Genomic DNA, 106208 nt, shown 5'->3' on the forward strand with positions numbered 1-106208 from the left:
AATGGGCCAAATCTCATCAAGCTCGAGACCCTGGGCCTCGATCCCGCCCTGTGCAACTGGGTCCTGGACTTCCTGACGGGCCGCCCCCAGGTGGTGAGGGTAGGTAACAACATCTCCACCCCGCTGATCCTCAACACTGGGGCCCCACAAGGGTGCGTTCTGAGCCCTCTCCTGTACTCCCTGTTCACCCACGACTGCGTGGCCATGCACGCCTCCAACTCAATCATCAAGTTTGCGGACGACACTACAGTGGTAGGCTTGATTACCAACAACGACAAGACGGCCTACAGGGAGGAGGTGAGGGCCCTCGGAGTGTGGTGTCAGGAAAATAACCTCACACTCAACGTCAACAAAACAAAGGAGATGATTGTGGACTTCAGGAAACAGCAGAGGGAGCTCCCCCCTATCCACATCGACGGGTCAGTAGTGGAGAAGGTGGAAAGTTTTAAGTTCCTCGGTGTACACATCACGGACAAACTGAATTGGTCCACCCACACAGACAGCGTTGTGAAGAAGGCGCAGCAGCGCCTCTTCAACCTCAGGAGGCTGAAGAAATTCGGCTTGTCACCAAAAGCACTCACAAACTTCTACAGATGCACAATCGAGAGCATCCTGTCGGGCTGTATCACCGCCTGGTACGGCAACTGCTCCGCACACAACCGTAAGGCTCTCCAGAGGGTAGTGAGGTCGGCAGAACGCATCACCCGTGGCAAACTACCTGCCCTCCAGGACACCTACACCACCCGATGTCACAGGAAGGCCATAAAGATCATCAAGGACAACAACCACCCAAGCCACTACCTGTTCACCCCGCTATCATCCAGAAGGCGAGGTCAGTACAGGTGCATCCAAGCAGGGACCGAGAGACTGAAAAACAGCTTCTATCTCAAGGCCATCAGACTGTTAAACAGCCACCACTAACATTTAGCGGCCGCTGCCAACAAACTGACTCAGCTCCAGCCACCTTAAAAATGGGAATTGATGGAAATTATGTAAAAATGTACCACCAGCCACTTTAAACAATGCCACCTAATATAATGTTTACATACCCTACATTACACATCTCTTATGTATATGTATATACTGTACTCTATATCATCTACTGCATCTTGCCATCTTTATGTAATACATGTACCACCAGCCACTTTAAACAATGCCACCTAATATAATGTTTACATACCCTACATTACACATCTCTTATGTATATGTATATACCGTACTCTATACCATCTACTGCACCTTGCCTATGCCGTCTGTACCATCACTCATTCATATATCTTTATGTACATATTCTTTATCCCTTTACACTTGCGTGTATAAGGTAGTAGTTGCGGAATTGTTAGGTTAGATTACTTGTTGTTATTACTGCATTGTCGGAACTAGAAGCACAAGCATTTCGCTACACTCGCATTAACATCTGCTAACCATGTGTATGTGACTAATAAATTTGATTTGATTTGATTTGATTTGAATTGGCAGTAGAAAGTTGCAGCTACAAGAAGCATTTTTCGGTAGTTATCTTGGCCAAACGCTGTGGACAACCAAGTACTTGCTCCAGGGTGCCAATAATTATGTTAATGAAATTTGTTTATATTTCCAAAATAAAAATGGTAAACTTAAGGTTCCCTTAAAAAAAGTGGGTTCTGCAATGTTGAAAAATCCAATTACAAGGTGTGGAGACAGTTATTTTTTTTTCAATTTCAATGCATTTTAGAAGAAATACGGAATTATTTAAGAAAAATACCAAGTATTTTTAAAGATCAGTGATTTCTGCCAATTGAAGAAGCCCTTGGTGCTAAATTGCTATTTTCCTCTTTGTCTGAAGGAAATTGCTATTTATGTTTCATTGATAATCTTTTGTACAAAACTTCAGCCAAATGAATGGATATTAAAGATTGCTGAATATGACATGTGCTTTATGCTGTTAACATTTATTTGTCAGTGAGGCCATTTTGTGAGTGTGTCTTACTTGGAATGACAGTATATTGTTAGGATGCCAGCACAACTAAGGGGACTTCTCTGCAAGAATACGCTCTCACTTGGATCTTCTCTGTAGCTGGAAATACTGTGGTTAGTTTTATTGACCAAACATCAAGAACAGAGTGCTATATGATTTTTTTATTCATCACTAAAAGACAGTATTATGTAAAACAGTAGTAGCAGGGAATACATTAGTACAGCTCATTAAGGCACAAAAATATACAGCATTGTTCAACATCGATACACATGCATCAGTGAAAAATAGCAGTCATTACAAGGGCTGTCTCGGCGTAATATATCACAACCTTAGTTCACACCTGTTTCCATGTTCTATGGTGCATTCGAGTGCTCTCTGAAATGTGGAAATACGAGTTCCCGACTCCAAAATAGCCAGTACAATGCCCCCCAAGTCAATGCCCTCCAAGTTCAAAGTGAGAAACTCATGCCAGAATGATGACACCTGAGTATCATCGAGTTCTGACGTTTCATCAATGACCCGTCACCTTTGCAACCAAAAGATGGTAAAACAAAGCCTTTACAAAGCCTTTAGCTATGTGGATAAAGAAGCTACTTTGACCAATATAGTCTATGGTTTGACACATTGTCAACGTCAACTAGTTAACTAACTTATTATTAGCAACGTTATCTTGCTTAGCCCTCTAGCTAAAAATCTAATTCATTGTAGAGTTGTACCAACCTCAAAAGCACTAGAACGCATTTATATCGTCTTCACAATTTCACCAACTGGAGCTATGAGATACCAAGGTCAATTCGAATGCACCACTATTAGTATTTAAACATTAACACCCATGCATGTCATTCGGTAAGGGTGGGGGTGGAGGGGGAGGTCTAAGATGTCTGGAGAAGGCTCTTCTCCCAGCCTGCTCTTGGTGTGGCATTGACCTTGTATTTGACCGGCTGGAGGACTACCCCAAACTTTCCTTCCAGGCTGGGTAGTGGCTGGCCCGGGGACACGGACATAGTTAAACGCTGAAGGATCCAGGAGAGGAATAGGAAGATCTCCATCTTAGCCAGCGCCTCCCCCAGACACACTCTCACCCCTGCCCCAAACGGCAAGTAGCTGGGTGAGGGGATGCACAGACCTGTCCCCTCCTCGTTCAGGAAGCGACCTGTGGAGACACGAGAGAAAGAGAGACACAGAAAACTGAGGACACAGGGAGGACTGAGGACACTAATACACAGAGAATGAGGTATAAATAGTATATAACTTGAGACATTCTCACCAGGATCAAACATCTCTGGGTTCTTCCACTCTTTCTCATCGTGATGCAGGGACCACAAGTTGATGATGATGCGAGCACCTTTCCTAACGGTGAACTTGCCAATACTGCAAATTAAATACATACAGAAACAGAACAGAGTGAACTTGCTATCAGTACAAAGAAACGACTTTAGATCAAAACAGTAATGTGTGTGTACCTGGTGTCTGTTTGGGCTACATGGGGGATGAGTAGAGGGGCAACAGGCCGGATGCGTAGCACCTCTCTAATGGTGGCCTCCAGGTAGGGCAGGCTCCCCCTGTCACTGAGCTGGGGGGTTCTGTCTACCCCCACCACACTGTCCAGCTCCTCCTGAATTCGCTTTTGTACCTGTGGATGGTGGATGAGGTAGGCAATTGCCCATTTTAGGACCGTTGACGTGGTTTCCACTCCGGCTCCAAATATGTCACCCACGGTCATGAGCAGGTGGTCTTCACTAAGGCTCACAGTCTCCGTGGTGATCTCGGCGGTGTTGTTGTTCTCAGCACTGCGTTTGGCCCTTAGCAGGGCGTCCAGCAGGTCTCTCTGTTCATGATCGCTGTAGTCCGACTGTGGAGAAAGATAACGTAAAGCACGGCCATACACCATGGCCTACTGTAGCCTGCTGCAACTGGTATTTCCCTGATATTCATAAAAAATTATGAGGTACAATAGATACTTCATCTATATTCTATTTATATAGAGGAAAGTACCTACTGTACCTACCTGCTGTAGCCTACCTTGTGTTCCTCGTATTTCTTCTGAAGCAGCTTGTCTCTGATTGACACACACTGCTTTAGGATACGCAGGTCTGCGTTGGGGAAGACCTAGGAGGGAGAAAAGAAGACATGTATAGAGGCACTGAGGAAACCTGAGAGATGTGCTGGTGCATTCCATCCAGGGGGCTATAAACAACAAGTTGCACTGTACCTGTAGCCATGGGAAGATGTCCACCAGACTGTCCTTAGCGACCGTATCCACAATGCCCTGGTTGAACTGCAGCATGGCCTCAAACTCGGGGTCGCCGCGGCAATAGGAGGAGCTGAAGCAGAGAGAGCAGACCACGTTGGTGACAGCTCTTGTCAGCTCTGGGGACAAATCCAACGATGCACTCCCTGACTCTCGCAGAGTGTCACACAGGGAGAGGGCTTCCCTACAGACTGCAGAGAGAGAGAGAGAGAGAGAGAGAGAGAGAGAGTTTTCAGTACACCTGAATCAGAGTGTTCAGATTGATTCATTTTCAACAACAAATTGTTATAAAGGATATAAACATTGTTTGGTACTCACTAATCTTCTCGATGGAGGCAGAGCCCTCACCAAACATACACAAGGCTCCATGCACTGTTTTACGATGAAATCTCCAAGTGGCACCGTAGTCTGCAAAGGCAATATCTTTACCGTCCCTCGTCAACATGTCTGTGGTTACCTTGTTAAGAACAAAGATTGTATTTTGAAGGCTAGTAGAGCATAAGGAGTGAGTAATGTAACGTTAACTGTAAAAATTCACTGCATTACACATTACATTTATTTTAATGTACATTTCAGACACAATTATATCAATGTTATAATGCATCAAAGACAAGCAAATAATCTGCAAATAAATGATCAGGCTGACTTTAAATTGTCTCTGTCATATAAAATAGAATAAAACAAGTTCAAGCAAATATAACCACTCACTGTTCTGGGTCTCCCTGCAAAGATTTTCCCCTTTTTAAGGAGGACCTCTTTGGCGTGCTGGTGGTGGTTGACAAGGATGACTGTGTGTGCGCCCATCATGAGAGAATAGGTCTGTCCATACTTCTGCTGCAGCTTCTGGAAGAGGACATGCGGTGCCTGATTGCTTCGCAGGCTCAACAGGCTCCCGATGAGTGGGAACGCGGGCAGGCTCGGGGGGGCCCCTCTGGTCTCCAGGGACCTTCGAAGTTTCGCCTGCAAGAGCAGTAGACCCAGCCCGACCACAGAGAATACACACATGCACAAAAACCACGCCATGCTGTATGTTGGGCCGAGAGGGGCTGGCGTCGTTATCCGAGACTCAGAGCGTCACTGAACTTCGATAGCAACAGCACTGAGGAGCAGAGGGGTTTTATACGGCTCCTTCAATGCCATACCTTGACCCTGCATATTTTAAGCTTAGATATCTTTAACAGCTCATGCCAATTTAAACAAGATAAGCTTGTTTAACTTTGATTAATCCCACTAAAGATGTTTGATAAAATAATATATTTTGTTGCAAATAGACTATAATAGGCTAACGAAATACAACAATTAATGATTGATTTAACTAATGTTTTATGCATAAGGAATCGCTATTTTAGGCAAGAGACGCCAACAGCCTAACCTTATAATGGCAATGGACTTTTAACAATTATTTTCTGGGGTTTCAAAGATGTTTTGCCTGTTTAAGAGTAGGCGTTTTCATGACAAGCTGCAATTCCGTACTCATAACACTGCAATCACCGATAGAACAATGAGTCAGATGTTCACCGGATGTATAAATCTGAAGCATCCGGTTGGCGTTTCCAAGAGGAAGCCCAGTGGTGGGCAGTGGGAGAAGATGGCGTTCTCAAAACTAGAATTTGTTACGAACAGAGTGGACTAAGTTTTGTAGACTTTACCAAAATTCAAAGTAGGCGTTTCCTATTGGAAAATGCAAATACATCCATAGAATGCGCCAATAGGATCTTGCTAGCTAGTGCTTGGCTCTGCCCAACCCCAAGGTTGTCCTGCCCACTATGATTAATTTGCTGCGATTGGAAACGACACTGTGTGGTCTATCTTGTTTGTTTATAAAAAATCTTTGCTGCAATGGCTGCCGCGGAGTCGCAACCACGGTTTGGTCAATCTGTCAAAGGATTATTGTCCGATAAAGTGGGCTCCTGCAGCGGGGATGTGATCGCCCTGACTCGCCAGGTGCTAAAGGGATCACGGAGTCAAGAGGTAAAGCTGGAAATCGATTTGCACCTTATTGTGAGACCTTGTTGCATTTTGTTAGCTAGCTGGTTGCCCCACAACGACAGCTAACGTGAACTAATGTTAGCTAGCAAGAAAAGCCATAGAATCTCTGACCAACTGATGTTAACTAGCTAAGGTTCTTGGGTTTGCGAGATTAACATTTTTACATCTGTTTGAAGTTGCAAATGGCGTATCAAATGAACATTGTCTGGTTGTCAGTTTTTAATGAAGCGTCAGGGGTATCTAGCTAAAGTTAGGCTGGACAAAGCTAGCGAGCTCATTTGCATAGCAGCTACATCACTTGATGGGTGCATCTCAATATGCTCGACCCACTATCTAAATTCCTTATGTCATTTTCTTAACTCCTTCACTTCCCTCTTTCATTTATGTCTGGAACAATGGCTACCATTCTCACTGGTCCAGTTTCTTACTATATCTTTATGAAGGGAAGGGAGGTGAGGAAAGGAAGCCACTTTAAACTATTTACTCAATGTCTCTTTCAGCTCCTGGGACAGGCTGCCAGAAACATGGTCATTCAGGAGGACGCCATTCTGCACTCAGAGGATGTAAGTAGTACTGGGATCCAGGTCCACACTATAGTAGCTCAACTAACAGAAACTAACCGTGTTCACCCTGATCTAGCACTGATATTGTCGGACTACAAAAACACAATTTGTTTGTTTTACAGAGTTTGAGAAAAATGTCCATCATCACCACCCATTTGCAATATCAGTAAGTATCCCCAGTTTATTTTGGACAATATAGACCAATGTGCATCCGGTAAACATGATAGTTCAGAATTGATTCTCATGTGCCATTTGTGGGGATTGCTATGCTTGGATAATAAACATTGACTAGGGAGATGACAATATCATATTTTAAATGACTCTTTGTTTTATCTTCCAGACAAGAGGCCATCCAGAAGAAGTAAGTCAAAATATGAACTTTGTTTGTTAGTCGATCTGCATCACTGTCCAAATGCGAAGTCATAACACTACTTGATGACGCAATCAACCATATCTCCCCTTGCTTTCTCCACAGTGTGGAACACTCCAAAAACCTCCAGGATCAACTGAGGCATTTACTGAAGTGAAGTGTCTGCACTGAGACACTTAAATGAAAGACTATGAGCTGTTCCTGTCTGTGTTACCATGTTGCTTCTTGGGAGAAAATATGTGCAGACCCCCCCCCCCTGTTGCAACCTTGGTGAAATCCCAATTCCTCATTGAAACTAGTGGAGAACCCCCCCCCCCCCCACTATGATCTCAAACTGTGTTTTTAATACACAATGAAATTAAATACAGACTACTTGCTAATCAGAAAACTCTCAGGTATGTTGTGGTGGACTGTCATTACAATTGTTTCACAGGAACCTAACCAGCTGAGCTAGCAAACCAGCTGAGCTAACAATGTAACAAATGTATAAAATAATCCAACAGGCTCCACATTACAAGAATCACAGTACCCCCTGGGGCACTGTTCATTTATTTAGCCATTTAATCTGTTTTTTTAAGAAAAATCTAATTCTCCCACTGCTTTCATGTGTTTGAAACGAGAGCTTGAATGAGGTGTCCTACTCCACAGCAGTTGCTTTCCATTGGAGCACTGAGATTGGTTGTCCAAAACTCTGGGGCGGTGCTTGGCGAAGGGTAAATTCTATCAGAATGTCCTCTAACGTTGCACCTTCCTGATGTAGCCCCTGGCCTTTTGGACTGGATGCTGCCTGGAAGTCTCCCCAGGTACATGCTGTTCTTAAAAATATGCATATGGTGCTCTTATCCTGCATATTAGTGACTATTATTTATTAAAGTCCTACTCCAGTCTCCATTTTAGCTCATTTATCACCTGATTTACTTAACAAAAGGCACATCTCAATTGGTGGCCTTTCCTCTTTTGGTCTTTATTCTTGCAACCAAGGGGGAGGCCAATGACATCAGAAGGCACCATCAGACCAATGACCTACTCCATTGGAGATTCTTGTTTGGGCAAAATACCGTCCTCCCCTCTGTGACCCGGAAACCAATAAGTGGTTGAGGAGTGTGTCATTTCATTAGTAGGCAAACAGAATAGTGTTCTCCCCCGCCTACCTTTCATTGAGGATACGTGTCTCCTACAACAGAAGAGTTTCGAAAATCTGCCACACCTTTGAATCAGCTTTTGATTTGGCAGAGGAGAAAGATGCACATGCAAAAGTATATCTATATGCTACTCATTGTTTTATGTATAAAATGTCTTGCACAACTGAATTTGTTTTAATCACTTAACATACTTATTTTGGGATCAACCCCGTAAACATCATTGCCTAAGGATGCGCGAGGGGAGAAGGTTCATCTCCGGAGTGGCACAGCAGTCTAAAGCACTGAATCTCAGTGCAAGAGGCAACACTACAGTCCCTGGTTCGAATCCAGGCTGAATCACATCCGCCCGTGATTGGGAGTCCCATAGGGTGGCGCACAATTGGCCCAGCGTCATCCAGGTTTGGCTGTCATTGTAAATAAGAATTTGTTCTTAACTGACTTGCCTAGTTAAATAACATTTCAAGCAAGTGGTTTTCCATCCACATTTATTTTCCACGCCAACTCTCCTCGATTTCCTTTGACCTTTTTCAAAAGGTGAGGACATCTAATTGAGAAAAGGCCCATGAAGTTTGCACATTTTTTACCCTTGTGTGTTTACATTATATTTATATGTGGGATATTGTTTTTCAACAGAAAAAGTTCAAAAATTGTATACATCAGAATATTTACCTTCACAGTACCTAAGGGTTGGAATAATGTCATTTCAATATGAATTGTTTTTTCACACTGGATCTATAACATACTTAATATTGATTGACGTTAGCCTACTTATTGTGAAAATATTGAAGTAGATATTTTACCTATACATTTTGAAATCCATATGTCCACATTTTAGCCATTGCATCGACACTTGGTAGTAAAATGTGTCTTACCTGTCCACTGTGTCTGCATTGTGACCAGATATCCTGGTCCCTCCTTATATGCAAATGATTTCATTCTTTCAAAATAATATATATTTTAAGACACATTGAGGCCATAAAATCATCAACAGGTGATGCAATTGATTTAAGGAGCTGGATAATGATTTAAATGCTTTTACTGTTCAGACCTCTTCGATATCCAGACAAGCTCCATCTCCTAATCTACACCTGTACAAATGTTGGTACAATCACAATGTGGACAAGATCAGGACAAAGGATGCATGTTAGAACCAGATATAAATAGGGCTTTAGAGAGTACACAGAGTAGTAGATAGTTTGGATAAGAAGTCATTCAATTTCAATAAGGAAGCATATTGTATTTAACCTTGATTAGCCTGCTAATAGTGGTATTAGAGCTAGCAGTTAGGGTACATTAGGTACATTGAAATGTGAGTGGTCCTTAAACTTCCTCAAACTTGGCATAAAAGAGGCTGCCATGGCGACAGTATCAGCAACCTTCGAAGGCTAAGCAGCTGGCTGTCCTAGACCGTGACCCTGAGCGTCGTCAAGGGGAGGTTTGCATCTCAATGAACTACTCTCACAAGGGCCAAGTAAAGTGTTGCAAGTCTCGTGTATTGTGCATGTGCTATATCATGCACACTAGGAAAGAAGTGGTGCGACTCGAGGGCTCTAGAGAGGTTGGCGTGTTGGGGACGAGCACTCCATTTGAGCTCCATGCAACTACTCCAGCCAAGATCTGGAACCTTGAGAATGTTCTTGCTGAGGGAAGAACAATGCCACTTTATCAGCCCCAAGGCCTGTCAGGCTGCAATGATTAAAATGCTCAGCGACCTCCTGTCACCTACCTCTATTATATAAAGGTTTTCTGAAGCAAATGTGCAGACACTATTTTTGATTAAACTAGACATGAGAAATGTAAAGCAAAGTACAAATAATTGTATAATGACCTGCTTATTTCTATGTCATATACCTCAATTGCAATCAATAACCCTAGAAATTGCTGTCACCTCAGCACCCGAGTAGTCCACAGACTATCCCTGCTCTCTCAGATGTTTGTCTCCCCCTGTTGGTACGATATTGTAAACTACTCAATGGAGTAAAAGGTTTTACATAACACAGTAATTCCAATCTATTGCGACGGCGCATTACATTTTATTTAACATCAAAATGGATATTCCCCCAAGTAACATTCTCGGAAACAAATTCCACACTTAAACAGCAACTGCAGAACATGCACAAAATGTTTTCAAGAAAATACATTTTCATAAATTGCTTTAAATCCATTTGCACGGTGTACTTTTGTAAGTAGTCTCACATTCCACAGTGAATTCAAAAAGCAGCTCCAAACTCAACAGATTCAGATCATGCACAAAAATTATACATCTTAAAAAGTTGGAAAACATGTTTAAAAAAATAACAGCATGACATTCATTGGCACAGTTAGCGTTGCTTTTATACAGTAGGTAAATCCGCCACAAGGTAAAGGGACTTCTGAATTTAAACATTTGAGTTAATGGTAGTTTCAAACTTCCAGTAGAGGGAGTCAGTCCAGTTCCATACAGTAGGACACGACTGTACAGTAACAGTTATTAAAACAAACAGCCAATCATATGAGCACATATCTTATAGCACATAGTAAGATCTTTGACCCACATTAGGGAGGGTTAGAGATAAACGTGAGGGCAACTTGGACCAGTTTATGGGTCATGCTACGCATCATAATAAACCATAAACACTCATACATAACCGTAAGCCCAGAGACACTCGGTTAGCCTATGCTATTGCAGAAATAAGAAAATGATTCTTGCAGTGCAGAATTTCACCTCCTATAAAAATATTCATGCAGCTGAATACTTACAGTTGTTAAGCCTGTTTTCTGCGGAAGCGCAGATGCATTTCAATACCATGTTTTTCAGGCTTTCAACAAAATGCCTGCAATTTGATGAGTTTTAAGCATGTCTCTGGATATAGATACTCCGGGAGCCTGCTGTGAACTGAGGCAGTGTCATTGAACTATAGCCATTTGAAATGCGCCTAGAAGAGGCCTACAACATCAAAGCCCTTCAGAACACTTTTACAGTAAATAACACAAGCAGCTTTTACCAGGACTGTCTTCCCTTTCAAACATTATTCAAAACACACAAAAATATACTTATCTTGTATATACATTGTCTCACAAATCCAGACCAGACTAAGGCAATAACAGTTTCATAGGGCTGATATACACAGTATTTCATGATACAGAAATGGTCTGAATTAAAATGATAATACAGGGTATATTATTGCCATAATCTTTATAATGTGTAGGGCACTTAGTAGAGACTGGGACTCTGATTGGCTGAGCTATGGAATACAACTGAATTCTGGGAAATGTAGTCTATCATTCAGTGGGGGATGGTAAATTATTAGGAGAAATCTGGTAACTAGAGCAGGTAACCAGATGCCAAAAGGAGAATTGCGGCTTCTGCCGGCTGCTCTGGATCTGCAGTTGCTGTGTAACGTCACGTAACGTGATACTTTTATTTGTCACATTCCTCAGACAGATGTGTACTGTACCACAGCAAAGGACAGGAAGGCCCACACACAGTTTATGCACCCAATTCAGAGCTTTTTTGGGAGCATAAACAGGCCTTCTTGTTCTTCAGAAGTATTCTTTATTAGCCCAGCACCTACGTTTTTTAAGAATGTGCGTATGATCACAAACTTTTATACTGTTCCACAGCAGCCATCACATGCTCTCTGTTTCCATAAAAATACTATTCTATAACAGTTTAGAGAAAAGCATTTCTATAACCACAAAGTCTGGTGCAAATAGGACTCCATATAAATTATACTATTGTTCCTTAGGTGGTTCAAACATTAAAGCTGCAATATGTAACTTTTTGGGCGACCCCAACCAAATTCACATAGAAATGTGAATTATAGATCTGTCATTCTCATTGAAAGCAAGTCTAAGAAGCGGTAGATCTGTTCTATGTGCCCTATTTCTATGCTTACCGTGCTGAAGTTTCGCTTGTGTCTTTTACTTGTGTTTTGTATACCAGCTTCAAACAGCTGAATATACTATTTTTGGTTATGGAAAATATATCTCAGTGCGGTTTACATGGTACAATGATTCTATACATTAAACTTGCTTGATTTGTCACATATACTGACATTAGGCAAACTATTCGAATTTGAGCAACCAGGAAATGGCAGAGAGATTTCTGCATAGTGCATCTTTAACCAAGGGATCAGTTTCATTCAGTAAAACAAACTAAAAGGCACACCACTCACAGCTAGGGGACAGTAGCAGGGCAGCGTCAGTGCATTAGTCTGGAAAACCCGACCCTAGGCTAGGGTCTGCTTTCAAGACTCTTTTGGCATAGAGGAACTACATCATTGCCTACGTCACAACTTTATCAACTTGAATAAAATACAAAATAGTAGCTAGCAAGATGACGATCATAGAGATTCTATTTAAATGAGTGAATTTCACGTGGCCCGTTTGCATCCTTAACTAAAAGTACTGCAATGTTTTTGCCAGCAAACCTTGGTTTTGAATCGTGACATTCCGGCATGTCTGCCGCGTGATTTGTTGGGAAAGCCCCAGATTTTTCCCTCCCTTATTATCGACATAGGCAGTGACGTAGCTCCTCTATGCCAGGGATTGGCAATTGGCGGGCCGCTCCCTTTTGAAGTCCTTTGGATCAATTTACCTCCCCCGCAAAATGTGTAGAATTGCAGCAAACTTGCTTTTAAACTGCAACATTTTCTCTACACCCCATGGCAAAATGTGTAGAATTGTGTAGAAACTCTTTGGTGTCAAGAGAGGGGCTGCAAAAATGTTTTGCTTGCATTGTGGTGGGAAAAGGGCTATGCACATGTGAGTATGCAGACCTGCGAAAAACGGCACCTCATGTGGCCCCCACACCAATCAAAGTGGCCCATCCCTGCTCTATGCCAAAAGAGTCCACCATTGAAACCAGACCCTAGTCACTGTGTTGCCTAGGGTGGGGTTTTAAAGACTATGCGTGCACGGCTCATGTATGTGATACTGACTGCATAATGATGCCAGGTCAGTGCAGGCATGCTATAGGGGGGCCAAGTCACCATCAGTCTCTTAGGTGTGGTCCGAAGAGCTCCATCTGGAAACTTCTCTGGAAACTTCACCAAGCAAAAAGAACAAAACAAACAACATTTACATAGCCTGTGCTGAGAAATATATACAAACGGTACAACTAAAATCTGTGTAACCCTTACCCTAATCCTGACACTTACTGAGCCTCTCCAATCCCTTTGCTGGGGACATTCAGTTACCTAGCTAGCTACACAACACTACGCGCTATACACCTCCTGGAGTAGTAGGAATTTGCCACTAGACACTAAACTGATCCTAGATCTGTCCCTAAAGTAAAAGTCTACCCTTTGGCGAGCCTCCTCTCCCCGCTTACTCTTCCTCCTCTTCCTCTTCCTCGTCATCATCCTCGTCGTGGCAGTGGGTGATCTCCTGGGGGGTCTGTGGGAACAGGTTTGGGGGCTGGATCTCACTTATGGAGCGGGTCAGCTGGTGCCTCTTACAGTCTAACTCCAACAGGTCCACGGAGTGGCGGTTACGCGTTGCCAGGGGCGACTCGGTATCGTTGATGTCCACGTGGGCGTGCTCAACCGTCGACTCATGGGGCATCTGGGAGAGAAGGGCAGGAAGGGAGGAAGTGTCATACAAATCCACACAGAGAACAAAAAGCAACCCATAGTAGTGCTGCTCTCAATGTATTGTCATACAGACAAACAACGTTCCTTCGTTTTGTCCTAACTATTGTATCCAACGAGGGAATTTACATCCGGATGTCCTATGAGACAACATTAGCTGAACTCACCAGTACGTGTGCTGCTCTGAACAGGTAGCTGAATGGGTAGTAGAGGAGGTTGATGAAGGAGGCAGCGTACAGGTCAGCATAGCGCATCACCTGTGACGCAAACAGAGTCTGTCTGGAGCCACTGCGGAACAGACTGCCCATCATCCCATAGCACATGTCCATGTCATGGGTCACTTTCTGTGGCGGACAGGGTAAGAGAAGAAAGAAAGTTAGAAAATTTAGAGGTTGAGTGCACTGTATGCTATGTGTACGTTTGGGTATGCATATGTGCATGGTGCCAGTTTGCAGGGTGTACAGTATGTGTGTGTACCTTGATCCTGCGCTGGAGGGAACTGATATCAGGTCTCTCGTTGCTGCTGCTGTCAAGATTTCTGTGGACAGAGAAACAGTTCTATTGAATTGGGCTTTGGTGGAGTCAAGCTATATTCATTTGTACTTGTCTCGCCATTCTATGGTAGAACAGGAATGACGCCGAAATGTATAGCCGCTGATTTACGGGTTCCTGACCAATTCTGCTATTTGTGTGTTTTGTTGCGATTCTTTTAACTTTTTTTGTACATAATGTTTCCGCCATTTTTCCGGTCATAGGAAACAAGCTTCTTGACATCACTAACCTTGATTCAGCTGCACAGGACATGCTGCTCACCCCCAGACCAGGCCCCGACACTCGGGAAAAGAAAGAGACTGCGATATAGAGGCCGACGTGCGGGCACCCTGATGAAGCTACGGCGGGGAGTAAATAAAATCACCGGAGAAAAACCTGGAAGAGCTCCGTTCAAAACTATCCTATCGGCCTCCCGAGTGGCGCAGTGGTCTAAGGCACTGCATCGCAGTCGCTAGCTGTGCCACTAGAGATCCTGGTTCGAGTCCAGGCTCTGTCGCAGCCGGGAGACCCATGGGGTGGCGCACAATTGTCCCAGCGTCGTCCGGGAGGGTTTGGCCGGCAGTGATGTCCTTGTCCCATCGCGCCTCCTGTGGTGGGCCGGGTGCATGCACACTAACACGGTGGCCAGGTGTACGGTGTTTCCTCCGACATATTGGTGGGGCTGGCTTCCGAGTTAAGTGGGCATTGTGTCAAGAAGCAGTGCGGCTTGTTTGGTTTGTGTTTCGTACGGGAGTTGCAGCGATGAGACAAGATTGGATACCACGAAATTGGGGAGAAAAAAGGGGTAAAAGCAAAACAAAATATATATATATATTTTTTTAAACTATCCCATCAACGGGACCTGAAGAACTGTTTATCTTTGTTATAAACAGCTGGTGTGCAATTTCTAATGTTAAGGAAGGCTTGTGGTTGTGCTCGCCTGAGTTTCCGTAGCTGTCTATTTACCACCACAAACTGATGCTGACACTAAGACCGCACTCAACGAGCTGTATAGGGCCATTAGCAAACAAGAAAATGCTCATCCAGAGCCAGCGCTCCTAGTGGAAGGTGATTTTAATGCAGGAAAACTGAAATAAGTCATACCTAATTTCTACCAGCATGTCACCTGTGCAACTAGAGGCGAAAGAACTTTACTCCACACACAGACACATACAAAGCTCACCCTCCATTTGGCAAATCAGACCATAACTCTATCCTCCTGATACCTGCTTACAAGCAAAACCTCAAACAGTAGATACAGTGCCAGCGATCAATACAGAAGAGGTCAAATGAAGCGGATGCTAAGCTACAGAACTGTTTCACTAACACAAACTCGAATATGTTCTGGCACTCATCCGATGGCATTGAGGAGTTTACCACATCAGTCATCAGCTTCATTAATAAGTGCATCGACGATGACATCCCCACAGTGACCGTACGTACATATCCCAACCAGAAGCCATAGGTCACAGGCAACATCAGCACTGAGCTAAGAGCTAGAGCTGCCTCTTTCAAGGCCCTGGACGCTGATAAGAAATCCCGCTACGCCCTCAGACGAACCATCAAACACGCAAAGCATCAATACAGGACTAAGATCAAATCCCTTACACCGGTTCTGAAACTCATCGGATGTGTCAGGGCTTGTAAACTATCACGGATTTACAAAGGGAAACCCAGCCGCAAGCTGCCTAATGAAGCAAGCCTACCAGGCGAGCAAAATGCCTTCTATACTCACTTCGAGGCAAGCAACACTGAACCAATCATGAAAGCACAAGCTGTTCCGGACGACTGTTTAATCAGCTCTCCTTAGCCAATACGAGTAAGACCTTTAACCCGTTAGGATTATTTGGCTATTTTATTTTGGATTTTAAGACCCCTTGAAGTATCAAAAATAAATAAAACATGTATTTGGCCTTACTGCTATTAGCCTATACAAACGCATTGAATAACAGAGTTCCCCCCCAAAAAATCTGAAGGAAGTTTGTCCTTTTCCTCATTTTGTTACGTAAAACAGTCTCCATCCAGAGTCTCATTTTTCCTTAGGGGTTAAACAGGTTAACATTCACTTGGCCGCAGGGCCAGACGGATTACCAGGACGCGTACTCAGAGCATGCTCTGACCTCTCCCTGACGCAGTCTGTAATACCTACATGTTTCAAGCAGACCACCATAGCCTCTGTACCCAAGAACCTCAAGGTAACCTGTCTAAATGACTATCGCCCCGTAGCACTCACATCTGTAGCCATGAAATGCTTTGAAATGCTGGTCATGCCTCACATCAACACTATGATCGCAGACACCCTGGACCCACTCTAATTTGCCTACCGCCCCAATTGATCCATAGATGACACAATCTCAATTGCACTCCACAATGACCTTTCCAACATGTACAAAAAGAACACCTACGTGAGAATGCTGTTAACTGACTACAGCTCAGCGTTAAACACCATAGTGCCCTCCAAGCTCATCACTAAGCTAAGGAGTCCTGGGACTGAACACCTCCCTCTGCAACTGGTTCCTGGATTTCCTGATGGGCCACCCCACAAGTGGGGAGGGTAGACAATAACACAGCCACACTGACCCTCAACACGGGGCCCCCTCAGGGGTGTGTTCTTAATCCCCTCCTGTACTTCCTGTTCACCCACGACTGTGTGGCCGCGCACAACTCCAACACCATCATTAAGTTTGCAGATGACCTAACAGTGGTAGGCCTGATCACCGACAACAATGAGACAACCTATAGGGAGGATGTAAGAGACCTGGCAGTGTGATGCTATGACAACCTCTCCCTCAACGTCAGCAAGACAAAAGGAGCTGATCGTGAACTACAGGAAAAGGAGAGCTGAGCACACCCCTATTTAAATTGAGGGGGCTGTAGTGGAGTGGGTTGAGAGGTTCAAGTTTCTCAGTGTCTACATCCATAAGGATCTATCATGGTCCAAACACACCAACACAGTCGTGAAGAGGGCACGACAACGCCTCTTCCCCCTCAGTTGGCTGAAAAGATTTGGCATGGGCCCTCAAATCCTCAGAAAGTTCTACAGCTGCACCATTGAGAGCATCTTGACTGGCTGCATCACCGCTTGGTAAGGAACTACAGAGGGTTGTGCGCACGGCCCAGTACATCACTGGAGCCGAGCTCCCTGCTGTCCAGGACCTCTATACCAGGCGGTGTTAGAGGAAGGCCCTAAAAATTATCAGACTCCAGCCACCCAAGTCATAGTACCAATGCACCAAGTGTGGAACCAACAGGACCCTGAACAGCTTATACCCACAAGCCAACCAAACAGCTACCCAGACTATCTGCATGGACCCTAATTGCACTAACTTCTTTTGACTCATCTCATACGCGACTGTTACTGTTTACTATCCGTCACTTTTATTCATAGTTATATGTACATATCTACCTCAATTATCTTATACACTGCACATCGACTCAGTAGCCCTTGTATATTGCCAAGTTATCGTTACTCATTGTGTATCTATTATTACGTGTTTTACTTTCCTGTATTTCTCTATTTTCTTTCTCTCTGCATTGTTGGGAAGGGCGCGTAAGTAAGCATTTCACCGTTAGTCCACACCTGTTGTTTACGAAGCATGTGACAAATAAAATGTTATTTGATTTTGATAGAGCACATTCGGTCAATAAAACAATGCCTAATTTAGTTTGTCAACCTTGAGCTTAAGTTTTGGCAGGATGTGGTTCAGTTTACTGTGTAGACGAGGCAGAGACACTCACTTATAGAGCTCTGCCAGGAAGATGTCCAGAGACTGGAGCTCCTCAAACAGAGCTGGAACACAGAAACACACACAGTTGTAAGAGATGCACAACAGTGTACAAAGACGCACAAATATACCCAAATACTGTTGTCAAGCATCAGTATCTATGACATGGGTGTGTTAAGCTCACAGCTCTTGTCAGTCCACACGTGCAGCTCCTGAGCCAGTTCAGGGATCACCAAGAAGGTCCTCCATCCCTGGCGTTTTTTGGACTTGAGGATGTCCCCAAAGATGTGGTCCCCAATGTATACTATGTCCTTCCCTTTGGCCCCCAGCAGGTCACACACTATGTCAGAGGAACCTGTGAGGAGAGAGAAAACTGAAAACTAAGGCCTTGTTGGAATACCTTTGCATTGGACCGATTCCTTCCTCTGAGTAATCACTAGAGGTTCAACTACTACACGATAGTGATAGGTGAAAAGGGTTAGTCATGTCATATCAGTGATTAGAATGCTTTTCCAAAGTATTTGAACAGGGCTGTTGATGTTTGGCTCCTTGTAAATTCCCTGGCTCCTAAAGAGTGTATCCTTACAGGCTGTGGGAAATGAGACAGTGTGGAAGCTTCTTACATGTTTCTGTCAACAATACAATACAGTATGGAAGCTACTTACATGTTTCTGTCAACAATACAATACAGTATGGAAGCTCTACTTACATGTTTGTGTCAACAATACATTTCTAATTTATGAACGATATTTGTATATACAGTGCATTCAGAAAGTATTCAGACCCCTTGACTTTTCCCACAATTTGAACCGCCTTATTCTAAAATGGATTAAATAAAAAAATGCTCATCAAACTAAACACAAACCCAGAATGACAAAGTGAAAACAGTTTTTTAAAAACAGAAATATCTTATTTACATAAGTATTCAGACCCTTCGCTATGAGACTTGAAATTGAGCTCAGGTGCATCCTGTTTCCACTGATCATCCTTGAGATGTTACTACAACTTGATTGGACTCCATCTGTGGTAAAATAAATTGTACATGATTTGGAAAGGCACACATCTGTCTATATAAGGTCCCACAGTTGACAGTGCATGTCAGAGCAAAAACCAAGCCATGAGGTTAAAGGAATTGTCCTAGAGCTCCAAGACAGGATTGTGTCGACAAACAAATCTGGGGAAGAGTACTAAAAAATGTCTGCAGCATTAATGGTCCCCATGAACACAGTGGCCTCCATCATTCTTAAATGGAAGAAGTTTGGAACCACCAAGACTCTTCCTAGAGCTGCCTGCCCGGCCAAACTGAGCAATCAGGGGAGAAGGGCCTTGGTCAGGGAGGTGACCAAGAACCCAACGGTCACTGACAGAACTCAGGAGTGCCTCTGTGGAGATGGAAGAACCTTCCAGAAGGACAACCATCTCTGCAGCACTTCACCAAAAGGGCCTTTATGGTAGTGGCCAGACGGAAGCTACTCCTCAGTAAAAGGCACATGCAGCCGGCTTGGAGTTTGCCAAAAGGCACCGAAAGGACTCTCAGACCATTAGAAACAAGATTCTCTGGTCTGATGAAACCAAGATTGAACTCTTTGTCCTGAATGCCAAGTGTCATGTCTGGAGAAAACCTGGCACCATCCTTATGGTGAAGCACGGTGGTGGCAGCATCATGCTGTGGGGATGTTTTTCAGCAGCAGGGACTGGGAGACTAGTCAGGATCAAGAGAAAGATGAACGGAGCAAAGTACAGAGATCCTTGATGAAAACCTGCTCCAGAGTGCTCAGGACCTGGGGAGACGGTTCACCTTCCTACAGGACAACGACCCTAAGAACACAGCCAAGACAACACAGGAGTGGACTCAGGACGTCTCTGAATGTCCTTGAGTGGTTCAGCCAGAGCACAGACTTGAAATCGATCGAACATCTCTGGAGAGACCTGAAAATAGCTGTGCAGTGACGCTCCCCATCCAACCCGACAAAGCTTGAGAGGATCTGCAGAGAAGAGTGGGAGAAACTCCTCAAGTACAGGTGTGCCAAGCTTGTAGCCTCATACCCAAGAAGAATCGAGGCTGTAATCGCTGCCAAAGGTGCTTCAACAAAGTACATTAGTAAACGGTCTCAATATTTATGTAAATGTGATCGTTTTTTATTTCTAATAAATTTGCAAAAATGTCTGCCATTATGGGGTATTGTGTGTAGATTGACGAGGGGAAAAAAACAATTTAATCAATTTCAGAATAAGGCTGTAATGTAACAAAATGTGGAAAAAGTCAAGGGGTCTGAATACTTGCAGAATGCACCGTATAAATGATATGTGTCAGGAGTGCGTTACCTCCAGAGTACACGATGCCGTGCTGCAGCGGTCCTGTGTATGTGCCAATCTTCAGCCGGCCTGTGGTCTGCAACAGAAGGCACTCTGGTAAGGTCATCGTGGCAATGCCAACATGAACACACAAAAACGTGCACACACACAGGTACCACACTGCTAGACGGTTTAACGCATACTCGAGCCCAAACACAAATACTCACTGTGTCGACCTGCCGTAGCACTGTCCCCTCTCCGAAGAACACGGGTTTGCGGGCATCTACTAAGATCAGGTCAAAGTAGGACTGCCAGGGCCGATGGGGCATTCCCACCTGCAGCACAAACATACACACTGAACCTCTGTTCCATTTCAGCAGCTTTCCGCCTCCCCTAAACCCCTCTTCTCTTAGAGTTCTTAGGTCGGAAAGGAAGCAACAAGAATCTAAACAAGACAATTCAGTCTCTTACCTTTGGACCATGGGGGAAGTCAAACAGGTATGTCATTATTTTCTGAAATGATAAACAGAGAGACGTTATACGTGATGTTCATTGATTGTGTATGGGGTTATGTACAGTGCAGTCGGTAGGCCTCACCTCTGTGTACTTGTAGTCACTGTTGGTGGCCAGGAACACCTTGGCCACTTCATTCATCCGACTCAGGAGTAGAGGGAGCTTCCCCTTTAATGAAGAAAAAATAAATTAAGCAAATTACATTTTAAGTGATACGTTTACAGGTGTTAAAAAAGACAAGGTCACTGAAAATGTGTCAGATGCAATTAAATGAATGTGAAGTGTACTTACATCCTTGACCACATACTTTTCCAGGTTTTCCACCGTTTTTTCTTTCAAAGATCCCTGATGAAAACAGGCGACAAAACATTTAGACAGGGAATAGAAGGAATAACAGATAAATAACAGATACAAGAAGTATGTTCACTTAAACACAAATAACCTGATATTAAAAACAGTTTATGGCAGTCGGCCGAGTATGGCAATAGTCATGTACACACCTTACTCTGCTTATCTTAAACGATGTAAGCATACGCCCATTAAAACACCTGGTTTTCTGAGCAATCTTTCCAATTATTAGCACATGTAAACCCCTTAATCGAAGGTCCGGCAGTGTATTTGATCTGTGCATGTGGCAGCACCAGCAGTGCAAGCCTTCCTCTTACGCGCGAGTGAAGTATACATCTTAGAATTTTTTTTCACATAAACTTTGTATGTCCGAACTCAGAATAAAATAAGCTTCCCAAAAATAACATGGTCGCTGTTTTACAACGTTTACTTCGAGTGCCGATTTCCTGCATTTCTCAAAGTCCCATTAGTGTCCATGGAAACAGGATTATTAGGGAAACTATTATATTAATCTGACTATTCACAATAATCGTATTATTGTGTGCATATAACCATATTCAGTGAAAAATACTTGAATGGATTTTAAAGAGGAAGTGAGGGAGGGAGGTCGTTTTACCTTCAAGTGGACCCAGTCCACAGCATCACGGACATCCTGGAACATGCTCTTGTAGGACATGAAGAGGTCTCCATTCTTAAAGCCAGTCTCGCAGCTGGGACCACAATAACTTGAATTAGAAATCCCAAACTATCTGATAATCATTCAAAATGATTCCGTTTTCAGAGGGAGAGCAGCACACTCACCTTGTGTATTTGGGGCAGTTGGTGAAGAAATCAACCAGACAAGCAAAGAGGTAGGTTTCTGAAGAGGGAGCAAGGTAAGGCCATTTGAAACACCAATGTGACATCAGCAAAAAGGACATTCCTCAGAAAATAAAAAAACAACACTAATTTATGGAACAACAACCAGTGGATTATTTGAGCAGTACTCTGGAGCAGTAATGTGGACAGTATCAGAGAGACTGTGAACACAGTTCAGTGAATGTCACTCAGGCAGTGGTATTCAAACTCAGGGTCAGTGGGGTCACCCAAATTGTTTTTACGATTTTGTATTTAAAAAAATAAATAATATAAGAACAAAAAAATAAGAGCACAAACATTTTTGATAAAGATAATTCGATTTTTTGATGTTGAGTATTTGTATTTATTGGTTTCTTTTCATTTAGAAAATGTTATGAATTTAAGGTTATTTGAAATTGACAGATTTTAAAGGTTGTGTCATTAGATTTGGAGTGGGGTGAAATGGGGTGAAGACTGCTCTCTCACCAGGGAGGTTGAACAGTGTGTTCAGAATGTAGAAGCGGTCAGTGTCTCCACGCTGGATAAACTTGTTGGGGTACATCTCCCTGATCTCAGGCCTAAAGGAACAGAGTGATTCAATGAGTATGATATGACTATACGGTGTGTGTGTATGTGCAATATGAGGGTATTTGGCATGAGCACGTGGTAAATGTTTGGTGTGAGGGTGATATCATTACGAGCAGCAGAACTCACCCCCTCATGAAGTTGAAGCCGTGGGCACAGACCAGGATGTTGCCGTATGCGTCGACCTTGAGCAGATTCCCGTGCATTGTGTCAAACAACAGGCCTCTGGAACCAGAGGGTGGTAGGACAACTTGTCAGAAACGTTTATATGTGTGTGTGAGATGGGAGCCATCATCTCTAAAGAGGCTTACTAACTGAGATGTGTAACTTTTAACCTGGGCCAGACTGAAAGGGAGTATTTTCCTCAAGACCCTAAGTTATTTTTAAATCATATATTTGTGAAATGAAATCGGCTGAAACCAAGTACTGTTAGAAAACAAATAAATAATTATAATTGACCAAATCAAAGACAACTCTATAATGGTATTCATAAGAATTCAGTCTGGCCTTACTAATAACTAACTGATGTGAAAGTGTGATGTCAGACGGACCTGGTGGGGAAAGCGGGGTCGTAGACAAAGTTGAGCAGCTCCTGTGGGTAACCGATGTGGATGAGACGTTCCACGGTCAGGTCAAATCCCAGCGACTCGTACTCAGGTGATTTATACACTGCAGTAAGCAGGGAGAGGGATACAGCTACTGTAGTACAGGGTGATATACTCACTGGGAGAGAGCTACAATGCGGTCTCTCCGTGTTCATAGAGAGGGAGACAGATTTATGTGGCGAGACTGACAAAGCACGATAGCGCCTACACACTGGAACATAGGGAGGGATTTATATGTGTCCTCTGTGGACAGTTGAAACGAATCTGGTATGGGTATGTTAAGTGAATAACGTGCACATCCAGAACACATGTAAGCACATGCACGACACACACGACCCACTAAGAGTGCTTCGACTGCACTGCAGATAGTGGCTATGGAAGCAGATGACCTGTAGCGGTTGGCATGTCAAAAACCCTTTAGTTCCTGGCGCTACTCCCACAGCCCTATCCCCCCTCCCCCAAGGGTTGTTTCTCCCCACTCACTGTGTGGAAACACAACCCCTTAGCAGCACTTGTTTATGGGACGGTGACGGGGCTCTATAAACAGGCGGATGTGAGCCGCTTGGGTTACAGTTATCCTTCAGAGACCCAAAGGAGGGCAGTGGAGTGGGGGGGGGGGGGGTTACTGGTTGAGAGGGTGACGTATGCGTAAGGTACAAACAATGTCATCCAGGCTACACGTGTCACAAAAAGCAGAGCTGGCCCACTTGAGGTTCTAGGCTATATCGAGACCTCCTACATGCAAGGGAGTAAGCTGCTGTATCAACACAAGCATTTCACTGCACCTGTGACTACATCCGCAAATCTGTGTACGCAACCAATAAACTTTGATTTGATTTGAGCAGGCGACTGGACACATGGCATTCTAAACATGCAGGCATTGTCAGTACACATAAACATGGACACACACACACTGAGTGTACAAAACATTAGGAACACCTGCTCTTTCCATGACGTAGACTGACCAGGTGAAAGCTATGATCCCTTATTGATGCCACTTCAGTCAGTGTAGATGAAGGGGAGGAGACAGGTTAGATAATGATTTTTAAGCCCTGAGACAATTGAGACATGGATTGTGTATGTGTGCCATTTAGAGGGTGAATGGTCAAGACAAAATATTTAATTGCCTTTCAACAGGGCATGGTAGTAGGTCCCAGTTGCATGTGTTTAAAGTGTGTCAAGAACTGCAACGCTGCTGTTTTTTTTACGCTCAACAGTTTCCCGTGTGTATTGAGAATGGTCCACCACCCAAAGGACATCCAGCCAACTTGACAACTGTGGAAAGCATTGGAGTCAACATGGGCCAGCATCCCTGTGGAACGCTTTCAACACCTTGTAGAGTCCATGCCCTGACGAATTGAGGCTGTTCTGATGGCAAAAAGGGGTGCAACTCAATATTAGGAAGATGTTCCTAATGTTTTGTACACTCAGTGTACACCTACCTGCCAGAGTGTAGTCCATATCAAAACCAAAGCACTTAATCTTCTCCATTGCCAAGCTTCTGTTCACAAAAACTCTGAAAAGGAAGTAGAGTATCTAGTCAGTCAGAGGTTCTGATGATGAACATATCCTAAAGAGGATACTTTGCATGAAAACAGATGATAGTAAAGGACAGGGTCCTGAGTTCAACAGTACAGAAGTGGAGCACTGCAGTAGCAACTCTAAATGTGTCCATACAAAATATGCATTCACAGCGAGGATTACGCAGATCTTTACAAAGTCGGAGAAAAAAATGAGTCCAACTCAAAGGCCATATTTCATATACAGTATCGTGAAAAAGTATTTGCCCCTTTTTTGATTTTCTCAATTGTTGCATATTTTTTACACTATGAAACACCCAATGCCCCTGGTGAAAAACAAATTGCCCTCTTACACTCAATAACTGGTTGTGCCACCTTAAGCTGCAATGACTGCAGCCAAACACTTCCTGTAGGTGTTGATCAGTCTCTCACATCGCTGTGGAGGATTTTTTTCCAACTCTTCCATGCAGAACTGCTTTAACTCAGCAACATTCCTGGGTTTTTGAACATGAACTGCTCGTTTCAGGTCCAGCCACAACACCTCAAATCAGGTTTACATCTGGACTTTGACTAGGCCATTCCAAAACTTCAAATGTGTTGCTTTTCAGCCATTCTGATGTAGACTTGCTTGTGTATTTTGGATCATTGTCTTACTAAATGACCCAGCTGCACTTCAGCTTCAGCTCACAGACAGATGGCCTGACATTCTCCTGTAGAATTCTCTGATACAGAGCACAATTCATGGTTCCTTCAAGGATGGCAAGTCATCCAGGTCCTGAGGCAGCAAAGCATCGCACTACCACTATCATGCTTGACCGCTGGTATGCGGTTCTTACTGTGGAATGCAGCGTTTGGTTTTCGCCAGACATCAAGGTTTTTTTCTGGATCAAAAAGAGAATTAGGTGGGGGGCGTGACAATGGATGCAGTCGGCCGTTGACACAGCTGGATTTTAGAGAACCTTTTAGAGGCCCCCATCTTTGCGGTGTAGATTCTACTGCAATTCTACTACACATTTTGCCATGGAGCAGAGAGAAAATGCTGCAATTTTAAAGCTAATTTCCTGCAATTCTATGCATTTTGCCATGGCTAATGCTGTGTTCTTTTGCTCAAACTTAAAATCAATGCTGCTAAATTCATTGTTTTGGGAATTTTCCATTCTCCCTGACTACTTAGCTTTTATTTTGGTGATTGTTAATTCTCAAATAATATTTTATTAAAAAATATACATTGAGTATACCAAACACTAGGAACACCTTCATAATATTGAGTTGCACCTTCCTATTTGGCCCTCAGTACAGCCTCAATTCATCGGGGAATGGACTCTACAAGGTGTCGAAAGCTTTCTACAGGGATGCCGCCCACGTTGACTCCAATGCTTCCCACAGTTGTGTCAAGTTGGCTGGATGTCCTTTGGGTGGTGGACCATTCTTGATACACCTAGGAAACTATTTAGAGTGAAAAACCCAGCAGCGTTGCAGTTCTTGACACAAACCGGTGCACCTGGCACCTACTACCATACCCCGTTCAAAGGCAGTTCACTCTTTTGTCTTGCCCAATCACCCTCTGAATGGCACACATTCACAATCCATGTCTCAATTATCTCAAAGCTTAAAATCTACACATCTACACTGATTGAAGTGGATTTAACAAGTGACATCAATAAGGGATAATAGCTTTCACCTGGATTCACCTGGTCAGTCTAGGACATGGAAAGAGCAGGTGTTCTTAATGTTTTGTGTACAGGTCCATTATCTTTTTTTACATACTTTCTATCTGGTTTTAGTTGTTCACAAGTTGTTGTTTTTTTAGGCCGCCCACCCAAGGATTTCAATGGCAGAAAAATCCCTGTCCATAACAGGACCCATGTCGTCCAGAAAGTTATACTTTTGACTCATCTGTCCATAGAACAATCTTCCAGTCTTTATGGCCATCCAGGTGCATTCAGGGTATTTTTGGCAAACTTGACTTTTTGAATGACATGGGACCCACTATGTCTGGCAAAAACCAAACACTGCATTTCACAATAAGAACATCCTACCAACGGTCAAGAACGGTGGTGGTAGTGTGATGGTTTGGGGATGCATTTCTCCATCAGGACCTGGACGACTTGCCATTATTGACGGAACCTTGAATTGTGCTCTGTATCAGAGAATTCTACAGGAGAATGTCAGGCCATCTGTCTGTGAGCTGAAGCTGAAGCGCAGCTGGTTCATACAGCAAGACAATGATCCAAAACACACAAGTCAGTCTACGTCAGAATGGCTTAAAAGCAACACATGTAAAAGTTTTGGAATGGCCTAGTCATCCAGACCTAAACCAGATTGAGATGTTGTAGCAGGACCTGCAACGAGTAGTTCATGCTCGAAAACCAAAAAATGCTCAAGGTCCCAGTACCAGTACCAGTTATTGGGTGTAAGGGGGCAAATTATTTTTCACACAGGGCATTGGGTGTTGCATAATGTTTATTAAATAAATTAAATAAGTATCATATTTTTGTGTTATTTGTACACTCAGGTTCCCTTTATCTAATATTAGGTTGAAGAGCTGATAACATTCGGTATCAGAAATATGCAAAAATAGAGAAAATCAGAAAGGGGACAAACTTTTTCACGGCACTGTAGTAAGATTTTTTACTTTTTTTAGCATTGTTTACATGTAGGCTTATACATGAACAATAATTGGTGTTTGCTTGAAAATAATTTGAAGGAAATTAGCAGAAATCCACACAGAATGGAAGAACCACTGTACAAAAAGGACCCGTAGTCTTGCATCACTGCTGTGTCAGTGTCAGCATTAACCCACTTCCTGAAAAGACTTGAGCTGTGTTCGAATACCCATACTAAAATACTGTATACTACTAGTTCATTTAGGTATACTGTAAACAAATGGTATCTTTTCAGTTTAGCGTACTAGCGCTTCGCCGGACTAACGGAAGTGGATACTGTTGCTAAGCAACCTCTTGCTAGCTTGTTAGCATAACAAATAACTAGCTAGACATTTTTACGATTTTGGCTGTGGTCGGAAATTCAGTCTGGAGTTCCAGAGTGTGCTCCAGAGCGTTGTCAGATTGTCCATTCGTAAATTCAGAGCGTTTCGCTCTAGGAGAGTGTCACTGGACGCTCTGGCTGAGGAGTAGGGTTGATCCGAGCATTCTGACCTCGGCAGTCAACCAGCGGCAGTCAATCACCCAAGCTAACTGGCTAACATTAGCTATCATGCTAGCTAAACTCAGCACAAAAATAAATGTCCCTTTTACAGGTTCCTGGAAAGATCATCGTAAAAACCAAAATAACTTGGCAGATCTTCACTGTAAGTGGTTTGAAACACTGTTTCCCATGCTTGTTCAATGAACCATAAACAATTAATGAACATGCACCTGTGGAATGGTCATTAAGACACTAACAGCTTACAGATGGTAGACAATTAAGGTCACAGTTATGAAAACGTAGGACACTAAAGAGGCCTTTCTACTGACTCTGAAAAACACCAAAAGAAATATGCCCAGGGTCCCTGCTCATCTGCGTGAACGTGCCTTAGACATGCTGCAAGGAGGCATGAGGACTGCAGATGTGGCCAGGGCAATAAATTGCAATGTCCGTACTATGAGACGCCTAAGACAGTGCTACAGGGAGACAGGGCGGACAGCTGATCATCCTAGCAGTGGCAGATCACGTGTAACAACACCTACACAGGATCGGTACATCCTAACATCACACCTGCGGAACAGGTACAGGATGGCAACAACAACTTCCTGAGTTACACCAGGAACGCACAATCCCTCCATCAGTGCTCAGACTCTCAGCCTATTGCAGACAGAGGCTGGACTGAGGGCTTGTAGGCCTGTTGTAAGGCAGTTCCTCACCAGACAACACCGGCAACAACGTCGCCTATGAGCACAAACCCACCGTCGCTGGACCAGACAGAACTGGCAAAAAGTGCTCTTCACTGACGAGTCGCGTTTTTGTCTCACCAGGGGTGATGGTCAGATTCGCGTTTATAGTCGAAGGAATGAGCGTTACACCGAGGCCTGTACTCTGGAGCGGGAGTGATTTGAAGGTGGAGGGTCCGTCATGGTCTGGAGCGGTGTGCCACAGCATCATCGGACTGAGCTTGTTGTCATTGCAGGCAATCTCAACACTGTACGTTACAGGGAAGACATCCTCCTCCCTCATGTGGTACCCTTCCTGCAGGCTCATCCTGACATGACCCTCCAGCATGACAATGCCACCAGCCATACTGCTCGTTCTGTGAGTGATTTCCTGCAAGACAGGAATGTCAGTGTTCAGCCATGGCCAGCGAAGAGTCCGGATCTCAATCCCATTGAGCACGTCTGGGACCTGTTGGATCGGAGGGTGAGGGCTAGGGCCATTCCCCCCAGAGATGTCTGGGAACTTGCAGGTGCCTTGGTGGAAGAGTGGGGTAACATCTCACAGCAAGAACTGGCAAATCTGGTGCAGTCCATGAGGAGAAGATGCACTGCAGTACTTAGTGCAGCTGGTGGCCACACCAGATACTGACTGTTACTGTTGATTTTTACCCCTCTTCCCCTTTGTTCAGGGACACATTATTCCATTTCTGTTAATCACATCTGTGGATCTTGTTCAGTTTATGTCTCAGTTGGTGAATCTTGTTATGTAAATACAAATATTTACACATGTTAAGTTTGCTGAAAATAAACGCAGTTGACAGTGAGAGGACGTTTCTTTTTTTGCTGAGTTTATCTCCAGACACATATAGCTAACATTAAGTTTCTTGCTAGCCATTTCCAGACACAAATTAGAGAACACCTCACTCTGACCATTTTACTCGCCGTCGTGACTGTTTTCCTGGCAACAATTTAATGACGCTTTTTTTTGCCGACGTTTACTGACACCGGCCATATATTCAACGGGTGTTGAGCGTTCATAAATGCGCTCTGGCACACTCAAGACGAGTGCTCTGAAATCGGAGTAGATAGACAGAATAAACAATGTCCATTGAGAAAACAAACGACTATACCACTTAGCTAAGAATGATGTTAATAATCAAGTCAATAAATGTTGGGTAATTAGTTAGATTATAGTTAATATACTGCCTGGCAAGTTTGATATATTAGTAGCCAACTAACGTTAGGACGGTAACTAGCTAACATACTGGCACATACTACTGTCATGCTATGTGGTCCGTAGCTAAAGAACTATTAGCCAACATAACGTGTAACGTAATTTATTTGAAAAGTCATTACTTTATTACATTGCTCAACATTTGTCATAATTAAAGCAATGAATTTGTATCCGCTGTCGTCGGACATCAGCAGCATATTTTCCGCCATTTTCTTCAAATCTGAAAACGTTGTGAATCCTCGCCCATTTTCTGAAGAATTGCATTATGGGCCCTAAAAGCACGGAAATAGTGCCCACTGCTTGTATACTTCGTATTTTTGCGAATTCAGTATGACACCCGGGAACTTTTGGCATACTAACTATATCCATGCTATGACCAATAAGCATACTACATACTCAATTTACATCACAAATAGTACAGTTAGTATGAGTTTTCGAACACAGCTTTGGTTTGTTGGGAGACTAGCCTAATGTCTAGATTGAAAGAAACAACCAAGTATCACTCAAACTCAAAAAGAAATCACAACATCAATGGCATGCAAATCCGTTTCGACATTTGTTACGTAGTCTGCTACACACATCTGAACTTCAAACTTCATTAAGCCTTCCTCAGATTTCCCCTGAAACCTGGCATCATTGTATTGAATTATATGTCCACAAATGTGCTTACACACTGCTACGTTGAGTCAATTCCGTTATAACATAAGCAATCCACGATACAATGAAGCGCTCAGGTAATCCTCTTTTCCAGGGAAAGTGAATTAGGCAAGTGCTTTGTCTGCTGCTGGTGCCCATGGGCATACTGAAAGGCCTTGGCAACCACTCCAGAGTCTGTCAACTCTTGCCTGACATCTATTCCAAAAAAAGCAACAGAGGAAGAAGGAATCATTTCACAGCACTACGGCTAATTTTGATTCAAAAGAGAACAGAAGGTAGCACACCAACCGAAGGACACAGTGGCTCCAATATCTAGGCCTCCACTAGCACATCACTTAGAATGGAGCAATGTGTTGGACATGCATTTTAAGTGCTGGGCTAGTGTGAATATTGCAACAAAGCAACACATTGAAGTTCACTGGCCTTTTTAATGCCATTTAAGAGGCACTTTTGGCTCGTCTTGTATTTATTCGGACACTAGGTATTTTCACTATGAGAAGCCTACATTGTACGGACCAACAGGAAACACCTGTAGTGAAGTTTACATTTCAGACACAATGAAAATGTGAAAATCATTTTAAAACGAAAGAAGCTTGGAAATGCACCAAGGGAAATGATGCAGATGATCAGTTGAATATATCTAATAGGAAGCAAAGTAGGCAATAACATTCTAGATACTCCCTCGCACCAACAAAGCCATACTGTTCCTGGGCAATTCCATTGTAACAGAATTTCACTCACTCAGATTTTTCACTTTAAAATGTATACCAAACAAAAACCATTGCTTTCAAAGTTTAACAAACCATAGAACTCTATGCACAAGGACTGCTTTTAACAAGTTCTAGAGAAAATTATACAAAAACACATTTAGAGGAAGAACTATGCAGTAACAGAATAAAACGGAGGGAGATTTTACCGTAATTCTGTTCCCAAACTTTTCATCTTTAAATGTTTTTTTCACTGTGTAAATTCTTCAAAGTAGTCATTGTGCATAGAGTTGAATGGTTTTTAAACTTTGAAAGCAATGGTTTTTGTTTGGTATACATTTTAAAGATGAAAAATCGTAGTCTCAGCGTAATTCCTTTTTATTGTGGAATTGCCCTCCTCCAACACTATTCTGGCCTGAAGTTTCTATTCAGATGTTATGGGATAAGACTTCAGACTGATGGCAATGGGGAGGTGGCGTTAGGAGCGGGTGAGGGGTGATGCAGTAAGAGAGGGGGAATGAAGGGCAGACTGAGGGGGAAGAGAGATCACACCAAGAACTCATGACCACCTACTACCACCCACCCTCAGGGACCTACCCAGCACACAGAGGGCTAGTGTCAGTATGAACATGGGATACATGGAGTTTGAATGGAGAATAAATACACATGTACAAAAGGGTCATTCAGTCAGTATTGAGGTTCAACAAAAGTTTGGCGTACCTCATTGCAGGATGGTATTGGGCCAGTTCCCTTGGAAAGCTTTGTAATAGAGAATACATGTGCGATAGCATTACCACTGAATGTGAATGTGTCGTAGCCTGCGCTCCAGTGATGCACACCACATAAATCAGGTGGTTCTTACACTGCTTTTAGACTTGTTGCATTGACAGTGCCCCTGTTTTCTTATTTGGAAAGGGTATGTATATTTTCAACCACAGAATGAGGAAGGAAGACACTACACCATGACAACACCACCAGACTTTTTACCCGGAAATGGTTGCCGGCCACACGATATCGACACCCAAAAGACCTTTCTTACATGTTTATTACACTACATAGTTATACATCAATTTATTAAACATTAAATGTTGTATGGAATCGGGAGTATGTGTGTTTCACACACCTTCGATAACACATGAAAACTATGAAGATAAATTAGCCTACATTGCACATAAGCAATGATAAAGGAGCAATGATATATCCATGTAGCCTGGTCCCAGATCTGTTTGTGCTATCACGCCTACCCCTTGTCACTCATTGTCATGTTTGGCGTGACAATGAGTGAGAAGGAGTTGGCAAGAGAGCAGAAACAGACTAGCACTCAGGCTAATTGCCATGACCTTAACCTGACGGAATCTTGCTCTCAAAGCATACATTTCTGTGACACGTTATGCATCTTTATTCTGTACCTGTGGTAGGCCTCACGCCGATACTTCTTCATGGCCAAGCCGTCCATGTTGGCTGGGAGGTCTGCAAAGTTCTGTAAGCGGTCGCTCCATGACGTCATCTTGAACCGTTTGAATTATTTCTGTGAATCAAAGTGAATAGGCTTTAAGGACCGGTATGTTGTCAATGGAACTATGGCAGCAGTAAAATGGTGTAGCCCTCTTGTCTAGGTTGAAGGGACCTAAATTAAGCTCCTCCCATGCTCAGATGATAAGTATTTCAAGAGTTTGAGGCTGAACTCAATCATTAAAAAAATTATACTTATTATTGACTGTGGATTTTTTTTTTATATAACATGGCCTTCAGGGAAATCATGGCCTTCTGAAAATCACGAGGCAGGCTTGTTTGTACTCTGAGCCTTGGAGTAGACTAGTTTCTAACAAAAATAAGGCTCAGTACAGTGGAATCGCAGTTAATCCCTCTGTGCAAGTCTAAACACAGACATCCTCAAATAAGGGCAGCTGAACATAACAATGCAAGAACATGCAGCAAGCTCCTTCAACAAGGTTCATCAACAAAGTGTACAAACTTACGAGAACAGCTGTGGAACTAACTACTGGTGTACGATCACAGTAGCCTAGTTGGAAAGATAATGGAATCTGGGTCATCCAATGTTAAAATCGAATGATCGGCTGATAAAACGAGAAGCATGCAGCTGCACCTGGTGCACACTGAAAGTGAATCTCAAAGCGCATGCGTCTCAAATGGTATGTGCCCACTGCACTAATGCCTTGGACCAGAGCTTTCATCTGTCACTAGCTCTGGACCAGGGCCTGGTTTCCCGATAACGATGGAATTTAGGCTTATGAGTTTTAACCATGCATCTTTCCTACCACGACCGAAGATATAACATGTTTCCCAAAACACCACGCAGAGAGAACGTTTGCTAATGCTTCGAATACACCGACTGTGTCATTGCACACAATAGTAGGCAGCATCATCTGGATATGTATCCGGGTGGCAGGTAGCCCAGTGGTTGGGCCAGTAACTGAAGGGTTGCTAGATCGAATCGCTGAGCTGATAAGGTAAAAATCTGTTGTTCTGCCCCTAAACAAGGCATTTAACCCACTGTTCCCCGGTAGGCCGTCATTGTAAATACGAATTTGTTCTTAACTGACTTGCCTAGTTAAATAAAGTTAAATACAAAAAAAAGTGTGATCCATGCAACAAAAGTTCAACATTCACCTTCTGTTACCATTTCTGTCAAGCCGTCAACACATAATTTCGATAAACATATGCACCACACTGCAACTGCCTCTGCAACGCAAGGCAAACACAGTGTTTCATTGGAAATAAATGTAATTCTGGCGTACCAAAATGCAATATACTGTCGGTGTGTTCGAAGCGTTAGCGCGCAACATAGGCTACTATTTTAGCCACAATCGTAGTGGTCGAAGTTGGCAGAGTTCACTAAGTTATTATTTTTGTATAATGTTAATGACATACTTATAAATGTTCTGTAATAAATTACTATAACAACTTTCATGCTTCCCGAAGACTAACGTTAACCAATTGGCGACCAATAATACAGGTTATTTCTTGCTCGCCCTTTAAAATAAACAAAACTAACTCGAGACCAGTATTTAATATATGTTTGTGTCTGAAGCCTTAGACAACTTTCCACATTGGGCGGGAAATTTGTTTTTCTAATTCGAAAATCGAATTTCACCACCTGTGTTGTTGGTGGCGTGGAGATCACGCAGCATCCACTCAGGCACCATTCGACATCCGGCCCTCAGCTTGCATGTCTCACAGCGCCTGAGGTATGATCTTTAGACTCTACACGATAAAACAAGCAAATCTGCAACAGCTAGCTAGTTAAGTTGCTAGCTAATGGATAGAGGGACATAGGGAGGAGCTTTCTAGGGCTAGCTAGCTAGCCTGTTCTGAGTCCGACTCAGTCCCAGATCCTTTTGTTCAATCATGACAACTCCTTGTCACATGAGAACAGTCACTCTTTCTAGAGCTAGCTAACAGGCAACAATAGCAAGTCAGCTAAGGTTTGCTAGGTAGAGATATTTTGACAGCTAGCGGAACATTACTTAATTTGCTTCGTCCAGCAACGAACCATTGTTCAATAATATCTCGTTGCGGGACCAAGAAAGACTTTCTGTCCCCCCCATCAACTACGACAGCTGCTAGCTAAGCTAAAAGCAAGCAAGTCAGTTTAGTGCAGCCGGCTCTTTTAGTCCACACTCTCGAGAATAATCAATACATATTTGCATGTCGTGTATGCTTCGTTTATATACCACGATGTTAGGCTACTATTTATGCTAGAATCACAGGATGAGACAAGCTACTCACCAGTCTTGTTGCAATATTGAGTGGGTAGCTAATGATTCACAGAGCATGCGCGAAGCCTGGTGCAGAATATGTAGATAGAAATGGAATACATAGAATGAACAGTCCATATTACAGATGTTATAATAATAGGCCTACTGGAACATTCTTATTTATAGGCGTCATTGATTGTCTATCTGACCTCTCCCCATTCAGATCAGAGTTGACAGATCGACTTTGATGCCAATGACAGGATCTCACGGTTGCATAAGATATGAGCAGTCTGTGCAAAAAAGAGGGAAAGTGGGCAGACTGTGCGTAAAAACACTGCTATTAGGCTGCAGCACAACTCTTTCCCTTCCAAGGTAAACATATCACGTTTACAATCCCATTGAAAAGGTCAAATATAAGGCTACGTCTCCATCTGCCGGTGTAATGAGGTGCATGCATGGTGATAAACCGGGGAATTCATATTTGTGGGGCAATTCAATTGTGTTCAAGCGTCATTACGCACGACCAGAATCAGTGTTGTAAAACATAGCTAAGCCGAACGAGTTGTCCATATAGTTTATAGAGCCCAGAGACATATGTCTAGTTTCGCAGGCTGCAGCAGCTCACACCTGCACGATTAGTTACAAATCCTCTGACATCAGCACTGCACCAAGTGGACAGTTCCATCGATGCTTGGGGAAAGGAACATAGCCTCCACCTCACAATAGTAGAAAATATCAATGTATTTAAAATATATATATGTTAGTCTAGGCCTATTAACGTTTTATTAAAATAGATTCGTTTTAGAAAATCGTCTATCATGCGCTTATGTTATGGTGATAATGTAAAACTCCGTGTGTATTGGGTCGGTCTGCCTAAACCTATATAAGTACTGCAGCCAAAGCTTTCCAAAGTCTCTCTTGCCAACCGCAAAGATGAACTACGGATCTGACCACTATACCTCGTCGTCCTACCGAAAGATCTTCGGGGACGCCCCTCGTTTCTCACCCTCAACCTCTCGTATGAGCAGTCCCTCCGCCTCCTCCCGCAGTTCTGTGTCCTCCACCAGTTACAGGTCTGCGGTGTCTCTCCCCCGCAGCAATGCGTCATCGCTGGGTTACTACAGAAGGACCGGTCAGTCTTCTTCCTTTTCGACGGTTCCAGGTGACAGCCTCGAATTGACTCAATCCTCCGTCCTCAGCAATGAGTTGAAAGTCACCCGAACCAATGAGAAAGAACAACTGCAGGGTCTCAATGACCGCTTCGCCATGTTCATCGAGAAAGTGCGTACCCTGGAGCAGCAGAACAAGGTCTTGGAGACGGAGCTGGTGACTCTGCGCCAGAGGCAGCACGAGCCATCCCGCATCGCGGACCTATACCACCAGGAGATGCGCGAGCTTCGCGCACAAGTGGAGGAGATCGGCAGCGAGAAAGCCCACATTCTCATCGATAGGGACAACTTAGAAGAAGACCTGCACAAGCTTAGGGCCAAATATGAGGAGGAGATAAGGGCGCGCGAGGAGGCTGAGCAGACCCTGCGGTCGTTCAAAAAAGACGTGGATGACGCCACCATGGCGCGGCTGGATCTAGAGCGCAAAGTGGAGGGCCTCCTGGATGAGATATCCTTCCTGAGGAAGGTCCACGACGAGGAGGTGGCCGAACTGAGCGGTATGGTCCAGGCAGCTCATGTGTCAGTCGAGGTAGAGCTGGCCAAACCCGACCTCACCTCGGCTCTGAAAGAGATCCGCAATCAGTACGAGACTCTGGCTTTTAAGAACCTGCACTCCGCGGAAGAGTGGTATAAATCCAAGTTTGCCAATCTCAACGAGCAGGCCACCAGGAGCAATGAGGCAATGCGGGCCAGCAGGGAGGAGATCAACGAATTCAGGAGACAACTGCAGTCCAAGACAATTGAGTTGGAGACCCTACGTGGCATCAACGAGTCTTTGGAACGGCAGATTCGAGAGACAGAAGATGGACACAATCTTGAAATCGCAGGTTTGCAGGTAAAATACGTTTGTTTGCACTTGACAGCTCTTTTTCTCACACATACACGCACCCCTCCTTGCACAGATGAACCTGTGTTGGGGAAGTGAGAACATCATGTGTATGCATGATGTAAAAGTAAGATTACGCAAATTATTTGTAAATAAACATTTCAATGCATGATTTATATTGCAATGGGTAGCCGTCTTTGCATCTTAAAACATTGTTATTATTTTGAGACTGTTGTATGTTCTGGGATGACACATCTGGAAGTAAACCTTCCCTTGTCCATGGTTCTGAAATGCTCTACATTTGTAACCGCACGAAGTGGCAGGATCGCCCACGAGCTCTCTAAATAAAGAGGATTTCTAGCAGATATCAGCAACAGTAACCTTCTGCTTGAATCATCACAGCTGTATGTCGTGTCCTGTCCAGCTGAGAAAGTCTTATAAAACTGACCATGAGAGCCCGCGGGGGCTCGTGTGACGTGATGTCATGTGTTCATCATATATACTGAACAAAAATATAAACGCAACATGCAACAATTTCAAAGATTTTAATGAGTTACAGTTAATATAAGTAAATCAGTCAATTTAAATAAATGTATTAGGCCCAAATCTATGGATTTCATGACTGGGCAGGGGTGCAGGTGCCCCCCCATCCCCCGAAATGTCTGGGATTTTGTATTTCAGCTCATGAAACATGGGACCAACACTACGTTTTGCATTTATATTTTTGTTCAGTGTATCACTATCACGCTGCTTGACATGACAGGAAACATAACGGCACGTCTGCGTCAGAGTAGTCTACGAACCTAGCTTCAACCCCGTAGAGTACTCACCAAATGCAGTTCATTATACTGAATGAACCCCGTGTATTTATACTACCCTAAATCGGATTAGTTGTCATCCGTTTTTGACCTCTTGCGCAAGCGTTCAAATCCTCTTCCTTGCCACCCACAAGCAAACACTTTACTAGGCTACTATGTCCTTATAGATAATTCAATGCATATGGTTACCTGGACATTCAGATTAAACAAAGAGTAGGGCTCAAGGAAAGGATATAGATTAAGTACTCCCATCTGGACTAAGTTTTTTCCTTGGTCCATGTAATGACATTCAGTACTGAGAGGCCTTCTGCAAAGGAGATGTTAAGGTCTAATTTGTTTCTGCCCTTTACCTAAACAGGATACCATTGGGCACCTGGACAATGATTTGCGGAACATCAAGAATGACATGGCTCAGCATCTTCGAGAGTACCAGGATCTGCTCAATGTTAAAATGGCTCTGGACATTGAAATAGCTGCCTACAGGTAATTTACATCTACCAGGACCTGTGACCAGGGTCTGTTAGCAAAGTCTTAGTGATTACCATTCAAAAATAATGTTACAATATGTTAGTCACTAATCACTCTCAGCTATAAATGTATTGACAAAATACTTGTTGACCTGTGTTTGGCCCTCAGAAAACTGCTGGAGGGAGAGGAAACTCACTTTAGCACAGGAATATTATTCGGCGCCTCGAACCATGGCACCAGTCACTTTGGATACCAGCCACGTGCCTCAAGCTATGCACGGAGTACCAATAAGGAGAAAGAGGCTGCTCAGAAAGATGGCTTCAAGGAGATCACTGAGGAAAAAGTAGAGAAGAGCGATGAAGCAGATATCAACTCAAACAACTAGAGACAACAAATTCAGAGCTTGCGAGCCAGTTATCTACAGGCACAGAGCAAATGTACTGTATATCTTAAATTATTACTGTGATGCATTATGTGCAGCTGAGCACTGCTACACTCTCCAGTTTCAATTAAAATAGTGGAATTCGAGATCGTCTTTGTTAGTAATATGATATATGGAAGGTAGGTAGGTAGTTGAAAGGAGTGATAATTTTGTAATTTAAACAAATAGAATATTTTAACAAAATGTATATATTTTTGTAGCCTGGTTGCCAGATCAGTTTGTGTTTTAGCCAACTCTTCTGTCGTTCGTTGTCATGCCATGTAAATACAGTACATGGCTAATACTTTTGTGAGTTGGGGCTCTGTTGATGAAGCCATTAAAAATGTACCGTAACCATTTTGTCCCTATTTATTGAACATTGTCAATAAATGACTGAGAAGTATTTTCACTGCTCTCTCAGATCCCCCACCGAGTCGAGTAGAGCAGGAAGGATGCAAATAGGTTTGATATAGATCCAGGCCACACACTGAGCTGAGAGAGGATATTAACTCTCCACAGCTAATTGGCTTGGCATTTGGATCAACTTGAAAATCATCCTTTCAATGCCGACAACCTGCTAAAGACAAACACATCGTTATTCTCATTTTAGTTACTGTAGAGTGAAGACTTCCCATAACCTCCCTTTCCCTCTCTGAAAGGCTCTGGCTACTGCATGAGCTCAGGGATAGTCCTAGCTCAGTGACTAAGAGTATGACACTGCACTGAACAGATCAAGCCTCAGCCCTAGAGTCACGTTCCTTCTTCAGAGCCACATTACAGGTCAAAACATAAACATCCTTAGCATATCCACATGTGACCAGAAATCAGAATCACATAATTACCATATCCACACCGGCTAATGCAAAATGTAGCCCAATAAAAAGCAATGGGTATATAATATTGCATAGTATTTTATTAGTGTTAATATTGAGAAACTGCATGTATCAAATCCCAATTTGTTGTATTGGTTGTATCAAAAAGGCCTGTTTGAATTATCTTCAAGTAACAGCTGTGTGTCTCTAAACTCTGGTCAGGAAAAACTTGAATGGTTAATCAATATTCAAAACAATGACATGAAGTGACACTAAGAGTGTACAGACAGTCTGTACAAACGTTCAAAGCTCTAAAATGATGTATGATGTAAAATAAGAAAACAGTACAGATTACAGATACAGTGTACATTTAACTCATAACTAGTGTTTCAAAAACATGAGATTTTGGTAGTAGTAGCATGACGGGTCCTTTTCCTCTTTGAGCCCTCTGAAATCACTTCAGTCTCTCAGACTGAAAACTATAACCTAACATAACCATAACAATTTACAGAAGAAGGCATCTGGAAAATAGTCAGGCAAGTAGGCAGAGAGGAGAAGACTTGATTCTGTAAGGCATTAGTAACAAGAATGAAGACCGTGGTTCCCTGAAGGTCAGCATTAATATCAGGATCACATCCATCCCACTTTCCCCTGCTCACATGTGAGCAGGCAGCACCAGTCCAAAGTGGAGAACCAAAATACCATCCTAGGAATAAAAACACATACAAGAAAATAAGCACACAAACTCATAAATGGACGCTAACGATATCAGGGCTACTTCCAGAGAGAGTGACTAGGAGTACATAGGGTCTTGAGTGGACTCACCTGTAGAGCATCGTCTCCCATGGAGCCCTGAACCTCTCGCAGCGACTGATAACGGTCCAGGAGGTGGTCTCCACACACAACATCCACCTGCACCACAACATCATATCATTTCAACAGACTGCATGACATCATATGAGAGTGATACACTGAGCGATAACATACAGTTGAAGTCGGAGGTTTACATACACCTTAGCCAAATACATTTAAACTCAGTTTTTCACAATTCCTGACATTTAATCCTAGTAAAAATTCCCTGTCTTAGGTCAGATAGGATCACCACTTTATTGTAAGAATGTGAAATGTCAGAATAATAGTAGGGAGAATGATTTATTTCATATTTTATTCCTTTCATCACATTCCCAGTGCGTCAGAAGTTTACATACACTCAATTAGTATTTGGTAGCATTGCCTTTAAATTGTTGAACTTGGGTCAAACGTTTTGGGTAGGCTTCCACAAGCTACCCACAATAAGTTGGGTGAATTTTGGCCCATTCCTCCTGACAGAGCTGGTGTAACCGAGTCAGGTTTGTAGGCCACCTTGCTCGCACACACTTTTTCAGTTCTGCCCACAAATGTTCTATAGGACTGAGGTCAGGGCTTTGTGATGGCCACTCCAATACCTTGACTTTCTTGTCCTTAAGCCAGTTTGCCACAACTTTGGAAGTATGCTTGGGGTCATTGTCCGTTTGGAAGACCCATTTGCGACCAAGCTTTAACTTCCTGACTGATGTCTTGAGATGTTGCTTCAAAATATTCACATAATTTTCCTACCTCATGATTCCATCTATTTTGTGAAGTGCACCAGTCCCTCCTGCAGCAAAGCACCCTCACAACATGATGCTGCCACCCCCATGCTTCATGGTTGGGATGGTGTTCTTCAGCTTGCAAGCCTCCCCCTTTTTCCTCCAAACATAACGATGGTCATTATGGCCAAACAGTTCTATTCTTGTTTCATCACAGCAGAGGACATTTCTCCAAAAAGTATTATCTTTGTTCACATGTGCAATTGCAAACCGTAGTCTGGCTTTTTATGGCTGTTTTGGAGCAGTGGCTTCTTCCTTGCTGAGCGGCCTTTCAGGTTATGGTGATATAGGACTTGTTTTACTGTGGATATAGATACTTTTGTACCGGTTTCCTCCAGCATCTTCACAAGGTCCTTTGCTGTTGTTCTGGGATTGATTTGCACTTTTCGCACCAAAGTATGTTCATCTCTAGGAGACAGAACGTGTCTCCTTCCTGAGCGGTATGACGGCTGCGTGGTCCCATGGTGTTTATACTTGCGTACTATTGTTTGTACAGATGAACGTGGTACATTCAGGCATTTGGAAATTGCTTCCAATGATGAACCAGACTTGTGGAGGTCCACATTTTTTTTCTGAAGTCTTGGCTGATTTCTTTTGATTTTCCCATGATGTCAAGCAAAGAGACACAGAGTTTGAAGGTCGGCCTTGAAATACATCCACAGGTACACCTCCAATTGACGTCAATTAGCCTATCAGAAGCTTCTAAAGCAATGACATAATTTTCTGGAATTTCCCAAGCTGTTTAAAGGCACAGTCAACTTAGCGTATGTAAACTTCTGACCTACTGGAATTGTGATACAGTGAATTATAAGTTAAATAATCTGTCTGTAAACAATTGTTGGAAAAATGCCTTGTGTCATGCACAAAGTAGATGTCCTAACTGACTTGCCAAAACTATAGTTTTTAACAAGACATTTTTGGAGTAGTTGCCAAACGAGTTTTAATGACTCCAACCTAAGTGTATGTAAACTTCCGACTTCAACTGTACATGGGAGTCGTCAGCAGGTAGCCTAGCAGTTAAGAGCGTTGGACCAGTAACCGAAATGTTACTGGTTCGAATCCCCGAGCAGACTATGTGAACAATCCTCCGATGTGCCCTCGAGCAAAGCAAGTAACCCTAATTGCTCCTGTAAGTCACTCTAGAAAACTGCGTCTGCTAAATGACTCCAATGTAAATGGGGGGCATATCTGAGGGGAAACTGGTAGCTGCAGTTTGGGATGTGCAAATTAAAACAGAAAAAAGGCTACTGATCAATTTCAATAAGACATAGAAATAGTATTCCTGAATAATCACATTTCCACCCTGGTTTAGAACTGACCTCAATAAAAATGAACAGAACTCTGGACAACGTCAATGCTTTTGTGACAGTGCTTACAATCTGTTCTCCTGCTACTCGGACCACTGCTGAGCTCTGGGTTAGTTACCCTTCCTCTGTCCTCTGCAACTCTTACTCCCCATGTTTCCCCAGACGAGGCCAGTGAGTGCCAAGAAATCACCCTAAGCCTATAATCCCTGTCCAAGTGTGTTACTGCTGAACACGCTATGTACAGGTAGCTCTGCTCCCTGTTTGTGTTGTTACACTCTGCACTTTCATATTAGACAAAATAACACTCTTCTCTCTCTGTCCTTGGGTGAGCTTAAGGTGCATCGACCTCTCACTTAGCTGCTTAGCCCGGATGCCCTAGATTGCCTGGGAATTGCAACAATGCAGGCCACTAAGGTATATTTCAGGGGATGCGATTGATATGGGTTCCTCACACACAGGTATACACACAATGACATCTAAACATGCCCCTTTCTTGAAGCAGAGAGCCCTCGCACATAACGAGCAGATATACCGCATGTACATATTTATGCCTTTCTCTTTCTGGCATCTTGCCAGGTGTCCCTTACAGAAATAGTTCATAACCTCATCAGACATCCTGGTAAAGTCAATGTGAAGCTCCTCCCACTGACCTGGCAGGTGGGACTCAGCTCCATCTTCCTCCGGATGAAAAGTTCCACATGGCGGACAGTGGCCTCTCCCGACACTCGCACGTACCGCCTCTCCAAAGGCTGGCCAGGTACACCAGTGTTACAGATTTCAATCCCTTATTCATTTGAGCATTATATCAATATAACTAAAACAACTAAATTTCACAACATTAGTTTATGTATGACCATTCCTATATAGTGGATAGCAGCATTATCGCTGATACTATTATTTATTTTAACAGTCTCGTACAACTGTCATTAAAACTCGAGAAAAGAGCTTGTCAGCAGTAAATACCTTATAGTTGTGAATGCCTTCTTCCGCTCTGGATCAAAACAAAAACACAACATTACATAGAATTTTCTTAATCCCTGCAACCAATTATGTAAAGTTAACCATCAATCTCATAACTTGAAATGTTCGCCCTAGTGCCTAGTCACTCAATGGAAGAACTGTAGCACACCAGCACCATCTACTGGGGAGACAAGAATGACCAGAGACAAACATAAACAATAACGTTTCAAAATCTCTTACTGAATATCCCCCATTCCTCAAATAGAAGATACTAATGCTAGGGAGAGACTCACCCCACAAACTCCAGCTGCAGAGACACATCCAGTTCAGGAGGGATGGTGAAGATAGACTGGGGCAGCAACTCCCTCCTCTGCTTCTGGTTCTTCAGCACAGGGACCGCGGGGGACGCCACCACTGAGGTCACAGAGAAACAGTAGCACTAGGGGAATGTTCCACACACAGCAAGGAGACAGACAGAGACTGACACATGTCTAACACCAGAGGTAGAGGCTGTCTTCAGTCTTCAAATACGCAAACCCTTCATATAAACAAAGTTCCATCACATATCTGCCAAAAACAATTAACATCAACAACAAATAAGTATTTTATACCTGGTTTAGGCACCTCCAGTCCTCTCTGTTTGTAAAAATCTATCATCCTTGCTCTCTCCACTGCAAAGAAAATAGAGTAAGAACAATATTCATTTAAACTGCCAAACAAAAGATTGACATGGGAAAATGTGAAAAATGGAAGGCTTGTGGATACTTACATTCTTCTAGATGTGGCAGCATCTTGTAAACAATATCTTGCAACTGTCTGTCAGGTCTGTGGAGGTAAAAAATACCCACCATACAGTAAGTATTTACATACCTGTGTTTAACTGAGTATTAGCCTATAGATCACGATATTCCTTGATAATGGGCCAATGGGAGAGTTATAGTTATCTGCTGCAAAGCGGACTTCTGTACACGTTGTTTCAGTGAAAATGTCAGTTTATTGTGGCCACGTTTTCATTTAAAATGAGTTTGCACTAGGGCTGCACCCATTTAGTCAACTGGTCGATTGTTTGGTCGATAGGCTGTTGGTCGACCAAGATTTTTTTAGTTGAGCAGTGGCAAATATATATAAACAAATTATGGCACACGAAACACCTGTCTGATTCACACCTGTCAGAGGGGACTAATCCATTGTGGAGGCAGGATGGCACACCAGTAGTACATTTACCATTAATTCCCATAATTTCGAATCTACAATGTTTGTTTGGTTACGGTAATTTCTGTTAATGCATTCAATATATTATTACAGTCCTACCGTTGTCATTGTAGGAGTGGACACGCACCTGATTCCGCATATAAAAGTAGACTAGTCTACTTGTTCTGCGCGTAATGTAGACCTATAAGTGTGCCCATTTGGGGATCTGATACTATTTCTGATTGCCTTAACTCACCATGACTGCAGAGCTCCTCAAAGCACCTTTTTTTTCTCTCTCGCCTCAAACAGCAGGTAAACAAAGTCTGTTTTTACATCCATTGAGAATGACAATAGTTCCTCAACGTAGCCTATTTTTTAAAACCTTTCCAGCTATCTCCCTTTCGAGTACCACTCAGCATACCAAAATGTTATGCTCTGATCCGGTGGAAACATAAAATAGGCCTACCTGATTAATTATTATCCCTTGTGCAAAATAGCCTACACCTGTGTCTGTCTGTCTGGAGCTCACTGGCCTGGGAAACTGAGGGCCCAGAATATTTTATACGTTGCAAGTTTGCTAGCAGGAGCTTCAGGCCTGACCATGTTAATACAATGTTTCAAGTTCCTTGCAGACAGGCCATGTGTAGCCAATGTGATTTATAGGATACTTATTTTTAAAATCAGGATATTTTCTACCTGCGGGCTGCAAAGTTTTGTTGGCTTATGTAGGCTATTTTTACATATTGGCAATGGCAATAGAAGTTACTTTTAGATTTGTATCATTTTCATTATGATAGAATTTGATTAACCACATTACATTTTGAGATATGAAGACTATTATAAACTAAATTAAACTGTTCCACGAAAATGTGCATGTGAAAATCATAACCGGCACGCAGATCGGTAGAAATGGCACTTCAAATGGTAAAGGTTGCCGACCGCTGGTGTAGCCTATTACCGGCAACTTAGGAGCATAATGCAGAATCTGCGAAGGCCAGTAGCAGGGGGCAACAGGATTGATTTCTGGCTTCCTCTCTAGTAATTTGTGTCTTCATTTTTAAATCACAGTGCTTAAAGCATCAGACAAACTCAGTAGCCTAGATATAGTTGATTTTATTCAAACATAGGGTATGTCTATATATGTAAAAATACATGTTTTAAAATTTCCACCAATCGATTGGTCGAAAGAACAGACGATTCTTGGCTAGTTTGCATATTAGTCATCTGTACATTTGTGTCCCTTTGGACTGTGCAGAAGGCAGAGTTGTGCAGAGCGGTTCAGTAGATAAGCGTGTGTGCTTGGAATGGATAAAAGTGGCATCTACTGATAGACACATCAGTACCTGTGCGTCACACCAGGACATTGTGTACCAGGTAACTCCCCAGCAGGGAGGGTAACCATAGAAACATCACCTTAAAAAGAACACTAATGAGGACAAGCAGAAAAACAACCTCTGATCGCTCTTTTTGAACAACTCTCATAAACAACATGAACCGATGTCTTCAAATTCAAAACCTCTGATACAATTGAACAAAACAAGAGCATGTGTGCTCTTAGACATCAGAGGCAGGCATGCTTACCTTATATTGTACAGTGGTTGTGTCTGGTGGACCACAATGCTGCAATTGGGACACCTGTTGCTGTAGAAGAAGTGCTTCACGATGCAGCTTTTACAAACTGGGAAAGGGAAAACGCATAACAAAGCAGTTATGACTAATGTGATGAGACTGAAGTGACTGCATTCATATTTCAGGAATTTTCATCTCAATCATTGTATCTCACAAGTGTGCAGACACTCTGTTATGGTGGTGGCATCGATGAGGAATCCGCAGCAGAGAGCACAGCGGATATATGGGTAGAATTGATTAAGAGGAAGTTCGGGCTGTGAAAAGATGCAAAAACATGCATAATGTCATTCTACATTACAGTGCATCACATTTACAGAGTACAAACCATTGTAACTGCCATGTAACTAACGTTACCATATTCATAACAGTATATTATGACTCGCCACTCTAGCAATATAAGAAACGCTAACGTTAGATATTGCCCAAGTCTCCAGTACTGTACCTCATCCTCGGAGTCAACATTATTGGATGTCCCATCGTGGTCTTCCGAGCCATCGTTGTCAACACTGTTCTGGCGGCTACCATCGGTTGGTGTCGCCTCTTCTGAATTCTGACCGACACTCAAGCAACCTGGTCTTTCGAGTTCCTTGGTCCTGTCCTCCATGTTACTGCAATTTGGGTTGATTTCTACGCCAATAAATTTTTCAATTAATCAATAAATTGATATTCACCTGACCCTGGTCTGTCCGTTGAGGGGCAGTGTTGCTAACGTTAGCAAGCGTGCTGGCTACGGTTGCAAGCTCAATTAATACACAACGATAACAGTCCTATCTTTACCTTAACGGATTACCTACTAACCACAGACGTATTTTAACCATTAACGTTTGCACAAATTAAAGTAACGAAACCAAATGTAACAGTTGCTAGCTAGCTAGCTACTTTTGTTGTCCTTCGACTTTCAGCAACTTCCGGGTTGGCGCCATGGTGGTGAAACTAGCCAATGAAATCCAAGCTGAGCAGAGTCCCCTAGAAATAGAACGTATAGATTGGAGCACAGTTCCTTTCTCTTATCGTGCATCAAATTAAGGAATATTCATGAATATTACATAAATTAATCATTAGAACAGGGGTCTCCAACCCTGTTCCTGTAGATTTTCGCTCCAACCCCAGTTGTAACTAACCTGGTTCAGTTTATCAACTAGCTATTAGTATTAGGTGTGCTAGATTATGGTTGGAGTGAAAACCTACAGGAGGGTGGCTCTCTAGGAATAGAGTTGGAGAGCCCTGGATTAGAACATACTTAATAATGTGTTTATTTTTAACTTTTTGGTTTATTTAAGTTTTATCAAACGTAATCTCCTATAGGCTTACTATTGGTAGCTATACATGGATCTGAATTTATGGATCGGGTGCCGTCAGGCAATGGTCTTTAAAATCTCTAACTATTAATTTGGCCATGCAAGATACAGGGAAACATGAGGAATGGTTGCATGGCAGTAATATACCCTGACCAGCAGGGAGCACAGAACCCAGCCCTGCAAGCAGAAAAGTCCTCATGGTTTCATATCATATGCCATCAGATAGAAGTGCTTCAGTATTTCACTTGGTTGTTGCATCTCTCATATTTTAAAAGAGGGATTCAGTGACTCAATGTATACAGTAATTATTCCTTATGGTGTGTGGTCCCATTTGGATTGTGGTTCAACAATTAAAGCCTTCAAATCATATGCAAACTGGTTTATGTACACTTAACATACTGTGTGTCAACTCCTACCTCTACCTTGTCTGCTTTGAGATCACAGTTACTGTGTGAGTGTTCAGGGAGCGTTGTGCTGGAGCATGTTGAGTGGGACATCTCTGAATCTGACAGCAGCAAGTCTGAGCAGCACAGGCATTCATCTCCCTTCTCATTCCTGCCTTCTCAATTCTGCATTCCTGTCCACTATTCAAGTACCATATTTAATTATCATCCATCACCCCTTGGCACTCCTGATTTGTCAATCACCGTATTCTTATCGGCAGACTCAACAGCCTTCGTATCTCTAATTACTTGCCCTGCCTGGTTCACTAACTACTTCTCAGATAGAGTTCAGTGTTTCAAATCGAAGGGCCTGCTGTCCGGCAGTCTCTATGGGGGTGTCACAGGGTTCAATTCTTGTGCCGACTCTTTTCTCTGTATATATCAATGATGTCGCTCTTGCTGTGGGTGATTCTTTGATCCACCTCTACGCAGACAACACCATTCTGTATACTTCTGGCCCTTCTTTGGACACTGTGCTAACAAACCTCCAAACGAGCTTAACGCCATACAACACTCCTTCCGTGGCCTCCGACTGCTCTTAAATGCTAGTAAAACGAAATGCCTGCTCTTCAACCGATCGCTGCCCGCACCCGCCCGCCCGACTAGCATCACTACTCTTGACGGTTCTGACTTAGAATATGATAAAACTATAAATACCTAGGTGTCTGGCTAGACCGTAAACTGTCCTTCCAGACTCACATTAAGCCTCTCCAATCCAAAGTTAAATCTAGAATTGGCTTTATATTTCGCAACAAAACCTCCTTCACTCATGCTGCTAAACATACCCTTTTAAAACTGAATATCCTACCGATCCTTGACTTCGGCGATGTCATTTACAAAATAGCCTCCAACACTCTACTCAGCAAATTGGATACAGTCTATCACGGTGCCATCCGTTTTGTCACCAAAGCCCCATATACTACCCACCACTGCGACCTGTATGCTCTTGTTGGCTGGTCCTTGCAACATATTCGTCGCCAAACCCACTGGCTCCAGGTCATCTATAAGTCTTTGCTAGGTAAAGCTCCACCTTATCTCAGCTCACTGGTCACCATAGCAGCTCCCACCCGTAGCACACGCTCCAGCAGGTATATTCCAGTTGTCTGCTGCCATTGACTGGAACGAATTGCACAAATCACTGAAATTGGAGACTTATATCTCCCTCACTATCTTTAAGCGTCAGCTGTCAGAGCAGCTTACCGATCGCTGCAGCTGTACACAGCCCATCTGTAAATAGCCCATCCAACCAACTACCTACCTCATCCCCATATTTGTTTTTGTTTTTCTGTTCCTTTGCACACCAGTATATCTACCTGCACATCCTTATCTGCACATGTATCACTCCAGTGTAAATTGTAATTACTTCGCCACTATTGGCCTATTTATTGCCTTACCTCCTTATGTCACTTGCACACACTGTATACTGATTTTTCTATTGTGTTATTGACTGTACGATTGTTTATCCCATGTGTAACTCCGTGTTGTTTTTGTCACACTGCTTTGCTTTATCTTAGCCAGGTCGCAGTTGTAAATGAGACCTTGTTCTCAAAAGGCTTACCTGGTTAAATAAAGGTGAAATAAAAAATAAAATAATAATTGGTTGGAGTAGGTTAGGATCCAGCTGCACTGATTATGTATGATTGGATACTGGAAAACGCTTAGAACAGTCAAGTCAGGAAGGAAAAAATATTCCAAAATTGAATTCACTACAAAATCATGGTTCAATCTTGGGTCAGAGTTTGTATCCACTGACCATTACACTGAATATTTGAAGATGAAGGTGAAGACAAACTTGAAGGCAAGGACATAATGTTATAAATCCAGCCCATCTTGGCTGTGGATATTTAGCATTAATCTATTTTCTGTTCACAGTAGTTCACGGTAGTCAAGCAGTACTTAAACTGAACAAAAATATAAACGCAACATGCAACAAATTCAAAGATTACAGTTCATAAAAGCAAAATCAGTCAACTGAAATAAAATCATTAGGCCATAATCTATGGATTTCACATGACTGGGCAGGGGCGCAGCCATGGGTGGGCCTGGGAGGGCATAGGCCTACCCACTTGGGAGCCAGGTCCACCCACTGGGGAACCAGGCCCAGCCAATCAGAATTCGATTTTCCCTACAAAAGGGCTTTATTGGACATACTTGCAAATTCTCTAAAACGATGTTGGAGGCGGCTTATGGTAGAGAAATGAACATAACATTTTCTGGCAACAGCTCTGGTGGACATTCCTGCAATCAAAATGCCAATTTCATGCTCCCTCAAAACTTGAGACGTCTGCGGCATTGTGTTGTGTGACAAATCTGCACATTTTAAAGTGGCCTTTATTGTCCCCCGCACAAGCTGTGTCTGTGTAATGATCATGCTGTTTAATCAGCTTCTTGATGTGCTACACCTGCCAGATGGATGGATTTTCTTGACAAAGGATGACATGCTCACTAACAGGGAGGTAAAATAAACATTTGTGCATAGATTGTTTTTAGAAATAATACTTTTTGTGAGTATGGGACATTTCTGGCATCTTTTATTTCAGCTCATGAAACATGGGACCAACACTTTATGTTGCATTTATATTTTTGTTCAGTGTAGTTCAGTGGATTCAGTGGAGCACAGCTAAGGCCATGCAGGGTCAGTTGAATATACAACATTTGCATACTTAATGCTAAAGAATGAATGACATCAGAGTTCTCAATATCACGGAAACACTACACTTTATTGAAAGTCAGTTATAATACAAAACAATTCCTTAGAAATAACTTAAAGACTATATATTTAATTGAATTGCGATGGCATTTGCGTCCCTCGTCTTTTCAACCATGAAAAACACTTTATGACAAATAGTTACACACCATACACATTTTTTGTTTACATTGAACTGTTTATTAATGATAAAACATAATGCAAGTCCTTTCTACTGCAAAACTGTATCTTTAATGCATTGTTTAAAGAGACTTCGCTAGTCGTGTTAGTATCTTTCCTCATACCTCTCCTCCAGAATCTAATCGAGCATCTGACGCAATTACGTAAGATTTCAGTTCTGGGTTTCTGAGATTACTCATTACACAAAAGATATACAAGGACCTTGAGCATTCCCTCCAGGAAAAACTCTTATCGGAGGAGTAGTCTATATTAAAGAAAGTTGTTAGCTATTCACACCCTTTTAGAGTGTTATAATATGGTGTGTCTAAATAAAGTGGCATTAGTGTTAGGCTAATCAATTTAAATGAAGAGAAATTACATTGTGAGCGATTAATCATATAACTTGAGTAAATTAAGGGTTAATGACATTAGATTTGAGCAGCTGTGGTCTCCATTTAAGAAAATCCTCAATTACAAAAAATGTGTCATTTGTATTACCAACATTGCATTGTCTTTCGACAGGTGGGTCACTCCTACGCGATGCTCATCCCTCAACCGACAGTGCAGGCAGAATGGTTGCACTTTCTGACATACGACAATGGCATCATTGGTGTTACTACTCCTAGTGGTGGCACAAGGTTATCGTCAAAATTATTTAAAGTCATTGATCGGCCATATTCATTTATTTAGAATGGAATGTACCCAAATACATTTAAATAAAAACAATTAAACAAAAATTAAGCAAATGTCTTCCAAAATGCCATGCCCAAAAGGCACTGCAAATCAAGAATGACCCTGATGTGTTATTTCAAGACAGGGTCACTGTACCCTATGTCATAGCTGGATACTTCATAGGCCCATATTGGCAGCTATGGGCGTAGTATGTGGGTGTCACCTCCATCCAGGTCCTATGTTACTCATCGACCAATCAGAGTGGACACCCTATCTTCAATTGGCAACATGGGATGGAGGGTATTCACAGTTTGTCAGTTCGTCCCCCAATATTGTTCTATGAGTTCCACTTTAAAGTCTTATCTCTCACACACATGCAGGGCTCTAACACCTTTAAAGAGTGGAGTTGATTTAAATAGTCTGTCAGAACTAGGATAGGGATATATGGGAGAGGTCAGGATGGAATGCCTGATTCCCTTCACCTGGACCAGGGTGTGATTTTTAGGGGTCTGGCGGTCTGGGAGAGGCAGGTTGGGACTGTAGTTAGTGGTGTTGAGGTGCTGTGGTGGGGTCCTTCTCTCCTCTCACACCTCCATTGGGCTCTGGGGCCCCTCTGTGCCCTGTGGGGGGTCTGGCTGTAAACGGCAGATAGGTTTGTTGCACATAGGGCAGACACTGCGGATCTCCAGCCATTTTAACAGACACCTGCGTGGGGGCAGAGCGGGGAAGGTATTATGTTATAGACATACAGAGAGAGAGAGCAAGAGAGAGATAAAAAGAGAAAGAGACTGACAGAAAACAGAGGAAAATATTTACAATGTACAAACAGTGAGCATAGCCTTGCTATTGGGAGAGGCCGCCATCGGCAGACCTGGCTCTCAAGAGAAGAAATGTGTGCCCAATGCCCACAAAACGTGGTAGAAACTGAGCTGCACCTTCGGACAAATGTATGAGGATATGAGACACACATATTTCCCTCAGATTTCTAGGATCCAAAAAGAATTTGAAAACAAATCAAATATTGATAAGCTCCCTTATCTGTTGGGTGAAATACCGCAGTGTGCGATCATCGTAGCAATATGTGTGACCTGTGACCTGTTGCGATAAGAAAAGGGCAACCGATGGAGCACAAACACCAAAGTAAATAAAACCTATATTTATCTGGTTATTTATTTCCCCTTGCCATCTGTACTTCTACTATTTGCACATTGTAACAACACTGTAGGCAGTTAATAATATAACAATTCAGTGAAGGTTAAACTCTACACACCACCCTGCAAATTACTATATAGGTCATTGGCTACTAACATGTCAAACATATCCTCTGAGAGAAGTCATTAGACTAGGGCAGGGTTGGCAAACTCATTTTGCCCCAGGGGCCACATTCAGTCTTCAATGAGGCGGCACTGAAAATGTGTTATATTTCATCGGGCTATACTTGGCCTTGTCTCAGGATGGTAAGTTGGTGGTTGAAGATATCACTCTAGTGGTGTGGGGGCTGTGCTTTGGCAAAGTGGGTGGGGTTATATCCTCCCTGTTTGGCCATGTCCGGGGGTATCATCGGATGGGGCCACAGTGTCTCCTGACCCCTCCTGTCTCAGCCTCCAGTATTTATGCTGCAGTAGTTTATGTGTCAGGGGGCTAGGGTCAGTTTGTTATATCTGGAGTACTTCTCCTGTCTTATCCGGTGTCCTGTGTGAATTTAAGTATGCTCTCTCTAATTCTCTCTTTCTCTCTTTCTTTCTCTCTCTCGGAGGACTTGAGCCCTAGGACCATGCCTCAGGACTACCTGGCATGATGACTCCTTGCTGTCCCCAGTCCACCTGGCCTTGCTGCTGCTCCAGTTTCAACTGTTCTGCCTGCGGCTATGGAACCCTGACCTGTTCACCGGATGTGCTACCTGTCCCAGACCTGCTGTTTTCAACTCTCTCGAGACCGCAGGAGCGGTAGAGTTACTCTTAATGATCGGCTATGAAAAGCCAACTGACATTTACTCCTGAGGTGCTGACTTGTTGCACCCTCGACAACTACTGTGATTATTATTATTTGACCATGCTGGTCATTTATGAACATTTGAACATCTTGGACATGTTCTGTTATAATCTCCACCCGGCACAGCCAGAAGAGGACTGGCCACCCCTCATAGCCTGGTTCCTCTCTAGGTTTCTTCCTAGGTTTTGGCCTTTCTAGGGGCTAGTTTTTCCTAGCCACCGTGCTTCTACACCTGCATTTTGGGGTTTTAGGCTGGGTTTCTGTACAGCACTTTGAGATATCAGCTGATGTAAGAAGGGCTATATAAGTAAATTTGATTTGATTTGATCGACGTCGAAATTTGAAATAAATTGTTTTGGGATTTTTTTATGCTCATTTCGGGCAATTGTTACACACTCAATAAAAAATGTAAATCTCAAAACGCACACGGGCCAAATTGAATGGGCTTGCTTATGTTTGACACCCCTGGACTCAGGAGAGGCAGATGGCTTGCGTTAGGGGTAAACAGGCTTATATATTCAAATGACAAAGTCACACAGACAGTAAATGCCTGTCACTTTGACACTTTATCATGGTTTTCATCTCTGTTTTTTTACATTACAATTTTATTGTTTCATTGATTTTGATGTCTTCCTTCTGAGTATACATTCAGCTGTTCACTTCATGCCATCAAAGCCAAGACTGTGGGAAGGGACTTACTTCTTGTGGAAGGCATGTGAGCAGGGACACACTCCAAGTTCGTCTCTGCTTTTGAACTCTTCTAAGCACACTGCACATGTCTGCTGTGGGATTGGAAAGAGATCACGTCAACACTCCTTCAAAAAACAAACTCTCTTCACTCCCCACCATAACCCTCTAATGCCAAGGCCAATATTCTTTCCCCCTGCTGAAACAAAATTTTCTTATTTGTAAAGTGCATAGCTGGACCAATGAAATCAACTTACTCCAAGAAGACTCAGTTTCTTTCCTGCTCCTTTCAAAACAACCTAGAAACAAAGATGCATATATATGACAGAGGAAACTATTTTATACAATAAAAGAAAAACAAAAGAACAGCTTTATAAATGAATATAAATACAACATCTGCCGATCCAAAGATGCCAAGAAGCAAAAGATCAAAGCCATCACGAATTGAGAAATGTACAAGTTTTTTGAAAAGTTTTATTTAGTGTCTGTATGCCTGACACTACAAAACAAATTCAGGCTGCATCACATCCAGCCATGTTTGGGAGTCCCATAGGGCGGCGCACAATTAGCCCAGAGTCGTCCGGGGTTGGCCGGGTTGGGCCGTCATTGTAAATAAGAATTTGTTCTTAACTGACTTGCCTAGTTAAATAAAGGTTAAATAAAAAACATTTTTACAAAAAAGGTTTTTATTCAAACAAGAAATTACCTCATTATATCCGTATTGCTCCCTTGTGCCTTGTCGCCTTAACCTGAAACATAATTATAAAAACGGATTTTCTAAAATTATTTTTGACATAATTCCATATTAGATTGATCTGGTATGAAAATATAAATGCAACATGTAAAGCGTAGGTCCCATGTTACATGAGCTGAAATGTTCCATCCAATTTTGTGCATAAATTTGTTTACATCCCTGTTAGTGAGCATTTCTCCTTTGCCAATATAATCCATCTACCTGGCAGGTGTGGCATATCAAGAAGCTGATTAAACAGGATGATCATTAAACAGGTGCAGCTTGTGCTGGGGACAATAAAAGGCCACTCTAAAATGTGCACTTTTGTCACACAACACAATGCTATAGATGTCTCAAGTTGAGGGAGTGTGCAATTGGCATGCTGACTGCAGGAACGTCTAACAGAGCTGTTACGAGATAATTTTACATTTATTTCTCTACCATAAGCCAAATGCAGCATCGTTTTAGAGAGTTTGGCAGTACGTCCAACTGGCCTCACAACTGCAGACCACGTGTATGGCGTCGTGGGGGTGAGCAGTTTGCTGATGTCACATTGTGAACAGTGCCCCATCGTGGTGGGGTTATGGTATGGGCAGGCATAAGCTACGGACAATGAACACAATTGTATTTTACCAATGCCAATTTGAATGCACAGAGATACTGTGAGGAGATCCTGAGGCCCATTGTCGTGCCTTTCATCCGCCACCATCACCTCATGTTTCAACATGATAATGCACAGCCCCATATCACAAGGATCTGAAAATATCCCAGTTCTTCCATGGCCTGCATACTCACCAGACATGTCACCCATTGAGCATGTTTGGAATGCTCTGGATCGACGTGTACGACAGTATATTCCAGTTTCCACCAATATTGAAGAGGAGTGGGACAATATTCCACAGGCCACAATCAACAGCCTGTGTGAAGGAGATGTGTCGCTCTGCATGATGCAAATGGTGGTCACACCAGATACTGACTGGTTTTCTGATCCACATCCCTACCTTTTTTAATGTATCTGTGACCAACAGATGCATATCTGTACTCATAGTTGTGACATCCATAGATTAGATTTCAATTAACTGATTTCCTTCTATAAACTGTAACTCAGTAAAATATTAGAAATTGTTGCATATTGCTTTTATATTTTTCTTCAGGGTATCTCATCTCTCTATCATATCATGTCTCTCTTGCCCAATGTGTCGGCATGGAGACCAGTTTTCCCTATAGTATTCACATGAATGTCAAATGCAAGTCACAATGTGTCTACACTTAGCTGTGCTACAGCTGCAAAGCACTTGATCAGGAGCAAATTTCCGTATGTCTTCTTGGTTCTTTATCTGGACAACAAGAAAGTGTAAAAAACATTGCCTCAGATTTGGCCAAAAAACACATTTTGCTCCAGGTGGAAACACAGTCTTAGCAAAAAGCATGGCAGCTGATGATGTCATGAGGTTGTTCAACACCTAGTATTGATCACATTGTCGTTTAAAACCTATTGTACTACCTGATTGGGGCGGCAGGTAGCCTAGTAGTTTGAGCGTTGGACTAGTAACCGAAAGGTTGCAAAATTGAATCCCCGAGCTGACAAGGTAAAAATCTGTCGTTCTGCCCCTGAACAAGGCAGTTAACCGACTGTTCCTAGGCCGTCATTGAAAATAAGAATTTGTTCTTAACTGACTTGCCTAGTTAAATAAAGGTAGAATAAAATAATAATAATTGTGTCAGCCTCAGGGTTGTACTTCCCAAATAAGTTATTTTACGTTGTAGTCTATAAAGAAAGCTACAGATGACTATGGGTTACTGAGAGTACCAAACCCATAAGTCATTGACCTTGCTTAATGATATTGCCCCTACAGTCTTAGAAAAAAGGTGTTATCTAGAACCTACACGGGTTCTCCGGCTGTCCCCATAGGAGAACCCTTTGAAGAACCCTTGTTGGCTCCAGCTGGAACTATTTTGGTTCCAGGTAGAACTGTTTGGGTTCCCTGTAGAGCCCTTTCCACAGAGGGTCTACATGGAACCCAAATGGTTCTACCTGGAACCAAAAAGGGGTTTTACCTGGAAACAAAAGGGGTTCTCATCTGGGGACAACCGTAGAACCTTTATTGAACCCTTTTTTCCCAAGAGTGTAGGTGATCACTGCCGTGCAGTAAGCCTCACCTGAACATGTAGCAGCAGAAGATCAGGCTGAGCATGAAGATGAAGAGGCCGATGCCCAGGATGATGACGTACACGTTGAGGGGCAGGTTGTAAATGTCTTCCGATGGCATCTTGCCGTAAGGGTCTGAGATCTGCGATCTTAAACCGCACAGACATCCTGAGAGGAGGAAGACAGAGAGAGGAAGAAGACAGAGAGCCTTGAGTCTACTTGACCAAACTCTACAGGCCCCTCTGTCCTCACACACAAAAGACAAGAGGAGTTCAGTTCGTGCGTCATTCTCAATAATGGATTCTGAAGCACGTTTCAGTGACTTGTGTGTTTCATTTCAAATGTAGAGAGGAGGTTTTACATTGGAGGAATTAGTATGTTTTACATGTGGCATTTCAAAACATTAAGTGGTGTGTGTGTGTTGGTGTGTTCATCTACTAAGTGCACAGAGGATGTTTTACATCTGAAACAGACTGAATCAAATGAAATGTGGAATTTGGAATGTCTTATTAGCATAAATGTTTTGTATTATTTTATACTGTGAAGTAGGCTGCACATTGTCTGTCTGGCCAGCACTGGACTCCTGGTTAATCGCATTGCATGTGTGCTCCCAAGGCTGGGCATGCATATTGCTTACTGTTAGCCACTCAGCAGCTTCTTGTTTCAAATATCAATGTAACACTACTTCCATTGTTGAACTTCATTGAGTTGCACAAACTTTACACAAAGTACTAAGTTACTTCAACTGAAAAGTGCGCTGTCAGTGGGAGTGGGGTGTGTGTTGGACCAGCTCCCCCATTAAGGCCTGTGTGTGTGATGTGTGATGTGTGATGTGTGTGTGTGTGTGTGTGTGTGTGTGTGTGTGTGTGTGTGTGTGTGTGTGTGTGTGTGTGTGTGTGTGTGTGTGTGTGTGTGTGTGTGTGTGTGTGTGTGTGTGTGAGTGCGTGCGTGCGTGCGTGCGTGTGTGTGTGTGTGTGTGTGTGTCCCATGTCTGAAGGCCACCCCAGCAGCCAGGCACTCCATAATGACAACAAAAAAAACACTTTAGTAACATTCATTGGAGGCTAATCTGTTATGAAACATTTCCATAACCAATGTCTCCAGCACAGAAATATTCCACAACCACATATTCTCTCCATTCACGGTCTTTTAAAGACAAACTCTATCCCTATAATTAAACATCTAAAAGCAATTACATAGGAATAACAACCTTCTTTTTGTTGGACTGGAATGTGTTACACATCCCACATGTTATCTATGATTGTATTTGAGATTTTTGTGTATTTTTGTGCATTTTAACTGTTGCTTGTATTCTATAAAATGTGTAAATTGTAAAATGCAGATCACCCTTGTAAAGGAGACCTTGGTCTCAATGGGACTTCCTGTTAGCAAGTGAGTTTTTTCAATAACAGTTTATGATCAATAACATAAAAGGTTCCACTGAAATCTAACAATACAGCTCCAACTATCATCTTATTATCAATTTCTTTTAACCAATCATCAATCATCTAACATCTAAGTTAGTGCAGTACAAGTTGAGATCAGGCAGCACACTGATTGTGTGGCTGTTAGCACCAGCAAAGGGTGCTTTACTATTTTTAGACAAAGGAATTAATTTAGCTTCCTTCCATGCCTGTGGACAGACACACTCCTTTTAGGCTTTGGTTAAAGACATAGCAAATATGCGTGGCAATATAGTCTGCTAGCATTCTCAATAGTTTCCCAACAAGGTTATCTATACCTGGTGGCTTATCATTATTGATGGATAACAATAGTTTTTCCACCTCTCCCACAAGAACTTGACCAAATTCAAATCAGCATTCCTTCTATTTCATTATTAGATCTTAATATGATAGTTCACTATTCAATGTTGTCATTTCACTTCTAAGTTTTTCCACTTTACTAGTAAAATAGGCACCGAAATGATTGGCAAAATCGAAAGGTTTTGTTATAAATGACCCATCAACTTCAATGAACGATGGAGATGAATTCGGTTTTCTGCCCATGATATCATTTAAGGTACTCCAAAGTTTTTTTACATTGTGTTTTATGTCATTTATCTTTGTTCGGTAATATCATTTATTATTATTTTTGTTAAGTTTAGTCACAACTTTTCTCAATTTACAGTATGTCAACCAATCCACTGAGCAGTCTGATTTGTTTGCCACCTCCTTTGCATAATTTATTTGAACCATAAAATGCTTCAATTCATCATCAATCCAGGGGGTTCTAACATTTCTCACAGTTAGTTTCTTTACAGGTGCATGCTGGTCAACACTTGGCATGAATCATTTTACTTACTTACTTACTTACTTACTTACTTACTTACTGTCTGTCTGTCTGTCTGTCTGTCTGTCTGTCTGTCTGTCTGTCTGTCTGTGTGTGTGTGTGTGTCTGTGTGTGTGTCTGTCTGTGTGTGTGTGTGTCTGTGTGTGTGTGTGTGTGTGTGTGTGTGTGTGTGTGTGTGTGTGTGTGTGTGTGTGTGTGTGTGTGTGTGTGTGTGTGTGTGTGTGTGTGTGTGTGTGTGTGTGTGTGTGTGTGTGTGTGTGTGTGTGTGTGTGCTGTGTGGGTCTGAGGGGAGATGGGGAATTGGGTACTTTCAGTCCATGCAGCCATTTCAGACCGTCATCAGCAGAACTATCTAGGGAGAGAATGTTAAGCAACCCTAAGGTCTAATGCCACACATAGTCCCACAATGAGAAGAGTACTTTCTGGGTCAAAGGTCCCTCTTTGCCTGTGTGAAGGTCAGGCCAGAAGGGCCATTCCACCGGCTCTGTCTCTGAGGGGGGTGGAGTGCTGGGTTTGGGTTAGAGGGGTGGGGGGCATTTGTAATCTTAGGAGGATGTTAGTAAATCATTGATAGTCAAGCTCTAAGAGGTAGGCCACTCTGTGAACACATATTATCTGGGAGAGTGTTTAGGGCTCAGCGTTAAAAAGAAAGGCACACAAAACAGGCAGGACCATAAGAGTCGTATCCACTCAGATGTAAACCAATTGTAATGTGACAATGCATTGTTACACCACAAACACAAAGGTCATTGTTACGCGACTAAACATTGGAAGGACATACTCACCGTTACACCACCGGACAGGGTGCATGAAATCAGCTTCCAGATGGCCAGAGACCCAGGGAATCAGTGGATTGGGGTCAAAATGTCTGAAGTCACTCACGGCCACTAGGGTCACTGTGTCTGCAGTCACAACCAGTCCTAGGTCTTTGTTTGTTGGGGTGCAGACCGATCGAGGAGATTGTCCCCAGATAAGTCACTGTCTTCCAGACAATGACGTGAGTCCAAACTCTTCTGTCCCCAATGAAAAGGACTGATTACTCAAACATTGTTGTGTTTGTAGACTATGAGTCAATCCCTTTGGGATAAAACTCTCAGTTCCTCAAGAAGCTCTATTGTGGATGATGGTCTGTTTTCCAGTAAAACATTACAAAAACAAGTCACTCGTTGTTGAAATCCACTCTCCTTTGAGATGATTTAGGTAAGCATGATGCGAATAATCAAGCAACAATGTCATCAGGAATTGATAGCTACTTTTTTCAAGCAAAAATCAAGCTCAAAACAAGTGTGAAAAGGTATTGTGGAATCAAATATAGCCGTATTGCAATGGCTCCACTCTTCAAATAAACAACAAGATATCCGGATCATAGCGTTGTTTATATTAGGATATAAACATCCAAACCTGGCAGGTTAAAGACACATCAATGTCATTGGTAATAGTCCAAAAGGAGAGAAACATTGTCACAAGGCTTACCCCTACCTCCCCTGCTCCTCTGAAGTCCTCTGTTTGACTCTCCTTCTCTCTCTTTCTCTCTGCCTCCTCCTTCCTCCTTCCTCTCGACATAGATTTCCTCTCTTGCTGTTAAAACCTGCCTCTGCCAATTATGGGAAACAAAGGAAAGACGTGAATGGCTCCCTGCAGCGCCCAGTGTTCCTGTGAAAGCAGCTCCTCATGCCCGCACTGGCGTTGTGCTCTCTGCTCTGTCAGCCCCAGCCATCTGCTCCCCCCCTCCTTCAAAACAGACAAAGAGGAGGTGAAAAAAAGAGAGAGAGAAAATGAGCCTAACACTGCTAAGTTTAACCCAGGCAGCAACTCTCCTCTGGTCCCAGTCTCTCTTTTTCTCTCTTGGCTCTCAGTCCTGCTTCCTCATAATGGAGCTAGTGAGCACGCCTCCTCAGCTCAGTTTGTAAACATATCCCTGCCCATGTGATTCGCTGTCTGCATCACAGCTCTGCTTTCACCCGCCCCCTCCTTTCTCTCTGCCTTGCTCACTTTCCCTCTCATTTTACCCCCCCCCCCCCCCCCCCCCCAAGCAGGCAGGCAGCAGGCAGACAAATGGGTTTAGTTCCTGGCCGACTACATTGCAGACGCCATGCCAACGCATGGATACATATTCAACATATCAGCTAACCACATCATACGATATAGCAATCTGATGCTTGACTGCACAGTCAATGACGTGGCAGTGGTGGCACGCAACTTTTGGTTGATGCAATGCAGTTGGGCAGGAACTCGACCATGGTAACATAGACAGACAGACAGACATGAGGACAAACAGGCAAACAGATAGGTACACATGAACGGCTTCTAGACCAGGGATGGGCCGGGGGGTGGGGAGGGCATGTGGGTACTCAGCCCTGCGAGCAACTGAGGCCTCTCATGATGAGTTCAGATAACTGTCCTATACAGATAAGCAGACATTCAGATAGGTTTGACAGTCGGACAATCAGGCAGCCAGGGAATCTGATAGTCAGACAGACAAGCAGATAAACACACACACAGACAGACAAAGACAGACAAATTTAGCGACCATCTTAGAGATACTCAGGGCGACAGGAATAATAGGTCATTTTTATGGAAAATTACGAAGAAAAAAGCAACAGAACTGAATCCTGACAGAGAAAACGGTGCTCTGTCTACGAGCTGGTGTTTGGAAGTGCAGGATGTTACAGTAACAGGCCATCTAGTCTGAGAGCTTGTCTCCTATTGAGAGGGAGGGTAAAACACCTGCATAAAATGTTCTGTTAAACATGGACCCTGAACTAGACACAATAAGCATGTAAACACAAACTCAGAAAAAATACTATCGTCCTTTATCAATCATTACAACCATTTGAAAAGTGGAAGAGAACAGAAGTAAATGGGGAACAATGACAGTGTAACGTTGGGAACATCAGTTCAATCCATACTTGAGTCCATTCCGATTTACTTCTAATAGTTATCATGTGCCATCACTAGCCGAAGGGTGTTATAAATATAAATGTGGGATAATACAAGTAAAAGACGAATCTACCTAGGTCAGTGTTCTTCAACCCTGGTCCCGGGGACACATCAGGTGGGCATGCTTTTGCTCCAGCCCTGTGCTTACACACCTGATTCTTTCAACTAATCAAGGACTTGACTATTAAGTTAATTAGTTGAATGTGTCAGTGCTGGGCTGGAACAAAAGCCTGCACTCCCAGTGGGTTCCCAGGATCATGGCTGAAGAACACTGGGGTGTCCAGTGCCAGTCAGCTCAGAGTGTCCATCTCTTTCTCCATGGCGTCTATGTTGTTCTCCAAACTGTATTGAGCCCACTTGTTGAGGCGGCTATAGAGGGGCAATCCCTTTTTCTCTCTGTACAAGCAGATCCCAGTGATCCGGTTCCACTCTGTACTAGAGATGGGGTTGGCACTCTGGTGCTCCTCCAGCTGCTGTTTCTCCTCTTTTTCCAGGTCCACGAAGCCAAAGTAGCTCTTCACACTCTCAACAGCCAGGATACGGGAGTGCACGTTGGCCGTGCGCTGGAAGAGGTCGTGCTCGTTGGAGCGGAACTGGGACCAGTACGCCTCCTGTTGGTAGCCCAGGGGAGAGCAGCAGCGCTTCATGCACAGCAGGAGGAACAGAACCACTGCCATCCCCGCCACCATCAGCCACCCTAGCAGCTGAAAGGAACAACACCATGACAAGTCACCACAGGAAGAGAAGCCGAACAGCCAAGAAACGAATTCAGGAAACATAAGGGCAATGATAAGCCTTTTAATGTAATGACACCGTGATAAATCATTTGAATTTGTACTTCCTCTTTCCACCAACTATAATGCCACAAACATAGTGTTATCAAACACACAGGAAAAGAAAATGGAATAGTGGATTTAGATCAAATTAAATACCTGAGACTCATACTTCAGCCGGCGTTCAATCTCCGCCCAAAATCCCTGCATCTCCTGTGGGACCGTGGCCTTACAGGGAAACCTGGCCATGACCTCTAACCCCTGTCCAGAGGGAAAACCCTCCAAGGTTGAAGGGTCCACAAACTCACTGAGGGCACAGACATAGGCCTCCCCACGTAACAGTGAGATGACAGCCCACGTCACGGGAGCCACGGCCGCTCTGCCAATGATAGTGCCCAGGACGGCGAAGGCAGCCGCCCCCGATAGTTTCCGGCACCTCCTGAGGCGGCACTCAGACACCAGATCCCAGGTACTCTTATTCAGCATGATGCCAACGAGGTAGAATGCCAGGGCGGGCACCCCGATGGCTGCCAGGCCATAGAGATAATTCCGCCCGGAGGAGCACGGGCAGTCGAAGGCAAATATGTTGTACATGGTCTGACTGGCCACCGTGCCCAGGGCTATCAGGCCATTGAAGATCATTACATCCTTGCTCTTGAAGAAGAGCGAGACAAACTTGAAGTTCTCTGTGATGAGAGCAGCCATTTTGAAATGTTTGGTGTGTTGTCTGACACTGGAGAGCAATGGAGGGTTTTCCTATTTTGGAGCTTGCACACTGGGGAGTCACGCTAGAGAAAGTGAGGGAGATACATGAGATCTTTGTAATCTGAGCTGCCCGGTAAAATAATCTGGTGATGAGAGCATTCTATGCATTGGTAATTGAGGCTGAAACAACTGGGAATGCCTACTTCATTGACTAATGGATTTGATTTTATCGAAGAACATAAAATTATGTTTATACATGTATTTCCTGGTAAACTGACGCATATCAACTGCATAACTTTAGCATTGGTTCATAATAGCACATTCTGTGTAGAGCTAAAGCCTTAAAACAAGCCATGTGATTCCACAGGAAAAGAACAGAGAAGAAAATCTGGAATCAATGAAGTCATGCAAACTTACATTCTATAGCCGGGAGATAGGATATTTGAGGTACATTCTTTGTGTAGAATGGTTGAAAAACAAAATCTGTGAGTAAAAGCAAAAATGGGTATATGATTTCCTAAAGTACCAAAGAGTCCATGCTGGTAGGTTCGGGGGGAGAAACATTCCTCTTCATGTGTGTTGTCTGGGGTCTGGGCATGTTCAGTGACTCATCGTCAGGAACTGCCCTCCGGTTTCCTCTCCCAGTGGAAAAAAAGTTTCTTTTTTTAACTGAAAACATGTGTTGAATGATCACAGAGCAACATGGTGGCTGCAAGCTGACTACTATCTCAGAGCAACTGACTACATGTAAGGAACTACACATAAAATATAAACAATATTCAATTGCACTTTATTTTACAGTACAGAAATTACCAGTTGTTTACCAAAACACATGTATGGTAAAATGGTAATTACACAGTAGTAACCAATTAATTACTTTTAATTACAGTTGCCCACTTTCATTAAATCTATCACCATTAGTACCAGGTACCTTTTGAAGAATAAATAGCATAATGTAAAGTGTTGAATAACCCAGTCCATCTCTAATTTGCATCTGTCTGATATCCATGGAGTTGAGGAGTATGTAAAATGAACTATGCAGAACAAGTCAGTCTAAATCCCAGCACATTCCAATACCCCCAGGCACATAGCTTCTAGGTCCACTCTCTAATGAATAGTTTAGACATAATTGTGTTGAATGTATAGTATGCAGCCCATGGAAAACAGTAATAAGCGAATAAGTACTATTTACACACACACACACACACACACACACACACACACACACACACACACACACACACACACACACACACACACACACACACACACACACACACACACACACACACACACACACACACACACACACACACACACACACACACACACACACACACACACACACACACATCTAAACGTCTGAGTAGAGGGTTTTTCCATTGTCGTCCTCCCAGGTGACACACACTAGGCCTGTTGGTCATTCTAGTAACATCCAGCTCAGGCTTACACTGGAACCATGTTTGAAGCAGCTGATCCATCTGTTCCTGCTTGGTAATCCCATGGAGTCTCTCCTCCTCCTCTTCCACCATATCTTCTTTCCTCCTGTACCTGACTTCGGGTGAGAGAGGCAGTCTTAGCACTGCGTCTTCCCGCATGCCCTCGAAGAACTGCACCACGCACTTGAAGAACTGCACCACGCACTTGAAGAACTGCACCACGCACTTGAAGAACTGCACCACGCACTTGAAGAACTGCACCACCCACTTGAAGAACTGCACCACGCACTTGAAGAACTGCACCACGCACTTGAAGAACTGCACCACGCACTTGAAGAATTGCACCACGCACTTGCGGGCAAAATCGCAGCACGCACGTCTAGTTGAAGGGCTTCTGCTCGATGTCCAGGTAGTTGCTCCAGTAAGCGTGTGTGAAGGATGGTGGCATGGTCATTGAAGCAGGGCTTGATGAGACGGCCCAGTGCACTCAAAATAATGAAGAAGAGGAGGATAGACCATCCAATCGCCTGTCAGGGAAGTATAGTATAAAGCGTTGGCATTCGGAATAGAGAATGGAGGACATTAGTCATCAGTACGATTGTTTTGAACACCCCCGCATTTAGGAGTAGGATTTGAGTGTACAAGGGACTAACAAAAGCCTACCTACCTGAACAGTGCAACCACATTTTTGCCGATTTGAATATTAAACACATCAACTCAAATACGCAAAGTAAAGACATGAGTTTCAGGGTTATTTAAAAATGGGAGTACACTCACTTGAGAGTAGCAGCGCACGTAGTGTGAAACAGCTTTACGGAATGTGATATTCCTGAAGACCATGTCCTCCTCGCAAGGCACCTTGGCCATGAGCTAGACCAGGTCTAGGCCAGTGTTGTCGGGCATGCCTGTGGAAAAATAGAGCACAACTAATGTAAAGTTAGTGTTTGAGTCCAAGTTAGAATGTTACAAGACTGGACTGGACAAGACTAGTTTAACTCTGGGTGAGGGCTTGGGTCAAAGTCAGAGTTAGAGATACAGTCAGTGCTATTAGTTAAGGTTATACTGTCATTAAAAGGTGTTGTGGTTATAGCTACCAGAGAACGGTTTGGGGTCTACACTCATGCTGAAAGCACAGATGAAGATTTTCCCATCCAGCAGAGTGACCAGAATCCACACCATTGGCGCCAGCAGAGCCCTATGCATCATGGCAGAGAACATGTACCTGCAGAGGGTTAGAACATCCCAATAATTACAGGAAGTAGTTGTAGTTGTTGGACTAAAAGCTGTGATGGTAGTGGTAATGGTGGTAGTAAACACAGGAACATGAGGTGGTTTGACAGCAGCACTTGAAAACTCACTTGACAATGGCATGATCTTTGCTTCTCTTCCCAATGGGTCTCAACCATTCTTCCATCATGATTCCCATGTGTCGATTGCCCAAGATTCCCAGGAAGAAGAATATTAAAGGTGGGACAAACATCACCCCCAGTGCGTAGAGTTTGTTATATTGTGGAATACAGGGGCAGTTGAAGTCAAAGCTGGTTTAGAGGTTCACACTGATTAGGGCCAGTACGATGCAGATCAGGGCCAGTACGATGCAGATCAGGGCCAGTAAGATGCAGAGCTGGACTGAAAATACTGCAGAACTAACTTCAGACGTTCCATGGTTTAGTTAGACCGAAGGCTTGTGGGACACATATGACAATGATCCAGTAAAGTGGTCCAACTAGGTTAACACTGTCAAAATAGATACTAGAACAGAGATACTGTACGAAAGTAACCGTAAACACCATATTTTAAAAACAAGTAGGTAAGATTTGCCCTACCACAAAATAGTCCTTACTAAAGAATCAACTGAATTCCAGTGTTGAATCAAAATGTCACTGCCGTACTAGTATTTTTTGGTGCTTTTTTAGAGGTAGTCTAAAGAGTCCGAGCAGAGAGGTTGAAAACGCACCAGCCAGGTAAGTGTCCTCTTTGACCACACCCCAGTAATTTGTGTGCAAGGCTGAGCACCCTGACACCAGAGGCCTTAGGAGAGAATGGAGGGTGTGTTCACTAGCTCCTACTGAGCAGGTGCAAGCGAATTCAACACTGTTTAACAATTACTGACCTTTGAATGACAGAACGTGCTTTTAATGACTGCTGTACTCTTGTCAGGTCCAGTATTTTCCAGTGGTGTAAAGTACTTAAGTAAAAATACTTAAGTAGCACTAAAGTCATATCTGTATTTCACTATTTATAAGTCGTATCTGTACTATTTATATTTGACGTTTACTTCACTACATTCCTAATGAAAATAATGTACTTTTTACTCATGCACTTATCAAGAGAACATCCCTGGTCTAATCTGGCAGCCTCACTAAACACAAATGCTTCATTTGTAAAGATGTCTGAGCGTTGGAGTGGACCCGTACATTAAAATAAGAAAATTATGCCAACTGGTTTGGAAGAGTTTGTAATGTATACTTTTACTTTTGATACTGAAGTATATTTAAAACCAAATACTTTTATTAAAGTAGCATTAATGGATAACTCACTTTTACTTGAGTCACTTTCAATTAAGGTATGTTTACTTTTACTCAAGTATGACAAGTGACTACTTTTTCTATCACTGGTCTTTTCTACAGCTGTTTTACTCCGATTAAGTATGTGAACTGTTTGGTGGGTCACTTATTGATCCAACCATGACATATGTATCAAACATTGTTTTTTATGTGTATGTGAAAACATGCATAACCTTTTCAAAAGGCACATTCGTCTTTTTGGCACATGCCTACTGACAGACCGTCTGTATGTAAGCAACACCACATTCCACTATTATAAGGAATAGAACTCACATGACCATAACACATTCAGGAGATACTGTTTATTCTTTAGAAGAGGGTTTGCATACAAAACAATTAAAAGGGAATGGTCTCAGCTTGTAAAGAAATACCTTTCCTTACATAAAAGTGCTTGGAGTTCTGGTCCAACAACATACAGTATCAATTAACCCATTTAGTGAACTGAACAAGATATGAGTACAGCATTTACTTTAACATGTATTGTGAAAAGTAGTTTGTTCCAACACAAAAATGGGGCTTTTACAAAAAAAATTACTTCCAAGTGACTGAATCAATGCACCTCAAGTGGTTTAAAAAGTCCAAACAGTATCCAACTCTACAACAAAAATAATAACAATGGCAGGTAAGAAAGATGTCAAAGCTTTAAGAATACTTTGTTATATATAAACAGCTTCTGGAAGACTGGGTTCAGTCTCCACTATAACTAACAGTATTTGACAAACTCTACGACAAAAATAAACTAACACAAAGGCAGTTAATAACAGACGCATAAACTTTACAATGAAATACACTTTCTTCTAGTATAAAAACAGTTGTTTTAGGAGGACGGTTTGACTAAGTCCTCAGGTTTCAGTCTCAGTATTATAACCAGCGTTATGGACCCTTAGGAACTAGCACAATATCTTTTTGGTTATGCCTTTAGGAGTAGCTCGTCTTCTTTCAAACTCTGGTCAAGTTGATCTCAGATGATTCCTTGGCTTCGATAACCTTGAAGACTCCAACCTTCTCCGGTTTTGAGCTCCTCTTGGCCTCGTCTGGAAGGAGCCAAATGATTACATTTCATAAAATTGAGCCTAAACAAAAGCTAGGTTAATGACAATAGAGGTTTCGTCAGGGGGCCATTCTACAGGGGACGGCACCAGAGCTCTACAGTGGTAAAGCATGCTGACAAAGGACACAGGATCTGAGTATATTGTGAAGCATGCATGACAACGTTACATTCTAGAAAAGCACCACGACATCCCATTCCATGACAGTAGGTGTTTTTAATAGAACTCACCTAGTAGGTCACTGCGGTCCAGCAGAAACTCCAGGTCCTTGTCACTAATGACCTTCCCCGTGGTGCTTTTCACCTCCCTGAGAAAGACCGTCATTAAATAACAAGAGACTTCGACCAACTTACTATACATTTGACATTTCCTCTAGTGAGTTTCATAATGAACATTGATCGACAATCTCGTACTTCTCGTAATCTCTTGCGCTGAGAAGATCCATCAGCTCGGACACGTCAACGCAGCTCTTGGTCTGTTTGAGCTCAGCTTTTCCTCCTTTGAATTTGTCTGAAGATAAAAAAAAAAGTTGCCAAAATATGAACACATGCAATTTATTTTTTTTATATATTTTTTTAAATCACAGCTACAATACTCAGTTCTGAAATATCTAGCATCTCTAATGCAGGGAGGGGCAACTGATGGGGGTGGGGGCCGCCAATAAAAATCAGAACTCCTCATGAGCGGCAGCAGTGGCTCGCGGGTCTGCATACCCACATGTGCAGTCAGAGCCGGCCCTTGCATTTTCGGTGCCCAAAGCAAAATTGTTGCCTGCCCACCTCTTGTTAGCAAAACATTTTAGCAGCCCCTCTTGACAGCAGATATAAACATTAAGTTTTGAGTTCATTTCCTGCAATTTTGCCATAGGGTGGAGAATTGTCTGCCGTTTTTAAAATGACATCTGAGTGAGTGTGACTAACCAAATCAATGGGGGCTACCTGGTCGGTATTCGACCATGATTAATATAAGTTTAGATAGGTTGGTAAATTAGTCTAGCCAGCTAAAAAATGTTGGCTGACAAGGGTGAGTGACCCTTAGTGACTGACAAGAGAAACTGCTGATTCAAAACCAAATTTCTAAATTGCACCATGTGTATTCTACCATTTTAACTTGGTCCATGGGCCTACAAAAGATGGGCCAGGCCACCAGTTGCCCATCCCTGCTTTAATACATCTTCCATTCATGTGGGTTTTAGATTTCCCTCAATGTAATAGGGGTGTCCTGGATGTGATACTCTACACACTCTTGTGAATGACCATCTTCTCCAGTTTCCTCTTGGCTGAGGCTCTCTCCAGGATCTTCTGGTCGATGGTGTTGGCCGTGACCAGGCGATACACCACCACGGGTTTGGTCTGCCCGATACGGTGGCACCTATCCTGGGCCTGCAGGTCTGCCTGGGGGTTCTGACAGAAGAAGAGTCCATTCATTATCGTATGGCACAATACCAGTCAGTACCAAACAAATAGTAGTAGGCAACGTTTGTTGCACTCATCCAGAGAGCAAAAGTTCTACACCTACCCAGTCACTGTCAAAGATGATGACCGTGTCAGCAGCAGTCAGGTTGATGCCCAGGCCACCTGCTCTGGTGCTCAGTAGGAAGAGGAACACCTCTGGGTCAGACGAGAACTTTGTCATCTGCAAAGAAAATATGGAGGGATAATTGCACAGCACAAGAAAGGAGACCGACACATGATTATAAGAGCTGTATGACTGATTCATGGCAGAGTGCTTTAAGGGTAATTATTTTGTGGGGAGCAGACCCTGCCGCTACTCACGTTCTCCTCTCTCTCGGCATAAGCCATTGTCCCGTCCAGTCGGCTGTACTGGTAACCACGCAGGTAGCAGTAGTCCATTAGGATATCCAAGATGGACGTCATCTGGCTGAAAATCAGCACCTGTTTGTCCGCAATGTCGAGTCAGAAGAGGTCACAAGCATCTCTCAATAAATACATATTCAAGCAAAAAGGCTGGGGGTATTAAAATCCAACACTTGACAAAGAATTTGTCAGTTTACCTTGTGTCCCCTCTTCTTCAGCTCTGGCAGCATTCTGTCTAGAATAAGGAACTTCCCAGAGGTGTGCACCAGTTGCTCATCAATCTGCAGGGGAAAGAGATTGAGGGTGAAAAACAAGACAATGCATTTACAAAATGAGCTACACCAGATGGCAGTCCAACACCCTAAACGCTCTGACAAAAGCCTCTACTTAGCTGCGATGAGAAGTCATGAATGCACCCACAACATTCATTGGCCGTGTCATTTCTACATCATTTTGTGGCAGTAGCCATTGAAATCCAGCGGGGCCTTTACCTTGAACTCCTGAGTGGCCGGGTCCAGTGGGTATTCTATGAGGTAGGGGTGGTTACAGCACCTCTTCAGCAGCATGAGGATGTTCTGCAGTTTCAGGTTAATCTGGGAGTCCAGGGGCATCTGCACGTCCACCACCGGGGCGGGGCTGGAGAGGAGAGATCAGTCACACGTTACACCACTGCTGGGGCAAATATCAAACTAGTCTTTATGGTTCATTTATATTAAAAGGTGACATTAAAACGCAGTTGACATTCACAAAAACATAGAAATTATACAGACTTGATAAACTACAATTGATATGACCTATTATGTAAAGGCACAGCCATAACAATAGAATCATCCTATTTATGGGCACAGCATTGTTTGCGTCACACAGAACACTACCATAGTAGAGGAGATTCTGACCTCAGCTCTGCCTCTTTCTGAACCCTCTCCAGGTACTTCTCCAGGTCGTAGGGCGTGTCACCATCAGTCTCTTTGTAGTCCACAGGCCTCCGGGTCCTGCGCTTAGGCCTGCCGTCGGTCGTCAGCACCACTGGGGCCTCCCCCTGAAAGGGGACACGTCTCTTAGAAACATCTTTCAAAACAAAGCATGGCCTCAGAAGAAGTCGCCAATATTTGATTCCCATTCTATACCCTTGTTTTTCTATAGTTTAACCCATATGGCAGTGTAGCAGTGAACTGAAGGTCTTACCTTCTCCTGGCCCAGCATTTTGGCAATGGTCTTGTTGACCACAGCAGTGTAAAAAGACTCCTGTTTGGCAGTAAGTGGGGCGTACACAACAATCTCTTTCTTGGGCGGCACCTCCAACGTCACGTCAGACTTCAGTCTTCTGAGCAGGAACGGCGTCAGAATCTGCAGATGAAAGAGTTTATGGACAATCTCCCTACTGGTTTAACCGTTTTACCTTTCCCAGTGAATTGCAGAACTAGTCAGAGGGCTTACCTGGTGGAGCATGTGTAGGATGTTCTGCTCTCGTTCGATAGCCACAACTTTTTTTGCATTCGATCCGATGGTGTCGATGTCAAACCACGACTCAAAGCTGTAGAGATAAGTAAACTGCAATTAAGTTTACAAGGCAAAATAAAAACATTCTGTAGTCCCATTCCAACAGTAGAGGCAAACATACAGACATGTCCCTTACCTCTTGAGGTCGTCAAACACCTCAGGCAGGAGGAAGTTGAGCAGTGACCAGAGCTCAGCCAGGTTGTTCTGCAGAGGCGTGCCTGTCAGGAGCAGTTTGTTGTCCGTGGGAAGCATCTTCAGCTCCCTCACCAGTCGGCAGTTCAGGTTCTTGATCCTGTGGCCCTCGTCCACGATCAGGTACTTCCACTGGAAGCGCTGGGGAGGAACAGCAAGAGGGGGTTATCAGTGAGATGCTGAATGGGTTAAATAGGTTGCACAACTTGAGGAAGGCACATTTAATACATGCAACTTTTACAGCTCACATGATATGAGTAGGGGAGTTGGGCTTACCTGCAGAAACTTCCTGTCTATCATAGCAATCTCAAAGGAAGTGACCACCACAGGACACATGTTGTGAGGCCCCTGGGGCTTACGAATCTGCTTTAACAACAACATCCTCTCCTTAGCAGGCCCATGGTACAGCTGTACTGACACCTTACAATTCAACATGAACAAGGAATTGAACAGTGGGGGGAAAAAAACATTAATTGATTGGCATTGAATATGTCATATGCATCACCACTTTCAAATGGTATCAATTGCACAACTTCTGTAATACTTTGAATCGTTTTTTTTTTTTTTTTTTACCTCTGGAGTGAAGCGCTTGAACTCATTGATCCAGTTGGGCAGAGTGGATAGGGGGGCCACCACCAAGAAGGGTCCCAGCACCTTTCTCTCCAGCATCATGGCCACATGGGCAATGCACTGGATGGTCTTCCCCAGACCCATCTCATCTGCCAGGATCCCATTGATACCATTCTCCCACAACATCTGGAGAAAACAAAATACACATCAAGGTTATAACGAAATATCTCTATGATCAAACAAAATGGGCATAATCAGCAGCCCACTTACCCTGAGCCACTCCACGCCCTCTATCTGGTACGACCTCATGACTCCCCCAGTGAAGAGCAGGGGCTGCTGAGCGAGCACAGCCTGCCCGTTCACTTTCCTGTCTGGGTCCAGCAGTTGTTTGGCATGGTCTCTCACAGCCTCCGACAGACGGCCCTTGATGTCAGCATTTGAGTCACTCATCTTTTCAATGTCCTCCGCTTCTAGCTTCTTCTTCCCAAGGACCTCCTGTTATTCACGGACAGATATATTGACATTAGAGCATCTGGAACATCACTCTCCCAAGTTCTTGAGTCTAAGAGTAACAATCAGTTCAAAAATGATCCTTGCGGTGTATAAACAAAAGTCCTTTACCTCGTCCTCCACTTTAGGTTTCTTGGCCTTGGACATAATTTCCTGAAACAAAAAAGCAAAAAAATGACATATGCAAAAAAAGCGTGAAATAGGCATTTCTACATTTCAAAAAGAGACGGACACCCTTACCTCTTTAGACATGACATCAGCAATTTTGTAATCTTCCTCCCTCTCCCTTTTCTTTCTTCCAACTGAAAAAAAACAGACAAATTCAGGAGTTGGATATCGTCAATATAAAATTGTGTTTCAACATCAACTAGAGGATTTCAGTGTTCATGATGCAACGTAACAGGACACAAGTGCTGCCTACCTCTTCCAGTCTTTTTGCCAGTGCCCTGTGACAAGAAATTTGTATATGTTTAGTGATTAAGGAGCTGTTGGCAGCAATAAATCACAGAAACATAACAAAAAACGCTCATAGGAATGGAAAACTCTCACTTTTTGTGTCTTCTTTTCCAGTCTCTCTTTCTTCAGCATTTCCTGGGTTTATAGGGAAAATGTACTGTTAAACACTGCTTTTTCAAATACTATTCAGACTACTTGGGTAGATATATAGTACCAGTCAAAAGTTTGGACACACCTACTCATTGCAGGGTTTCTTTATTTTTACACTGTAGAATAGTGAAGACGTCAACACTATGAAATAACATATGACAAGAACAGCTCAAATAAGCAAAGAGAAACGACAGTCCATCATTACTGTAAGACATGAAGGTCAGTCAATATGGAACATTTCAAGAATTTTGAAAGTTTCTTCAAGTGCAGTCGCAAAAACCATCAAGCACTATGTTGACTCTCGCGGGGACCGCCACAGGAAAGGAAGACCCAGTTACCTCTGCTGCAGAGGACAAGTTCATTAGAGTTAACTGCACCTCAGATTGCAGCCCAAATAAATGCTTCACAGAGTTAAAGTAACAGACACATCTCAACATCAACTGTTCAGAGACTGGGTGGATCAGGCCTTCATGGTCAAATTGCTGCAAACCACTATAGGACACTAATAATAAGAAGAGACTGGCTTGGGCCAAAAAAAAACAGGCAGTGGACATTTGACTGGTGGAAATCTGTTCTTTATTCTGATGAGCCCAAATCTGAGATTTTTGGTTCCAACCGCTGTGTAGGTGAACGGATGATCTGTGGTTCCCACCATGAAGCATGTAGGAGGAGGTGTGATGGTGCTTTGCTGGTGACACTGTCAGTAATTTATTTAGAATTCAAGGCACACTTAACCAGCATGGCTAACACAGCATTCTGCAGCGATACGCCATCCCATCTGGTTTGCGCCTAGTGGGAGTATCATTTGTTTTTCAACAGGACAATGACCCAACACACCTCCAGGCTATGTAAGGGATATTTGACCAAGGAGAGTGATGGAGTGCTGCATAAGATGACCTGGCCTCCACAATCACCCGACCTCAACCCAATTGAGATGGATTGGGATGAGTTGGACTGCAGAGTGAAGGAAAAGCAGCCAACAAGTGCTCAGCAACTCCTTCAAGACTGTTGGAAAAGCATTCCAGGTGAAGCTGGTTGAGAGAATGTGCAAAGCTGTCAAGGCTAATTTGAAGAATCTCAAACTTAAAATATATATTTTGGTTTAACACTTTTTTGGCTACTACATGATTCCATTTGTTAGTTCATGGTTTTGATGTCTTCACTATTATTCTACAATGTAGAAAATATTAAGAATAAAGAAAATTCTTTGAATGAGTAGGTGTGTTCAAACTTTTAACTGGTACTGTATGTGTTTCTATGCATTTTCAGACAATCACGAGTTGGAAAGCAATTATCCACAATTAAGGATAGATACAGCAGAGTTATGCATGAACAGGCCCAAAGGAGGCCTGGAAACAGCAAAGCAAAGCTAAGGAGCTTAGCTAGTGACAGCATAGATTCCTGTTCTCATTCGTATTTGTTCACCTGTCACTCATTAGCTGTAACATGATCAAATCACATCTATGGATAGGTAGTAGTCGTATATAAGCTGTGCAAGAGGTACTTCTAATATTCCACCGGTATTAGGACTTACCTCCTGCTGCTGTTGCTCCATCTTGGTAAGAAGGAATTTGGAATAGATGTTACTTTTCTCCAGCAAGTGTTGCAGTCTCTTGAAGCGAATGTCATGAGATTCCTTCTCCCGAGCTTCTCGAGCCTTGGGGAAAAAAAGGGCAAATGTTGGCCATTGAAAACATCACCCCCAACATCACTACAGTTGTTCAGACATTGTTTTTCAACACCAAAAAACTAACCTTTTTCATCATCTCCTCTTCTTGTTTCTCTCCTTTCTCCATCAACTGCTTCTCCTCTTCCTCCATCTCTTTTGTGATGACAACTGCAGACACTACATCTTCAGCTTTCACACTTGCAGCTGCTGAGTGGTGATATGGTTAACGTACACTACATGACCAAAAGTATGTGGACACCCGCTCGCCAAACATCTCATTCCAAAATCATGGGCATTAATATGGAGTTGGTCCCCCCTTTGCTGTTATAACAGCCTCCACTCTCCTGGGAAAACTTTCCACTAGATGTTGTAAAATTGCAGGGACTTGTTTCCATTCAGCCACAAGAGCATTAGTGAGGTTGGCAATGATGTTGGCCCATTAAGCCTGGCATGCAGTCAGCGTTCCAATTAATCCAAAAGGTGTTCGATGGGGTTGAAGTCAGGGCTCTGTGCAGGCCAGTCAAGTTCTTCCACATGATCGATAAACCATTTCTGTATGGACCTCGCTTTGTGCACGAGGCATTGTCATGCTGAAACAGGAAAGGGCCTTCCCAAACCGTTGCCACAAAATACAGAATCTTCTAGAATGTCCCACCGCACCGGTACCCCCTGTATATAGCCTTGTTATTTTAGTGCATTACTTTTTACCTTTATTTAGTAAATATTTTCTTAACTCGGTCTTGAACTGCATTGTTGGTTAAGGGCTTGTATGTAAGCATTTCACGGCAAAGTCTACACCTACTGTATTCGGCACGTAACAAATAAAATTTGATTTGGAATGTCATTCTACGCTATAGCATTCAGATTTCCCTTCACTGCAACTAAGGAACCTAGGCCGAACCATGAAAAACAGCCCCAGACCATTATTCCTCCACCATCAAACTTCAGTTGGCACTACCCATTGGGGCAGGTAGCATTTTCCTGGCATCTTCCAAACCCAGCTCTGAATGGCGGACCGCCAGATGATGAAGTGTGATTCATCACTCCACTGCTCCAGAGTCCAATGGCGGTGTGCTTTACACCACTCCAGCCGAAGCTTGGCATTGCGCATGGTGATCTTAGGCTTGTGCACGCCTCCTTCGCCATGGAAACACCTCCTTTGACAAGCTCCCGACAAACAGTTCTTATGCTGACGTTGCTTCCAGAGGCAGTTTGGAACTCGGTAGTGAGTGTTGCAACCGAATACAGGTGATTTTTACACGCTTCAGCACTCTGTGGTTCCGTTCCGCAAGCTTGTGTGGCCTACCACTTCACAGCTGAGACGTTGTTGCTCCTACACTTTTCCACTTCCCAATAACAGCACTTACAGTTGACCAGGGCAAAAAATTTGATGAACTGACTTGGTGACATCCTATGATGGTGCCACATTGAAAGTCACAGCTATTCACGAAGGCCATTCTACTGCCAATGTTGCTCTCTGGAGATTGCATGGCTGTGTTAATACACCTGTTTGCAACGGGTGTGGCTGAAATAGCCTTATCGGCTAATTTGAAGGGGTGTCCACTTACTTTTCTATATAAATCGTATATGGTTATAATTTAAATGAAGGGAAGAATTGTCATTAGGAGGCAACCTCTAAGGGTAGTAGCTACTACACGTTAGTAAGCCACCGATGGCCAATGAATGAGTGTCTTCACTTACCACTTTCAGGCAAAGTCTCCTCCATAGCTGTACCCAGCGGTTCTTCAGATTCGTTAGGCTTCGGACAATTAGGAGACATGCTTCGGGTTTCTCCCTTTACGCTGTTGAGTAAATATTACATTAATGAGAGTGAGACAAATAACCGTGCATGTGTATACTGTATGGCAAGTAAGCAGTTCAGCTAGCTAGCCTTGAAGCTACACTAAGGTTATCAACGTCATAGCGATTTAACTTTAGCTAGCTAGGGCTTAGCCTAGCCCCAGGTTAAATCTAACGGTAGTTGCTTGCACAAAGACCGTTTTGAAACAGGACTTACCAACTCATATTGGAAAAACAGGAAAACTAGATATGTAGCAAATTAAACTATTTCCCTGGGATATTTATTTTAGGAAGAACTAGCTAGATATAGCAAGTTATGCAAACAAGTTACACAAGCATGCAACAGTCAGTCTGTCTGTGTGTGATGACTGACTGTAGAATTAAGGAGGCGCGGCTTCATGATTTCGCGCCAAAAAGGATTCAACTAATGTTAAAGACAGGGGGATCTGATATATTGCAAAACCCAACAGTATTTCTGTTTTTGGTTTGCAGAACATCGAATGAGAGAAGACTTGATTATATGATCATGAGTAAGATCATATTACATTTTCACTCACAATAAAATTGTTCAGAATTGAGATATGAAATCGCTTCATGAAACATCTACCCCTTAGGATCATATAGCTAAAATACAATGCATTAATATTTCCCGCGAACTCTGACACGACTTACCAAAGAGACCGGTTCCGCAGGTGTACGGTCAAAGTTTTTTTTTTTTTAAATAACTAACCCATTGTTCTATCTGCAGTGGCGCCCCCAGAAATGTTTCATAGGCGTGGCCAAATGGACCAATGAAAATCTTGGGGTGGCACACCAAAACCAAAAGCCATAAATGAATTTCAGCAATTCTATTATGCTGTTGTAGTATATAGGCTAGTTGAAAACTATGTCAATATGAGAGTTAAGGAATCGCATACTGATATACTTTGGTTTCTTATTTTACAGTTAATGTTTAAAAAGTTTAACACCACACAGAGGCCTCCAATTATTTTCAATACAGCTTTATTCCGGTGTTTAGTAAACAAAAATATTATATATGTCCAAAAACGAAAAACAAAGCAAAAAAGCCTAATCATGGACAACAATATACATTTGACTATGGCCTACTCACAACCTATTCATATCCCTGCTTTATTAGGCTACATTTTTTCAATACAGCTTTATTAACCTGTTGCTGTGTCTTTTTGTAAACAAATATGTTGTAGGCTATGTCCAAAAAAGAAAAAAAAGCATTATCATGGACAATGTACACTTTACTATAGCCTACTCACAACCTACTCATATCCCTGCTTTATTAGGCTACATTCTTTTCAATACAGCTTTATTCACCTGTTGCTGTGTCTTTTGGCAAACACATCCACAAAATCATAAAGATTTATGGCCCTAGCCCGTCTTCACTTAACATAGCATTAGTATGTGATTCTGATTTGGCATGGCCTACAAATCCCCCATCTTTGTAAGTTGCTTTTTTCCCCCATTTTTGAACCCCTCTTCAGATGTAAACACAGAATCACCTGAGGGGAGACTGAAGTGCCGGCAGGCATAGGAGTAGGCAGAGTCTTTACTCTGAGACTATTCCAGCCATTTATGGGTACTGTACCGTCTGCGGGAAAAACTTCAGATGTGGCTGTTTGGGCCCCTCTGCTCTTGACTGGGATATATCTAGGATGAAAGAAGAGGTAAAATCAGTTATTCTGATTTATAACAATAACAACATGAGTAGCTAGCCCCTCTCCATAGTAATTACTGATTACATTTGTAATATCGGCCTATAGATAATTCTATTCAGACTATTCAAACTCAACTACTAACAAACATGAATCAGAAGGCTTTATGTGATTATGTCATGACTCATAACTCAATGTAGACATGCTATAACCATACATTTATCCAGATAATGAAATGGATGGCTAGAGAGTAACGTTATCAGGGGCACTGTCACCTGTTGGTCCAGGAACGGGTTGAATAGCTAAAGCTGAGTCCTTCCTTGCATGTGTTACGGATGTGAAATGGCTAGCTAGTTAGCGGTGGTGCGCGCTAATAGCGATTCAATCGGTTACATCACTCGCTTTGAGACCTTGGATTGAAGTAGTGTTTTTTTGCTCACCGTTCTTGTGATCATTTTGACCCCACGGGGTGAGATCTTGCATGGAGCCCCAGATCGAGGGAGATTATCAGTGGTCTTGTATGTCTTCCATTTCCTAATAATTGCTCCCACAGTTGATTTCTTCAAACCAAGCTGCTTAACTATTGCAGATTCAGTCTTCCCAGCCTGGTGCAGGTCTACAATTTTGTTTCTGGTGTCCTTTGACAGCTCTTTGGTCTTGGCTATAGTGGAGTTTGGAGTGTGACTGTTTGAGGTTGTGGACAGGTGTCTTTTATACTGATAACAAGTTCAAACAGGTGCCATTAATACAGGTAACGAGTGGAGGACAGAGGAGCCTCTTAAAGAAGAAGTTACAGGTCTGTGAGAGCCAGAAATCTTGCTTGTTTGTAGGTGACCAAATACTTATTTTCCACCATAATTTGCAAATAAATTCATTAAAAATCCTACAATGTGATTTTCTAGATTATTTTTTCTCATTTTGTCTGTCATAGTTGAAGTGTACCTATGATGAAAATTACAGGCCTCTCTCATCTTTTTAAGTGGGAGAACTTGCACAATTGGTGGCTGACTAAATACTTTTTTGCCCCACTGTATGTGATCAATAAAATTGTATTTGATTTGACAGAGCCACCTAACCCTCTTCCTGGAGATCTACCATCCTGTGGGTATTCAGTCCAACCCTAACCAAACATACCTGATTCAGCTAGTTGAGGGTCATGTTCCAGGCCCTGACCAAATTGCAGATCATGCATTGCATCAACTAATAGTTGCATAGCATGTCATTTGCATTCCACATCATTGACTGCACTGTCAGGCATTAGAATGCTATATCATATGAGTGGCATTCCTGCCTGACTACATTGCAGACGCCTGCCAGATTTCACAAAGCTTGGATAGGTGTTTAACATATCAGCTTACCACATATGATATAGCAATGTAATGCCCGAGAGTCAATGACGTGGTGCACAACCATTAGTTGATGCAATGGAACGTCTTCAACATAATCAGGCAGGAACACCACCAATATGTGGTTAGCTGATATGTTGTGTGGCCATCCTTACAAATCTTGTCTCATTGAATCGTGTTGGAAATCTGGAGAAATCCAGAATAGGATTCTGGGTTTGAATAAGAGTGTAGGTTTTTCTTCAAACCCTTATCTAGCACACCTAACTAACTGGTTGATCAGATGAATCACGTTAGCCTCCTGAGTGGCACAGTGGTCTAAAGCACTGCATCGTAGTGCTAGCTGTGCCACTAGAGATTCTGGGTTTGAGTCCAGGCTCTGTCGCAGCCTACCAGGAGACCCATGGGCGGTGCACAATTGGCCCAGCGTTGTCCGGGTTACGGGAGAGTTTGGCCGGCAGGGATGACCTTGTCCCATCACGCACTAGCGCCTCCTGTGGTGGGCAGGGCACAATGCACACTGACACGGTGCCAGATGTAGGGAATTTCCTCTGATGCATTGGCGGGGCTGGCTTCCGGGTTAAGTGGGCAGTGTGGCCGGTTGAGTTGCGGGAAACCCATGGGGCGGCACACAATTGGCCCAGCGTCGTCCAGGTTAGGAGGGTTTGGGAGGATTTGGCCGGCAGGGATGTTCTTGCACTTGGCTTCCGGGTTAAGCGGGCATTGTGCCAAGAAGCAGTGCGGCTCGGCTGAGTATTTACGGGAGTTGCAGCGATGAGACAAGACTGTAACTTCCAATTGGATACCACGAAATCACGTTAGCTACTACTAGGTTTGGAGCGAAAAACCTACAGAATGGTAGCACTCCGGGAACAGAGGTGGTCAGCCCTCCAATAATGATTTGGGATTTGTAAAAAATAAAATAAAAGTAGAGGCCAATAAATCATCAAATAATCTGAACCAATTATGCTAATCGGTTATGTTAACTATCCAACCATTGTAAGACACCCATAAAAGCAATGAAGTCCACCTGGAACGCGGGCTAACAATGTCAGTCAAACTAGCCAGCAGCCAGCTGGGCCAGGAGTTGCTGGAGCTCGTTCAGAGCTGACTTTTAAAACTACGTTTTAAATGTTGTGATTAATTACGGAGCTTTAACTTTTAAATGTTTTTATTAATTACGGAGCTTTAAATGCAATGCGCACTTATTATTTATTAATGAACGTTACCATTTTGCTTCCTATGGCGGGCACGGGAGGTCTGGTTGTCACCCATGCTGGAAATGTGATCTCGCGTTGTGTCATTGTCAATACAGTACATCAACACCACGATATGAAACACTCATTTGAACCTTCTGACCATGTGGGTCAGGCGGCGCCCCCGCTCTCTGATTCATATCGCGTGATTTCTGATGATAGTTCTAGATTATATCGATGTATTTCTGTTATTGTACGGGGTGCACCGTTCTACTCATGAGCACAAAAAAAAAAACAGCAGGCTATTTCCGGTTAGGCTACCTTTCAAAGATAATGAAAGTGAAAGGGTATTGTCATACATAGGCTAGATAGGTTAACCTACACGACATATTGTTCTGCAGTCCCTATACGTTTTCTTCAAGGTAAGAACCCTAATATTTCTCCAATAAATCAACATCTAATCCAATATAGCATAATACATTTCTCGGCAGTGTTGTAGTACTCCTTGAGTCCGGTCTAAAGGCCACATATTGAGTGTCACTGTCTTGTCTCGGTGTCGGATACATTTTTACTTGGCGTTAGTGAGGATTTGTAATTTCTCCCAGAGACCAGCAGAGTAAAAAACTCATAATTATCAGCTTCCATTCAGTCAGTGCATAAAAGCACATCGTCAGGCCAAATATATAGGCTACACTCCTTTCTTGAAACATTTATTGAGACATGGGATTCCAACTTTAGTCATAACATTATTGTCCTTTACTTCCATTGAAAAATATCCTCAAACTTTCTCCCAATTTCCTTGACTTGCTGGCAGGGAAGAGTGGGGGAAATTGTTGGAAAGTTGCATGCTCACTATTAGTAAAGGGGAGACGGGGAAATTGTAACAGTCTTTATATCTATTGTAGACATGTTTGCGCAGTGGCGAACCTATTGTACCTAGGCCTTCAGTATGTGACAGGCTCGTGACGCTGAAAGGACAGCAACTGTAATAACAGTGCACTCATTCATTGAGGAGAGTGCTTTTTGTAAAACACAAAGGGCCGGTGGTGTAGTGGAAGCTATACGCCCTATGCCCACTTTTTTTCAGTGGGCATTGCCTATACTCACTTCTTAATAATCCCTTCTGTTGTGTATCAAGTGAGGTGGAGGTATATGTAACAGTATAACTTTAGTACGTCCCCTCGCCCCGACCTCGGGCGCGAACCAGGGACCCTCTGCACACATCAACAACAGTCACCCACGAAGCGTCGTTACCCATCGCTCCACAAAAGCCTCGGCCCTTGCAGAGCAAGGGGCAACACTACTTCTAGGTTTCAGAGCAAGTGACGTAACTGATTGAAACGCTGTTAGCGCGTACCCGCTAACTAACTAGCCATTTCACATCCGTTACATATACGACATATTAATTGTGTAGTACAATAGAGAAATCATGCACAAAGTATCCTACACAATCGCAAAGCAAGCAGTATACAGCCTAGTTTTAGTGGAATATCATCTGCAAACTGCAAGAGCGCGCAGCTCTCAACTGGTTGTTTTTTTACCCCTACCTACATGCAGGGTTGGGAAGGTTACTTTCTAAATGTAATCCGTTAAAGTTAATAGTTACCTGTCCAAAATTGTAATTAGTAACGTAACTTTTGGATTACCCAAACTCAGTAATGTAATCTGATTACATTCAGTTACTTTCCCCTTAAGAGGCATTAGAAGAAGACAAACATGTATGTTACCAATTGAACGACATCTATTGCAGGATAAATCAATGTTAAAGTTTACATTGCTGGCCATATATGGATGTTACTTTATGGGTTGGTTATGTACTGTAGGCTTCTTCTAATCCTTCGCTTTCTACTACATATAATAATACGATTAAATTATATCTTTACAGTAAAAACCAAAGTCTATCAGAATTCCAGTCAATCCAATAAATGTTATACCCCTTGATCTTCAAAAACAGGACTTGGAAATATAGAAGTATAGATTAGCTAAATTGTTTTACCTGAGCATGACCCCAAAACTAAGGACTTATTAGACATCCCTACTCTGTTGTTTATGATTTTGTTGTTATGGAGGACTGATTGGGCTCATTGATTCGAGTTGAAAATAAATGCTGCGCTCATGGAATGGCATGCTTTGATAAATAATAAGTGATATCTGTATTGCCGTAGATATCACTGCTGTCATCCTTACCTCCAAGCGTTTATTCATGTTGGATAATCTTTGGATAACGACAGCAGTCGCACCATTGGAAGACACAGCTTGAACTGTAGCCTACAAAAGCCTATTCCTGCTCTTTTCCCACGATCATTCAAACCCATTTGGTGTGTCATCATAGTGGTCTCTGACTTGTGGTCAGATTCGCTCAGGTGGAACAAACTTAAACTTGTGCCTTTTTTCAATGCTGATTTGAATGTCATTGAGAAAACATAGAAGTGTCAAATATTTTCTTTCTCGCAAACATCCTTTCTGAATTTAAAAGTTATCCACGAAGTAATCAAATCAAACTTTATTTGCCACATGCGCCGAATGCAACCTTACCATGAAATGCTTACTTTTCAACATTTTATTATTATAATTCTTTTTTAACCCCTTTTTCTCCCCAATTTCATGGTATCCAATTGATAGTTACAGTCTTGTCCCATCGCTGCAACTCCCGTACGGACTCGGGAGAGGCGAAGGTTGAGAGCCGTGCACCCCCCGAAACAAAATTCAGCCGAGCCGCACTGCTTTTTGACACAATGCCCACTTAACCCGGAAGCCAGGTGCAAGAACATCCCTGCCGGCCAAATCATCCCAAACCCTCCTAACCTGGACGACGCTGGGCCAATTGTGCGCCGCCCCGTGGGTTTACCGGTCATGGCCAGCTGCGACAGAGCCTGGACTCGAACCAGGATCTCTAGTGGCGTAGCTAGCACTGCAGTGCCTTAGACCACCGCACCACTCTGTAGGCCCATGAAATGCTTACTTACAAGCCCTTAACCAACAGTGCAGTTCAAGAAAGAGTTAAGAAAATATTTACCAAATAAACTAAAGTAAAAAATTATAAAAAGTAACACAATAAAATAACAATAACGAGGCTATATACAAGGGGTACCAGTACTGAGTCAATGTGTGGGGGTACCGGTTAGTTGAGGTAAATTGTACATTAGGTAGGGGTGAAGTGACTATGCATAGATAATAAACAGCGAGTAGCAGCAGTGTACAAAACAAATGGAGGGGGGTGTCAATGTACAGTGCCTTGCAAAAGTATTCATCCCCTTTGGCGTTTTTCCTATTTTGTTGCATTACAATCTTTAATTTAAATGGATTTTTATTTGGATTTCATGTAATGGACATTCGCCAAATTGGTGAAGTGAAATGAAAAAAATTACTTGTTTCAAAAAATTCAAAAAATAAATAAACTGAAAAGTGGTGCGTGCATATGTATTCACCCCCTTTGCTATGAAGCCCCTTAATCTGGGGCAAACAATTACCTTCAGAAGTCACATAATTAGTTAAATAAAGTCCACCTGTGTGCAATCTAAGTGTCACATGATCTCAGTATACATACACCTGTTCTGAAAGGCCCCAGAGTCTGCAACACCACTAAGCAAGGGTCACCACCAAGCAAGCGGCACCATGAAGACCAAGGAGCTCTCCAAACAGGTCAGGGACAAAGTTGTGGAGAAGTACAGATCAGGGTTGGGTTATAAAACAATATCAGAAACTTTGAACATCCCACGGAGCACCATTAAATCCATTATTAAAACATTTAAAGAATATGGCACCACAACAAACCTGCCAAGAGAGGGCCGCTGTAACGATAGTCCTCCTCCTCTTCAACCGAAAAGGAGGAGTATTGAGGGAACCAAGGCGCAGCGCGTTGAAATGACATGATGAATTTATTTAATAAGACAAAACGAACTATACTTGAAAATGATACAAAATAACAAAACGAAAGTAGACAGACCTGAACGACGAACTTACATACAACGTGACGAACGAAATGAACAGGAACAGACTACATGAAAATGAACAAACCGTATACAGTCCCGTATGGTGCAAACATTGACACGGACACAGGAGACAACCACCCACAAACAAACACTGTGAACCGCCTACCTAAATATGACTCTCAATTAGAGGAACGCCAAACACCTGCCTCCAATTGAGAGCCATACCAGGCAACCCTAAACCAACATAGAAACAGACAACATAGAATGCCCACCCAAACTCACGTCCTGACCAACTAACACACAAAACTAAACAGAAAACAGGTCAGGAACATGACATAACCCCCCCCTCAAGATGCGTACTCCGAACGCATCACCAAAAAGTCCAGGGGAGGGTCTGGGTGGGCATCTGACCACGGTGGTGGCTTAGGCTCCGGGCGTGGTTCCCACCCCACCATAATCAATCCCTGCTTCCGTAGCCTCCCCACAATGACCACCCTCCAAATAACCCCACCTAAATTTAGGGGCAACACCAGAATCAAGGACAGCTCTGGGACAAGGTAGCTCAGGACAGAGGGATAGCTTAGGAGAGAGAGGTAGCTCAAGATAAAGAGGTAGCTCAGGATAGAGGGGCAACTCCGGACTGAAGGGCAGCTCCGGACAGAGAGACAGCTCTGGACTGCTGGGCAGTTCTGGGTATCTAGCCTTTTCAGGCTGAAGGGCAGCTCATGGCTGGCTGACGGCTCTCGACGCTCATGGCAGGCTGACGGCTCTCGACGCTCATGGCAGGCTGACGGCTCTCGACGCTCATGGCAGGCTGACGGCTCACGACGCTCATGGCGCTCTGACGGCTCTGGCTGCTCATGGCGCTCTGACGGCTCTGGCTGCTCATGGCGCTCTGACGGCTCTGGCTGCTCATGGCTCTCTGACGGCTCTGGCTGCTCATGGCTCGCTGGCGGCTCTGGCTGCTCATGGCTCGCTGGCGGCTCTGGCAGATCCTGTCTGGTTGGCGGCTCTGGCAGATCCTGTCTGGTTGGCGGCTCTGGCAGATCCTGTCTGGTTGGCGGCTCTGGCAGATCCTGTCTGGTTGGCGGCTCTGGCAGATCCTGTCTGGCTGACGGCTCTAACGGCTCCTGTCTGGCTGATGGCTCTAGCGGCTCCTGTCTGGCTGACGGCTCTGTAGGCTCATGGCAGACGGGCGGCTTTGCAGGCTCATGGCAGACGGGCGGCTTTGCAGGCTCCTGGCAGACGGATGGCTCAGATGGCGCTGGGGAGACGGATGGCTCAGATGGCGCTGGGGAGACGGATGGCTCAGATGGCGCTGGGGAGACGGATGGCTCAGATGGCGCTGGGGAGACGGATGGCTCAGATGGCGCTGGGGAGACGGATGGCTCTGGCCGGATATGGCGCACTGTAGACCTGGTGCGTGGTGCCGGAACTGGAGGCACCGTGCTAATGATAAGCACCTTCCTACTAGTGCGGGGAGCAGGGACAGGGCACACTGTATCCTCAAAGCCTACTCTACCCCTGATGCGTGGTACCGGCACTAGTGACGCCGGGCTGAGGACAAGCACATCAGGATTAGTAGGGGGAGAATATATAGTGTGTACAGGGCTCTGGAGACGCACTGGTAGCTTAGTGCGTGGGGCCGGAACTGGAGGCACCGGGCTAGATGCACGCACTACAGGGAGAGTGCGTGGAGGAGGAACAGGGCTCTGGAAATGCACTGGTAGCCTAGTGCGTAATGTAGGCACTGTAGGTACTAGGCTGGGGCGGGGAGGTGGCGCCGGAAATACCGGACCGTGCAGGCGTACTGGCTCTCTTGAGCATTGAGCCTGCCCAACCTTACCTGGTTGAATGCTCCCGGTCGCCCTGCCAGTGCGGGGAGGTGGAATAGCCCGCACTGGGCTATGCAGGCGAACCGGGGAAACCAGGCGTAAGGCAGGTGCCATGTATGCCGGCCCGAGGAGACGCACTGGAGACCAGACGCGTTGAGCCGGCCTCATGACACCTGGCTCAATGCCCAATCTAGCCCTACCAGTGCGGGGAGGTGGAATAACCCGCACTGGGCTATGCACACGTACAGGAGACACCGTGCGCTCTACTGCGTAACACGGTGTCTGCCCGTACTCCCGCTCTCCACGGTTAGCCTGGGAAGTGGGCGCAGGTCTCCTACCTGCCCTTGGCCCACAACCCCTTAGCCCCCCCCCAAGAATTTTTTGGGAATTACTCACGGGCTTTTCGGGCTTCCGTGCAAGACGCGTCCCCTCATAACTCCGGTTCTTCACTCCAGTAGCCTCTGCTCTCCTCAGTGCCTCCACCTGTTCCCATGGGAGGCGATCCCTTCCAGCCAGGATCTCCTCCCATGTGTAGCAACCTTTACCGTCCAATACATCGTCCCAAGTCCATTCCTCATTCTTGCGCTGTCCCTTACTCCGTTTAAACCGCTGCTTGGCTCTGGATTGGTGGGTGGTTCTGTAACGATAGTCCTCCTCCTCTTCAACCGAAAAGGAGGAGTATTGAGGGAACCAAGGCGTAGCGCGTTGAAATGACATGATGAATTTATTTAATAAGACAAAACGAACTATACTTGAAAATGATACAAAATAACAAAACGAAAGTAGACAGACCTGAACGACGAACTTACATACAACGTGACGAACGAAATGAACAGGAACAGACTACATGAAAATGAACAAACCGTATACAGTCCCGTATGGTGCAAACATTGACACGGACACAGGAGACAACCACCCACAAACAAACACTGTGAACCGCCTACCTAAATATGACTCTCAATTAGAGGAACGCCAAACACCTGCCTCCAATTGAGAGCCATACCAGGCAACCCTAAACCAACATAGAAACAGACAACATAGAATGCCCACCCAAACTCACGTCCTGACCAACTAACACACAAAACTAAACAGAAAACAGGTCAGGAACATGACAGCCGCCCACCAAAACTCACGGACCAGTGAAGGAGGGCGTTAATCAGAGACACAACAAAGAGACCAAAGATAACCCTGAAGGAGCTGCAAAGCTCCACAGTGGAGATTGGAGTATCTGTCCATAGGACACTCCACAGAGCTGGGCTTTACGGAAGAGTGGCCAGAAAACCTTCCAGCAAGACAATGACCCTAAGCATACTGCTAAAGCAACACTCGAGTGGTTTAAGGGGAAACATCTAAATGTCTTGGAAAGGCCTAGTCAAAGCACAGACCTCAATCCAATTGAGAATCTGTGGTATGACTTAAAGATTGCCGGACACCAGCGGAACCCATCCAACTTGAAGGAGCTGGAGTAGTTTTGCCTTGAAGAATGGGCAAAAATCCCAGTGGCTAGATGTGCTACGCTTATAGAGACATGCCCCAAGAGACTTGCAGCTGTTATTGCTGCAAAAGGTGCCTCTACAAAGTATTGACTTTGGGGGGGGTTGAATAGTTATGGATGCTCATGTTTTCTGTTTTTTTGTCTTATTTCTTGTTTGTTTCAAAATAAAAAATATTTAGCATCTCTAAAGTGGTAGGCATGTTGTGTAAATCAAATGCAAAATAGGAAAAATGACAAGGGGGTGAATACTTTCGCAAGCAACTGTAAATATGGAGGGGAGTGTCCTAGACTTGGCACTCTGGTACCGCTTGCCGTGCGGTAGCAGAGAAAACAGTCTATGACTTGGGTGACTGGAGTCTGACAATTTTTTGGGCTTTCCTCTGACACCGCCTAGTATATAGGTGCTGGATGGCAGGAAGCTTGGCCCCAGTGATGTACTGGGCCGTACGCACTACCTTCTGTAGCGCCTTACGGTCAGATGCCGAGCAGTTGCCATACCAAGCGGTGATGCAACCGGTCAGATCTGATTACACTATTTTTTGCTGGTAATGTAACGGATTACAGTTACCATTTTTTTCCTAATCAATTACATGTAACGGATTACATTTAATCCGTTAGTCCGTTACTCCGTTACTGGATTACATTTAATCCGTTACTCCCCAACCCTGCCTACTTGTACAAATTACCTCGACTAACCTGTACCCCTGCACGTTGACTTGGTACCAGTACCCCCTGTATATAGCCTTGGTATTGTTATTTTATTGTGTTACTTTTGATTTTATTTTTAACTTTAGTTTATTTAGTAAATATTTTCTTAACTCTATTTCTTGAACTGCATTGTTGTAAGTAAGTAAGCATTTCAATGTAGGGTGTCACGTTCCTGACCTATTTCTGTTAGTTTGTTATATGTGTTAGTTGGTCAGGACGTGAGTTTGGGTGGGCATTCTATGTTTTCTGTTTCTATGTTGATTTATGGGTTGCCTGGTATGGCTCTTAATTAGAGGCAGGTGTTTGGCGTTCCTCTAATTAAGAGTCATATTTAGGTAGGTGTTTTCACAGTGTTCGTTGTGGGTGATTGTCTCCTGTGTTTGTGCATGTCGTTGCGCCACACGGGACTGTTTTCGGTTTGTTTGTTCATCGTTGTTTTTGTGTAGCCTGTTTTCTCTATTCGTGCGTTCTTCATGTTTTATGTAAGTTCGTCGTCTAGGTCTGTCTACACCGTTTATTTGTTTTGTTAGTGTATAGTCAAGTTCGTGTTTTTTCGTTAATAAATCATGTCGATAAACTCAGCTGCATTTTGGTTCGATCCCTGCTCCTCCTCTTCTGATGAAGAGGAGGAGGAAAGCCGTTACATAAGGTCTACATCTGTTGTATGTGGCGCATGTGCCAAATAACATTTGATTTGATTTGGTTGTTGCATGGAGAAGCTCACAGAATAATGACATCGGTAGTCGGTAGGTACGAAAGAAAGACGTTTCAACTTATTATATCAACCAGTAAATGCTAACTAAGGCAACAATGGGTCTGCGAACTAGGTATTGAAAAAGTTTGGTCCTTAGTCTTGGTACGTAGGCTATTTGCGATGTGCAATCCAGTCATCATGTGCTGTGTGCATGAACATTTCTAAAGGGGATGCCAAAAAACATTCCCAATTAAAAGTTGACTGCAATGTAGGCCTACCTGACAGAATGATATAATGCTGATTTGTATCAGTGGGGAGTGCATTTGTTTTGCTTAATTGAATTAAAGGGCAACTATACGATTTTTCCCAAACCTCAAGTGGTCTCCTGATGTGGTTTAAGTTTTGTTGTGGACTTAGAACATCACATTTTTTGCGTTTCTTTTTATTTTAAAAAGTGTGATTTTGAGAGTGAAAAATCGATAGGAAAATATAGGATTCTTTACACAGGACCCACTTCTCCAGGCACCACTACACCACTGCACAGGGCCGATGGAAAGACAGCATTCCATTCACTCTGACATAATAAGCCAGTAGGTCCCAATCATAAGAATACAAAAACACAACCATTAAGCTAAGCGTTTCCCAATCGAAATGTACAACTATTACTTCCCATTGCAAAAAAACATTTCACGTTTAGCACACAAAGTAACCGGTGATCTAAAGTTTAAATGCAACTTTGTTTCACCCACAAGTTATTTTCGAAGAGATGGCTAACAACTGAGCTGTAATAAAAATCAAATACAATCAAATTTGATTTGTCACATGCGCAGAATACAACAGTTCCACCTTACAGTGGAATGCTTACTTACAAGCCCTTAACCAACAATGCTTTAAGAAGTTAAGAAGAAAAAAATACAAATAAGTGTTAAGTAAAAACTAAATAAGTAAAAGTAACAAATAATTTAACAGTAGCAGTAAAATAATAAGCAAGGCTATATACAGGGGGTACAGAGACTGTGCGGGGGCACCGGTTAATTGAGGTAATATGTACATGTTGGTAGAGTTAAAGTGACTATGCATAGATTATAAACAGAGAAGCAGCAGCGTAAAAGAGGGGTCTGATTAGCCCTTTGATTAGCAGTTCAGAAGTCTTATGGCTTGGAGGTAGAAGCTGTTAAGAAGCCTTTTGGACCTCAACTTGGCGCTCCGGTACTGCTTGCCGTGCAGTAGCAGAGAGAACAGTCTATGATTAGGGTGGCTGTAGTCTTCGACAATTTGTAGGGCCACCGCCTGATATAGAGGTCCTGGATGGCAGGAAGCTTGGCCCCAGTGATGTACTGGGCCGTACGCACTACCCTCTGTAGTGCCATGCGGTTGGAGGCCGAGCAGTTGCCACACCAGGCAGTGACGCAACCAGTCAAGATGCTCTCGATGGTGCAGCTGTAGAACCTTATGAGGATCTGAGGACCCATGCCAAATCTTTTCAGTCTCCTGAGGGGGAATAGGCTTTGTTGTGCCCTCTTCACGACTGTCTTAGTGTGCTTGGACCATGATAGTTTGTTGATGATGTGGACACCAAGGAACTTGAGCCCTGTCGATGAGAATGGGGGCGTGCTTGGTCCTCCTTATCCTGTAGTCCACAATCATCTCCTTTGTCTTGATCACTGGCACCACACGACCTGGTCTCTGACCTCCTCCCTATAGGCTGTCTCATCTTTGTCGGTGATCAGGCCTACCACTGTTGTGTCATCGGCAAACTTGATGATGGTGTTGGAGTCGTGGCTGGCCATTTATTTTATTTTGTTTATTTAACGTTTATTTAACTAGGCAAGTCAGTTAAGAACAAATTCTTATTTACAATGACGGCCTAGGAACAATGGTTTTATTATTGTTCAGGGGCAGAACAACAGATTTTTACCTTGTCAGCTCGGGATTCGATCTAGCAACCTTTCGGTTACTGGCCTAACGCTCTAACGACTAGGCTACCTGCCGGCCATGCATGGAGTACAGGAGGGGACTGACCACGCACACCTGAGGGGCCCCCTTGTTGAGGATCAGCGTGGCGGATGTGTTGTTCCCTACCCTTACCACCTTGGGGCGGCCCGTCAGGAAGTCCAGGATCCAGTTGCAGAGGGAGGTGTTTATTCCCAGGGTCCTTAGCTTAGTGATGAGCTTTGAGAGCACTATGGTGTTGAACACTGAGCTGTAGTCAAAGAATAGCATTCTCACATAGGTGTTCCTTTTGTCCGGGTGGGAAAGGGCAGTGTGGAGTGCAATAGAGATTGCATCATCTGTGGATCTGTTTGGGTGGTATGCAAATTGGGTTTCTGGGATAATGGTGTTGTGAACCATGACCATCATTTCAAAACACTTCATGGCTACAGACGTGAGTGCTACGGGTCGGTAGTCATTTAGGCAGGTTACCTTAGGGTTCTTGGGCACAGGGACTATGGTGGTCTGCTTGAAACATGTTGGTATTACAGACTCAGTCAGGGACAGATTCCAATCATATAGCAAATGTTGGTTTTATTAAGTAAAATTTTTCAATTTAGTTTCTTCCCATTTCGTTCACTAAACAGGAGATTCTAAAACAAACTCTCTCTCTCTCTCTTTCTCTCTCTCTCTCTCGTCCAGCATGGATAAATTGAGAAAGATAAAGACAGTTCTGACAGACATCTTGTCAGTGGAAGCCAGTTTCATCATTCAGCATGTACACCAGGCGGGCCTGGTGACTCCACGCGAATACAGGAACCTGAACAATAGCAGTAAATTAAATCCAGAAGAGTCCATCATCAGTCTGCTGGATGCCCTCATATTCAAAGGAGGAGATGAGAAATGCACTAAATTCCTGACCCTGTTGCAGCATCCAGACATCAGATTAAACTTCCGCAAACTGGAAGAAATCAAACACATGTATTATGCACAATATTATACACTATTAAGCAAATTTTTATATAATGTAGCCCTGTTTTTTGTATGTACGATGGTTGGGATCTCCTAATTAAAGCATAATAACATTTGCTAATCTAATCTAATGACAACAGCGACATAGCTCCGGCACCCAGTAGCCCAGCACCCCCAGACGCTGTCCCAACCTCTGCCTCCTCCACAGTCCACACCCATCGCCCAACCACATCAGGTAGAACCATTTTAAAGCATACATTTCCATTCTTTTTTGCACAGATCGATTGAATCATGGTCTATGTATTCTATGAATAAATCCTATCTAATTATCTATCTATTCACTCGTGTTCCTGCTCCACCCCCACCACCGTTAGTGGAATTGTAGTTCAAATGTCTGACACCAATATTCTGCACTTGGAAGCCCCAAGATGGATACACACACCTTTAGCTTCTCATTTTAATTTGTAAAGGGTTACAGATCAAGTAATTTCAGACAACCAGAACTATAAATATCACGTAATTGCGTCAGATGCTTGATTAAGTTATATTCAATACCAGAACAAAGTTGCTTATTAGTCGTCGCATCCCAGTCTGTCGACCTTTTATGTTATGTGCGTCTGTCCACCAGAAGAGAATACACATCAAGTAATGAATAGCCTAATGTAAACTAGAGGACTCAATGTCCCATTTAAACTGAACCTAATATGCAGAACAGGCAAAAAAACGTTGAGGCAAAACCTGCAATTTAAAACTGCTATGAGTGGAATGGAGCTAAATCATAAACCGATATGGCATCTGGAAAAAACTATATGTGTTGTTGTTTTTATTAGGTTCAAACATTCCAACTACTCCTGTGAAAAAGAAAAACCGGAGAAGTACCACTGCGTGTGGAACCATCAAAGACGTTTCTGAGGTGAAGAAGGGGCAGACGGGGGGGAAATACTTCCAAGCTGTTCTAAACCACGAGGATGGGCCCATGGTCATTCTCATTTTGGATCTAGAGAAACGAAAAATCTTTCTAGGAGCAGAGAAGAGAAGGTAAGTCAAACAAAGTATGATAAGCTTGGTAAGGTCTGGTTTATAGTGAAGGTGTAATATTGAGTGTATCTTTGTGTGTTTTTTTCCAGGTCTTCTGTAAAGTTGAAGAGTATCTCATTCGAGAAACTTGGAATTAACAAGTACCAAGAGGGGATAAAGTTCACAAACAAATCCGAATTGACTTACACAAGAGTCAAAAACACTACAAAGATGGAACCCACTGCTGATGAAAAAGAATAAAAACATTTTTAAAAAACTAGAAAGAAATTTTAAGGGTGACCTACTGACCAGACCAGAGGCAATTCATTAACTACCTAGCCTACATTATGTAAATACAGTGCCCTCAGAAAGTATTCACACCTCTTAACTTTTTCCACATTTAGTTGTATTACAAGGTGGGATTAAAATTGATTTGTCATTTTTTGTCAGTGACGTTCACACAATCCTCTGTAGTGTCAAAGTGGAAGAAAAATTCTAACTTTTGTATTAAAAAAAAATACATGAAAAATACAACATTAATATATCTTGATTGCATAAGTATTCAACCCCCTGAATCAATACATGTTAATAACTTCTGGCAGCAATTACAGCTGTGAGTTTCTGGGTAAATCTCTTAAGAGCTTTGCACACCTGGATTATACAATATTTGCACGTTATTCTTATTTTAATTCTTCAAGCTCTGTCAAGTAGGTTGTTGATCATTGTTAGACAGCCATTTTCATGTCTTGCCATAGGTTTTAAGCCAATTTAAGTCAAAACTGTAACTAGGCCACTCAGGAACATTCAAGGTCGTCTTGGTAAGCAACTCCAGTGTATATTTTGCATTGTGTTTTAGGTTAGTGTCCTGCTGAAAGGTGAATTTGTCTCCGAGTCTTATGGAAAGCAGACTGAACCAGCTTTTCCTCTAGGATTTTGCCTGTGCTGTCACGAATTCCGCCGAAGTTGGTCCCTCTCCTTGTTCGGGCGGCATTCGACGGTCGTCGTCACCGGTTTTCTAGTTGCCACCGATCCACGTTTTCTTTTTCCATTTGTTTTGTCTTCATTGTACACACCTGATTTCCATTTCATAATTATTGTTCCCTATTTAACCCTCTGGTTTCCCCATTGGTTTTGTGCGTGTTTGTTCTGTGTTAAGCTGTCGCGTATATTTGTGAGCTGAGTTAGTTTCCCTGCGTGGAATATTTTGTTGAGTAAAGACCTTTATTACTCATTCTCGGTGTCCTGTGCCTGACTCCGTCCCTCCTGCTGCTCATTGACATGTGCTTAGCTCTATTTCGTTTCTTGTTATTAAAAAAAAAACTCCTTAGTCCTTGCCCGATGACAAGCAAGCCACCACCATGCTTGAAAATATTAAGAGTGGTACTCAATGATGTGTTGTGTTAGATTTGCCGCGAACATAACACTTTATATTTAGGACATAAAGTTAATTTCTTTTCCACATTTTTTGCAGTTTTACTTTAGTGCTTTATTGCAAACAGGATGTATGTTTTAGCTTGTACAAAATAAAATATTCTTTCTTCTTTTCACTCTGTAATTTAGGTTATTTTTGTGGAATAACTACAATGTTGTTGATACATCCTCAGTTTTCGCTTATCACAGTCATTAAACTCTGTAACTGTTTCAAAGTTACCATTGGCCTCATGGTGAAGTCCCTGAGTGGTTTCCTTCCTCTCCGGCAACTGAGTTAGGAAGGAAGGACGCCTGTATATTTGTAGTGACTGGGTGTATTGATTCACCATCCAAACTGTAATAAATAACTTTGCCATACTCAAAGGTATATTCAATATCTGTCTTTAGGGATATTCAATATCTGTCTTTCACATTTTTACCAATAGGTGCCTTTCTTTGCGAGGCATTGGAAAACCTCCAACTTATTATGTGACTTGTTTAATTCGGAACTTATTTAGGCTTGCCATAACAAACACTTATTGACTCAAGACATTTCAGCTGTTAATTTTTTATTAATTTGCAACATTTTTGAAAATGTTGAGAAAAAAACGATTCCACTTTGACATTATGGGGTATTAGGTGTCGACCAATGATACAACATCTCAATTTAATCAATATTAAAGGCTGTAGCACAACAAAATATAGAAAAAGTCAAGGGGTGTGAATACTTTCTGAAGGCACTGTATATATTTGTGTATTTCAAGTAGCCATTAGAGTTCCACACTTCCCGTAGGGCTTAGAACTCCACAATGATGATACCAATCACCATATCAAACCACTTGCCTAATAATGTGTAGCCCACTGCAGCTCAAAGAAAATGTAGTAGCTACAGGTCAACTCTGTATTAGCATATTTTTTGTGAAATAATTATTCCAACACAGAATAACTATTCCAACAAAGTAGTAGCCTACTGTTTTTACAAAATCACTATTGAACTAGTGCTGAATACCCATAGGCAGTTTTTAAAAATGTAATGTCTTCTCTTTACCACAAGATGGTACCACAAGATGGGTGTTGAAAGGTCCATTTGATTTGGCTGAACCACTAGGGACCTCACCTGCTGTGGACACTGTTCAATATTGGTTTTACTGTAACACCAGTTGGTTCAGCATTCATCTAATTCACCATTCTGAGGTTCTAGTTCTAAGTCTCTCTTTTTGTTATGGATCCTTTTTTTAACGTGCTGTATTTTCTCTACGTAATGCACATTTCTGTGAACAACAGACTATAAAGTAATATCTAATCTAAAGAGCTTTGTGGAGTGCATTCTGTATAAAAAATCCTGATCTACTGAGGTGCAGTATATACAAGCAAAATATATTAGGTTGTTGGTTATTATTGTAAATATTCCATAGTAAATGTTCATCATAGGCTATGTTCATGATACTATAACCTATTAGTAACTGAAGACATCTGAATGTAATTAATGTGTACTTTGTTTGGACAAGACATATGACCCCTTATCATAACACTATCCAAATGATAATATTGTGGTTGTGGCGATCCTGTTGCCTCGCAGGATGCTGTCATCGTTGGTTGACAGTGAGCTCACTAATGACTTGTTTGTATTGTGTCAGTATAGCAGCGTGCGGTGTGTCATTTGTGATTGTGTGCCATGTATTGTCTCTGATATGGGCATTGACCTTTTGTAGGGTCTTTCTGAGTCTTTGTTTTGATTTCCTCCAGTGTCATTGCTTTGGGTGTGGCGTGCTGTGCCATTACGTTGACATTCTTCTGCCACTTTCACTGCTTGTGTGCTGTCAGCTGTCTTTGCTCGGAGTGGGTGACGGGACATGTAGTCTGGTGGGTTGTCGGCTCCTTTTCTGTACTCAACTCTGTAGTTGTATGGATAAAGCCGTAGTCCCCACCTTTCGATCCGAGCAGGTGGCTTTGACCTCGGGTTGTTCCAGATCATCTCCAGTGGTTTGTGATCCTTACCAGAAGGAATGGGTTGCCTTATATGTACAGATGGAAGTGGTCACAACTCCATTCAATGGATAGTGTTTGCGAGTAGCATCTCTCCACGTTACTGAGCGTGCGGCTGGCGTATACTATGGCGCGTCTCTCTCCCCTGTGTTTCTGGTAGAGTGTGGCACCCAGTTCGACCGGGCTGGTGTTCACGATGAGCTCTGTTTCTTTCTGTGGATCAAAGTATGACATGGTGGTGTTGCTGGTTAAACCGTCTTTTAGCTTTTTCAGCGCTATTTCCTGCTCCTCAACCCACTGCCACAGAACTTCCTTCTTTGTGAGCTCCCGTACTGGTGCAGTGATGGTGGCATAATCCTGGATGAAACACCTGAGCAGGAGTTGTCCATGCCGAGAAGACTCTTGATTTCACTTGCATTTTGGAGATTGCTGGCCTGCTGAATAACAGGGACTTTTTTCGGGACAGCTGAGATGCCGCCAGCAGAGAAGATGAACCCAAAGAACTCCAGTCTGGATTTATTGTATTCACACTTCTTGCGGTTGAGAGTCAGTCCTCTTTCCTTGAGCCTCTGGAACACTGCTCTCAGGCTGTTACCGTGGTTAGCTTGTGTTGCTCCATACACAAAGAGGTTGTCGCTGAGGTTTTTCACACCTGCAATGCCTTGGAGTGTCTGACAGATAGCATACTGGAACCCCTCTGCAGCAGAAGAGATACCGAAGTTCAAACATTTATACCTCCTAAGCCCTAGATAAGTGGTGAACGTGGTGATGTACCTGCTTCTGGGGTGTAGTTCAAGTTGGTGATATCCAGCTTTTAGATTCAGCTTGGAAAACACTGTGGCTACGATGAGCTCGTGGATGACGTCATCCATGGTGGGTGTGATGTGATGTTTTACCTGGAAATATTTCAGCTTTTTGATTCCATTGAACAGCTCTGGATGGCTGTTCACAAGTTAATCTGTGACCGTGCGCTTGACTGTTGGGGGAGACACAGAGTTGATTATCTTGATCAGACCTAGCTCCTCAGCTATTTTTTTAACAGGGAGTAGACATCACCTTGAATTAACTAGAATGTCCTCTAAGTGTTCTTGTCTGTTGCCTCTACATTGTATGTGAATGCACCAGCGATGGGCAGTGGGTTTGTGGAGCCATATGAGAAGGTTTTGATTCTTGCTGGACTGAGCTGCGGCTGTGGCTTCACTGAATTGAAAGCCATCTCACTGATAATGTTCACTGCAGCCCCTGCGTCTATCAGAACTGCTACTTTGACATCATTTAGCTGAATGTGTGTCTGTGGCTGTTTTAACACTTTTGTCACTGTTGACCACAAACACATAGGTATCATCACCGCTTGATGAGTTTGGTCTTGCACCTTCACTATGTGTTGCACCTAACTGGTTAACTTTCTGGCGTGATCTGTGTTGTTTAGCATTGTCTATGGTAGCCGTGTGCTGCTCCTGCTTTGGTTTTGAGTGGCGCTGCTTTGCAAAGTGATTTTGTTTCCCACCAGCTTTGCACTCTTTTCCTTTTGACGGACAGTCTCCATTATGTGGGTATTTGCCTCTACAATCCCAGCATTGGTTGTTTGATTTAGCCATTTCTATGCGCTTGTTGGCAGCTGGCTGCTTGTCGTATTGCTTCTGATGCACTACATTGACTGCAGCAGCTGAGCCCTGTTCTATGCCTGTTGCCTGGATTTCAGATAATTCCAGTGATCTCCCATGATCGAGGAGGGTGGTTAAAGTCATTTCAGGCTCTCTCCGTGTTCTCCTGCGCAGACTAGATGAGGTACAGCTCTGTATCAATTGTGCTTTGGTCTTTGATCTCATCTGCAAAGTCACAGTTCTTTGCCAACATGCAAAGTCTGGTGTGGTACTGTTACGCTCGTCGCAGGATGATAAATGACCGGACCAAGGTGCAGCGTGGTAGGCGTACATTCTGTCTTTATTTGAAAACGTAACACCGGGAAAAAACAATGAACACAAACCAAACGTAAAGCTAGTCGTGCATGAAGCAACAAACAAAGACAAGATCCCACAAAACCCAAAAGGAAACTGACAACTTATATCTGATTCCCAATCAGAGACAACGATAGACAGCTGCCTCCGATTGGGAATCAAACACACCAACATAGAAACAGAAAACCTAGAATGCCCACCCTAATCACACCCTGACCTAACCAAATAGAGAAATAAAAAGGCTCTCTAAGGTCAGGGTGTGACAGGTACAGTAAGTACCTAGGTTCTCACCCTGTTGATGAGTGGCTTTCCTAAATATATACACTTGGTACTGAGTGTGTTCTTTGTCGGTGAAAAATAACCAGCAAGCTTCTGTTTCATGTCTGCATATTTGTCTGCTTCTACCTAATAAGTCCAACAACCAGCCTAGTATCTTCGGTAATGTTCATGGCAGTGGTTTAATTTTCGAATCTCCAACGTGGCCCGACTCGTCATTCTCAGTATCAAATGGTGCGATTGCTATGTTGCCAGCTAATGCCATTTAAATGTAATTTTAGCTAGCTACCAGCTTGTTAGCTTGCCAACAGTAGCTTGCTAGCCTAGCTTTCTACTCACGAGTGAAAATCCTTTCCTTGCCTCGAAGAAAAAATCAGCCAAACATTCATTTTCTTGCTATAATCTATCTCGCCATTGTAATATTCCATATGTTCAATATGAATGATAAAGTAATGTTCAGACACAGATCGAGGTGATGGTTGTTTATTAAGTAGCGTTGCATGGCTCACACACACGTTCAGTGATTGACTGACTGTTATGTCTAAACATTACAGCATAAAACTACGATAGCACAATAGGAAGGACTAATTGCACAAGACATTAAGAACACCTTCCTAATATTGAGTTGCATCTGCGGAGTGTGGGTTGGGGAGAGTCTGATTGGCTGAAGACACGAGCTAGGGTGATCGATATCTCTCACGTGAGGGGGAGAGCTAGACTACATGGAGCCAGCCAGATGTAAACAAGCAACACACACAAAAATTAGTTCTACAGCGCCTTCGGCAAGGGGATTCTGTAACACTGACCCCTCAACATGGGGGTCCCTCAGGGGTGCGTGCTTAGTCCCTGTACTCCCACACATGACTGCAACACCATCATCAAGTTTGCTAACGACACAACGTTAGTAGGCCTGATCACCGACGGCGATGAGACATCCTACAGGACAACAGGACAACAACCAGGCCAGGACAACAACCTCTCCCTCAACGTCAGTAAGACCAAGGAGTTGATTGTGGACTACAGGAGAGGAGAGACGATTCCCCCATCCACATCGATGGGGCAGTAATGGAACCCCAGCTAACAATTCTAAGGAGAGAGAATATTTTTGTAATGTTCCCCTAATGTTTGAGTGTACAGTATTCCGTTAGTTAAGGGAACATTCTATCTATGTTAGCAAAAACCTTCTGAGACCCTTTTTAGCATGTTTTGGGGTTAGAGTTAGGAAAACATTCCCTTAATGTCAAACAGAACATACTCAGAACCCGGTTACCGTGTTCTCAGAATAGTGAATATTAATGCTCTAGACACGTTTCATGGGACGTTGCAAGAACATTCATGTGTCCAGTTTTCTGAGGGTTAGGAGAATATTCCATAACAGTCCCACAAAACATACACAGAACATGGTTGTAATGTTCTCAGAACATAAGATATTAATGTTCTAGACACGTTTCATGTGAACGTTGCAAGAACATTTCTGTGTATCAGTCAGGACGTCGCCTGATGGTCCCAAAGAAACGTTCTCCCCAAAAAAGTATGCTTCATTACACATCACGCCTTGTTACTGTTGCCAAATCAATCAAGGCCCTAATTGGTGAACCACTTATCTAGTCTTAGTTCTCTGTCTGTTTGGTAAGGTTAGAGACACTCACACACAGTGCTTTCAACATAAAGTGTTTTCAACATACAGCACATATTTCACACAGTTTGACATAGATGATTACATTGTTCATATTCGTTTATACAGGAATTATTATTCAACATGTCCTCACCTGAGATTTAAACTCAACTTCTTGGTTCACGGTACTCCAACGTTCCTGCAACACCACCGTGTCCGTGTCATGTAGCGGTTAATCTGAATATTCTTATCATTTACATGATTTAGGCCTACTTATTTCAACAATTTAAGGGCTTTCAGTATTGTTGTCTAATGTTTGTGGGGCATTTTAACCTATTTTAATGATACTCCTGAATCACTATAATTAATGAAGATTTTCTTGAGTGCACTTTTAAATGAGCTGAGATTTATTTCAGAGTACATTCACCCTATTGTTACACAAGTACCTAGGGAGAAGGGGGTAGGGTTTTTTCTGGACAGGACAGAGCAGGGCCATTAGACTGGCCCAACAAGCACATCCTAGAGATGTCCCTTACTGGGACATTGGTTAGGACATTTGTCATTGGTACTGGTGGCCTGTGTTTGAGACCCACTAGCGCAGTCACCCTACTACCACAGTCTTAGCAAAATATGTTAATTTAATTATTTGGCAACAGTTACAACACCCCTGAGCACGAATTATGACCACATATCCAATACCTACTTAATTATTCATATTATTATTAGTTATTAGTTCTATATAGCTGAGCATCTCAAAGAGAAGTCTATTGTCTTTTTAAAATCTAGACCACCGTAGGCCGTCATTGTAAATAAGAATTTGTTCTTAACTGACTTGCCTAGTTAAATTAAGGTTAAATAAACATTTTAAATAAATGAAAAGAATACAGCACATACACCATTTACAGCAAACGTGTCATTAAGAAACTCATTTAAGTTAGATCAAATCAAATTGAATTTGTTACATACACGTGTTTAGCAGATGTTATTGCGGGTGTAGCGAAATGCTTGTGTTTCTAGCTCCAACAGTGCAGTAATATCTAACAAGTAATATCTAACAATACACACAATCTAAAGTAAAGGAATTAAAAATAATTGGTCATAATGCTGGTGAGTTACCACTGCTCTGATATCCAGAAGTTCTTCTCGGTTGTATGTAATAACACAAACATTTCCTGGGCTGATAATGTAAGACATTTTTAAAAAACAACATGAAAAAACAGATGAAAAAAAAAATACTGCAAAGTTTCCTAAGAGCCAGAAGCATGGCAGCCCTGTCCGTCGGCGCCATTTTCTTCTGTGGCACCATGTTCTTCTGGTGTGTTGTCAGATAGGTGTGATGTAACTGTTGCCAAATAAAGAAAGGAACATATATTGCTAAGAATGTAAGTGTATTGTTATTCTACTAGTAGGTCTTGAACCCAGGCTACCAGCAACAATGACAAACACTCTAACCACTCTCCCAATAAGGGATATCTCTAGGGAGTGTGCTTTTTGGGCCATAAGAAACCCTAACCCCTCCTCCTTAGGCATGTAGATGAAACAACTTGATAGATGTAAGTAAAAGGGTAAATGCACTTTGAAGTAAATATCACCTATTTTAAAAGTACACTCAAGGAAAACTATTGTATTAACTGACACCTGAGACAGAGATGGTGACATAGCGGGAAGATTGGAGTACCGTGAACCACGAGGTTGTGCAAATCCCAGATGAGAACATGTAGAACAATGAACATGCTCAATGTAATCATGTGTGTCAAATATGTAATTTTCTTTGTTTTTGGAGAATGTTAGACAACGTTGAGTTCCTCTGTCCAGTGTCTGTGTTCTTTTGCCCATCTTCATCTTTTCTTTGTATTGGCCAGTCTGAGATATGGATTTTTCTTTGCAACTCTGCCTAGAAGGCCAGAATCTCGGAGTCACCTCTTCACTGTTGACATTGAGACTGGTGTTTTGCGGGTACTATTTAATGAAGCTGCCAGTTGAGGACTTGTGCGATGTCTGTTTCTCAAACTATACACTCTAATGTACTTGTCCTCTTGCTCAGTTGTGCACCAGGGCCTCCCACTCCTCTTTCTATTCTGGTTAGAGACAGTTTGTGCTGTTCTGTGAAGGGAGTAGTACATAGCATTGTAAGATATCTTCAGTTTCTTGGCAATTTTTCGCATGGAATAGCCTTCATTTCTCAGAACAATAATAGACTGACGAGTTTCGGAAGAAAGTTATTTGTTTCTAGCCATTTTGAGCCTGTAATCAAACCCACAAACGCTGATGTTCCAGATACTCAACTAGTCTAAAGAATGCCAGTTTTATTGCTTATTTAATCAGAACAACAGTTTTCAGCTGTGCTAACATAATTGCAAAAGGGTTTTCTAATGATCAATTAGCCTTTTAAAATATAAACTTGGATTAGCTAACAACGTGCCATTGGAACACAGGAGTGATGGTTGCTGATAATGGGCCTCTGTATGCCTATGTAGATATTACATTAAAAATCTGCCGTTTCCCGCTACAATAGTCATTTACAACATCAACAATGTCTACACTGTATTTCTGATCAATTTGATGTTATTTTTATGGACAAAAAAATGTGCTTTTCTTTCAAAAACAAGGACATTTCTAAGTGACCCCAAACTTTTGAACGGTAGTGTACATTCACTCTTTTGCAGGTTTTACAAATGTATTCTATCCTAGCCAAATTTCCCCATCTGCCTGCATGTGCCTCCCATATATCAAGGTGTTTTGGTACATTCCTTATGAACTACGCTTTTCCAGGAGAGGCTGTCTATCATAACCTACAACCTGAATTCGCGCTTCAGCACCATTCTCTCACGCCTTGCGCTCACGTGCGCCTGCTGCTGAGGACAGAGAGAGCAACAGAGGAGCCTTGGCCTAGGCTACTGTTGATTGAGAAGATGGAGGCCTTTTTCATTGAAGTAAAACAAAAGTTAGAGGAAAAAGAGTATGCCTAAAGTGAAAAGCCTACAAGGAGAATTTAATATAAGTTTTAATATTGTAGTGGACTAAAATGAGATTGCAGGCTACTGTGCTTCTCCCTATTCAGGTAGGTTGCAATTTTGGAACTTACCTTTATAGTAATTTGTTTGATCATTATTATTATTATTTTATATCATTGTTACTATTGTAAGCCTACTTATTAGTCAAAACCAGTTCTTTAAATATACAAAATCTGTTTTGTTTAATTCTGTTAAGGCATTTCCATTGGCAAAATGAAATTTGATCTGTCTTTTTATTTGTGTGCTACTTATTTATATACATATATAAGTAGGTTTGTTATAAAATAAATAACATTACCCTACTTCTGTCATTTGTTGGGAATGGCAGGCAATTTCTGCAATATAGGCTGTTCAAATGCTTTGTGAAGGTTTGAACCAGTTCACGAGTTGTTAAATTGTTGTTTAATTCTGTTGAGACATTTTTCTTTGGCCATATTAAGTTACAAATGTAATGTTGCGTTTGCCGCCATATAATAGTCTGCTCCTATTTTCACTATAAACAACGGCTTGACTTACTTCTGATATTACCCTAATACAGTTTAGAAACCTTTGTGAAGGTTTGGTGTGGCTATTATTAAGCTTATGAAGGTAGTGTGCCCCAGCACTCCAACTGACTCAGACAGTAAAAAAACATATTAATGTCTGGATTTGATTAGAGCTTTGAACGGCATGAAAATTCAAGTCTGATGCTACCTGAGCCTGATGAGCCACGCATTAAATAAATTTTATGAGCCCTACATCAAAGACATTTTATGAGCCCAAGCCCAAATGATTGTGCCGTTATCCAATGCATAGCCTATGATATAGGCTACAGCACATTATGCACAACAGAAAAACATAAAAGCCCATAGATGTTCAAAATGTAGCTATGTAGCTATGTTCAAAAATAAGGTGACCCCCGAAGCCAGATGGAGATGTGTAAATTAGATGTGCATTCAGTCCTTACATTACTGTAGAATATGCTGCAGCAAATGTAGGGACCAAAAAGTCCTCTGACTGTCACACCCTAATCACCTGTCTTTATGATTGTCTCTACCCCCCTCCAGGTGTAGCCCATCTTCCCCATTATCCCCTGTGTATTCATACCTGTGTTGTCTGTTGCCAGTTTGTCAAGTCAACCAGCGTTTTTGTCTCAGCTTCTGCTTTTCCCAGTCTCTCTTTTTCTCGCCCTCCTGGTTTTGACCCTTGCCTGTCAAGACTGAGCCCGCCTGCCTGACCACTCTGCCTGACCCTGAGCCTGCCTGCCATCCGGTACCGTTGCCCCACCTCTGGTTTACTGACCCCTGTCTGCCTTGTCCTGTCTTTTGCCTGCCCCTGTTGGATTATTAAACCAGTGTTAATTCAACGTTGTCTGCATCTGGGTCTTACCTTCATACCTGATACCGACTTTATTGCGCAATCCCGGTCACTTAAAAAAGTATTTGTGTATAGTATTTTCTTAACTCACAAATACAATCAATCAATCAATCAGTGCAGAGGCAAATTTGATGAATGGAAAGAGACATCTGTTACAAAACACCACAAAGTTTCATGACATTCAGAGAATGTCAAGCCAAGCCTTCAATACTGGGTAAGCCAACAAGGTAGGGAGGAATGTATTTTCTGTTTGTCGAGATTGACATAGTCTATTTATTGTGGTGTTAAAAACGCAAACCATGTCGGTATGTTTTGTT

General features: G+C 43.0%; 9 protein-coding genes and 1 pseudogene across 19 annotated transcripts; 3 read left to right on the forward strand and 7 right to left on the reverse strand.

Moving 5' to 3' along the window:
- Positions 1-2103: 2103 nt before the first annotated feature.
- On the reverse strand, positions 2104-5309 carry LOC129836264 (steroid 17-alpha-hydroxylase/17,20 lyase). Of its 2 annotated transcripts, XM_055902194.1 has the most exons (8): positions 4917-5309; positions 4527-4665; positions 4170-4399; positions 3980-4066; positions 3708-3809; positions 3421-3590; positions 3225-3328; positions 2104-3110 (listed from the first exon to the last, which is right to left on the reverse strand). In XM_055902194.1, the coding sequence occupies exons 1-8, from the start codon at positions 5229-5231 to the stop codon at positions 2830-2832; spliced, it is 1428 nt and encodes a 475-aa protein (XP_055758169.1). In that variant the 5' UTR covers positions 5232-5309; the 3' UTR covers positions 2104-2829. The 2 variants fall into 2 exon arrangements, with proteins under 2 accessions (XP_055758169.1, XP_055758168.1); XM_055902193.1 differs by having other exon boundaries at positions 3421-3809; positions 4917-5308.
- Positions 5310-5811: 502 nt separating this feature from the next.
- On the forward strand, positions 5812-8440 carry borcs7 (BLOC-1 related complex subunit 7). The gene is made up of 5 exons (XM_055902200.1): positions 5812-6179; positions 6698-6760; positions 6883-6926; positions 7101-7121; positions 7236-8440. Exons 1-5 carry the CDS (start codon positions 6048-6050, stop codon positions 7285-7287), a joined length of 312 nt encoding a protein of 103 aa, XP_055758175.1. The 5' UTR covers positions 5812-6047; the 3' UTR covers positions 7288-8440.
- Positions 8441-10283: 1843 nt separating this feature from the next.
- nt5c2a (5'-nucleotidase, cytosolic IIa) lies at positions 10284-36040 on the reverse strand. 4 transcript variants are annotated; one of them, XM_055902189.1, is made up of 20 exons: positions 35950-36040; positions 32681-32799; positions 31992-32030; positions 24727-24800; positions 23231-23348; positions 22809-22904; positions 22581-22672; positions 22059-22116; positions 21874-21967; positions 21201-21254; positions 20994-21077; positions 20868-20909; positions 20624-20731; positions 20427-20493; positions 18286-18456; positions 18115-18166; positions 14323-14383; positions 14013-14189; positions 13587-13819; positions 10284-13299 (listed from the first exon to the last, which is right to left on the reverse strand). In XM_055902189.1, the coding sequence occupies exons 2-20, from the start codon at positions 32776-32778 to the stop codon at positions 13248-13250; spliced, it is 1770 nt and encodes a 589-aa protein (XP_055758164.1). In that variant the 5' UTR covers positions 32779-32799; positions 35950-36040; the 3' UTR covers positions 10284-13247. The 4 variants fall into 4 exon arrangements, with proteins under 4 accessions (XP_055758164.1, XP_055758163.1, XP_055758166.1 ...); XM_055902188.1 differs by lacking the exon at positions 35950-36040 and adding an exon at positions 35022-35116; XM_055902191.1 differs by lacking the exons at positions 31992-32030; positions 35950-36040 and adding an exon at positions 35022-35115.
- inaa (internexin neuronal intermediate filament protein, alpha a) lies at positions 35204-39046 on the forward strand. Its single transcript, XM_055902195.1, has 3 exons — positions 35204-36994; positions 38162-38286; positions 38440-39046. Exons 1-3 carry the CDS (start codon positions 35924-35926, stop codon positions 38654-38656), a joined length of 1413 nt encoding a protein of 470 aa, XP_055758170.1. The 5' UTR covers positions 35204-35923; the 3' UTR covers positions 38657-39046.
- Positions 39047-39587: 541 nt separating this feature from the next.
- On the reverse strand, positions 39588-47146 carry pcgf6 (polycomb group ring finger 6). The gene is made up of 10 exons (XM_055902197.1): positions 46662-47146; positions 46374-46473; positions 46172-46268; positions 44169-44224; positions 44011-44070; positions 43693-43813; positions 43403-43430; positions 43090-43188; positions 40330-40416; positions 39588-40210 (listed from the first exon to the last, which is right to left on the reverse strand). The coding sequence occupies exons 1-10, from the start codon at positions 46821-46823 to the stop codon at positions 40160-40162; spliced, it is 861 nt and encodes a 286-aa protein (XP_055758172.1). The 5' UTR covers positions 46824-47146; the 3' UTR covers positions 39588-40159.
- A 3515-nt stretch (positions 47147-50661) lies between these two features.
- Positions 50662-61271, reverse strand: LOC129836270 (RING finger protein 122-like). Its single transcript, XM_055902201.1, has 6 exons — positions 60134-61271; positions 57071-57227; positions 54884-54926; positions 54435-54476; positions 54190-54272; positions 50662-52203 (listed from the first exon to the last, which is right to left on the reverse strand). The coding sequence occupies exons 1-6, from the start codon at positions 60156-60158 to the stop codon at positions 52083-52085; spliced, it is 471 nt and encodes a 156-aa protein (XP_055758176.1). The 5' UTR covers positions 60159-61271; the 3' UTR covers positions 50662-52082.
- Positions 61272-61427: 156 nt separating this feature from the next.
- On the reverse strand, positions 61428-64362 carry calhm2.1 (calcium homeostasis modulator family member 2, tandem duplicate 1). The gene is made up of 3 exons (XM_055901670.1): positions 64184-64362; positions 63221-63849; positions 61428-62992 (listed from the first exon to the last, which is right to left on the reverse strand). Exons 2-3 carry the CDS (start codon positions 63764-63766, stop codon positions 62579-62581), a joined length of 960 nt encoding a protein of 319 aa, XP_055757645.1. The 5' UTR covers positions 63767-63849; positions 64184-64362; the 3' UTR covers positions 61428-62578.
- A 758-nt stretch (positions 64363-65120) lies between these two features.
- LOC129835899 (calcium homeostasis modulator protein 3-like) lies at positions 65121-66870 on the reverse strand (annotated as a pseudogene).
- A 1189-nt stretch (positions 66871-68059) lies between these two features.
- LOC129836271 (lymphocyte-specific helicase-like) lies at positions 68060-81813 on the reverse strand. Of its 7 annotated transcripts, none has more exons than XM_055902204.1 (24): positions 81725-81813; positions 79086-79147; positions 77387-77487; positions 75771-75892; positions 75551-75673; positions 73960-74001; positions 73832-73856; positions 73651-73712; positions 73522-73563; positions 73171-73395; positions 72904-73086; positions 72607-72750; positions 72275-72471; positions 72076-72172; positions 71824-71985; positions 71535-71677; positions 71130-71274; positions 70836-70919; positions 70597-70716; positions 70340-70456; positions 70065-70224; positions 69235-69331; positions 69052-69128; positions 68060-68806 (listed from the first exon to the last, which is right to left on the reverse strand). In XM_055902204.1, exons 3-24 carry the CDS (start codon positions 77463-77465, stop codon positions 68712-68714), a joined length of 2541 nt encoding a protein of 846 aa, XP_055758179.1. In that variant the 5' UTR covers positions 77466-77487; positions 79086-79147; positions 81725-81813; the 3' UTR covers positions 68060-68711. The 7 variants fall into 7 exon arrangements, with proteins under 7 accessions (XP_055758179.1, XP_055758181.1, XP_055758180.1 ...); XM_055902206.1 differs by lacking the exon at positions 81725-81813 and adding an exon at positions 79593-81586; XM_055902205.1 differs by lacking the exon at positions 81725-81813 and having other exon boundaries at positions 79000-79090.
- A 44-nt stretch (positions 81814-81857) lies between these two features.
- LOC129836272 (uncharacterized) lies at positions 81858-96995 on the forward strand. The gene is made up of 5 exons (XM_055902210.1): positions 81858-82113; positions 92990-93268; positions 93400-93494; positions 94090-94297; positions 94387-96995. The coding sequence occupies exons 2-5, from the start codon at positions 92991-92993 to the stop codon at positions 94535-94537; spliced, it is 732 nt and encodes a 243-aa protein (XP_055758185.1). The 5' UTR covers positions 81858-82113; position 92990; the 3' UTR covers positions 94538-96995.
- The last annotated feature ends 9213 nt before the right edge of the window (positions 96996-106208 follow it).

The sequence above is a fragment of the Salvelinus fontinalis genome, chromosome 37 (assembly GCF_029448725.1).
Source record: "Salvelinus fontinalis isolate EN_2023a chromosome 37, ASM2944872v1, whole genome shotgun sequence".
In the NCBI taxonomy this organism is placed as follows: Eukaryota; Metazoa; Chordata; class Actinopteri; order Salmoniformes; family Salmonidae; genus Salvelinus; species Salvelinus fontinalis.

Bases quoted from the DNA above. Each gene is read 5' to 3' on its own strand.
- calhm2.1 (XM_055901670.1), bottom strand. From the start codon at position 63,766: ATGGCTGCTCTCATCACAGAGAACTTCAAGTTTGTCTCGCTCTTCTTC. The intron at 62,993-63,220 runs GTATTTAATTTG...TGTTCCTTTCAG, and splicing joins GGCTGAAGTATGAGTCTCAG to CTGCTAGGGTGGCTGATGGT.
- LOC129836264 (XM_055902193.1), bottom strand. From the start codon at position 5,231: ATGGCGTGGTTTTTGTGCATGTGTGTATTCTCTGTGGTCGGGCTGGGT. The intron at 4,666-4,916 runs GTGAGTGGTTAT...GTTCTTAACAAG, and splicing joins TTGCAGGGAGACCCAGAACA to GTAACCACAGACATGTTGAC. The intron at 4,400-4,526 runs GTGAGTACCAAA...CTCTCTCTGCAG, and splicing joins TGCCTCCATCGAGAAGATTA to TCTGTAGGGAAGCCCTCTCC.
- nt5c2a (XM_055902189.1), bottom strand. From the start codon at position 32,778: ATGACGTCATGGAGCGACCGCTTACAGAACTTTGCAGACCTCCCAGCC. The intron at 20,732-20,867 runs GTAAGAGACTGA...TTTGTGCTGCAG, and splicing joins ACTTCCCCCATGGTCCAAAG to GTGGGAATGCCCCATCGGCC. The intron at 18,167-18,285 runs GTGAGCTTAACA...TCTGTGTTCCAG, and splicing joins CGTGTGGACTGACAAGAGCT to CTCTGTTTGAGGAGCTCCAG.
- borcs7 (XM_055902200.1), top strand. From the start codon at position 6,048: ATGGCTGCCGCGGAGTCGCAACCACGGTTTGGTCAATCTGTCAAAGGA. The intron at 6,180-6,697 runs GTAAAGCTGGAA...TGTCTCTTTCAG, and splicing joins AGGGATCACGGAGTCAAGAG to CTCCTGGGACAGGCTGCCAG. The intron at 7,122-7,235 runs GTAAGTCAAAAT...CTTTCTCCACAG, and splicing joins CAAGAGGCCATCCAGAAGAA to TGTGGAACACTCCAAAAACC.
- LOC129836270 (XM_055902201.1), bottom strand. From the start codon at position 60,158: ATGCACCCTGTCCGGTGGTGTAACG. The intron at 54,477-54,883 runs GTAATTTCTTGT...CTTTGTTTCTAG, and splicing joins AGCAATACGGATATAATGAG to GTTGTTTTGAAAGGAGCAGG. The intron at 52,204-54,189 runs GTAAGTCCCTTC...GCCCCCACGCAG, and splicing joins TCACATGCCTTCCACAAGAA to GTGTCTGTTAAAATGGCTGG.
- LOC129836272 (XM_055902210.1), top strand. From the start codon at position 92,991: ATGGATAAATTGAGAAAGATAAAGACAGTTCTGACAGACATCTTGTCA. The intron at 93,495-94,089 runs GTAGAACCATTT...TGTTTTTATTAG, and splicing joins CCATCGCCCAACCACATCAG to GTTCAAACATTCCAACTACT. The intron at 94,298-94,386 runs GTAAGTCAAACA...GTTTTTTTCCAG, and splicing joins CTAGGAGCAGAGAAGAGAAG to GTCTTCTGTAAAGTTGAAGA.
- pcgf6 (XM_055902197.1), bottom strand. From the start codon at position 46,823: ATGGAGGACAGGACCAAGGAACTCGAAAGACCAGGTTGCTTGAGTGTC. The intron at 44,071-44,168 runs GTAAGTATCCAC...TTTTCTTTGCAG, and splicing joins GCTGCCACATCTAGAAGAAT to TGGAGAGAGCAAGGATGATA. The intron at 43,814-44,010 runs GTATAAAATACT...CTGTGACCTCAG, and splicing joins ACTGGAGGTGCCTAAACCAG to TGGTGGCGTCCCCCGCGGTC.
- LOC129836271 (XM_055902202.1), bottom strand. The intron at 73,087-73,170 runs GTAAGTGGGCTG...TGTTTTCTCCAG, and splicing joins AGGGCGTGGAGTGGCTCAGG to ATGTTGTGGGAGAATGGTAT. The intron at 70,457-70,596 runs GTGAGTAGCGGC...TTTTCTTTGCAG, and splicing joins ATGCCGAGAGAGAGGAGAAC to ATGACAAAGTTCTCGTCTGA.
- inaa (XM_055902195.1), top strand. From the start codon at position 35,924: ATGAACTACGGATCTGACCACTATACCTCGTCGTCCTACCGAAAGATC. The intron at 36,995-38,161 runs GTAAAATACGTT...TTACCTAAACAG, and splicing joins TTGAAATCGCAGGTTTGCAG to GATACCATTGGGCACCTGGA. The intron at 38,287-38,439 runs GTAATTTACATC...TTTGGCCCTCAG, and splicing joins ATTGAAATAGCTGCCTACAG to AAAACTGCTGGAGGGAGAGG.